The sequence below is a fragment of the Hylobates moloch genome, unplaced genomic scaffold, assembly GCF_009828535.3.
Source record: "Hylobates moloch isolate HMO894 unplaced genomic scaffold, HMol_V3 SCAFFOLD_22, whole genome shotgun sequence".
Taxonomy (NCBI): Eukaryota; Metazoa; Chordata; class Mammalia; order Primates; family Hylobatidae; genus Hylobates; species Hylobates moloch.
The window spans coordinates 26,709,219-26,845,298 of record NW_026652297.1 but is presented as its reverse complement, the minus strand read 5'-3'; the positions used below and the strand labels follow the sequence as shown (position 1 = coordinate 26,845,298).

Genomic DNA, 136,080 nt, shown 5'->3' with positions numbered 1-136,080 from the left:
GGCTGTACTAACTTACATTCCCACCAACAGTGTATAAGAGTTCCCTTTTCTGCACCTGCTCACTAGCATTTGTCTTTTTGATAACAGCCATTCTAACTGAGGTGAGATGGTATCTCATCGTGGTTTTGATTTGCATTTCTCTGATGATTAGTGATGTTGAGCTTTTTTTTTTTTTTTTTTGAGACGGAGTCCCGCTCTGTCGCCAGGCTGGAGTGCAGTGGCGTGATCTTGACTCACTGCAACCTCTGCTTCCTGGGTGCAAGCAATTCTTCTGCCTCAGCCTCCCGAGTAGCTGGGACTACAGGTGCATGCCACCATGCCCAGCTAATTTTTGTATTTTTAGTAGAGACCGGGTTTCACCATGTTGGCCAGGATGATCTCGATCTCTTGACCTTGTGATCCACCCGCCTCGGCCTCCCAAAGTGTTGGGACTACAGGTGTGAGCCACTGCACCCAGCTGAGCATTTTTTCGTATGCCCGTTGGCCATTTGTTTTCTTTTGAGAAATGTCTATTCATGTCCTTTGCCCACTTAATATTATTGTTTTTTGCTGTCGAGTCATTTGTATTCCTTGTATATTCTGGATATTAGTCCCTTGGTCGATGAATAATTTGCAAATATTTTCTCCCATTCTGCAGGTTGTCTTTTCACTCTGTTGGCTGTTTCTTTGCAGTGCAGACGTTTTTGGTTTAATACAGTCTTATTTGTCTATTTTTGTTTTTGTTGCCTGTGCTTTTGAAGTCTTAGCCATAAAATCTCTGCCTAGACCCATGTCCTGAAGCATTTCTCCTAGGTTTTCTTCTAGTAGTTTTTTTTTTTTTTTTGAGACGGAGTCTTGCTCTGTCACCCAGGCTGGAGTGCAGTGACGCAATCTCGGCTCACTGCAAGCTCCGCCTCCCGGGTTCACGCCATTCTCCTGCCTCAGCCTCTCCGAGTAGCTGGGACTACAGGCGCCCGCCACCACGCCCGGCTAATTTTTTGTATTTTTAGTAGAGACGGGGTTTCACCGTGGTCTCGATCTCCTGACCTCGTGATCCGCCCGCCTCGGCCTCCCAAAGTGCTGGGATTACAAGCGTGAGCCACCGCGCCCGGCTCTTCTAGTAGTTTTATAGTTTCAGGCCTTACGTTTAAGTCTTTAATCCATTTTGAATTGATTTTTGTATGTGATGACAGATGGGGTCTACTTTTCTTCTTCTTATCAATATCCAGTTTTCCCAGCACCATTTATTAAAGAAGATGTCCTTTTCCCAATGTATGTTCTTGGTGCCTTTGTCAAAAAATCAGTTTGTGATAAGTACATAGATTTATTTCTGGGTTCTCCATTTTTTCCCATTGGTCTGTGTCTGTTTTTATACCAATACCATGCTGTTTGGTTACTATAGCTTTGTAGTGCATAATATTTATATTTATATTTGAGGCAGGGTCTTGCTCTATGTCCCAGGTTGGAGTACAGTAGCAGTTTCAGCTCACTGCAGCCTCCACCTCTGGACTCAAGTGATTCTCCCACCTCGGCCTCTGAAGTAGCTGGGACTATAGGTGTGTGCCACAATGCCTGGCTACTATTTTTTTTTTTTTGGTAGAGATGTGGTTTCTCCATGTTGTCCAGGCTGGTCTCAAACTCCTCTGCTCAAGTGATCCACCCACGTTGGCCTCCAAAAGTATTGGGATTACAGGCATGAGCTTGCCCACCCTGTAGTATATTTCGAAGTCCGGGTGATGCCTCCAGCTCTGTTCTTTTTGCTCAGTATTGCTTTGGCTATTTGGAGTCTTTTGTGATTCTATACAAATTTTAGGACTGTCTTTTCTGTTTCTGTGAAGTGTGTCATTGGTATTTTGATAGGGATTGCGCTGAATCTGTAGATTGCTTTGGGTAGTGTGGCCTTTTAAATTTAATTTTATTTTTATTTCTTATTTTTAAAATTTATTTATTTATTTTTCAGGCAGGGTCTCGCTCTGTTGCCGAGGCTAGAGTGCAGAGGCACAATCATAGCTCACTGTAACCCTGAACTCCTGGGCTCAAGCGATCCTCCTGCCTCAGCCTCCTGAGTAGCTGGGACTACAAGGTGTGTACCACCATGCCTGGCTAATTAAAAAATTTTTTTTGTTGTGTCTCGCTATGTTGCTCAAGCTTGTCTTGAACTCCTAGGCTCAAGTGATCCTCCCTCCTAGGCCTCCAAAGTGCTGGGATTATAGGCACCAATCATCATGCCTAGCCGTAGTATGGCCATTTTAACAATATTAATTTTTCCAATCCATGAGCATGGGATGTCTTTCCATTTTTTTGTGCCCTTTCCAATTTCCTTCATCAGTGTTTTGTAGTTTTTGTTGTAGAGGTCCTTCACTTCCTTGGTTAACCTTTATTCCTTGGGACTTTATTTTTTGTAGCTCTTGTAAATGGGATCACTTTCTTGATTTCTATTTTATTATTGGTGTATAGAAACGCTACTTTTCATGTGTTGATTTTTGTATCTTGCAACTTCACTGAATTTGTTTATCAGTTCTAGGAGTTTTTTCAGTAGATTGTTTAGGCTTTTCTATACATAAGATCATGTCTGCAAAGAGAGACAATTTGACTTCTTTTCCAATTTCTTTTTATTTTATTGTTTTGTTTTATTTATTTATTTATTTATTTTCTGAGATGGAGTTTTGCTCTTGTTGCCCAGGCTGGAGTGCAATGGCACGATCTCAGCTCACCACAATCTCCGCCTCCTGGGTTCAAGCAATTCTCCTGCCTTAGCCTCCCGAGTAGCTGGGATTACAGGCATGCGCAACCACGCCCAGCTAATTTTGTATTTTTAGTAGAGATGGGGTTTCTCCATGTTGGTCAGGCTGGTCTCGAACTCCCGACCTGAGGTGATCCGCCCGCCTCGGCCTCCCAGAGTGCTGGGATTACAGGCGTAAGCCACGTACCGGCCTATTTTTTTATTTTTTTTTTTTTGAGGCGGAGTCTCACTCTGTCGCCCAGGCTGGAGTGCAGTGACGCGATCTCCGCTCACTGCAAGCTCCGCCTCCTGGGTTCACGCCATTCTCCTGCCTCAGCCTGCCGGGTAGCTGGGACTACAGCAGCCCGCCACGGCGCCCAGCCATTTTTTTTTGGATTTTTAGCAGAGACGGGGTTTCACCGTGTTAGCCAGGATGGTCTCGATCTCCTGACCTCGTGATTCGCACACCTCGGCCTTCCAAAGTGCTGGGATTACAGGTGTGAGCCACCGCGCCTGGCCTATTGTTTTCTTTTATTTTGAGACAGTCTTACTCTGACTCCCAGGCTGGAGTGCAGGGGCGTGATCTTGGCTCACTGTAACTTTTGCCTTCTGGGTCCAATCGAACCTCCTTATTCAACCTCCTGAATGGCTGGGATTACAGGTGCCGGCCACCATGCCTAGCTAATATTTGTATTTTTAATAGAGATGGGGTTTCACCATGTTGGCCAGGCCAGTCTTGAACTCCTGAGCTCAAGTGATCTGCCCACCTTGGGCTCCCAAAGTGCTGGGATTACAAGCGTGAGCCATTGCACCTGGCCCCTTATTTTCCAGTTTAGAAGCCTTTTATTTCTCTCTTACCTGATTGTTCTGGCTAGTACTTACAGAACTGTGTTGAATACGACTGGTGAAGGTGGGCATCCTTGTCTTGCTCCAGTTCTTAGAGGAAAGGCTTTCAGCTTTCTCCCGTTCAGTATGTTAGCTGTGGGTTTGTCATATATGGCCTTTATTATGTTAAGACATATTATGTGTATGCATAACTTGTTGAGAGTTTTTACCATGAAGGGATGTAGACTTTTATCAAATGCTTTTTCTGCATTTATTGAGATGATCATATGGTTTTTGTCTCTCCTGGTATTCTTACTCTACAATTCCACCTAGGAAACTTCTCATCCATATATAAAGTTCACTGACTTTTTTTTTTTTTTTTAAACCACCTTAATGAGGTATGATTGATGTGTAAAAGGCTGTACATATTTAGGGTATACATCTTGTTGAGTTTGGGGATAAATATACGCCTATGAAACCCTCACCACCATCATGGCCATGAACACATGCATCATCTCCCAAAGTTTTCCCTTGCCCTCTTTATTATTATTATTGTTTTTTGTTTGTTTGTCTGGGTTTTTTTGCTGTTGTTGTTTTTTGAGATGGAGTCTCGCTCTGTTGCCCAGGCTGGAGTGCAGTGGCGTGATCTCAGCTCACTGCAACCTCTGCTTCCCAGGTTCAAGCCATTCTCCTGTCTGAGCCTCCTGAGTAGCTGGAACTACAGGCGCCCACCACCATGCCCAGCTAATTTTTGTATTTTTAGTAGAGACGAGGTTTCACCATGTTGGTCAGGCTGGTCTTGAACTCCTGACCTCAGATGATCCACCTGCCTCAGCCTCCCAAAGTGCTGGGATTACAGGTGTGAGCCACTATGCCCGGCCTGTGTTTTTTCATTAAGAACACTTAATGTAAGATCTATTCTTTTAGCATAGTAAGTATACTACTGTACTTACTAAGTATTGTTAGTTCTAGACACTGTGTTGCATACTGGACTCCAGATTTATCTTGCATAACTGAAACTTTGTACACTTTGACCATCACCTCCCCGTTTTCCTCTCCTCCCAGTGCCTGGCAACCATTCCTATATTCCTTGCTTTCATTATTTTGACTATTTTAGATCCCACATGAGTGAGATCATGCACAGTTGTCTTTCTGTGTCTGGTTTATTTCATTAAACATAATGCCCTCCAGGTCCAGCCATGTTGTCCTAGATGACAGAATTGCCTTCTTTTTCAAGGCTAAATAATACACCATTGTATGTATGTACTATTTTCTATATCCTGCATCCATCAGTGGGTGTTTAAGCTGTTTTCATATTTTGGCTATTGTGAATAATGCTGTCATGAACACAAAAGTGCAGATATCCCTTTGAGATTCTGATTTCATTTCCTTTGGATATATGGTCAGGAGTGGGATTCCTGGAACATAGGTAATTCGATTTTTAATTTTCTTGCTGACAGATTTCACTCTGTCACTCATGCTGGAGTGCAGTGTGATCATGGCTCACTGCTGCCTTGAACTTCTAGGCTGAAACGATCCTCCCACCTCAGCCTCCCATGTAGCTGGGACTACAGGTGTGCATCACCATGTCTGGCTAATTTTTTTTTTTTTTTGGAGAGACAGGGTCTTGCTATGTTGTCCAAGCTAGTCTTGAATTCCTAGCCTCAAGCAATCCTCCCATCTTGGCCTCCCAAAGCACCAGGATTATAGGCATGAGCCACTATGCCTGGCCTCTATTTTTAATTTTTTGAGGAACCTCCATACTCTTTCCCTTAGCAGCTTTTACATTCCCACCAAGCATGTACAAATGTTCCTGTTTCTCCACATCCTCAACAATTGTTTTGTTTTTTTTGAGGCAGGGTCTCCCTCTGGAGTCCAGGCTGGAGTGTGGTGGCATGATCAAGACTCACTGCCACCTTGACCTCCTGGGCTCAAGCGATGCTTCTGCCTCAACTTTCTGAGTAGCTGGGACTATAGGTGTGCACCACTATGCCCAGCACATTTCTTGATTTTTTTTTTTGTAGAGTTGGGGTCTCACTACGTTGCCCGGGTTGGTCTTGAACTCCTGAGCTCAAGTGATCCTCTTGCCTTGGCCTCTCAACGTGCTGGGATTACAGGCGTGGGCCACCATTTTTTTTTTTCTTTTTTTAGACAGAGTCTCGCACTGTCGCCCAGGCTGGAGTGCAGTGGTGCGATCTCAGCTACTGCAACTTCCACTTCCCAGGTTCACACCATTCTCCTGCCTCAGCCTCCCAAGTAGGTGGGACTACAGGCACCTGCCACCACGCCTAATTTTTTTTGTATTTTTTAATAGAGACGGGGTTTCACTGTGTTAGCCAGGATGGTCTCGATCTCCTGACCTCGTGATCCACCCGCCTTGGCCTCCCAAACTACTGGGATTACAGGCGTGAGCCACTGCACCAGGCCCATTTTTTGTTTTTTTAAATAATACCTGTCCTAACAGGTGGTAGATGATATCCACTGTGATTTGATTTGCATTTCTCTGATGGTTAGTGATGTTGAAGCATCCTCTCATACACCTGTTGGCTGTTTGTCTTTTTGGAAAAATGTCTAGGTCTTGTCCATCTATCTTTCTTTTTCTTTCTCCCTCCCTCCCTCCCTTCTTTCCTTTTTTTTTTGATGGAGTCTCACTCTGTCCCCCAGGCTAGAGTGCTGTAGTGTGATCTCGGCTCACTGCAACTTTTGCCTCCCAGGTTCAAGTGATTCTCATGCCTCAGCCTCCTGAGTAGCTGGGATTACAGGCATGCACCACCACACCCAGCTAAGTTTTTGTATTTTTAGTACAGCCAGGTTGACCAGGCTGGTCTCAAATTCTTGGCCTCAAGCAATCTGCCTGCCTCGGCCTCCCAAAGTGCTGGGACTGCAGGCATGGGCCACCGTGCCGGCCTGGGTGGTCTTTTCTAAAATGGTGCCAGAGGAACTGGATCTATCTCTTTGGCATGAGCCGGGCTTCTGCTGTGCAGGAATTAGCTTATTCTTTTTAAATTAACTTTATTGAAAAATAATTTATATACAAAAAAACTGCACTTGAATGGGCACAATGGCACACGCCTGTATTCCCAGTAATTTGGGAGGCCAAGACAGGATGATGGCTTGAGGTCAGGAGTTCAAGACCAGCCTGGGCGATAGAGTGAGACTCCGTTTAAAAAAAAATTAGGAGAAAAAGATTAGCCAGGTGGTATGACACGCTCCTGTAGTCCTAGCTACTTGGGAGCTGAGGTGGGAGGATCACTTGAGCTTGGGAGTTTGAGGCTGCAGTGAGCTGTGGTCACACCACTGCACTCCAGTGACAGAGTAAGACTCTGTCTAAAAAAACCCACAAAACTGCATTCATTTTAACTGTATAAAGAGTTGTGACAAATGTATACACCCATGTAGCATCACCCCAGTCAAGACATAATTTCCATTGTCCCTTCCTACTTTCCTTGTTTCCCTTTGCAGTCAATGCCCCCTACCCCACCCCCTGCCATGCCTAATTGGCATTAGGCAAATGCTAATCTGCTTTCTGACATTACAGATTAGTATTGCCTGTTCTAGAACTTCATATAAGTAGAATCCTACAGGGTCTTTTTGTTGGCCTTTTTTTTGCTAAGCAAAATGTGTTTGAGATTTATCTATTTATACTGGTGTTTGTATCAGTAGTTTGTTTCTGGTTTTGGTTGAGGAGTATCCCACAATTGGTCTATCCAGTCATCTGCCCGTTAGTGTTATGTGTCAACATGACTAGGCTATTGACCCAGTTATTCAAGCAAATATTAATCTATGTGTTGCTATCAAGGTAATCTGTGGATGTGATTAACATCTACAATTCATTGACTTTGAGTTAAAGGAATTACCCTTGATGATGTGAGTATGCCTCACCCAATCAGTTGAAAGACCTCAGGAACAGAAGCGAGGTTTTCCTGAAGTCCTGCCTGGGGACTGCAGCTTCAGGTCCTTGCTCCTCTCCATCTTCCAAGCTGCTCTTCCTGATGGCCTGCCCTACAGATTTCAGACTCTCCTGTTTGGCGCTCATAATCACATGAGCCAATTCCTTGCAGTAAGTCCCTGTCAGACAGGCCTGTTGGTGAACATTTGGGAACTTTCCAGTTTTAAACAATTGTGAATAAAACGGCTATGAATATTTGAGAGCAAGCCTTTGGCTATATGTTTTAACTTTTCTTGGGTAAACATCTAGGAGCAGAATTGCTGGATATATGGTAAGCATATGTTAAGCTTTATATGAAACTGCAAAACTACTTTGACATGCTGTACCCTTTTATTTATTATTTTTATATTTGAGACAGGTTCTCACTCTGTTGACCAGGCTGGAGTGCAGTGGCATGATCATGGTTCACTGTAGCCTTGACCTCCCTGGGCTCAGGTGATCCTCTCACCTCAGCCTCCTGTGTAGCTGCGACTACAGGCATGTGCCACCATGTCTGGCTATGCTGTACCATTTTACATTTCTACATATAATGTATAAAAATTCTTGCGATTCTCCTGCCTCAACCTCCCGAGTAGCTGGGACTACAGGCATGCACCACCACACCCAGCTAATTTTTGTACTTTTTTTTTTTTTTTCCAAGACGGAGTCTCACTCTGTCGCCCAGGCTGGAGTGCAATGATACAATCTCACCTCACTGCAACTTCCGCCTCCCAGGTTCAAGCAATTCCCTGCCTCAGCCTCCTGAGTAGCTGGGATTACAGGCGCCCACCACCACGCCCGGCTAATTTTTGCATTTTTTGTAGAGACCGGGTTTCACCATCTTGTCCAGGATGGTCTTGAACTCCTGACCTTGTGATGCACCTGCCTCAGCCTCCCAAAGTGCCGGGATTACAGGTGTGAGCCACTCTGCCCAACCTAATTTTTGTATTTTTAGTAGAGATGGGGTTTCACCATGTTGGCCAGGATGGTTTCCATCTCTTGACCTTGTGATCCACCCGCCTCGGCTTCCCAAAGTGCTGGGATTACAGGCGTAAGCCACCGCACCCAGCCAATGTGTAAGAATTCTAATTATTCTACATCTTTGCCAACAGTTGGCATTCAGTGTTCTTAATTCTAGCCATTCTAGTGGATGTATAGTGGCATTTCACTGTGGTTTTTATTTGCATTTTCTTGATGACAAGTGATTTTGAGCTTCTTTTCAAGGTGATTACTGGTCATTTGTAAATCTGATTTTACAAAATGCATGTTCAACTATTTTGCCCATTTTAAAGTTGGGTTATTCTTCGTGAGTTTTATGTGTGTGTTTCTTTTTTCTTCTTTTATTTTTTTTTAGACAAGGCCTTGCTCTGTTGCCCAGGCTGCAGTGCTGTGGTAACATCATGGCTCACTGCAGGCTCTGCCTCCCTGCCTCAAGTGATCCTCCCACTTCAGCCTCCCAACTAGCTGGAATTACAGGAATGCACCACCATGCTTGGCTAATTAAATTTTTTGTTATTGTTGTAGAAATGAGGTCTCACTATATTGCCCAGGCTGATCTTGAGCTCCTGAGCTCGAGGGATCCTTCTACCCTGGCCTCCCAAAGTGCTAGGATTACAGGTGTGAGCCACTGCACCTGGCCCTTCTTTTTTTTATATTTACTAGATACCTGTTTTGTGTCAAATATATATGTGCAAAGATTTTTTTCACTCCGATCTGTGGCTTGCTGTTTCGTTTTAAAAATAGTGTGTTTTGAAGTGCAGAAAATTTGAACTTTGAAGTTCTTTTTTCTTTTATGGCTCATGCTTTTGGTGTCTTAAGACATCTTGGCTTAACTCAAAGTAATGAAAGTTGTTTTTGTTTTAAGTTCTCTTCTAGAAATATTTTACCTTTTACATCTATCATACATTTTAAGTTAACTTTTGTGTATGGTGTTAGATAAGGATCAGTTTATTTTTCCCCTCAACTGCATATCCAGTTCCTCCAGTACTATTTTTGGAAGACATAGTCTTTTCCTAATGAATTACTTTGGGATCTTTGTTGAAAATCAAATAACCACATATGTTGTTCTGTTTTTGGACTTTATTCTGCTTCACTGATCTGTATGTCTATCCTATCCTAGTGTCAATGCCACACTGTCTTGATTACTATATCTTTATAGTAAACCTTGAAATTAGGTAGCATGAGTTAGGATTCTTCTATTTCAAAAATGTTTTGGTTATTCCAGATTCTTCGCATTTTCATATAAATGTAAGATTCAACTTGTTGCTACAAAAAAACCTCTTGGGATTTTTATTGTGACTTGACATCACAAACTGTATTCATCCAATCCACAAACATGTTACACCAATTAAAATCTTTAATTTTCCTCAGCAGTGGTTTATAGATTTTAGTGTACAGATATGGCACATATCTTGTTAAATTTATTCTTATGTATTTCGTGTTTTTGGATGCCATAACAAATGGTATATATTTTGCTAATTAATTTTTTTTTTAAAATATTCTCAGCTAAGATTCAGGTACATATTTAAAAATTTCACCTTGTAATTGTTTATTGTTGGTATAAAGAAACAAAATTGTTTGTATGTTGACCTTCTGTGATTTTGCTAAATTCCCTTGTTACAATAGCTTTTTTACACCTCAAATCATGACACCTGTGAATAAAGACAGTTTTACTTTTTCCTTTCTTATCTGTGTGCCTTTCATTTCTTTTTTGTGCCTTTTTGCTCTGGTTAGAAGCTCTAGCACAAGGCTGAATAGAAGTGGTGAGAACAGGCAACCTTGCCTTATTCATGATCTTAGGGGAATCATTCAGTCTTTCGCCTTTAAGTATGTTGTTAATGGTTGGTTTTTCATAGATGTCTTTTATTGGATTGTTTTCTTTCTATTCCTAGTTTGCTGAGTTTTTCTTTTCTAATCATGGATGGATATTAAATTTTGTCACATTTTTATCTATTGAGATGATCCATTACTTATCCTTTATTTTATGTGGTTAATTACATTTATTAAAAAAAAGTCAAACCAACCTTGCATCCCTAGGATCAATCCCATTGGTCATTTTATATGCCTCCCCTTCCCCCCAGTGTTTTTTGGTTTTGAGATAGGGTCTTGCTCTGTCACCCAGGCTGGAGTGCAGTATTGGGATCATAGCTCACTGCAGCCTTGGCCTCCTGGGCTTAAGTGACCCTCCCACCTCAGCCTCCAGAGTAGCTGGACCAGAGGCAAGTGCCAACATGCTCATGAGTCTTGTTCATTTTTTGGAGGGATGGGGTCTTACTATGTTGTCTAGGCTTGTCTCCATCTCCTGAACTCAAGTCATCCTTCCACCTAAGCCTCCCAAAGTGCTGGCGTTACAGGTGTGAGCCACTGTGCCCAACCACTTTTTTTATGCACTGTTGGATTTGACTTGTTTCTACTTTGTTAAGGAGTTTTGCATCTATGTTCATGAAGGATAGTGGTCTAAAAAGGTTTTGTTTTTCTCTTTAATGTCTGTGGTTTTGGTATTTGGAAACTGCTTATTTCAAAGTGAGCTGGGAAGTGTTCCCTCTACCACTATTTTTATTTTTGAAAAATCGAGACGGGGTCTCCCCATGTTGCCCAGTCTGGTCTTGAACTCCTGGGCTCCAGAGATCCTCCTGCCTCGGCCTCCCAAAGTGCTGGGATTACAGGCATGAGCCACCATTCCTGGCCCCCTTTCTACTATTTTCTGAGATTTTGTGGGAATGGCATTTTCTTCTGTAGCAATCTCCCCAGCGCTCTGCCTGCAAGAGCAGGGAATTCTCTTTGGATGGGAGTCCCATTCAGGCTCACCCAGCGCGGCGCCTTCTCTCCTGCACCCTCATCCCCAAAGTGCTCCACACTCCCTCTTCCTTACTCAGTTGTTGCTCTATCCTGGAACCTGGGAATCATACTAGAATCTTCTTTACTCCAAATGCAACTGATCACAAAGCCCTCCTCTCCTAACATCGCCCAACTCTCCCCGCAGTCCCTGTCTTGGTCCAAGTCCGTATTCCCCACTAGCTGGTGGGCTAAACAAAGACTGGTCACCAGGCTGCTTTGCCAAGTGGCCTTTGGAAACGCAGAGCTTTCAGGATCAAATACCAAACTCCTATGCCCAGCCCTCATCCAGACACACACAAGGCTGCACCTTCCCTCTGGCCACACCATTTGTGCAGCCTCGAGTGCTCTCCCCTGCCTTCTCCGGCGGGCCAAGCCCTGTGGGGGCTGCGCCTGCATGCCCTCCCACGAACCCTAGGGCATCCCGTGTGCGCCATGGCTGTCCCTTTCAGGGTATCCCCCCGCCACCGCGTTCTTCGGAGCAGGGCCTTGTCCTTAGCAGCTGCACCCAGCCCGGGAACAGCGCCGCTGATTAGCACTGCGGCTGCCTGCTGCGTGCCACGGTGCGTGTGAACTTGAACCTCTGCCAGGCACCCGGCGCCGTGGGGGCCCAAGGGCCGCAGGAACCCAGCTCTGGACTCCCCCAGGAACGCTCCCGCAAAGCAATTAAGACCTCGCTCTTCCAGCTGCAACACTAGAATCCCCGGCCAGGCCAGGACCGAGTCCGGACTGCGCCTGCGCGCGGCGGCGAAAGCTGGGGGAGAGCCGGAACAGAGGGCGTGGGCACCTGAGTGCGCAGGCGCCACCTCCCGGTGGAAGAAACTCGCGAAATTATTTCCGGGGCTGCGGCGCTGGTCCGGGAGGTCAGGCCGGGTGGGGTGCTAACTCTCCCTTTCTTTCGTAGAGTGCAGGCGGGATGCTGTCAATAGCTTTTGCTCTTTTCATTGTCGTAGCGAGCTATGGCAGCGATGTGAGGTTAATCCGCATAAACCAGACAGTCTGGCGTCTCTCTGCAGGGGCTTCACCCAAATTAATTCCACCGCTCCCCTTACTGTACATTCCCCAGAAACTGCACATCCTTGTCACTGGTCATGACAGCGACACTTGGAAACTGCTTATTTCAAAGTGAGCTGGGAAGTGTTCCCTCTACCACTATTTTTATTTTTGAAAAATCGAGACGGGGTCTCCCCATGTTGCCCAGTCTGGTCTTGAACTCCTGGGCTCGAGATCCTCCTGCCTCGGCCTCCCAAAATGCTGGGATTACAGGCATGAGCCACCTTTCCTGGCCCCCTTTCTACTATGGGCCCATGGTCTGGGCCCAGCTTGTAAGGAGCACACTTTGGCTACTGGGACAGGCAGGGGTTGGGGTTAGGAACACTCCAAACAGGAGAAGGTGGGCCCTAAGGCTCTTAGGAACGGGCACAGTAAGGGGAGACTTGAGGGATTAGGTCCGATTTGGGGTCTAGAAAAGGGTAGGCAAGCAAAGGGCATGTAAATTTAGACTGACAAGAGAGGGTTCTGCAGACCCGCAAAGGCCGGAGGTAGGATGTGGAGGCAGAGATGGCGGTTGCATCCACATAGTTGAATGTATGAATTCTGGTGCAGCATTCGTAGCTTGGCTGATAAAAGTTTTTAATTTATGACACACGCCCTGGACTGCAAAGTGTTAAAGGGTAGATACCTAGTTTCCTAATGAAATAATGGCTTACATTGTTCTAAAGTTAAAAGTGGTTTTGTTTCCATCATCTTAGTTGGCACTCTGAACCATTTTCCAGTTGAATTAATTTGGCCTTGAGAGGATGCTTTACCTTCATTACACAGTATAGTCAGCTGGGGAGAGGTTTGGGTTTTCTGACTGAGACCACGGCTCTTACATTCTCCCACCCTTTCACTAGCTGTAGGGAGTAACTGTTAGACTCTTTATTGGCCTTTCTGAGCTTTACATTAAGTCTTGATCCACTGTCCATTAGTTAGTTTGTATCCTGTGAGTCTGTCTTCCCGACCTTGAATCCAGAGGCTCTGACTTGTTAACTTTGTGATTCAATACCAAGGGTTAGGAGATTCCCCACTTGCCATTCTTTTAGGCCATATGGGTGCTGCCTTATGCTTAAGTGTGCTGAGTTGTCTTCATGGCTATCAAGTAGAATTAAAATAATTGTGCATGGTGCTTTTGTAAGTACTGTTTACTATGTTTTAGAGTCAGTTTGTATTACTGAGTGATCATAAAACAGAAGAATGGAGACAAATTTGCCTTGCAAATGACTTTTTCTGCTTTTGAGTTTCCTTTTCCATTGCTGACCATCAAAAAGATACCTGGCCCATAATAGATGCTGAATAAGTATTTGATGAACAGATGACAAAGGGTAGCAGTCAGGCTGTCCTGAGAACCAGAAGGCTTTTCTGAGGAAGGGGAATGATTTTCCAAACTTGATTTCATCCTCTACCTTGACAGTCTCACATCCCATTGTCTGGCAGCTGATTCCTTTAGTTGATCTGCTCTTCCTGAAAAGCACCCAAGTGGCAGCCGACCAGTGAGTTCAGGGTAAAGACACCCAAGATAAATGTAATGGACCCAGAGAACAAGCTACAGAGGCAAGAATCTTTTTAGACATGACCTAGTATCTAATTATGGCTGATGAACACATTTTCATCCTTTCAAATACTTAAAAAATATTTAAAGAACCACCAGGACTTTTAAGTAGTTATAATCACTTACATTTTTCAAGGCCTAATCAACAAACTTGTGGCTTTTACAGGGTCCCTATAACTATCTCTCCTTTGGCATTTGACAGTTTTGGCAGCATTATATGTCAATTTAGGCTTGTAGGTCTAGCCAAAAATCTTGGGCTAGGGTTGGCCTGGACAGGGTTGTCTGGTAGCAAATATGATATAGGGAGTTTTTCTGGCTTTCTAGATTTAATTCATGTTACCCCACAAGCATGGATATTTTGGAAAGTGGTCTGTTGATGTACTTACTTGAAATTTCAAAAGGTACTAAAACATTTTTTCCATTGGGGAGTTGGAGGGAGGGGAAAAAGTCTCTTAATAAAGCCAATGTTTTAGAGAATGAAAAACTTATTTCTTAGGTTGTCACTTGTCATTAGAAAATGGACACTTCTGCCCAAAGTCATTACTTCTTAAAAACTTAAAATTGCAATCCTGGGCCAAATCCCTTCTTCCTTTGTCTGATTTACACGTTAGTGGGAATAGATAACCCTTATTTGGGCTGAGCCAACAAAACACATACAAACAAAATTTAATAATCTATAGTAAAGAAAGTTTTCAATGTAAGGCACAGTTTGTGTCAGGAAACACTATCTAAAGACACTTGACTTGATAAACACAGTGCCTGGGGAATAAGCCTAGAAATTCCCAAATACACTTTTGTTTTGACTGAATAAAATCTCATGATTTCTGGGGAAACCAAAATCTAAAGATAATCAACTTTACATTTACTAGGTTGAATCATATGAAATTGCTAACTGATCATTTTTGACCAAAAGGTGATTTGGTGCCCCCTCTTCGAACTGTCAGCAAAGGAGGGAACAGCTTCACTGTTTAAAAAGTTGGATGAAATTGTAGAAGATTTTAACCATGGCAGAGGAGGGAAAAGCTTCACTGTTTAAAAAGTCTGATGAAGTTGGGGAAGATTTTAACCATGGCAGAGGAAGGAACAGCTTCACTGTATAAGACTGATGAAGCTGTGGAAGATTTTAATCATGGCTCCTTGTGACTGGACTACACTCAGGGCTGTACTGAGGAGACCACCATCTCTGGTGAGTTTCTTGCCCAGGGAAGGGAGAGGTCTGGGGTTTTGCTGATTAATCAGCATCTCAAAATAGTTGAGGAAAGGGGACTCCTCTTCAAGTATCCATGAGAAAGTTATTTTTGTGTCACTTAACTATAGAATCAGAATTCCAGGTCCCTGGGGCATGTGTCAGAAGTATATGCATATTAATGAAAACTCACCATTTAATATTTCTGTTAGGCTTAGAGATGGAATTTAGCTAAGATCAATCAACTCCATTTGCCTTGTAGCCATCAGAATTTTTTTTGCCTTTGAAATAACTTAGGACTGAGGCAGCTATAGCAGTTCCCAGAGGGCTGAAACTGCAAAGGTAGTGGTACATCTACATAAGGCAGACAAGAATGGCACCCTAGCACCCGAGAGTCATGGGATGGAAATCTGCATTAAGGTACACATACCTGTCTGTATCTTAATACTTTTCTGTGTTTCTGGCAATCAAATTTCCTCATACTCAGGTACTCTGAATACATACTGCAGGCGTTAGAAGTAGTCTCTGTTAACAAGTGTTCTTCGTTTGATAAATCTGGCCTGTGAGGTCTGCAAAGTATTCCAGGGGGATAACATTTGCCCATGAACTTGTCATAGTCTAATGAATGAAACCCAGCCCACATCAGAGAAGCTGATGTCAGAACATTAACACACTGGGCTTTCTTCAATTACTACTTGTCTGCTAGTAGCCATGTTACTATCTGAAAACTAACAGAGAGGTAGAATGGCTTCTGCTTTATAGCTGTGGACAACAGCATGTGACTGGTTTTGTTGACAGATATATCACTCATATTATACTTTTGAAAGAAACTGAGTCAGACTCCAAGCAATGAGAAACAAGTCAATTTGATCAGGTGGAGGGGCCCCTGTCATTCACGGGCTTTTAAGAATGTTTCACACATCTTCACATGTTTTGAGTGAGACATGTCCTTGGACGCACACTGGACATGATTGCTGAAGCCAGGTCAGTAGAAACCATTGAAGTTTATTGGCGGTCACAATGCTTACACTGTATGCAGCAAACACCCTTACAAGTCTATCCGCAACCTGATCACGCAAGAAAGGATTCATCACACAGTCGCCAGAGGAGAAGGAAAAAAAATTAACAGGCTTGTTTCTGGGGGTAGAGGAGAGAAATAAAAATAAAACCTAATTGATGAGTGTCCCGTGGGCAAGAGCTGAACTAGAGATGTGTACAACTAGCAGCAACAATTGTGGAAAAAGTACAAGGCAAATAGCTTTCTCCATTAATTTTCCTCTGTAGGTTATTACTTTTTTTAATATTCAAAACATTTATTATGGTTTTCATTTTATAAAAATGTATATTTTTTAAGGGGTGGGAGAATGTTAAATACTTCATGCTAGGTAGACCTTGTTATTAAGAACCCTTCCACTGTAGTAACTTCCTCCAGTTCATACATTCATGAGTGCAGGGTACATATATAAATATCCACACGCATACATCCACACACACTGCCTCGAGGGCTGGGGAAGACTAAAATTTATTGGCCACACACAGCAGGGCCTCTGGTGGACTCACCCACATTGTTCCGCAGGAGAGCAGTGGGCTCACTTCCTTCTCTCTGGTCTCTGCCTTCACAGAGACCAAGAACCCCTACAACACGTCGTTAAATCCAACTTTTAAAAGCAAGAGGCATCTGTCTGAGGATGAGGGTAAGCAAAGTAGGAAAGAGGATGGAGATAAGAACACCAAACACTTTTAGCTGGAGTTATTTATCACTGCAAGGGGCTAGGGACCCAGGGCAGAATCTATACGTTCCAAGGGGAGGGACGGTGTTCTGGCATGGCTTAGAGTTCCTAATAACAAGGGTTAATACAGTAACAGGAAGTGATCATTTCTGGGTGAGGACAGGGCAATACGAAAAAATATACATTTGGAATTTTAGCTTTTTTTTTTTTTTTTTTTTGCCTCTCTACTGTGTCACTAAATATATCTCTGCACTCTCACACATCCTTGTCCAGTAAAGCTTCAGGCCACCAGAATACACATTTTCGTCACTCGCATACACAACCCCTCACATCAGCATTGGTGCACTAGACTCTGTAAAAATTTTTCAGTCACACTTTTTGTTTTTAAACTTGAGTCAATATAAACCTTGTTCAAAATGTTATGAAAAAATGTACATGTTTATACAAGGCAGGTTGTGGCAGGACACTAGGGGTTCTCCCCACTTGAGTGGCCCCAGGAGGAGAGGCTGGAGTCTCAGTTTATGTCTCTTATCTCCTCCCACCACCCTTCCCACCCAGTCCCCCAGGAACCAGCAGCGCCCTGCCCCCTAGTGAGTGCACTCACACCCCTATTCCCTGGGGAAGTAGCTTGTTGACCTTTGCCATTTTCCCCACACCCCTGGAGAAAAGAGCCAGGAACAGCCAGGCCCTCTCCCTTGCAATTGTTCGCTCCTCTGGGCCAAACCAAAGGGACGCTGCTCTGTACAGGTAGAGTCCAAGGAGGTGTCAGCTCATCATGTCATTGCTATTCACGCCATAAGTGGAATTCTTCATCGAGTCGTTGACTTCTCGACGGAATGCTGACAGGTTCTGGGTGAACCTGCAGAGAGGATGCATGTGGGTTGGGGGAGGAGAGTTGGGGGGAAAAGTATTTGCCTTTTTTTTTTTTAAGCATGGGAATTAGAATGTATGAATTGATGGGTTCTGTTTCAAAGATCAGTTAATTTCAGTCTTAAGACTCTAAGAGAAAGTTGGCTAGAGAGCTGGTCAAATCTGGGGCCCTGAGGGCTACCTTGGGCTCATGGCAGCACAAAAGAAATCTCACTGACAGAGGTAGGAAGTTGCCCTCACACGTGAGGGCAGTAAGCCAATGAAGCCATCTCATTTCTTAATGCAGCAAGACCAGGTGGCGTAGTGCTGTGCTGTCCAATAGGGCAGCTGCTAACCACATATGGCTACCGAGCCCCTGAATTATGGCCAGTGTGACTGAGAACATGAATCCAAATTAAATGCAATTTAACATTCAGCTCCCCAACTGCATCTTAATTTTAAATTAAAATGCCTTATTTTAAATTAATTAAAATTAAATAAAATTTAAAAGTTAATTGCAAAGCCCAGATACTCAATGCAGTTACTGGAAAGTCCCTAGGTGTGTTTGAAACAATCTGGGTATTATAGGAATCTACTTTGTCAACTGTAAATTTATGAAATCTAAATACAGATCAAGTATTTCTGATGAAAACGTATGAACTGAGATATGCTGTTAAATGTAAAGTACACAGGATTTTGAAAATGTAGTACAAAAAGAATGTGAAAACCTACAATTTTAAAATATTGATTACACACTGATATAATATTTTAGATACAATGGGTTAAATAAATTATTAAAATGAATTTTGCCTGTTTAACATGGCTCACTTTTCTATTGGATAGCACTGCTTTAGATGGCCTCCAAACACAGTTGTCAAAGACTTTAAAGGAACTGCCTGTTTCGTTGATTTGAAAAATAGCAATTGTCTGAGATTTCTAGGCAGGACGCTCTATACTCACCTGTCTCTGTTTTTCGTAAGAAGATTTCGCTCGATGCCTTCCATCAGGTTCTCAAAACACAGGTGCATGGCCTGCTGCTTCTCTGGTGGCTGGCTGTTCACGATACTGTTCCTTAGGTCAGAAAAATACTGTGGGGCAAGGAGTGGAACAGAAGGTTAGAGAAGCAGGGGAAGGCAGATTAGCCCTCCATCATCTGCAGGGTTGAAGAATGTTCTTCTCTAAGGAGGAATGGAAAGTCTACTAAAATTGGACACTTAAAAAAAAAATTCAGGCAAGAACTTGCGGGATAATATGTCTTCATCCTACTAAGAAAATCAAGAATTTTTAAATTGTAAAGCACTTTAAAAGGGTCATCTGATCCAGACCTTTCTTTTATTGGAATCTCAAGACTTGTTTATAGCAGAGCTAGAACTGGAACTTAGGTCTTAGGTCCTCTGATACCCAGGTACATTATTTCCTTGAAAGGTTTCTCTTACTGCCTAGGGGAAACACTTCTTTATCCTGTGTCTGTGAGCTACCACACGTGCTGACTTCTAACAGTTAAATGATTATGTGATACTGAAAGCACAAATGGGACATGCTCAGTAAATGACCCATTTTCCCTGTTTCACCACCATGAGGTGTTTCTATACACATTTCTTCCAGTGCTTGGTGACAGCAAGTGGGTGGTTGCCACTGCTTCTGGGTTGGCACCAGGGAGCTGGCTCTCTCACCTTTTCATTAAGCAATATCAAGCCAAGTAGTGGTCGGGACATAGACCACTGGTTCCTACAGTCTTCAAAGATGATGATGTTCAGCACCGTGGACAGCATCTGAAAATGGAGAATTTGAGGCAGTGACCTAATGTACTGCTACCCAAGATAAAACGACAGATTCCAAATACAGGAGTATATTAGGCTGAAGGCCTTTTCTGTATAGGGTAAATCAGACAAACAGTTTGTGAAGCTTCATCTGAGTCTTCTATTTCAAGGTTACCTTTTCTTCTAAGATATTCATTTCCTTTCTTGTTCTTAAAATTGGTTTGATTACTTCACTTACAAATGGATCTTTCCAGGTCACCCTGAGTTGTGGGGAATGGGATGGGGTCACGTAAACAAAATTACAGTTAGCAAAACCACCTTGCATGATCCCTTCCAGCTACTCGGAGTTGACAGCTTTATGACATCTTGGGAATGTAATGGAGTTCTGAATTATTTCACTGCTTCTTTACAGAACAGTGTGGACAAAGGTAAGATTGGCTAAAATCTCAGTAATTACTGATCCCATTTCCTTATCTATTTTCATCTAGCATGTATTTCTGTAAGTTACTTCAAGGCACATACAAATAAAATAAGGGCAAGCATATGGCTTGATCTCTCTGTGGCCAGTTATTTCCTTCCGTCTTGCATTCTTCTTCCTGTTTTGTAAACAGGAACACAGGCCTTTAGAAAGCTGGATGCTGCTAACTCCTGCTCTATTTATAGCAGTGGGTGAGCAAAGTAATTTTCACAGAAAGAGGATAGTGCTCATGAGACAGGTCCAGGGCATAGGGGTCATTGTGACACTCAGAAGAATAATCCAGAACCTGAGTTTTTTCTACATCCAGTGATTACTTGGCAAACTCAAAATCCACCTCAACTTTAAGACATGGACTTCATCTCAGCAGCAGGAACCTGATGAGATGTTATGTTAATCGTGTGTGGGCTCCCCTGTCTTGCAGAGGTCCTTCCTCTGTCGGACACCCCATCACTGCCTCCTAAGCCTCCACTTTCTTACCTGCTGGATCATCTCTGGATGCTGCTGCATAATGTGCAGAAAGCGGTCGCTCTCCTGGTTCAGGGGTGTGGTCCTCTTCTTGGTGCTACGTGACAGCTGCTTGAAGAGGTATGTCACAATGTGGTCCAGGCAGGAGCAGCAGCCTGTGCATACCATGGTGTCTGCAAGAAAGAAAGGTAGGGGTAGGACAGAGCTGCTGATGGTGGCCTGGACAAATATGGACTATCTTTGGGTGAGATCCATTAGGGTACTGTGGCCAATTCAGCCGAGGTAGTTGCTCAAGATGACTCCTGTTAACCTTTTACCCTCATTGTACAGTAGGGCTCAATTTCTAAGTTTGAAAGTGAGTATGTGGTAATAAAGAATACTGAAATTATTGGCTCGATGTGTTGTGGATGTACATATGTCTTCTGCTTCACACAAAATAACAAATAGTTTGATTCAGCAAGTGCTTCTTTTGTGCCAGATATTGTTCTAAGTACTTTATAGGTGTTATCTCTAATTTATCCTCTCAAGAACTCAGGAAGTAGGTTTTCTGTTTTACACATGAGGAAACCAGAATTAGGAGAGGTTATGCATTGGCCTAAGGATCAACTGCTAGTAACTGCAGGAGCTGTGATTAGAATCCAAGAAGCCTGGGGTATGAGCCTATGCTCTGAGTTACCAGTGGGATGTAATTAAACCCAGAATGATGTAGCCTCTGAATGTTTATGGTTTGTTAGAACAGGGTGTGCTGTATTATCTGTTTATCTCCAAAGCATCTCTGGGGGGAGCTGCAGACTCATCTATGCTTCTTTACAAAGGGAACAGTACAGCACAACCTGTGGACAGAACTCTGATGAGGTAAGGCCAAAGGACTAAGGGGCTGAACCCTTAAAAGAGTAAGCAAGTCTCTGATTCCTACGGGACTGACAGTTTATGTAAAGGTCCCTCTACTTTCTTTTTCTTTTTTCTTTTTTTGTTTTGAGACGAAGTCTTGTTCTGTCACCCAGGCTGGAGTGCAGAAGTGGCATGATCTCGGCTCACTGCAACCTCTACCTCCCGGGTTCAAGGGTTCAGGTGATTGTTCTGCCTCAGCCTTCAGAGTAGCTGGGACTACAGGCACGCACCACCACGCCGAGCTAATTTTTGTATAGAGACGGGGTTTTGCCATATTGGCCAGGCTGGTCTCAAACTCCTGACTTTGTGATCTGCCCGCCTCAGCCTCCCAAAGTGCTGGGATTACAGGCGTGAGCCACCACACCTGGCCAGGTCCCTGTATTTTCAGTAAGACATAAAAAGTCTTCCAAAGCAAGGGCTGATACCTTGACTGGACTGTACTAGATACGGCTATGCACCCTGATAGAATGATGGAAGTAAATGTGTACCAAAGTGGCACAGAGGCATGGATAATTCACCACAGTTGACAATCCAAAAGTCAGTCTATGTGTATTTGCAATATATCATCACTATTTGGCAGTTGACTTAATCTTCCTACTTACGTTTTGCTCAGCCTAATATAAAAATGTGTTTTATTCTCTGAACACATATACCTACTAAGATTGTTGGGCCAGGCACAGTGGCTCATGCCTGTAATCCCAGTACTTTTGGGAGGCCAAGCCAGGCGGATCATGAGGTCAGGAGATCGAGACCATCCTGGCTAACATAGTGAAACCCTGTCTCTACTAAAAATACAAAAAAATTAGCCAGGCATGGTGGCGGGCGCCTATAGTCCCAGCTACTTGGGAGGCTGAGGCAGGAGAATGGCGTGAATCCGGGTGGCAGAGGTTGCAGTGAGCCGAGATTGCGCCACTGCACTCCAGCCTGGGCAACAGAGCAACTCCATCTCAAAAAAAAAAAAAAAAAATTGTTGGAAGGTAGCCTAGAAACAAAATGGTTGACAGCAACCATATGGACTAGGATGAAAAAACTTATGGAGCTAGCTGCATGAAACCTTTCCCCAGCTTCCACGGCCCTCAGGACAGAATTCAAACAGCCTAATACGGCTTACAGGTGGGCCCCCTTCATGATCTCCAGATTTGCTCCTGCTTATCTCTAAAGCTTCATTTCATTCCTAATTCCTTTGTACTAGTGTGCCAGCCATCTGGATTTCCTGGTTCTTTCTTGCCTACAGGTGCAAGTGCTTGCTATCTCTGCTGCTAGGAACCCTCCCTGGCTAACCAGGGCAACATCTGTCCAGCTTTTAGGTTTATGCTTTGATGCCAAGTCTTCCAGCCAGTCTTCCTTGATCCTGACCTCCTCACAACCAGGAGTCTAGGTATTCCTGAGGGCTTGTGTAGCACTTTGTACTCACCCCTATTGTAATGTTTAAGTGATAAGTATGGTAAACAGGCAGTTGTTTGTTCATGCGTCTGTTCTACCCACCAGATAAGCCCCTTAAGGACAGGGACTATATGCTGTTAATTACCATATCCTCAGTGCTTCCACAGGGCCTTGTACTTAGGAGGGGAATCAGTGAGTGTCTGCTGGATGAGCATGTGCTGTGCATTATATACTCTATTGTTATGGCCAAACCCCCAAGGCAGTGGTGATCTTTTTGGACACTGGGGCAAGATTCTCTCTTTCTGTTTAGTTAAGTGGTAAAAAACAAACCCATCAACTCACCCACACCCCTCAGGTGCTTACCAAGTGCAGTAAGTCCTTCAGAAATGGAAGAGAGAATATACATGATGACGTGAGGTTCCAGGCTTGCAATAAAGTTCATATGGTCCTGGGTCAGGACTTCCAGTAGTGAATAATAAGACTGGCTGAGCTTGGGGTAATCCTGTGGGAGAGGAGGAGGAAGAAAATCAGCTTAGGCACTATGCACTCCAGCATGCAGGGAGACGATCTTAAATAGCTTAGCTCCTTTCAGTTGGGAAAACAGAAGACTTAGTTACAGCAAAAGGAGCCAGCTTACATAGTTTCTCAAGAGCAGTGTTCAGTCATGGGCTCAGGTGAAAAAGGCTGAATGTGATGAGGAACAAGATTCTGGCAATGCAGCGTAAGGCTTACCAAGAGATCACTGTGGGGAATAGAGAGGAGCAGCTTGATGAAGGTCTGCAGAGCATTGTCCAGGGCATCGTCTCCATAGAGACGAAAGACTCCGAAATTGACGTAACTCCCACTGAGAGCAGCCTTCAGCATGGAGAAGCAGATGGAGATGCCCTTGAGCTTCAGAGCATAGACCTGATCCTTTGGGACCTCTCCTAGTGTCAGGATGCGATTGCCTGAGTAGACATGTCATACATGTTTATTCAACCACATTAGAAGCGCTCGTTTAGATCAGCCTTCCTACTCCAAAGGCATACAAATTCCAGCAGGCCCCTGGTGACAGGTGGCACTCTAATGCACATGTATTAGCATACAATAGGAATGCTGTCCTGGCTCCTGCCAGGGCTGGCCAGGGACCCACATGCTGCTTATAGTGTGGTGACTGAGCTGGAATTAACTTCTAGAGGCATGATTATCTGAAGCACTTACCATACATTGTTATCATCTTGCTGGTTTCTCGGAAGAGTAAGATGCCATTGGGGGAAGAGACATCAAACTGGAGTCGCTGGGATCTGAGCAGAGAGCACAGGAGGAGAAAAAGTCAGAGGTGTTTTCTTGGAAGACTGGGGTACTTGAGGCTCTCATCTGAGTGCCATGGGTGATCCTGCATTTACATTAAGATAAGCAATTGCCTATCCTAATATGAGAATAACCAAGTTACAGATATTTAACCATGAAGTATCTTCTATCTTAAAGACCAACATGCTAGATTCAGATTCTGTTGCTCAAATTAAAAACATTTATAAGAAAAAAAAAGCAGCAGTAGATAAAATTACTATTTGAAAATTCTCAATTTTATTTGATTAAAGTATACTTTTTTTTTGCGATGGAGTCTTACTCTGTCGCCCAGGCTAGAGTGCAGTGGCGCGATCTTGGCTCACTGCAACCTCTGCCTCTCGGGTTCACATCATTCTCCTGCCTCAGCCCCCGGAGTAGCTGGGATTACAGGCACCTGCCACCATGCCCGGCTAATTTTTTGTATTTTAGTAGAGATGGGATTTCACCATGTTAGCCAGGATGGTCTCAATCTCCTGACCTCGTGATCCGCCTGCCTCAGCCTCCCAAAGTGCTGGGATTACAGGCGTAAGCCACTGCGCCCGGTTTGATGTCTCTTCCCCCAATGGCATCTTACTCTTCCTGACTCTTTTGTCTGCTCTACATTTTGATGAGCTTTATTAGATTCAAGTTGGTAAGACCTCAAAAGCCCAGGAGTCCTTCCTCCTTCCTCTCCCCGCCCCACACTGAATTCATCAAAATCTATCTCTAAAATAAACCCCAAATCCACCTTTCCCTTACATTCTGCTTCTACTCTTACCTGGCTTTAGTCTCATTCTTCACATGGTAGCCTTTAAAAAACTTAAATGAGATCATTTTAATCCCTTGCTGAAAACACTCTAGCGGCTTCCCACGGCAATGAGAATAAATGCCCACTCCTCACTACTGCTGTGTGAAGGCGCTAGATGATCTGGCTCTGCTCACTGGTCTGACCCGCTCCCACAGCCTCCCCCCACCAACCAGGCTCCTGCCACAAGTCCCAGCAAGGTTGTCCTATCTCAGGACTCATGCAGATGTTTTCTGTTTAGAAGACTCATCTTTGCAGGGCTACTGGAATCTTTCTTGTCATTTAGATCCTAGTTAATATTACCTTCTCTGAGAGGTCTTCCCTGACCCTCCTGTCCTTCAATTCCCGTCTATTTTACTGCCTTGTTTTATTTTGTTTCATGGCACTTAATCACTGGAAAGATCTTCCATACTTGTTTTTGTTGTGTGTCTTCCCCACCATTTGTAACATCAAAGAGGGTAGAGATTTTGTCTGGCATAGTGGCTAGGAAAGTTTGGCAAAGAGTAAGTGCTCTCAAGTATCTATTTTATAAATGAGTAACTCTTGAATATAAGTCTCCTGGGAAGTTATAGCCTCTTTAAGTATTACCCACTCCATAAAGTTGTTTTAAAACTTATTAATTCTGCTAGGCGCAGTGGCTCATGCCTGTAATCCTGACACTCTGGGAGGCCAGAGTGGGCGGATCACCTCAAGTCGGGAGTTCAAGACCAGCCTGACCAACACGGAGAAACCCCGTCTCTACTAAAATACAAAATTAGCCAGGCCTGGTGGCGCATGCCTGTAATCCCAGCTATGTGGGAAGCTGAGGCAGGAGAATCGCTTGAACCCGGGAGGCGTAAGTTGCAGTGAGCGAAGATTGCGCCATTGCACTTCAGCCTGGGTGATAAGAGAGAAACTCCGTATCGAACATAAATAACTAAATAAATAAAATTAATTAAAAAAAAAAACTTACTAATTCTCTCAGGACTGCCATGAGAGACCAATGCCCATACCTGAAATTCTGGGAAAGCTAAGGTGCTAGACTTTTCTTTTTCACTACCCTTAATTTGTTTTGAAAATCTTGCTCACTTTTTAAAAGTAAATTTTTATTGATCCTGCCACAACCTCTCTAATAAATACCTTTCTTAAGAAAGGGTATTTTTTTTTTTTTTGAGACGGAGTCTTGCTCTGTCGCCCAGGCTGGAGTGCAGTGGCGCAGTCTTGGCTCACTGCAAGCTCCGCCTCCCAGGTTCACGCCATTCTCCTGCCTCAGCCTCTCCGAGTAGCTGGGGCTACAGGCGCCCACCACCACGCCCGGCTAATTTTTTGTATTTTTAGTAGAGACGGGGTTTCACTGTGGTCTCGATCTCCTGACCTCGTGATCCGCCCGCCTCGGCCTCCCAAAGTGCTGGGATTACAAGTGTGAGCCACCGCGCCCGGCCAAGAAAGGGTATTCTAATACCTATCATATCCTTCTCAATGTCTCTAACCATGAAATGTGATGGACAAGGCACCATTACCAGATGTTAACTTTTATATCTGTGGGTAGGAAATCAGAATCTTGGTTGCCAAATTTACTTCTCCTAAGAGTAGACATCTGGAGATTCTTTTTATTTTATTTTACTTTTTTGAGACAGAGTCTTGCTCTGTCACCCAGGCTGGAGTGTAATGGCATAATCTTGGCTCACTGCAACCTCTGCCTCCCAGGCTAAAGTGATCTTCCTACCTCAGCCTCCTGAGTAGCTGGGACTACAGTTGTGTGCCACCATGCACAGCTGATTTTTTGTAGAGGTGGGTTTCACCATGTTGCCCAGGCTGATCTAGAACTTACTGCATTCAAGCAATCTGCCCAAGTCGGCCTCCCAAAAAGCTAGGATTACAGGCGTGAGCCACCATGCCCCACTGTAGAATCTTTTTAAAAGTGACTTATTGGATGGGCGCAGTGGCTCACACCTGTAATCCCGGCACTTTGGGAGGCCGAGGCGGGCGGATCACAAGGTCAGGAGATCGAGACCATCCTGGCTAACATGGTGAAACCCCAACTCTACTAAAAATACAAAAAATTGGCCGGTGTGGTGGCAGGCGCCTGTAGTCCCAGCTACTCCAGAGGCTGAGGCAGGGGAATGGTGTGAAGCCGGGGGGATGGAGCTTGCAGTGAGCCAAGATTGGGCCACTGCACTCCAGCCTGGGAGACAGCAAGACTCCACCTCAAAAAAAAAAAAAAAAAAAAAAAGTGACTTATTTCCTGCAGTTGACTATGGTTTTCTGTAGTTAGGAATACTATTCTTTCACACAAACAAAAACACAAAAACTTTTCGAATTTTAAAATGCAGTAGTGAATCTTATTATGTCCCACAATCTGCCCAAAGCACCAGATACAGCAAATTCTCTCAGATAACAGGGCAGATGTGCCCTTGCAAGCTCTGCTTCCTGCTTACCTATTATGAACCAATTCAGCCATCAACTTGAGTACAGGTGTAGTACAGGCTGGATCATGGTACCAGAGCTCAATTGCCCGTTGGAGAATTGGCATATAGGATGGATATCTGTAAATGAGGAGCTAAGGAAAGATTTCTGATTCCAGAAAGGTACAGAATTTAAAATAGTTTTTCAGCACTACCCAAGCACAAACTTGTCAAATTATAGTTAAGTTCCTGTCTCTTGCTTGCTAATCTTGGAGTCTTTCTAACCAGAAGATACTAAAGTGATTTTGTGTTCTTTAACCTGTAAAAGGCATCTAATAATACATTTTAGTTTACATAGTGCCTTTCTTCTGAAGAGCATGATGTATTTCATATTGTTATTTATCCTTTCATTACTTCTATGGTATTATAGGGGATCAGCTCATTTCCTTTACATAACTATTAAAGAGGCACCTGGATTTGAAATAATCTTCACAAGCAAGGGTATGAAGTCAGTAAAGTTAGACTTCCTAACTTGTAAAAGCTGTCTTTTATTATTGTTATTATTTTTTTTTTATTTTTTGAGACGGAGTCTCGCTCTGTCACCCAGGCTGGAGTGCAGTAGCGCGATCTCGGCTCACTGCAAGCTCCGCCTCCCAGGTTCACACCATTCTCCTGCCTTAGCCTTCCAAGTAGCTGGGACTACAGGCATCGGCCACCACGCCTGGCTAATTTTTTGTATTTTTAGTAGAGACAGAGTTTCACCATGTTAGCCAGGATGGTCTCGATCTCCTGACCTCGTGATCCGCCCACCTCGGCCTCCCTAAGTGCTGGGATTACAGGCGTGAGCCACCGCACCTGGCCTTTTTATTTTTTTCAGCAGACTGAAACATCTCTCTAAATATAGCAAAACCAACAGTTCTACAGTGGTATATAGTTCCACAGGCATTTATATTTGAGATCCAAAAGAGAAACTGGGAGGCTACCTCATTCATGTTCTAACCTCAGACAACCTTATGTCTGTCATGAGGTGGCTTCTAGGACACATGCAGGCCTTCTGGGTAACTCTTCATCCTCTCCGCCTCACTACCCTCCCTTCCCCCCACACCGTCTCTGGACCCCATCACCCAATTACACTCCAGTTAAGGCAGGTTGTAGTGTGCTCCTAGTTTGAGTTAGGATACATCCATTCAAAGAGCATCATGAAGCTGGTCTTGGCATTGAAAGCGAAAGCGATCCCTCTCAGATCTCTTACTAGGCCAACTAAAGTTCGCTGTAGTAGAAGGCAAAAATATGTTAAAATACAAGAAAAGACAAAACTGTAACAATCTGATGAGGATTCCACACATGTATCATCAAATTCTTCCTCTCACAGTTCAACATATACTCCTTCTCAAATATTCGGATTCAATATCTTCTATGCTAGAATGGCATATTTTCATTCTACCAGTGGAAGTTTGTTTTGGAAGTTTGAAGTTTGTTAGTTTTGGAAGTTTGTTATGCCAAGAAAATAGGTTCCTGGTTCATAGCAAAAATAAGAGGCTGATAAGGTTTTAAGACATTGAAGTAATACATCACATATAAAAAGTGAAAAAGCTTTGAGTCCACCCAGGGAGGAAAGGAGGGGGCGGGGGGGGGGGAAGAGAGAGAGACAGAGAGAGAGAGAGAGAGAGAGAGAGAGACACAGATACACAGCAAAGAAACCAGCTCAGAAAGCCAGAAAAAAGCAAAAAAGAAAAACAGAAGTCCCAAAGAAGAAGAGGTAGAAGAGCCATATACACCCTAAAGGAAGTCAGATGCAGGCCCCACCAGGAGGAAGACAAAGGGGAGTCTACACAGCACCTCTCTCTTTGGGTGGGCCATCTAGATGAGACTATGTTTAATCGGTACTCTCCATTTGCAGAAAAAGAGACTGAGGCTTAAAGAGGCCAAAAAACTTCCCCTAGTCATGTTGCTAGGTAGTAGGAGGGTCCAGATCAGGACTCATACATAATACCAAGACTCCAAATCCAATACTCACTCTCTCAATAAAACTTTTACTTGGGACATGAATAGCAATAAAACTACTATAAAAATCATAGTTTGGGGTTTGTCTCCAAAAGTGGAGACAGAACAACAACAAAATGTGCTCAAGAAGGTTGCACACTTGGGGATCTTGACACATTTGGCAAAAACAACATCACTTCTGTTAACAGTCTGCTTGTAAGCAAACAGTTCTCTCCTAAGCTGATACCACAAGCTCAGTTTTCCAGTCTAAGACTTGGTCAGTCTCTTAAAAGACTTTACATGGGACATGACAAAGAAGTGGGTGACAGCTGTAGCCCATTACCAAGGTTGTTCTTTTGGTTAATTTTACTTGCTTTACATGAAACTAATACCATATAATGGGAAAAAGGGCTAATATTCACTGATATCCCTAAATCCTTGATATTGGTTGATACTCTAGCCTAAAGTTGCTAATATGTTCCACAATAACCCAAGCTTTGAATGGTACCTATCTCAGACCCTGAAACACAAGTATAAAGGGGAGAGAGGGTTGCATTAAGTGGTGTTGCTTTCTGTCTACCCTGCTGATTTATAGATGGGAAAAGAAAAGGCTAAAGATGAAAAAAGGAGAGCTTTAGAATGTTAGGTAAAGCCTGGCATTTTTTTCTGGCAATACCCTGGCTATCTGGTAGTTCTACCATTCAGCCTTGGTGCTCTGAGGAGTACTGTAAAAAGTCCTACCAATAGTAACATCCTGGTGTCTTCTGATTTTTGACACAGAGATCTATACAGGTCAAGAGAACAGTATGTATGAAGTAAAAAGATGAAGAAAGCAACAATCAAGAAATGACAATTCTAAGAGCTAGAAAACAAGAACTTAAAATTCCATATATGTGGAAATTCACTGGGCATTGTGTCTCGTGCCTATAATCCTAGCCACGTGGGAAGCTGGGGCAGGAGGACTGCTTGAGCCAGGAGTTCAAGGCTTGCAGTGAGCTAGGATCATGCCACTGTACTCCAGCCTGGGCAAGAGAGTCAGACTCTGCCTTTAAAAAAAAATCAAACATAAAAACCCATATATGTGGAAATTCTTAAACCTTTCTAAGTGACTCAAGTGTCAAAGAAGAAATCTCAATGGAAATTAGAAATCACAAAAAACTGAATAATGAAAATGTTCCATATTAAAATTATGGATTCTGAAGATCTATTTCACAACAATGTAGAAATACTTGACATCACTGAACTGTACATGTAAAAATGGTAAAGGTGGTAAACTTTGTTTTTTACCACAATTTTAAGAAAACCTAACTTGTCACTAATGAGCAGTATTAAAAATGAAAAGGGGATGCAATTAAAGATAAAACCGAGATTAAAAATGCAGTAAGAAAACTGTAAACAACTTTATGCTAATATATTTGAAAACAGACAAAAAAAAAAAACCTAAGAACTACTTAATACATTGTAATATAAAAATAGAAGTTTACAAATCTATACTGGTTCTGCAATTCCAAAACCCTAGAAGTCCAAGATATTAAAAAAAGCTAAGGCAGTGGATAGTTTACGGTCAAGCACGATTTTCAATCAGGGACTGCCCTAACCCAGAAGCTGATTAATTACTGGGTGAAAGACTCACTCACCTTTGCCTCCTGCTCGTTGAAACTATTGGTGCTAAACATCTGGGCCACAGCCTCAAATGCTGCTGTGAGTGGCAGCATGAACTGCTCATATTGATCTTCATCCTCTCCTGTAAAGGAAACATCCCAGGGTGTAACCCCAATACCAAGAATTCAAAGCTGTGTGTATATGGGAAGATGGAATCAAAGATGAGCAAACCGAGGAGAACTCAAAGGGGGTCCCTTTATTATCCCAACAGGTATTAGTAGCAATTTAAGAGTAACATGTATATATAGAAACAGAATTTTTAAACTAGAAGATGACAACAGAAATCACCTAGTCTAGGCTACGTTTGTTGATGCTGAGCCACAGTATCAAGAAATTCATATGTGTATAAGGTACTATGTTATTTATTTATTTTGCCTTGCTGAGAATTAGCGAGTCAGTGGAGAAAGGACTGAAGCTAGTGCGTGAGAACTAGATGAGACTCAAACTTTAATGGGTACGGTGGTTTCATTCACACTTAATTTTTTAAAAAGTCATCTTTCATAAACCTAGAAGGTTTTATGTCATTTTAGTAGGATTAAATTTAAACAGCTCGAAATTACAGTAATACCACTGAGCTTTAGTTATTAACTGACCTGAAACTGCTAATATCACCACTACTGCTACAAAAGTGATTAAGCCCTTCTGGCTCATCTGTGCTAGAAAACTGGATAATAAAAAGTCATGTTGACTGTTTCAAGTGGGTTTACACCTCATTGTGGGGTGGAGAAGTTATCTGGCCAAAAAGATACATTTAGGAATCTCAATTCCCTTATTTAACACCTGAGGAATGTGAAGAGAATTTTAAAGCCACTGCACATCAGATGAAACTTCAGCAGCAGACTGTTACTCTTTTCCAGTTATAAGGACCTCGACAGCATGATCTGTTCTTGGTGAAATCAGGCTGTTATTTCAGATAGTTTTGTTACTGTTGAAAAAACAGAAAAGCCCTCCCCAACTAGTTTTCAGTCCTCAAATAAAAATTTAGAATAGTGCCAGATGACTTCATGAGCCACTACGATTTCTTACGGTACCTAAATCCACCATGAGGAGACGCCCAAGTGCTGTGTAGAAGGTAGTCCGACACCGCATGTCTGTCAGGTTGGACTGATTGTTAATACCCAAAAATGAAAAGTGCTCGCTCTATTGAAAAAAAGAAAACAAGTTAAAGGTAAAAACATGAGTTAGAGGCAGAATGCAAGCCAGTAATCAGAGAATTACTGAGCCGTTTCAAGCCAATGGCTATGTAGTCATTCCTTGAGGATCTGAAGGTTTTTTTTTTTTTTTGAAGGCAGGCTACCGTTGTCACTACTACTAATTTATCTGCAGTATGAGTAGCAGTAGGTGACTTCACCATAACTCAGATCATCTGGATCTCAAAGAGCCACTCTGATGACAGTAAGTATAATCTGGCAGTGTGGTGGGAATCAGGACCACAGTCTTTGCTGTAGCAATATCCGGGACCTCAATTTACACATCTCCCTTATGTGTCAAGAACGTGTATGTGTGGGTGGTAGGAGAGCCAGGAAAAGAAGCTAAAATCACTCACCGTGTGATTGTTCAGCATGAACTGTACCGCACTAAGCTTCACTAGCTTCCTTACACTACTGTACGTGAAGACAAAGGAAGGTGGTCAAGGAAAGTGTGAAGCAGACCGAAACTAAGGCAGATGGAAACTTCCCAGAATAGAGAACAATTCACCCAAATATCTTATTTAAAAAAAAAAAAACACTTGAGTATACCACTGCCAAATATGAAAAAATGCGTTCTAAGCACTATTTAATCAATAAGAAAACACCTATACTGGCCGGGCGCGGTGGCTCACGCCTGTAATCCCAGCACTTTGGGAGGCCGCAGTGGGCGGATCACGAGGTCAGGAGATCGAGACCATCCTGGCTAACACGGTGAAACCCCGTCTCTACTAAAAATACAAAAAATTAGCCGGGCGTGGTGGCGGGCGCCTGTAGTCCCAGCTACTCGGGAGGCTGAGACAGGAGAATGGTGTGAACCCGGGAGGCGGAGCTTGCAGTGAGCTGAGATCGCGCCACTGCACTCTAGCCTGGGCGACAGAGTGAGACTCCATCTCAAAAAAAGAAAGAAAGAAAGAAAGAAAACACCTATACCAAACTCCTATTTGTAAGAAAATAGAATAAACCTAGCGGTTTCCCCAAATAATCATGAATAGCCTAAAAGGGCTTTTCTCAGCGGGGGTTCCAAGGGAGAATTAGGCCCTAAACTCCTGCCTAAGAGGCATATATTGTGTATAATGAATGAACTTCTCTCCTATTTAGAATGGTACTAGCTATATACAGTATTTGGAGAAGCGAGAAGAAAGTCACTTCAATAATTTTACAGGGTTTACCCTTCTTGCGGACCCCTGGTTGTGAAAAGCTGCCCTAGAGCAATTCAAACTTTACAGCAGACCTAGTTCAAGTCAAGAGGAAGTATAGTCATCACTTCAATCACAAAGCTTGGAATCAGGATGTTTCTACCAACCAGCTGATGGGACAACCTAAGAAGGAGTTTGTCTCTACTAAGGATACTAAAACCTTGGTCACACAGAGTGTGTACCTATGAGATGGGGCTACTATGCACTTCTGGAACTTAGGAATAGACAGGGATAAATCTATACTAAACTATCAGGTCAGGTGTCAGCTCATTTTTGGGGTCTGAAATTATTCCTATATTCTGCATGGGCATTGGTGTTTTTTTGGACTCTTAGGAAAATGGAAGATATGTGAGTACCCACTAAAGCTAAACTGAAGTGGAAAGAGCAGGAGGCCATGATTCTAAGACTGTGGCATGCCAGTTTCTGTTGTGCACAGAAGCTAGCTTAGAAAAGGATATCCAATGGAGAGGTCATTGAGAAGCTGTAGTGTCTTGGAGGTGATTGGTTCACAACGGCCCCAGTACTTCAAGTTGGTGATGCTGGAGGACAAAAAGAAAAAAAAAAGCAGGAGACCTTTTTGATTTGCTGGTTTCCTTGAGGGCTGGGAGAAGAAGAAAGTCATTCATCAAAAGTCACCACACATCTGCACCACCAATTCACAGACATCACGACCACAAAAAAAAGATGGGTAGGAAATCTCTGTACTTACATTTGGTTGACTAGAAAAATTATCCTTCAGATAATCTTCACTACTTGGTTCCAAAGCTACACTGGCCCATACCCAGGCCCTTGGAATTCTGGGGCACTCCAGGGCTGATTTCTGCAGCAAGGGTAAGAGATTTCTGCGGCAGTGATAACATGCAGACGTATGCAATTCTGCACCTGCACCATCCACTGTCAGCTGCAGAATTCTAGTAGCCCTTGCTTCTGGATTCTTGGCTGGCAGAGTCCTTTAGACCCCCTTTGCTTTTTCCATCTTAAATTATTAAACCAGCTCATGGATATGAGTGTTTAGGGTTGGGACAGTTGGTAGGAGGCAAAATGTCACTCTGCACACAGCCCTGGGTAATATATTTGGCTCCTAGTGTGTGCTTTGATAAATTGAGCTCCTCAAAAGGGCAAAATGTAACCAAAGGGGTATAACGTAAAAAATAAAAATAAAAAAGGGCCAATTAGGAGCTCCAACTCTGAAGACGGTTCAAACAGCAGCACTAGATTTTGGAGACTCAACACTCTTAAAGGGTGTGATGTTTCCTGGGAGGAATAAGCCCATTTTTAAGTGGGGCTTTCCCCTTCGAGGGGATAACTAGAGGAAATCAGCAACAGAAAGTGAATGCCTATGCTGGGCATCCCTGGAGCACAGCAACTGGATGAGGGGCTGAGCAGTAATTACTGGGGTGGAGGTCTGTTTTGCTAATGACATGACAGAGTTTCACCTGTGATTCCAGAGGCTAAAGAAGAGATTCTGCAAGAACAAAATTAAATCCTTGCCTGTACAAGCCTGGAATGCTCTGGGGCCGGGCCATATCTCTAAGCACAGCTTGTCACACACTCAAATGCACAATTTTCTGACGCAAACGATCAATGCTGGAATACCAGGCACTGGCAGCACAATGCCAAGATCACATTTTACAGTTGCAACAGGATTGCAAAGGACTCTTGCTGGTGGCAAGCTGAAACACTTACATTTTTCCTATGAAGACGCTTAGGACCATGGTCTCATCATTCAAGCCCAGAACTTCTGAGAGTCGGCGGTACAGCTGGTGTTAAGAAGAGAAAGTAACCAGAACACATGAATTAGAACAATCACATCCTGGTACTATTTTTGTCCACACTCATGGATAAGATGTGGAAGAAAATGGACAAGAATCCCAGAGCAGACTTTACTGAAGGGATAAGCTAGTTTCTAAGTATTACTGGACAGATGCTGAGCAATCTTACTGGTCCCTTTCAATCCTGAAATCGCAAAAAGACAGCCCAAATCTTCTGCTGTTCTGAATATTAATTCATGCATGGAGACTAAGAATTGCCCATTTGTGGGAGAATGACAGATGTTTGGACTGGCCATTTGTTAAGCATACGGAGCACTAGAGAAATGGGTCCAATTCTTTGACGAATCTCCCAGAATTTAAAGACTAAGAGAAAACATTTGGACTGTCCTATTACCTGAAATCTGGAGGTTATGTGAACTATCAGCAACTGTTTCCCTCCATCAGCAATCCCACAAGTGAGAAGTGAGAACTAAGGGGAGCCAACTGAGAGGCTATTACCTTAGAGGATTTCTGCACTTGGTCCCCAATGTAGATTTTACGAAACTGTTCAAAAAAGCTCAGCATGGCCAACTCTAGCTTCTCATTACCCGCCTGGGCCAAACGAGAATCTGTTAGGTTCATCAGCTGGAGCACCCTGGAGGAAGAGGAGCAATGATTCTCTCAACAGCAGGACATCCTGGTTACTCTAGACAACCCCAGCTATCTTGACATTGTCGTATATGCCTGTACTTGGGTAGAGCAATCTCCTGCAACCAAGTTCATCTACATAAATGAGGGAGACAGGACTAGACCAGGAGTTTTCGATCTTTTTGGAGACACATAAAGGATGATGTTCACAGGTAGGTAACACTTTGAGGGATTACTAGCAGAAATACTACCTGTGACTTCATCTCTTTTCTCTGTACCTTCTTCCCAAAAGAAAGGATACTGGAATGCAAGTGAGTGAATGCAAATACAGATGTCATAAGTGAGTCATTTGACATTTGAGTGTGGGAATAGTTAACTATTTGTGACACACCATGAGTGAATGAGACTCCATCATTGTGTTGCTACACTCAAGCTCAGAACCAGTCTGCAAGACATTGTTTGAACTAAATTTATATTATGACACACACAGTATTGAACTGGGCTGCAGAATCAGAAAGGCATTAGATTTCATTCTTATTAAAGCTTTGCTCAGCTCGTCAAAAAATGCCAGTGGGAAAATGCTACGGAGACTTTCGTCAGGATTAAGGGACCTCTGGGCAAATGGGCATCTGATAAACAAAATGGGGGTAGAAAGAGACAAATGAGGATTTTCAGAAGATATATATATTGAAGGCGGGACACGGTGGCTCATGCCTGTAATCCCAGCAATTTGGGAGGCCGAGGCAGGTGGATCACCTGAGGTCAGGAGTTCAAGACCAGCCTGGCCAACATGGTGAAACCCCGTCTCACTAAAAATACAAAAATTAGCCAGATGTGGTGACACATGCCTATAATCATAGCTACTTGGGAGGCTGAGGCAGGAGAATCGCTTGAACCCGGGAGAACCCGGAACAGGGAGGCAGAGGTTGCAGTGAGCCGAGATAGCGCCACTGCACTCTGGCCTGGATGACACAGCGAGACTCCATCTCCAAAAAAAAAAAAGTTTTGATAAAATGAGAATTGCACAGATGCAAAATAACTTGAAATGTATGGCCAAGAGATTTGAAAGGCTGTAGGAACTCTGTAATTCCATCTCTGGTGAATTTAAAGAACCGCAATTTCCTTTTAGACTTATTTTGGGATGGCAAAAGCAGTCCATATTTTACTAACTCTGAGATATTGTTCTTAAACAGACCTAACAGAGAATCTCTGCTTTAGCTTTCCTAATTCCGTATCCATTATTTCCTTGCTGAATTATTGCTGGTTTTTTTTTTTTTTAAACTAAAGATCATAGACAGAGTTATCACGGCACTTATAAAGGCTTGAAAGCTGTGTCTCATGGGCAGTTAGCATGTTCAGATTATGTTCTGTAAGTGGAGAGGACCCCATCGGGGAGTGGAGAAGTGCCAGCAAGGCGGAGTGGAGAGCTTCTGTGGGGAGCACTTACCGACAGACAAGCTCACCATCCATGGCGTCTTGCTCATCAGTGCTGGCAAAAGAAACCCGGCCACCGATCACTGCTCCAATAATGTAAACCAGCCATGTCAGCCTTCCTGCAGCAGGAGACAGACCCAGTGTCACCTCCAGTGATAGTTTCTTGAAGACATTCCTCACTCTGAACTTCCTTAATCTTAAGAACACTGTGGTGAAACCATGAAGTCTTACTCTTCTTACAGAGAATGGCTACTTCTCTGCTTTGGTAAGGGCAATGCTAAGGGGGAAATTCGTTAGGTAACCAATGTTCCTGTATCAGACAAGGCCATTATTTTTAGTGTAGTATTTCCTTAGAGTTAAAAACACCCAAGCTGGGCACAGTGCCATGTTACAAACACCAGCCAGGCCCGGTGAAAAGAGGAAGCCCAGGTTACTATCTGTACTTATCTCCCTGTTTCCCCTGGGCCTTTATTTACCAGTCATAAACCTCTCAGCCTGGTCCCAGCTGTGCTGTGGGGCATTAAAAAGTAGACAGGAGCCAGCTGTGGTGGCACATGCCTGTAGTCCCAGCTACTTCGGGAGGCTGAGGCAGGAGGATCCCTTGAGCCAAGAAGTACAAGGCCCACGTGGGCAACATAGCAAGACCTCATCTCTTAAAACAAAATCCCACTGCAGATGTGATTTCAGTTCTTCTTCCCTAGTCCCTTGAGGGATTTATTCATTCATAAAGATTCCTGTGCATATGGAGATAACTGATGATGAAAGAATCCTTTTGCGGGGAGGTAGGAAAGGGGTGGCAATGAGCGAAGGGGTACTGGACAACATCTCCTCACAGGTCTAGAGTTCCCAGCATGCTGCACACTCACCCTCCTGCACTGCAATGTCCATTGGGCTTGCGCTGGCACTTTGTAGCAGCTCCTGGTATGACTGGGCCGACTGGTCAAACAACTGCACAAGGAGTGCACACGTCTTCTCATACTCACAACGCCCAATGGTGGACAGCTGGTCCAACTGCTGCTGGACCAGCCCCGTATCCTCCAGGGGATCTTCCAGGCCATCTCTATTCCCAAGGGAAGAAGGAAGGCAGCTCTCTTAAAATATGACTACTGATTTCCCCAATATAGCAGCTCTCTGACTTCTTCACTTAGCCACCATTTCTGACTGTAGAGGTCTACATCCCGACATTACTTTTTCCCAAGGAAGAATGTTTAATGAGGCAGAAGGCCAATGTCTTTGCCGTAGCATCAGTCTCCCTTAGGTATATTCTGCTTGTTGGTGTCAAATCTTACAATCTGAATTCTCAACTCTTAATGTTTTTCTGCCTTCAACCTCAAAGTCCTGCCCTTCTCACCTCTCTGACCTCTTGACTCTTAGTCTTTTGTTTATTCTTGACTATAGTAAACTGTAGGATAAGTACACAGTCCTGTGTGGGAGGCCATTGTGGCCAGATGTGTCTTGGAATTCAGAACTGTTCAAATTGGAGGAAGGCAGTATGATGCTTCTACCATATCATATAAAACCCTTGATGGGCTTTGTGGCACATCAAACTCAACGTTCCTGTAGCAAAACTTACGAATATTATAAATGGTCATACTAAGTAGGATTTAAAAAAAAACTATAAATGGTCTCACACCAACTCCTGTCCAGTTTTGTAACAGGTGAATTCTAATGCCAAACTGATGAGGAAATTTCTTTTGTCACATCTTTGACTTTGGAATTGCAGACAAGGCATTGCGGACCTGTACTGGGTCTTGCCTTATCTGCCAGCTCCTAGATTTTAACATCTTGTCCAATGAGGAGCTTTTCTGTTGTTACACTGCAGTATGATAATGGCAGCAGCAGCAGCAGGAGCAGCAACACTAAAACTAGCTGTGTGCTTACCATGTGCTACACACTGTGCCAGGTCATATTAATTTAATCCTTGTAAGAACCTTATGAGGTAGGCCTATTATTATTTGAATTTTACAAATACAGAAATGGAGCAACTTGCCCAAGAGTACACAGCCACTAACTGGCTATCTGGCCCCAGAGCCTACAAACATGTAACCACTCCCCAACGATGCCTCGCTGAAGCCAGCTGAATCCTCAGGAGTGGAAGCTATGGAGGTGACAGAAGGCGGCTTGCTGGTGAACTTCATGAATACTCAGATTTTGAACTGATTCAAGTCATAAACAGTTAAGACTATAACTCATTCAATGCACTTGGGGCTAAGCAAATTAAGAATCCAACTTAAAAAGGCCCCAGACCCTTAGACTCCAAGTAAATTCTCTTGACAAACAGCCCGTGAAAACAAGAAAGCTACCTAAACAGGGATAACTTCATTTTATATAGGTCATTTTTGAAAGGGCTTGACATTTCTTTAGCTACGGGTTTTTGGTTCAGTTAAGTCAATGTAGACAGAAACCATGTGTGAATGTAAAGCAATCAGTGATCAGTGGCTTAGAATTCTTATGTGTTCTAGCTCTGGAATTAGAATTGATAACTAGATTGTGTAATCTTTATCCACTTATTTCTTTAGGAGTTCACATTAAGCACCTATAAGTTACACATAATTCTTATCATCTATATCTTATAAATGTTTCTCATATTGAAAGAAAAACAGTGGCAAGGACAAACATTATATGGCTGTATACTCTGTATTCAAAGATATTGCTATGGACAGTGAAAAGGGGGAATATGAATAGAATATAAATGTTCAAGAGACAAGACTATTCTATCAGGTTTTATGCTCTCATGCTACTCTGCTGACAAGGAAGAAGAACCATGAACAGTAGTAGCTCCAATGAGACACGCTTCGAGTACCTTTTTGCCAGTGGGGTGTCTGATCTCTAGGAAGTGTGACAACAGGCCACTGGTGTGGGAATGAATGAGGCTGTTTCCTTACCTCAGTATGATGTGCACAGATTCCAACCGGGATGTGATGTAGGCTTTGGTGACCTCAGGAGTGTAAGTTTCCAGCATGTGGGGCTCTGTGGCTTTGACATACGGCACAGAGGCTGCCAGCCGCTGCCACAGGCTCAGAAGATAGTGCACACTATTTGGAGCAAATTCCCAGTGCTAAAGAAAAGTAGAAAAGCAGAAGGCGTATTTTTCATTTCTGTACATGTTAGTCCCATGCCATCGACACAGAAGATAAAGACTTTTTTCTTTTTTTAAAAAAAGAGGATAGACTTTTGTTGGCTTTGTTCTGTGTATGGCAACTAGTTTAATGTGTTTACTAGCATTTCAGAGATTAAGCATCTAATGAGAAGGGCTACTCTATGCTGGCTGTGTAAGCCTTATCACAAGGAAAGCCATATGTAAGTGGGTCTCAACCATTAGTATGCATGACAATCACCTGAAGAACTTGTTAGAAACACCAAGGCTCTACCCTGGACCTAGTGAACCAGAAATTATGGGGATAAGACTCAAGAATCTATATTTTTTCATCAGTCCCCTAGATGACTGTGATACAAGCCATAAAATCTGAGACCCATTGTTCTATATTACACGACTAAGAAAGAGAGGGCATCAACTCTCTTTTTACTCTTCTAGCTCCCTGTTCCAACCTTGGCTTTTTTGGGGTGACTATGAGGGAATTCTCTCTGGGATGAATCTAAATATTGTCCTAGTAATTCCCACATGTTCCTCTCCCCACACTACTTGCACTTGTGTAAATGTAAATCACAGGCCACAATAGTAACTACTCTGCAGGGCTATACTGTACTTATGGTTACCTTTGCCAAGAAAAAAAAAACATTCTTACATGGTTAAAACCAACAAGCAAGAGATTCCAGTATTTAGGAAGGAAGACACAAGTAATCAAAGACAAACCTGTAGGCTGGTCACTGTGAAGTTGGCTATCAATCGGATGACCTCAGGGTAGTTTTCCACCTTTACCAATTCTCCCAGTTGATAGTTACTCTTCAATCGGGCCAGTAGTCTGCAAAACTCATGGTAATTGTTTGGGTCTGATAAACTCTGGCAATAGCAGAGGAGAAAAATAAAATATAAAATGTGCCTTAACATACTTCAAGAATGATGTATACTTGAGATGGCATGGGGGAAGGGGTAGAATCTACCTTTTAACTTCTGGGCTGCAGGTCATGATTTACAATGATACGTCTGTATAACGTTCAGAAACAATTTTTTAAAAAGTCACTTTGAAAAGGGACAGTCACATTTATTATCTCATATGTTCACAATAATAATCACATGAGATGACATTATTAGCCTCAACGGACAGGGTTTGAAACAGAAGCCCAGGAGGATCACACTGAGGCTGTAAAGCTCATTATGGCAGAAGTGGGCACGACCTAAGAAGTGACTCGCTTGTTTACTTATTGATTGTTACCAATCAAAGGAAATCTAATGAAATTTTCATTTCCACATCTGTCAAACTGATCATTCAGCACAACCGATAGTTAGCAAAGTTATACAAATGTTTCATATATTTATATCACTTACTGTAATTTATTCATATATTAGTGTTTATATGATATAGTTATAGCAAATATTGGATATTTTAAAATCTATTCTACCAGTATATTTAATTGTATGTTTCCTGATATGTCTTCTTCTGTTAGCATATGTGGGCTAAGACTTTGTCTTGTTCACCCGTGTATCCCTGGCATAGAGTAGGTACTCAGTATAATTTGTTGAATGAATGAATTTTAAAAAGAGGGACAAAACTGAATATATTTTAAAATAAACTGCTTTTTAATTTTCTTCTGATGTAGAGAAGTGATACTTTCAAAAAAATACTGAATCACTGGGACTTCAAAAGACAAAAAGGGCAATCGAGTTATGAAATTAATGTTTGAAAGAAGTATCCTCCTTCCCACCTAAAAGCAGCCCTATATACTTAGGTTACCGATAAACATTTTTTAAAAATGGTAAACAAAATCAAAAAGCAAATGTTAGATTTTTTTTTTTTTTTTTTTTTTTTGAGACGGAGTCTCACTCTGTCGCCCAAGCTGGAGTGCACTGGCATGATCTTGGCTCACTGCAACCTCTGCCTCCCGGGTTCAAGCGATTCTCCTGCCTCAGCCTCTTGAGTAGCTAGGATTACAGGCACGTGCCACCATGGCCGGCTAATTTTTTTTGTAGTTTTAGTAGAGACAGGGTTTCACTATGTTGGCCAGGCTAGTCTTGAGCTCCTGACCTCATGTGATCTGCCCACCCTGGCCTCCCAAAGTGTTGGGATTACAGGCGTGAGCCACTGTGCCTGGCGATGTTAGATTCTTAATTTCTTGGGGGAAAAATGACTAGCTTCTTCCTTATTTCCTTATAGCAAAGTGATTCTTTCCCGTAACTCCTCCATTTCTGAAGCTGGAGGATATAAACTCCTCTTTAGGGCAAATAATCTCAGAATTGGCCTCCAAATAGAGATTCACATCAGTCTTCCCTGAAGAACAACAGACTGAATTGTTTACTAGGCCTCAGGATGCATTTCCTTCTGACTCATAACAGCTGGGCATACACTAATCCTATACATATGTAAATTCTCAGATAAACTTACCTGTGGGTTTTCCAGTATTCGTTTAACACCATCAACAAGATGAGAGAGAAACTTGGCCCTCTCTGCATTGTTAAACAGGGATCTTCTGACTGAGGCAATCTGTACCAAGCAGGATAATACCTAAATGCAGGGCAGAACCCAAACACGACGATTAAAAAGACTGTACAGTTATTTTCACCAGAAACGTTCCACCTCCTACAATATCCTTCTTTAGGATATCTGAAGCAACATTATTTTAAAAAGAGAAAAGAAAACAACATAGATCCAAGCAGACCATAGCAGCCCATTAAATTCAGTTTGGAAATTCCCTTAGGTACAAATTCCTTTGACCACTCCAATGCCATCTTTATTCTTGCTGAGATACATTATTTCACCCTTAAAAATATCAAGCAGTTTATACTTTAAAGTTTTAGATTTAGTTTTCTTGGCTAACCTGAGTTTGACATGTAGACATTATGTGCTTATGTCATTATATGCTATAAAGAAATAAGCGTATTGGCTGGGCGGGTGGCTCACGCCTGTAATCCCAGCACTTTGGGAGGCTGAGGTAGGCAGATCACGACGTCAGGAATTTGAGACCAGCCTGGCAAACATAGTGAAACCCCATCTCTACCAAAAATACAAAAAATTAGCCGGGCGTGGTGGCGGGCACCTGTAATCCCAGGTACTTGGGAGGCTGAGGGAAGAGAATCACTTGAAGCCAGGAGGCGGAGGTTGCAGTGAGCCAAGATCGCGCCACTGCACTCCAGCCCGGGCAACAGTGAGAGACTCCGTCTCAAAAAAAAAGAAAAAAAAAAGAAAAAAAAAGAAATAAGCATATCATATCTGGGCCCTAAAAAAAGCCAGCTTTGGCCAGGCATGGTGGCTCATGCCTGTAATCCCAGCACTTTGGGAGGCTGAAGCAGGCAGATCACCTGAGGTCGAGAGTTTGAGACCAGCCTGACCAACATGGAGAAACCCTGTCTCTACTGAAAATACAAAATTAACCGGGCGTGGTGGCTCATGCCTGTAATTCCAGCTACTCAGGAGGCTGAGGCAGGAGAATCGCTTGAACCCATGGATCGTGCCATTCCACTCTAGCATGGGCAATAAGAGCAAAACTCTGCCTCAAACAAACAAACAAACAAACACAACCCAGCTTTATCCCTGAAGACATTTCCCCCTGTTCCTGCTGTGTTAGATACTTATATTCTCTGTTTGCCCCTCTAGATCTGCTTTCGACCCTTCTCCACCCTGCCCTATTCCCTAGGAGGCTGACCTCTGTTGAGGACAGCAGCCAAGCTCCCTTGCCCTCTGGCTTCTAGTTGGCTTCAACCAATGGAAAGTACCAGCAGGAGATGAGAGGGCAGAGGGAACAGGGTACCCCTCTTCCGACCATCCAGCTGGCTATGCGGTGCCAGAGTTTCTCTAGTGACGCCCGTGGTTCTTCTTGTCCAGCCTTCCTCTAAGCCACAGCTTCAACTCTCTCCAGGTTTCCTTCACTTGTCCTTTGAGGCTCCCCACTACTGCCAGCCCCAGGGGCATGCACCACCACCCCGTGTTGGTGTCCCTTAGTTTTACCCACACCTTTGCAAGTAGTACTTTCTTAATCATCCCTCTTGACTGTGCTACCTTTTCTTGCAGTAACCTTAACGATACACCCGACAACACTGAAATCATGTTTCGGCAAACACAAAGGTTTACATTAATTTGCAGAAGTGCTACAATGACCGGAAAAGTCCTCTACTGCACAAACACTACGCACACCACTCATTACTTTACTGTGTTTTCTTTATATATTTTGTATATAACACCAACCAGTAATTTACACCAACAATCTGAAATACCAGACCAATAGTATTTTAGAACCTGAATGAATTTTGAGGTTTTAGGTTAATTATGGCTTTAAAGGAGAAATACACCATTCCCAATAGCTTTCAAATGTTATTCAGGGTAAGTATGCAAATTAGCCTTCCCATCACAGTTTCCATTTATGACAATCTAATGTACACCTAAGGGGTTTTCTGAGTCAGGACAATCTTAATAGTTCAACTAGACAGTATTAGGTGAATCCCCAGGTGCTAGCCTGTGGCCATTTGAGGAACAGCATAAAGTCAGGTACACGATGAGACCCAAAAGAGCTTGACCATCTGCAGGAATTGGCCTTCAGACAGGAATAATTTAAAAATAATTAAGACTTTATGGCTGGAATTTTAGGCTACAAGCTTAATCTCAAAAGACTAGATAACTAGCCTAGTATTTCTATGCTTTACTTGCATAATTTTATAAAACAAAATGAATATAAGGTTCATTCACCATTGCTATCTTCTAGGAATAGGTTTGCTTTAAGAAATGGTAGTCCTGACTCACCAGAGGTGAAAACGAAGGAGGGATGGAATGATACAGGTCAAAAAACAGCTGCAGGGTTGAAGAATCTAAGAAGGCTGGGGAAGAAAAAGACAAAAGACATCATTTTATTAAGTATGAACACTGCCACTGACATACTTTCAGCACTATCCATCAGGGAGCACATCCTTCTGCCTACTTATCTTACAGAGTATTTATTTCCTTTGGAAGTGATAAGCAAATAGGGGCTTTTTGGTTTCCCTTTTTCTTTTCTCTTTTTTTTGAGATGGAGTCTCCCCCTGTAGCCCAGGCTGGAGTGCAATGGCGTGATCTTGGCTCACTGCAACCTTTGCCTCCTTGGTCCCGGTTCAAAGGATTCTCCTGCCTCAGCCTCCTGAGTAGCTGGGATTACAGGCACGTGCTACCATGCCCAGCTAATTTTTGTATTTTTACTAGAGACGGGGTTTCACCATGTTGGCCAGGCTGGTCTTGAACTCCTGACATAGTGATCCGCCTGCCTCGGCTTCCCAAAGTGCTGGTATTACAGGTGTGGGCCACCATGCCCGGCCTCTTTTCTTTTTTTGAAAGTACTATTTTAGCTTCTCTAAGAAACAGATTTCTTCTTTCAACTCTCTGAGAACTTAATCTGAACACCTCTGTCCATAAAACTTTTATCCTTCTGGAATACGAAGACAAACATAAGAACAAGTTGTTGTGTTTGATTTTGTTTTTAAAGATAGTTATTACCCTAAATAGATTACAGAAGTCTCTAGGCAATTAATGCAAGAAGGTGAAATACATATCTATTATTAATCAGCAATTTTAAAAGTTCTTTGACACTGGGGGATCTGTAAGATTACTCCAACAACCTCCCCAACATTATAAAATAGATGTTACTGGCCAGGCACAGTGGCTCACACCTGTAGTCCCAGCACTCTGGGAGGCCAAGGTAGGAGAATCACTTGAGCCCAGGAGTTCAAGACTAGCTTGGGCAACATTGTGAGACCCCACTTCTACAATACATAAACAAACAAAATTAGCCGGGTGTGGTGGCATGTGCCTGTAGTTCCAGATACTTGGGAGGCTGAGATGGGAAGACTGCTTGAGTCCAGGAGGTTGAGGCAGCAGTGAGCTGTGATCGTGCCACTGCACTCGAGCCTGGGTGACAGAGTGAGACCCTGTCTTTAAAAAACAAACAAACAAAAAAAGACGTTAGAATTTTTTCTCAATTCTCCCTCAGAATACACAGGGGTTGCCACAGGGGTTGCCAGGAGTTCTTTAGATCATTCTACAGACACTCTGTAGGGGAGTGACAGCCTTTGAGGTGGAGGAAGTTTTGTTACCTGATCTCCAGCTGGTGGGAATCTGCACTGTACACAGGTCGTCTGAGGACTCATCAGTGGAAGTGCCAATGAAGTCAAAGTTGAGGCAGTTATGAGTGAGCTTCAGCAGTTGCATGAGCAAGCCATGCTGACTTTCATCATTCAAGTTTAGATTCTTTCCTGAAGCCTGTAAAAATTACCACATAATGAGCCCCCAAAATCACTCCTCTCTTCCCAGCTTGCTCCCAGACTCGACAAAGCTGTTAAGTCAGAAAAGGAGGGCTATATGTTAGCACAGTAAAATGTCCCTTTCTCTCCAAAGATGCGGTACTTCTATCACCTGTTATTATGAAAATACCTAGCTCCTTATATACTATTAAAACATATTTACTATAAAAACATGAAGTTGGTATTTAAAGAAAGCCCCGTTTTAACACTTACACTTACTCCTCACACAATGTAGACATAATGGTCACAGAGAATTCTGAAGCAATATGGCTCCTGTGGTCATTTTATTGGCTTGTGAGATCCTAGTTATTTCTAGACAGAGCTGGGATTAAACTCTGGAGGGAGCTCTGAGGATGCTTAACACCCTGCCCTACTTTCTTTCCTCGTTTTTACAACCACCATCACCAAAAATCTCTCAAACCAGAATTAAAATCATCACTGAATTTTATTTACTCATCTGCAAGGTACCTACAGACTACAGGTGAGTACTGGCCATAGCTACTGTGCCGGTCCCATTCCAAGGATATACCAGCTGAGCCTCCGTGACTGGCTGGCTAATTATTTGTTCCTGATAGTATCAGTAAGGAGGATTCAATCTTCAGTTTTCTCAAAAGCTTTTCCCCTCCAGGGGGTGCAACAGCTTTTGCTAGGCAGCTTTGCTTAACCTGAGGATTATTTGGGAATTCTAAGGTAAAACTAAGTAATTGAGGAAAAAGATGAATATCGTTAACTGGAATAACAGAAAGAATATAAACTGGCTTCCAAAACTAAAACTGGGAAATGTTGGAAAATAAGAACAAAACCACAAAAATGAACAAAAAGCCAGAGGCTAACCCTATTTAGCTTTCTATAGGGACAAAGCATCCAAGCTGTGTTATAACTGTGTGGAACTCCCAGCTTAACACTTCTTTCTCAGTTCAGCTCTATCAATAAATGAATTGAAAACACCAACTTTCGATTTTAACACAGGTAATTTCCTTACGTGATACTGTCTACTCCTCCCGGTTATTAAATCTAAATGGATGTTAAAAATTCAAAATCTACTTTTCCTTACAGATGTTGCTTGTTTAATGTGCTGCTTTTAACTCAGCGGGGGACAGGGGAACCAGCCTGGTTTCTGTATGCTAACAATGTAGTCTGAACCTACTTTCAGAGCACTAAGAATCCAAACACCATAAAACTAACATGCTTTCACACCATATAGAAAGATTTTATGTGGTTATAAAAACAACAACAGAACTTCAAACTCTGAGTTAGGTAAACTAGATCCCTTTAAGATAGGAGTATGGGGTAAGTGCTCACTTACTGCTCTTTACCTAGGGGAACTGATCTGAAACAGGGAAGTGACAATCATTTCTCCAACCTCAGTGGTCACTCTGACCAGTTCCTTCAATGCTTCTATGAGTCTTATATAAGAGATGATGATTAAAGAGATGCATAAATTCTCGTGGGGTCAGTAAAAAGCTGACATTTAACAAGTTCCCATCCATTCTCATTCTTTCAAAAGAAACTAGAAACATGACCCAAACTACACGCTCACCTGTTTTAGTAAATTGCAGGAAAGTGTGAAGATATCAAATAATGATGAATCGCGAAAAGAAGAGGCTATTTTTCTGTGTTTGGTTAAAGGATGGGTGGTGTCTGCCTGTGCAGAAAAAGAAGAAACCAATGCAAAGAATTAATTGCAAAAGAAGAATTTTTCATGTAGACTTCATATAAGCTAGAAGGATTTCCAGTAAGAGCAACATAAACATAAAATACATTTTTAACATTTAAATTATTGTGAAACCCTATCTAGTGAAAGGATGGAGGATAGTAAACTGCTAATAGCCAGGGTATCCTCTCTCTAGCTTACAGAGGGAAAACAAAAGGATGGATAATCTCTGCTGCAAATTCTTATTTTCCTCTGTATTCAGGGAGGTAAAACTTAAATTGTTGGCAGACATTACTGATAATTACTTTCATGTTGTACTGTGGCTTAATGGGCCAGGCGTGGTGACTCACCTCTGTAATTCTAGAACTTTGGGAGGTTGAGACAGGAGGATCATTTGAGCCCAGAAGCAGACACAGTGAGACCCCCCACCACCTCTAAAAACTAAAAAAAAAAAAAAATCGGTGTGGTGGTGCATGCCTGTAAGTCCCAGCTACTCAGAAGGGCCTTGAGCCCAGGCATTCATGGCTGCACTGCACTCCAGCATGGGCAGCAGAGTGAGATCCTGTCTCTTAAACACCCACAGACAGAGTAACAAGTCTTTTATTTTGGTAAGCAAAACTCAAAACAAAAACAAAAACAAAAAAAAAACTCTCAATGCTGAAATGACTGCAGAATTTCCAAATGACAACAGCCCATAATATTCGCCTTCTTTTCTAACCTATTTCAACATATTGTCTATACCCCAGAAGTGAAAACTTAATTTAAGTGGTTGTGTTGGTCTCTTACTTTCGCTGTTCTCGTCTTTTCAGCTAAATTATGTTTTTGTGGCTAAGAACTAAATCTTTTACTTCTTTAATATGCTCCTAGTCCTGACACACAGTAGGTACTCAATATGTGGAATAAAATAACTTCAAAGTTATCAGGAGTATTTTCAGTCTAACCGTGTACTGAAAGCTTAAATCTCTTCTGTTTACTGATCAATTCATCCAAGAGGAGACTCCTTTTGTTTTTGCCACATTAAAGTGTAAGGCAGCAAGATTACTGACAATCAAGTCTTCTTAATTTTCTTTCTAGGTTCTAAGTAAGAATAGTGACAGAAATATACTTTCTTTTTTGAATTTGACAATCACAAAACAATGGAAAATTCAAATGATTTAGAGGCTCAAAATATTCTCCAATTCTTGCTTCTGTCATTGTGTTATCATGTGTCTTAGATAATAAAGGTCTTGCTAGATTATGTATCATGTAATCTGTTATACTGATCATAATACAGAGAATGATTACACACTAAATGCTACACAAAATTTCATCATTTTCTTAGAAAAGTAAAATCTTGAAAAGTTTTTTATTATACATATATCAAAATTTATGTACTCTGTGGGGCCAAGCTTCAAAGGGGAAAACATTAAGTCCACAATCTCTACCCTTAGTTAATGCATCTGCTCTTCTGCTGCAAAGATAAGAGTGGTTAAATAGTACATTAGTTGTTAAGAACGCAGGCCCTAGAATAATACTATTTGGGTTTGAATCACATCCGTTGATTGTGAAACCTTAGGCAAATGATTTCATATTTATGTGCCTCAGTTTCCTGATCCAGAAAATGGGATAAACACAGTACCTACCTCATATGACTCTTCTGAGAATACAATTAGTTACTATAAAGTGCTTAGAATGGTGGTAACAGTAATCACTCAAAAGTGTAAGCTGTTATTATTTTGGTAATTACTGATCACAACGGGGATTGCATGTGGCAAGAGAACACAACATGGACTCCCAATTTTCACAGACTCTAAGCTAACACATTTGAAATAGGACCAACTCACAGTTAAGATTTCTCAGGGTTAATAAAAATGTCTGCAGAATTATGAGCAATAGCAACAGTAATGCTAATATCATTAATATGCTTCCAACTTAAGGGTGAGATGTTATAACTAATATTGATACGGGCCTGTTCTATAATCACAAATTTTTAGCTGGATAAAAAAGTAAATGACTAAAATATAGCCAGGGCAAAAGAAAGCCACGGTGTTTCCTCTGTAGTATTCTGTGGCATCAATGACCATTTAAAAAATTTAAGGTATATAGGAGCAGAAGGGGCACACAAAAGGTCGACATTTATGGTCTCTTTTTTGAAGTCATTCTCTTTCACGGGCAAGGCAGTAAGTAGTATTTCGCTTATTTCTTTTTTTTTGAGATGGAGTTTCACTCTTGTTGCCCAAGCCGGAGTGCAATAGCGCGATCTTGGCTCACTGCAACCTCCACCTCCCGGGTTCAAGCGATTCTCCTGCCTGTCTCCCAAGTCGCTGGGACTACAGGCACATGCCACCACGCCCGGCTAATTTTTTGTATTTTTAGTAGAAACGGGGTTTCAACACGTTAGCCAGGCTGGTCTTGATCTCCTGACCTCAGGTGATCCGCCTGCCTCGGCCTCCCAAAGTGCTGGGATAGCTTTTATCTCTAAAATGAAAATTAGTACCAATAAAAAAAAAAAAAAAAAGCTAAGATGGAAAAGGGGAAAACAACCTGGAGACAGAAAGGAAACAGGACAAAAAGTGAGGTGAGTTGCAATTACAGAGGAAAACCCAATGGAACTATTTTATTTCAAAAGGGCATTAATCACTTACCGCAAAAGCACACTACTGCCAAAAAAGATCATCCCACACACAGCAGAAAACACCAATACTAAGAAAAAATATGGCACTTACTTCAATGAGGAAGGCTGTAGCACTTACTTGATTAATTTCATTGGTTAGCTGAGATAAAATTGTGACACCAATGATGCAGTATTCAACACTATCCTGGTTAAAAAAAGCATAAGGTAGAAAGAGTTGTCATGTGTGCTCGGTTTTGGCATTTGGAATGCACTTATACTTTCGAATGATGGGTTCCTGTGTCATTAGTAAAACTGCCTAGACAAGGCAGCAAGGAATCACAGTTTAAAACGGTTGTTTTGCTGGACATAAAACCTAACTGTCACCACAAAGGAAGACTGTCAAATCTGACTTCATCAAAATTTAAAACTTTTACATTAAAAAAATTTCCAGAAGCATTATAGCATATACGTTTTAAAAAGGTAAATTGCAAAACACATCACTAAAGTAAATGACAAGTAAGCAACACATTTCACAAAGAGACGGCATAAAACAATAAGCAAAAGTTAAAGAATCTGAGGAAATGTGGTTAAGATATAAATAGAAGTTCACAGAAAAACAAATACAAGCAATAAATAAACCTATCAAAATTTATCCAGTCTCACTCATAACCCAAACAATAAGATACCAATTTTTTTAACCTATTAAATTGGAAAAATTCAAAGTTTAGCTTCCAGGGCTGAGGTAAGCAAGTCCTCTTATCAACTGTTTCTGGAAGTAGATACAGTCATGAGTCACTTAATGATGGCGATACGTTCTACGAAATGTGTTATTAGAGGATTTCACTGTTGTGCTAACATCATAGAGTGTACTTACATAAACCTAGATGGTACAGTCTACTACACACCTAGGCTGTAGGGTACAGGCTATTGTTCCTAGGCACAAACTTGTACACCACGTGACTATACTGTGGGCAACTATAACAATGGTAAGTGTTTGTGTATCTAAACATAGCAAAGATAAAGTAAAAATACAGCATAAAAGATTTTTTCTTTTTAAAGCTACACCTGTATAGGGCGCTTACCATGAATGGAGCTTATAGGATTGAAAGTTGTTCTGGGTGAGTCAGTGAGTGAGTGGTGAGTGTATGTGAAGGCCGAGGACATTGCTCTATACCACTACAGACTTTATAAATATGTACACTTAGGCTACACTAAATTTACTTAAAAAATAAATTGTGCTACAACATTAAGACAGTTCAACATCACTAGGCTCCATTTTTTTTCCAGCTCCATTATAATTTTACAGGACCGCTGTTGTATATGTAGTCTACTGTTGACCAAAACATCATTATGAAGTGCATGCTGTATAACTTTTTTGAGGATAACTTGGAAATATCTTTCCAAGGCTAGGAACTGATCCTACAAACACACTTATTCAAAATATATGTACTGGGTTATTCACTGAAGTATTAATTTAACACTCAAAAGAAAGAAATGCCCATCTATAAAATATTAACTAATTAATTAATTATATTTTTGCTTGGGACCATATGTAGGAATTTGAAAGACTGAGACATGGTTTGTTTTTGCCAACATGCAAACACTACCAAGACATATTAAGGGTAAAAAACATGCAGAAGAGAATATATCAAATAATTCTATTTTGTGTCATGTTTAAAAAGTAGATATGCGTGTAAGCGTGTGTGTGTGTGTCTTTATGTATATGTATATGCTGGTTCTCCCATTCCCATTACATCAAATATATACACTGTACCTGTAAAAACCTTGTGACATCTGTGATTGCATTTCTGAAGACATAGTCATCCTTCTGACAGTCAAACCAGCCCAGTTTTGTGATTCTGGCATATAACTGAATAAGTGCTTGTGTCACGAAAGTAGCCAACTTCGGCCGAGTGGCAAGGTAGTTGAGCACATAGTTCCCTATTAAAAAAAAACAACAAACAAAATCAATCCACATAATAGAAAGCTCTGCCAGAAAAGGGTGTATATCTTTAGATATGCTAAATGGCCAAGAAATTATAAATTTAGACTATTTAACCCAAACTGTCTTAATTATTTATGCTACTGTTCCAAATAGGACTTCAAATTTAAGATTAGTAGGTGTTCTAATTCAGAATTTTGTCACATGAAGAATTTGCAGTATAGCTGCTTTGACTATCCCTAGGTAGCTAAAGAACATGGTCTAAACAGAATTAAAAATCATTAACAATGTTTCTCTTAGTTATTAGTGGCAGTAAAGAAGAGATGAATGAAAGAAATCTCCCGTTAACAAAAGGGAGGACTTAGGCTTTATCCAGAAGTAATTGCGTCGGGCCCTTCACTTTCATAAGCCCCAAATTCTGGAAACAAACTGGATTCTAGACATTTTGTATGGTTAGCAATCTCAGCATATCACTGAACAAACACATACATTTGACTATTACTAGCATATCACTAAACAAACTATTTTCTTCAAGACAGAACAGAAAATTCTCCACTTACGAATATCTATTCGCTGTTCCAATGGTAGGGGGTTGTTTGTGCGTGATACAAGCTTGGTAAGGCATGTAGCTGCCAGTAACTGGGAGTAAGAGGACTGTGAAAAGAGAGGGAAAAAGGACTTAAAATTGTATTGAGCAAGCCAGCCACAAGGTTTTTAACTTGGAGATCTGTGCTCAGATTCAAGAAAAGGCAATCAGTTTTGGCAGCTTTGATCCTCTGGATTTTAGAGGGTCTATTGCTCTGAGAGAAAATGAACCACATAGCATAAGTTTATTTAGCTGACTTCAACAATGAACAACAGGGAAGATAAAGTGAACAGTCTCATCAAGCTGAATCTAATACAGATATCTGCTTCACTCTGAGGGACAGACACTAGAGGGCATCTTTTCAGAAAAATAGAGATTAGAAAAAATCTCTCCCCTCATTTAAACCAAGAAATCTCCCCTCAGTATCTGTTATAATATTTCAAACAGTTTCACCTCAAAATATTTCTATGGCATGACATTGGGGAAAAAAGAAAAGTATTAGAGGAAACCACCACACTATGCTGTACAGTTAATCTCCAAATTGTATCTTTCCATCAGCACAGCTATCAATCAGCTATTGTGCTGGGAAATGTATATGATAGTTTAAAAGTAAACTTAAGGTTATTTGTGAGAAAGAAAAATTATGCCTTAAGCAATGGAATAGCTTTATCACATTCTCAAATGTGGCTTTAACGAGTTTTAACCTTATGGAGACTCAAAGCATTCCATTTGATCAAAATGCCTAAGGAGCCATGGAAGAATTCCTCCATGTGGCTATATTATATACAATGCCATAAAACAGGAACAGGCTCACAAGCATTAAAGTATTTTAATTAAGGGTCAAGGACAATTTTCCATGACACAGAAAGTCCTTAAGATGGTAGTCCCTCAGACTATCCATTTATGTTAATATTACATGATACCCCCAGGTATAAAAATTTAAGATTAGTGGTGAGAGAGACTGTACTGTCGCTCCAGCAGGAGTTCGCTGGCAGAGCTAGCTGGGCATCTCCCACAGGACAAATCCAAGTGCATCAATCCAAACACCAAGTGATTTAAGAGAAATATATAAAACACTATGTGCGTAAAACAGAACAGACCACCACACAGTCTCTGACCATGACTTTGTATCATTCAGATATTTGGGGAAAAAGTTATATCCCTCAGCTACTAAGGGATAATTTCAACCAATTATAATTTGTTCTATTTATTGTATAAACAATATTATAATACTAATAAAAAGTCAAAAATAAAGTCAACTAGAATTCTATCCTCTCAACCAATTAACTTTCATTTTTTCACATTTCATTCCAGTCTTAAGGACACTTTTTGGAAAGCAAATTTTGATTAACCAATTCTTTAGGGATTACTGTTGTTCAGAATACCACATGGCATTATCATTTCTATTTTCACCTTTTTCCACACACACAAGAATGATGGCTAATATATGTGCCTTTTCTTGGTGTCTTCTCTTTCATCTGTGAAAGAGCGTAATATAGGTAAGCATGACTGGGAAGCTGTTTGAGGATTAGGAAAAATATGAGGACTGCACTTTACGTTGCCACTTTATCAAAAGAAGGCCAGTGCTTGCTGCTGAAGTCTAGCTGGGATCTGCCTCTCAAGATGCCCTTTCGTGGGACCCTGGGGGTATCCCACCCTTCCCAAGACTTCCATCTTGCCAAAGATAGTGATTTTATCAAATTATATCTCAGGAACATTATTTTGATCACTGCAATGCCATTTTTAAGCTGGAGGAGGTTCTAATTCCATTTAAAATCCTACAATCTCCTGTAATTTCATTGTCAAGGTCACTCACTGTTCCTGGACTTGTAAGGCAATAAACAGCAGCTGTGGCAGAGAGGACACAAAACACAGAGAAGACTGAGGACCTTGTACTAGGACTTTGGATTAAAAAGGTCATTTATTGGCCGGGTGTGGTGGCTCATGTCTGTAATCCCATCACTTTGGGAGGCTGAGGTGGGCGGATCACCTGAGGTCAGGAGTTCGAGACCAGCCTGACCAACATGGAGAAACCCCGTCTCTACTAAAAAAAATACAAAATTAGCCAGGCTTGGTGGTGCATGCCTGTGATCCCAGCTACTCGGGAGGCTGAGGTAGGAGAATCACTTGAACCTGGGAGGTGGAGGTTGCAGTGAGCCAAGATCGCGCCATTGCACTCTAGCCTGGGCAACGAGAGCAAAACTCTATCTCAATAAATAAATAAATAAATAAAAAGGTCATTTATCTACAGTCCTATCTTATTCTGGAAAGGATAGGATGTGGCACTTAAATGTAAAAGCAGAAAACAAGTTCTGGAAATTTAGGATGAAAAACTGCAGAACAGAAATGCATGTTCAAAGAGATTTTCTTGATGAGGCTGTATGGCCATTTTGCCAACCTGGTAGGTATGGTACTTCTTAAGAGTGAAAATAAGTCAGGGACACCTAGAAAAATCAGGGAACAGAAGCTATCCCAAGCCATTCCTACACAGAGAACCAGAATAAAGTTTCCTAAGCGCCCGTTATCCTTTAGGATTTTCAGATCTTACGCACACTTCCTCTTTCGAGGAGTAGCTGGCACTTGCTCAGGCAATCGGGGCTGTTGGTAAATTCAACCAAGGCTTTCTCTGCCTGGAGTCGAGTGGTTGTGTCTGTGGTTTCATACAGCTGTTTGCACAGATTCTCTAGTTGGGCCAGGCTCTGGAAAAGATCAGTCAGGAAAGAAATCAGTTCAGCCTACTACAAATGTAAGCAACTGTGCTTAAAATTAATAAACAAAGATAAATAATAATCAGTAAAGAAAGAATTGCTTCTGAACTGAGGAGAACCTGGGTAACATTCACCTAATAACCATTTATAGGTTTCTTTATTCGATGCTATAGAAGACAAATGATAAAATGCTGAAAATACCTATATACTTTTTCATCATTCCCTTGAAGATCAATCATACATGATACACTTTTCCCCTTGCAAATACCCAGCCTCCTAAGCTTTCCTAAAAGGCTTTGAAATAAAAATTCAGAATTTACTTATTCTGCTATTAACGTAAAAAGTGTGAAATACTAGAGGCATGGCTACTAAAATTAAGCACATAAACATGATATAAGTACCACATACATTTTCATATAGCTTTAAATATTCCTTTGAGTAGTAGTTATTAGCTTACAATAATATATATGCGTAAAGATGGTCACCTGTATGAGAAAACCTTTAGAGAAAGCTTCAGGATGTATTTACGCACCTTCCTCCCTGGATCCCTCATGTCTAAAGTTCAGCAGACTCTCTTCTGTTGCACTTTAAACTCTTACTTCGGTTCCAAATTTAAAATGAAAGCGTCAAAATAAATTCAACCCTAGCATATGCTTACTCAGAGATAAGACAAGGGAAACACCCACAAGCAAACTCTTCTCTCCAAATCTTGAACCAGTTCCAGGGAGGCAGGAAAGGGATGGGTGTGTGCTTTGGTCAAAAACCCACAGGGATGCATATATACTTGCACTTAATGTGGTGTTTAAAGGCAAAGAGGAAAGTAGCTAGTTAAGACTATACTTAAATATCACCTTTCACTGACTGAAGTGGAGAGTAAACAACTGTTAGCCTTTAAAGGAATGGTTTGGACTTTAAGAAAAAATTGGAGCCTATTTTCACCAGCAGCAAGGATAGTTTGAGAGATCCTACTATTAGAAAGGACAATTCTGACAAGAACAAAAATAATAATAATTAAACCAACCTGTGTAAATTGCCTAAAATATATTACACAGCCAGTCTGCCCAAGGCTTTTCATTATCACTTTATTTCATTACACTGTGTCTTTATAAATCACAGCTTTTCCACTAAGTAGGAAAGCCCTTGGGGCAGGATTCATATTTTACTCAACCTGATTAATAAATTTCCAACACTAACTGAAAGGAAATAAGAACGATGAATACTGACGCCCTAAGATCATCAGTTTTACTTCAGACAGCCCCCAAAAGAACAAAACAACAACCCTGCCCTTAAAACGAAACAAACCATCTTTTGAAACATCTTGGGACTTTTGATTAGGCTTATGTTTAACTTGTTTCTGACTTCCAGGGGTCCCACTTAATATCTTCTTCAATTCAAAAGCACAGAGAAAATCGCAATTGCGAAGTCAGATCTCAAGCAATAAAGTTCTACAAGTAGTACCTTAGTTTATTCACATGGCTTATGAACACAAGTAGAAAATAAGGCTAATTACATACATTCCATAAAATACATGCAAAAGCCATTTTTATGCTTGCCAGTACTGCTCAAGACCTTATTGAGAATTGAATCAGTTTAATTATAACCACTCACATTCCTAAACAAGGCATTAAATCTCCTTCACAAGGTTTTGTTTCAACACTGAAATCTATTCCCCACCCCCCCATAAAATGATTCCCTTAAAAAAAAAAAAGAAAAAATTATTTAGGAAAATAGGTAACAAGAAAGACATCAAGAGAAAGACGCTGTAACTAAAACGTAAGCTGCTATAAAACCTGGCATTAGGTATTGGGGAGTAGCAGCAGCCTCAGAACCTCCACAGCCATCACACACTTTGAGCTTTCCAACATCCTGAACAGACACTCCCTAAACAGTCCTGATGCTTACAGTATAATGGCTCTCCTTAAAGTCTGATCAATCAGTTCCCGTGGTTCCCCCACTGCAACTCTTGTTTATTACAACAAAGTTGTTCACATGACAATGGCTAAGCATCTGTCACGGGTAGTTCCTTACTGCTAAAAACCTACATGCAGGTTATGGTGGGCTGTTTGTTGTTGTTTTGTTTTGATTTGCTTTAATTTAGCAGACAAAACATACTGCAGGGTAAGTCTGGTAATGAGTTCTCAGCTCAGGAAACAAGACTGTTTAAAAAACAAAAACGCAATTTGACCATTTACACAGTTTGAAGAACGACAGCTCCATTTTTTTTTGTTCCCAGAAGAACAAATGGGAAACAATTTTGTTTTCCCAAACAATTAGTGGAAATATCTGAAAAACAGGGTCATTTTCTTTGGGTTGCCCACACTACCAATGAAGGAGAGAGGAATGAGACATTAACATTTATGCTTTTTTAGTTACCAGCATTTCCAAAACAAATCTAATGGTTAGGTTCTTTTGAATCATCTTTTTTTTGGCCTAGCATAAAATAATTTATCCCACCATTATTTGATTAGCTATAACAACTAGTACTTCACACTACGGGTGCCCGACTACACGCCACAGCAGTCTCCTTGGCATGATAACATCTATGTCCAATGTTTTCCTATTTGCCAGTTCTTATTAAGGATATCTATTCTGTGATGCCACTTTGGTCAGAAGAAATTCTCCAGAGAAGAATGTCTGTTTTCTGTTCCTGAAAAATTGCCTATAATCCATGGGGAAACTTCTGCTTGTCTCGCTGGAATAGAAAAGCACATTTGGTGAAATGCTTTATAAAAGTGAAAGGTGATCTTCAGCTAGCAAAATACTGCTTTTTAGTATAAGAAACTCAAGAGGATTAATTCCCAAACCTAGAACCAGACCGATTTCACCAACAATAATTACGATGAAGGTATTAAAAGAATGCATCTTCTTTTAATATCTAGCAACACCAGTATTTTAGTCTATTCAACTTGGATAGAGGATATGCAGCTAAGTTATTCTTATTTCAACATAAGGCAAGATTTGTTGAGATTACAGACCTTAGAATATAATAATTTGTCTGACAAGGTGCCTCTAGATTAGGGGAAAATAAAGATTTTGTTTGTACATTAGATGTTATATTACTCCACAAGGCAGAATACCTCAGATTTTATTTTATTTGTATAGTATTGCTCTTTAAATAGCCCAATGGTTATACTTTTTTTTTTTTGAGATGGAGTCTCACTCTGTCGCCCAGGCTGGAGTGCAGTGGTGCGATCTCGGCTCACTGTAACCTCTGCCTCCTGTGTTCAAGCGATTCTCCTGCCTCAGCCTCCTGAGTAGCTGGGACTACAGGCGCGTGCCACTACGCCCGGCTAATTTTTTGTATTTTTAGTAAAGACGGGGTTTCACCATATTGGCCAGCCTGGTCTTGAACTCCTGACCTCATGATCTGCCTGGCTTGGCCTCCCAAAGTGCTGGGATTACAGGCGTGAGCCACCGCGCCCGGCCTATACTTTTAAATTAGCCTCACTGCTTAAAAAAATCCACATGGAGAGTTCCAATCAGAGACTAGGATTCTTGCTTTCAGGAAGGAGTCAATGACACTCCCAATAATACTGACTACTGAACTAGACATAAGCATAATCGTTGGGTGACCAGTCAGATCCACAGGTGTTCTGAAGAGCACATTCTTAACCTGACTGCCACCCAGCCATCTGAGATGAGCAGAAGCTGCCATCATGTTACAAAATATAGGCACAACACAGAGAAGTTCCAGTAAACTTAGAGTAGATTTACCAGTTTTGTAGCTGAATTATCATAATTCGAATGCCACAAATATAAAAAGAATTGCCGAAAACCCAAGCCACTTTCACCCTTTTCACAAACCCTTTTAATTTAAATCCCCCTTAGTTGCAATTTTTCTGTGTACTGGAAACACTGTGTTGAGTAAATTAAAATATTTATACTGAACCTTGCCAGAAAATGAACCATTTTAAGGACCTAGAAGGTTAACTGACATAAAAATTACATTTTAATCTATTTAATAAGGCATTCTTATAGTCAATAATTGAGTATCCAATTATCAGAGATCATAAAATAAACTTTAAAAATTCAGTAACAACGATTATTGTTAGGTTAGAAGGTAAATGGCAAAACACTATGTTGAGTATATTATCATTTGTGATGCATGTTAGTAAATTTATAGAAGAAAACCTAGATGAATACAAACCAAACTTAATTGTCTCTGGGAGGTGAGAATATGAGAGACTTTCAATTTCTGTAATCTTGGAAATTTTGACCACAACCACATATTCCTCTATAAGCAGAAAAAAAATCCTAACAACTGTAAAGATAGGCATTTTTTAAAAGGGCAATTTAAGCTACATTCTTTTCCTAAATTAACTCTTCACATTAGTAACATTTTACTAGTTAACAGCTGATTCTGTTACCAATCAGAATTCATAGAACAATTCACAAAACCAAACAGACAAAAAGCTATTCCTAAGGCTAAAAAAAAAAAACAAATACGAAAACTACGTTTGCATTTATTACTAATTTTGTTTTCTTTTTTCTTACCAATGCTGTTAGCTTTAGTGGCCTGAAACGAACATTCAAGGTTTCTTCTTGTTTATAAATTTATATGAAAGGCAATTGTGGTGGCCAAAGTCATCTTGGTTTATAGATGTATCAGTAGACCTCTCAAAAGTTACTTACTACAATAGAGTTCACCGGGCAAACTTGCTTGCTCTTTTAATGTTTATAAATGCACACTATTTTTTAAACTCACTTTAAGGAAAAAGTTTACCAAGTCAGTGCCAAATACTTGTTTACATACTTTACAAGAGAATAAGCCAAGCACCCAATAAACAAATGAAAAGGCGTGCAACCTCAATAATCATCAGGGAATGTAAATTCAAATCACGATGAGATAGCCATTAGAATGACTAAAATGAGGCAGGGCATGGTGGTTCATGCCTGTAATCCCAGCACTTTGGGAGGCTGAGGCGGGCAGATCACATGACATCAGCAGTTTTGAGACCAGCATGGCCGACATGATGAAACCCCGTCTCCACTAAAAGTACAAAACTTAGTTGAATGTGGTGGCATGTGCCTGTAGTCCCAGCTACTCGGGTGGCTGAGGCAGGAGAATCGCTTGAACCCAGGAGGTGGAGGTTGCAGTGAGCCAAGATCCTGCCACTGATCCTGCCATTGCACTCCAGCCTGGGCGACAGAGTGAGATTCTGTCTCAGAAAAACAAAACAAAATGAAACAAACGACTAAAATGAAAAAGCCAAGATCAAGTGTTAGTTAGCATGTGGAACAACTAGAACTCGTACGTTGCTAGTTTAGTCTGAATTGATTCAAATACATTGGAAAACTGGGAGTATAAACGTACACATATGGAGGCTGTGCACAGTGGCTCACACCTATAATCCCAGCACTTCAGGAGGCTGAGGTGGGAGGACTGCTTGAGCCCAGGAGTTCAGGACCAGCCTGAGCAATATAGGGAGACTCTGTCTCTACAAATAATAATAACAAAAAAATTAGCTGGGCGTGGTAGTGTGCCCTTGCCATCCCAAGTATGCAAGTGGCTGAGGCAGGAGGATTGCCCAAGTCTGGAAGGTCAAGACTGCAGTGAGCTGTGATCATGCCACTGTACTCCAGCCTGGGTGACAGAGTGAGACCCTGTCTCAAAAAAAAAAAAAAAAAAAAAAAAAGAAAAAACAAACAAACAAACAAAACACCCTGTGACCCAGCTATTCCACTCCTAGATATACACCCAATGGAGATGCATACTAAGCTCACTCATGGCAGCACTAAATGTAACAGTTCCCACACAGAAAGCCAAATGCCCATCAATAGCAGTATGGATGTTTCATTTCTTAATTTGTGTGCTGGTTACCGAGGCATGTGCAGTTTGTGAAAATTCACTGAGTTTGTGTATTTCTAATTTGCATATTTAAATTATTTGTATATTTATAATTCATGTATTTTTCTGTATGTATGGATGAATGCCATAGTTCTGCCCAAATTCTCTAGTTACTTATTGTCATTGATTACTTTTTAATACTAATGGAAAAGAAGTCTTCATCAACAACCTAAAGCTGCGCTTTAGATTCAGAATGCTTCAGTTTTACAACACTAAATGCTTTTATAACCACGACTCCCATTAGTTTCTCAGGAAGAACTAAGGTAAGACTAAGAGAGTAGGTAACACTTTTGGTTGCAAATGCTGTGTATGTCTACTACGGTAAAACAAGATAAAATACTTATTTTCAGCAAGTGATAATGCTATGCCAGAGCCTGGTGTGCATGAGATAAGGATGGCAAGTCCGCTACCATATGAGACTGCAAAATTCTACATTTACTTCAAAATACGAATCAATTCTAACTTGTAATAAACACAGATGATCTTTGTGTTGTGGGTAATATGTGGCCCAAACACATGTAAACAAATTATTTCATGAAGTAAATAGCCAGAATGTACCTAGTCACTTAATGGCTTATTGACTTATAAGTTTAACCCAAAAGCATTCACTTAAGTTGTCACTAGAAACTGGCTTGGATTCCTTCTCATAGTCACTAATGGTGCAGAGAAAGGAAAGCTGCAGGGCAAGGTGAATCCTCTAAAGGAGAGGTTTCAATCTGATGCCCGAAACAGGCCCACAGTCATTTTTGTTTTTTGTCTTGCACTGTGGTTTTAAAGTGACACAGTTGGCAATATTTCACATTATCTGGTTTTCCAGCTTCCTATGAAAAATGAGAAGCTCTGAAAGCACTGGGTCTGCAAAGGGTCACAGAGGGAGTGCTTTCCTGGGCAGGCTCTCTCTAGTTCCCCATGGCTCCTCTGTAGACAGCTGTTTTCTCCCCTCGCTCTCCTGCAATTTTGTCTCCTATCAGTGGTTCATTCCTGGATGTCAAACTTAAAAAGTAGCATGCATGATAGGACAACAGATTTGGGCTTAACTTTGGGTACTACCGCTTCACCAAATTTGGTTAAAACACAAGGAACTACGTAAAACTTAGGCAGAGAAGAGTTCGGTTGATACTGGTTCATTAGATACTGGTCTTCACGTATGACCGTGGGTGAGTTAACTTCCAGGAACTTCAGTTTCTCATAGGTAAAGTAAATGCATTTTGTTTTATGATTTTTAAAAGACACTTCCAGTTCTAAAATTCTTTGACTGCAATATACTATCCTTCATATTTTAATTATATTAGTGAACGAGAATTCCAAGTAAACAAATATTGAAGTTAAAATGAGCATGAAAACGATGATTAGGACATTTTTTTTTTTTAAGTGAGAATGATATTTTAAAAAATAAATTGGTAACACTCACATCCTTGTGATTGTAGCGTAGGATCTTTACCCACAAACAACTTCAGTGACCTAGCAGCAGGAACAAGGTTTCTTTTGGAGTTGATTCAATACAGAGTAATGGGTAAGATTTTAGGTGGCAGACAAATCCCTACTCCTCCGTCTACTGTAGGAGCATGATTTAAGTTACTCAAATCATTCAAACATTTTCCTTTTCTTTTACATAGAAATAACACCCACTTTACAAGGCTGTAAAAGTCAATGAAGTAATGTGTGTACATTGCTAATTATTACTGGCTATTATTTATACTGGCTACCAAAAACTCTGGAGAATAGCAGCTTTTTTATTGCTTGTATAAATGCACACAAAATCTGCACTGTTTCATCTAAGGGGATTATAAATGCCCTTTCCCCTGTAGGGCCAGGGGCATCGGGGATAAAATATATAATTGATCCTCGTTATTAGGAGATTCTGTTTTGTGAATTCACCTACTCACTAAAATGTATTTGTAATCATCAAATCCATATTCGCTCAGGGTGCTTCCGCAGTCATTCATGCACATGGACAGAGTGGTCAACAATTTGAGTTACCTGACTTACACATTCCCAGCTGAGGCCGAACACTGCCATGCTTTGTCTCCTTTTTTTTTTTTTTTTTTTTTTTTTGGAGACAGAGTCTTGCTCTGTCACCCAGGCTGGAGTGTAGTGGTGCGAACTCGGCTCACTGCAACCTCTACCTTCCAGGTTCAAGCGATTCTGCTGCCTCAGTCTCCCAAGTAGCTGGGATTACAGGCGCGCGCCACAATGTTCGGCTGGTTTTTGTATTTTTAGTAGAGATGGGGTTTTCCCCATGTTGGCCAGGCTGGTCTCCAACTCCTGACCTCAGGTGATCCACCCACCTCAGCCTCTCAGAGCACTGGGATTATAGGCATGCGCAACCATACCCGGCCTTCTTTGCCTTCTTGTTTCAGCTTTCACACTGTAAACAACTGCAAGGCCTTCACGGGTTTTTTTTTTTTTTTTCACTGCCATGTTTCTTGCAGTTTTGTGCTTTTTGTTGGTAATTCCACTGCTTAAAATGGCCCACAGAGCGCTGAAGTGCTGTCCATGTCGAGTTCCTAAGGGCAAGATGGCTGTGATGTAACTTACAGTGAAATTGTGTGTGTTAGATAAATTTCATTCAGTCATGAGTTACTGTGCTTTTGGCCATTAGTTTAATGTTAATAAATCAACAATATGGGTTAAAGTATCTTTAAACAAAAACACAAATAAAACATGGTTACATATTGCTTGTTTGATGCAAATGTGATGACCAGCAGCTGGCCTGAATCTAACCCCATACTTCCCCTAGGAGCAATGGGTCAGTATTTGCTAATTCAGTGTTCTCGGTGACTACAGAACATGACAACAAGGAATAATGAGGATCAGTTTTATTCTGGCATCACTGGGTGGGATTCAGTACATACTTCTCCATAGAAACATATTTATTGCCACTTTTTAAAGGTATTTGTTCAAATAGAAGTATTTGTTAGCCTACGTAATTTCCATATTAATATCTGTACAACTGTCTCAAACATTTGCTTAAATCGCCATTTGTATTAATAATGCATGAATTATTACTTTTCATAATTCGTGCACTTAGGAACTAGACATAGATGCACTTCAGTACTCTGTGGGCCATTTTAAGCTGTGGAATTACCAACAAAAAGCACAAAACTTCAAGAAACATGGCAGCGAAAAAAAAAAAAACCCGTAAAGGACCTTACAGTTGTTTACAGTGTGAAAGCTGAAACAAGAAGGCAAAGCAAGGCCAGGCATGGTTGCGCACATCTATAATCCCAGCGAGCACAGTGCATGCACTGGGATGAAAATGCAAAGTACAAGAGTATCTGGCACACAGTAGGAGCTTCATAAGAACGTCTTAACATTGGGTAAGTCTAACTCTTAAAGCTTCCAAAGGAACTTCATATTAAAATGGCAGATTAATCACATATCTAATTTTGTTCCCTCCCCAAACCCAACTAACACAACACTAAAGGTATTAAAAACAAAACAAAACCAAACCCCTAAACCCTCATGATCCCACAAGGATAGATAGGGAAGACAGGAAAGGGGACAACAGCAACATAATTTTGGGATACAGAAAAATCAATGGTAACTGACTTAAATGAACTAAGAAAGCCAAATCCCTAGCCAGCAGTGAGAAAAGGTGAACAAACTTCATTTACGCTACATTCTCAGATGTTAAGGTGAAGTGGGGTGGCCCAAAGAAGGAGAAACAGGGTGAAAGTATCTTTGAGAAGTTAAGATTCCCAGGTAGTCCTCCTCACTATATGCCTCTCAGTAACTGTCCCTCTCTTTGGACTGGGAGACACCAAGCCAGTCAAAAGCACATCTGAAGCTATGGGCACCCTGTAACAAACAGGTCAATGAAGTGGGAGTGCCGCTGAGTCTTCCCTCACTGGGTTCCACCGAGAAATTTCAGTGTGCAGACATACTCTTTAGGCAGGAGTTTGGAAGATTTTCCTGAGAATCTCATTAGCTACAAAGCAAAAAGTTGCAGATACACTAATATGCAGGTTACTCCACAAATGGCACACCTGATTACTCTCCCATGATGCCTCAGCAGACAAGCCTCGCCATGCTTTCAGATGTTCCAGTCAACTCTGTATTATCTTAATCTTGATCATGAGCAAATAACCAAGTATTATCAGAAATCTGAAAAAAGCCTTTAACATGGAAGATAGAGAGCTAAACAAGCACAGAAAAAGCAATCTGGAACAAGTGAAAATTATATAGAGAGAAGGAAACTTGACCAAAAAACAAAAGATGAAAACATACAATTAGCCCAATACTGCAAGTGTGGAATAACAGGATGTGCAAAAAAAAAAAAAGACATTCAAAGAACATAAAAAGAGATGTTAGAAAATAAACATATGATGACAGACAAAATATTCTATTGAAAGGTGGGAAAATAAAATCTCACAGACAACAGAGCAAAAGGACCAAGATGGAAAGAGCAAAGTTTAAAAACATCAGAGACCCAGTTCCATAGGCCTAACATCCAATTAACAAGAGTTACAGAAAGAACAGAGAATGGTGAAGGAAAGGAAGTTATCGACAAAATAACTTGAGATAACTTCCTAGAACTGAAAAACATCAGTTACCAGAATGGAGGGTCCACCTAATGCCAGCATAATACATAAAAGTCAACCCACACCCGAGGCACACCACTGGGAAACCTCAGAAATCTGATGACAAAGAGAAGATTCTATGAGCTGCTTTTAGCAGAGAGAGAAACACAGAAAACAAAACAGGATCAGGAATCAGATGGCTCCGGACATCACAAAAGGAACACTGGAAACAAGAAGCCAACAGAACAATTCCTGCGAAATCCTCTAGAGAAAGAGCTCCAGCATAGAAGGCTACACTCAGCCAAGGAAGGAATCATGTGTGAGTAGAACAAAGCTATCTTTGGGGGTGTAAGTCCACAAAAATCTATCCTCCATGCTCCCCTTTTCGAAGAGCTACTATGGAATATACTTCACACCAAAGTAAAGTGTAATTCCATAAAAAGGTAAGCACGGCGGCTGGGTGCGGTGGCTCATGCCTGTAATCCCAGCACTTCGGGAGGCTGAGGCGGGTGGATCACAAGGTCAAGAGATCAAGACCATCCTGGCCAACATGGTGAAATCCCATCTCTACTAAAAATACAAAAATTAGCCAGGCGTGGTGGTGGGCACCTGTAGTCCCAGCTACTCAGGAGGCTGACGCAGGAGAATCACATAAACCCGGGAAGCGGAGGTTGCAGTGAGCCGAGATTATGCCACTGCACTGCAGCCTGGAGACCGAGCGAGACTCCATCTCAAAAAAAAAAAAAAAGGTAAGCACGGAATACAGGCCATGAGTTATATGGCCATGCTGATCCTATGAAACCCAACAGAAAAGAGGGATATCAAGGAAACCCCTGGAAGGACGGTAAAGGGCCCAGGACAACAACTGTGAGTTGGCCATTAAGAGCATCCAGGCCTTATTCAAGCAGTGTGGCTTCAGGGACAAGTCATGTTCACAGAATCATCACCAAAATCCCTGCCACCACTGCCTGCTTCAACCTGAGGACAGAATACCTGGATGAGAATTCTCATTTAAGATTTCACCTTAATCCATGTTGAAGTTTAGGGTACAGAAAAGCCCTCAATTGACAAAGTAAACACTGTACTTTAAATCTGGAAAGTTTTTCTACAAAGGTGCACCATCATTTTTAACTAATGTTCCAAAGACAAAAGACAGTTTGAGTTCTGATAAGGAAGGAAAAAAAAACCCATATACCTGGCTTTTGCCACCTTCACTCCTTCTTCATAAAAAAGAAGGTTGTTTAATTTCTTTTATGGAACTTGATTCTGCAGGGACAATATTAAAAGACCAAAACGTACTCCACTATGAAAACGGCTGAGTATGAAAGATTATACAGGCCAGGCAGATTACTTGAAGAAAGGATGCCAATACTCAGCTATTTGAGAACCCAAATTTGCAGTGTGAAACAACCACGTATGTAAATAAACTTTTCTGCTATATTACCATTTCCCTAAAAACTGCATTTTTATAAGCAGGTCTATACTGGAAGAACAATCCTGTAATAGCTCAGTACTCCTAAGAATGTTAACCAACATCTCAAATAACTTAAATTGATGTGATCAACTTAATGTCTTATCAATTTTTTCCTTACAAATAGTGATGTTTACCATATAGCAAACAAGGTCAAACAACTGACTTCTAAAGTTCAGAAAGTGACAACCTACTGGCTAGATATTAAAGGAGTCAAAATATGAGAAAAAGTTGTATAAACTCACTTCATTAAGTTCTGGTTTCCAAGAGCTATTTGTTTTTGAGTTCTTATGTAAGCTATACTGCAGAGGGAGACTGTTGAGCCAGTGCACATTTATTATTTATTTATTTCATTTATTTATTTATTTTTTTGAGATGGAGTCTCACTCTGTTGCCCAGGCTGGAGTGTAGTGGCAAGATCTCAGCTCACTGCAACCTCCACCTCCCGGGTTCAAGCGATTCTCCTGCCTTAGCCTCCCGAGTAGCTGGGATTACAGGTGTGTGCCACCACACCTGGCTAATTTTTGTATTTTTAGTAGAGACGGGGTTTCACCTTATTGGTCAGGCTGGTCATGAACTCCTGACCTCATGATCCGCCTGTCTCGGCCTCCCAAAGTGCTAGGATTACAGGTGTAAGCCACTGCACGCAGCCCACATTTATTATTTTAAGTTTATGTTTTTAGTATCAATTTGATACAATATTCAAACCAGATTATTGGGTGTATTTTGTACAGAATCCTATTAAAACCTCCATTTAAACACTGCATTATATATAGTAGAGCAAAGGACGTGATCAAAAACACACAATCACCAATTCTCTGAGGCCACCAATCACTAAGCTCCATCATTATATTTTACAATGACTAGATAAAAAAGATTTCAGAATCAAGCAACTGTACTTAGGTTTATTATTAGGCTAGCCAAATATATAAACTGGCCCAGAGAATATCTTCCCCAGTCCCCCTCTTCTTTCTATAATACGTTACTAGTTCTTAAAATTTCCAGGATAGAAACTGCATTTACAAACAGAATCTAATTTGCTTAAGAAAATGAAAAGACTAGTTACCAAATGGGAGAAAACCTTTGCAAAAATCTGATACAGGACTGATATCCAAAATATACAAAGAACTCTTAAAACTCAACAATAAGAAAACAACCCAATTAAAAAACAGTCAAAAGATCTGACCAGACACCTCACCAAAGATATACAGACGGCAAATAAGCATATGAAAAGATGGTTAATATCATGTATCATCAAGAAACTGCAAATTAAAGTAACAGTGGGATACTACTACACACCTATTAGAATGGCTAAAACCCAAAACATTTATAACACCAGATGCTGGCAAAGATGTGGAACAACAGAACTGTTGGTGAGAATGCAAAATGGTACAGCCACTTACAAGACAGTTTGGCAGTTTCTCACAAAACTAAACATACTCTTACCATATGATCCAGCAATTGCGCTCCTTGGTATTTACCCAAATGACTTGAAAACTTATGTCTACACAAAACCTGTACACAAATGTTTGTAGCAGTTTTATTCATAATTACCAAAACTTGGCTACAAAAAGACACAGAGGAACTTAAATGCATATTGCTAAGTTTAAGATGCCAATCTGAAAGGCTACATTATCGGATGATTCCAACTACTATATGACATTCTGGAAAAGGCAAAACAATAGAGACAGCAGAAAGAGCAGTGGTTGCCAGGAGTTTGCAGGGGGGAGAAATGATGGTGACAGAGGCAGGGAGGGAAGGATGAACAGGCAGAGCACAGGGGATGTCTAAGGCAGTGAAACTGTTCTTTATGATACTATAATTGTAGATACATGTCACTGTATCTTTCTCAAAACCCACAGAGCACAACACTAAGAGTGACCTTCAGTTGTTAACAATGTATCAATATTGGCTCATCAATTGTTAATATACTATACCAATGCAAGATGTTAATGGAGGGGGGGGGGGGGGGGGGGGGAGGGGCGGATAACAGGGTATGTGAGAACTCTGTACTTTCTGCTCAGTTTTTCTATAAACCTAAAACTGCTCTAAAAAATAAAGTCTAGTAAAAACATCTAATTTGCCAGTTTAAGAAGTCCTATTCTTCCTTCCGGAGTTTTATCTTAATACTGGCTGGTTTACTAACCAATATTTAATACTAAAACATGACATTTTATATCTTAGCTTTCATACCCAACTCCCATTCCCTACCACCTGACAGGGCAACAGAATGGTTACAATTCTCTAGCTGAAAACACAGGCGTTATAACACTGACATTCATTGTCAAAGCCAATGTAACCAAGCGTGGCTCTCTGCCATTCTAAACTAGAATCCATACTGTACCTATCTCGTATAAAGTATTTTTCTGCTAGAGGATCTATATAGAAAGTCCTTCAATTAGTTAAATTTATAAACTCATTTCAAAGTAATGCTCATATTAAATAACCTACTATTACTTTTCTAAATTATTGCCTGCCATCCATCCAAACATATGTCTTTACAGGTAAGTCAGCAAAGTATACTTTAGTTTGCTGTATGAGTCTTCTATTTTATATAGCTTCTCTGGTGTTCTACCCTCTTTTCAAAATTCTGAATACAATTCTGACATACTTCAACAGTTGAAAACATTTTCTTTATAAGTTCCTGCAGCTCAATCAAGCATTTGCTTCCATTAAAAAAAAAAATACAACACTCATTCACCTGAAGAACAGGGTTGATAGTAAATTGTAGCAGATTTCTTGCTACATATCTACATAGCAAACTGTGTAACAAAAAAGTCAGTGTGCAGCATAGCAATACATTTATTTTTGAATATTCCTAATAGTTTTCATTTACAAGCTTGTTGCAGGAAATGACTATAGGTATTTTACCATCCCTCACATCCTAAAGTGGCGTGTTTTTTGAGCCAAAGTTTCACAAAGGAAGAAAGCAGGCCATCCTAGGAAAGGAGAGAAGTAACACCTGTTGAACAGGTCATTAACACCAAGGAGACATTTTTCTACAATGTGGGGATGGTACTGGATTTTTACTGAAATTTGCTGAGACTGGGCTGGTTATCACCAATTCCTCCTATCTTGATTAACTGCTGTGTCTCTCCATCACTTCTAGGGATTCACACTGTAGAGAGGGCATCAGGATCGACAGCCATAGACTCATAATTAATACAAGACTTTAATGTAAATTCCAGTACTATACATACTCTTCAGAAATAATTTTCCAAAATACTGGGTTGAGAACATAAGGTTCTGAAAAACCTTAGCAATAGTTGGGAGACAACAACAAAACAGTTGACAACACACCTACATGGTTATTGGTTCTTCTAAGTGTGACCAGATGCTGACAAGCTGCATTAATATTCAAACAAAATGGGCAGAAAATCAGGCTACTGAACATGCAAATCAGAAAAGGGCTTTAACTGGTGGTTTTATGTGCAGCTCTGCCTTAGGCTATTTATGTGACTCTGAAGTCCCCTAATTCTTGAATGTTTCTATTCCATTACATGGGAAACAGGATCCATACAACAACAAATATCTGAGTACCTTTGTGCCAAGCACAATTCTAAATGGTTGATTAAACATATTATAATAAATTATAGGGCATGTTAGCAGGTGATAAATACTATAAAAAAACAGAGAAGAGTAAGGATGATTAAAATTATATGTGGGTATATAATAGAAGTGCAGGTTGCAGTATTCAAAAGGGTAATTAAGGTAGGCCTCATAGGTTTAAAAAAAAAAAAAAAGACGTACTTAACCAAAGAGGTGAGCATATCTACCTATGTCACCTAACAAGGATTCTCTCTGGATAATGCCCACCAAGTCCTCAAAAGGGAAAAACAGTCAGTTTGCTGAGTACCAACTATATGCTGATCCTTGTGCTAGGTACTTCCTTAATTAATTAATTTAATTTACTCGCTGTCGCCCAGGCTGGAGTATAGCGGTGTGATCTCGGCTCACCCCAGCCTCCGCCTCTTGGGTAGCTGCGATTACAGGCGTGCACTACCGCGCCCAACTAATTTTTTTTTTTTTTTGTATTTTTTGTAGAGTCGAGGTTTTGTTATGTTGGCCAGGCTGGTCTCAAACTCCTGGCCTCAAGTGATCCGCCCTCCTCGGCCTCCCAAAGTGCTGGGATTATACGCATGAGGCAACGCACCAGGCTCTAGGTACTTTATATATACTTCATTTTCTATATAAATTTATGGTAGAATATCACAATTCCATTGGTATTCTCATTTTCTAAGTAAAAGGCAAATATAAATTTTACACAAATTAATTCAAGGAAAGGCTTCTGAAAAACAAATATGAATATATATGTATATACTATACGTTTTTAATTCACAGAAATCTTTTAAAGTTAAATTAACAATCATCTGTTGCAAGATACATCAATTTGAATTCATCTAAGCAAAGTCCATATAATATTATTTGTAGACTAATAAAGACAACTTGAAACTAATTTGACAATCTAGCAGCTTAAGTGAAAATGTTCCCCAAAACAGACATGATGCAACCTAAACATGTCAACATAACCTCACCAACAAATCTTACTAATTTGATGGAGAGAATAATTCTCACTTTTGTTCTCTTCAGAAGAACAAAAATTAGCTCCTGTAGTTTAGGAATATGAAATATTCCATCAATGAATGGCACTAAAGCTAATTAAACCTTCAGGTAAGTGTTTCTTTGAAAATGTCCTTGAACGTCTATGAAACAAGTGAGATTAAAATTGACCTTAAAAATTTATTTTGGAACTTAAATTTCTGTTCCTCCTTTGGTGGTTAGGTTTAAAGCAAAGTCCTTACAACTACCCATTTTCTCTTCAGAAACGTAAAAGATTTCCCAAACTGCAATACATTAAATGTTTACCTGCAAATCTCTAACAAAAATGAAGGGCAACAGTGTTCAGTCAAGTTCAGAACTGAACAATACCTGAGAGCAAGAGAATGAAGACACCGAGGCCAAGTGCTTTTTAAAAACACAGCCTAGGGCCAAGTACAGTGGCTCACACCTGTAACCCCAGCACTTTGGGAGGCCAAGGCAGGCAGATCACCTGAGGTCAGGACTTCAAGACCAGTCTGGCCAACATGGCGAAACCCTGTCTCTACTAAAAATACAAAAATTAGCTGGGTGGCGTGCCCCTGTAATTCCAGCTACTCAGGAGGCTGAGGCAGGAGAATCGCTTGAACCCGGAAGGTGGAGGGTACAGTGAGCTGTGATCGTGCTATTGCACTCCAGCCTAGGCAACAGAAAGAGACTCCATCTCAAAAACGAACAACAATAACAACAACAAACAGCCTGGGCATGACTGAGCTTCACCTGACTCCTGGCAGAGGGCAGTGGCTGCCATGCCTTTGTTGTTATATGGGGGAAAGACAGTCATGAACCACGTGCCTTTAACACTATAGGCAACACTTCCATAGTGTTCACCATATTGCTCTTCTAAAATTTCTTCCCCCACCACATTGCTTTTAACTGAATTTTTAAATGCTAACCCTTTCTGTAACTACTCTGACACAATCAATGCATAAAAAGAATTTCCATCTGAGTGGCAACAATGGGAGAAGTATCACCCATAGTAAGAATCTAAGAATTATCAGTGCCATGCTATCAGTATGTAGGCTTCAGACAAGGGCAGCTATATGGGCAACTGCCTCTAGGCAGGCAATGGGCTAAGGATGTCTGGGGCAGTATTTTGATGACTGACAGAGCAATAACAGAATCCTCATGACTTGTGCTACCCTAGGAAGGAAAGTCACTTAATTATAAATGCAGAAATTAAACTTCACAGGGTGAGAATAAACAATTTCATGTATAATGTTAATTTCTGGAACTGATGTGTCAGTTCATGAGATTTTTCTAAAAATATGATTCAACAGTAAAACAGAAACTAGAAGTAGGGTTATCATTTGAACAGAGAGATTAGCAAACCTTTAGAAAACTAAGTTGACTTGTGGAAACTTTCATCTGTTCTCATCTCAGGGCCCATAACTTGCGATTGCTGCCAGGAGCCCACAGACTGAGGGGCATATTTCCTGGTAATGACTCAAGTAACTACGGATGAGTCTATACATTCAGTAGCTATGCTCTTTAGGGTGACTTTTTAAAGGATCCTTGGAGGAACCAAATGGTTTCTTTGAAATAATCCCACATCTATCTAGTCTTGAGAATGTGTCATTCCTAAAACCTGTGATGCCTTCTGGTGTGTAAAATGTTAAATGAATTCAGGAAGATTCTGGCATAGATGCTTTTGATAGGATGTTGAATTCTGGCCTCTCAATACTTATTTTTCTGGAGGAGCATGAATAAAAAAACAAAACTAGAAAAGCTTAATTCCTCATATTAGGTTAAACCACATGAAACGGCCAAATATCCAAATATTTTTGACCTGTAAAAATGACAATTTTATGTGAGTCAGTCTAGTATATAAGAACATTTAAAAACTCCTTTAAAGTACAGTCATGCCTTGTGTATCGATGGGGATACATTCTGAGAAATATAGCCTTAGGCAATTTCATTGTTGTGTGAACATCAGAGTGTACTTACACAAATCTAGATGGCATACCTGCAATACACCTAAGCTATATGGTATAGCCTACTGCTCCTAGGCTACAAACCTGTACCATGTTACTGTAATGAATACCTTAGGCAGCTGTAACACAATGGTCTTTGTGTATCTAAACACCTAAGCAGGTATGTTTAAAGTAATATGTTGTGCTATGATGGCTATGTCACTAGGCAACAGGAATTTTTCAGTTACATTATAATCTTACGTGACCACTGTCATATATGTAGTTCATCGTTGACCAAAATGTCACTATTCAGTGCATGACTGCACTTTGAAATCTGCGCTCTGCTTCTAAATAAGGGTTAGGTTTCACTTTTAGGTCAATATATGAGAGTAAGAGCTATTACAAATTTGGTAAGTAATCTGACTTTGAATTAATCTATTCTAAACTTACTCTCTCATTACTCTTCAATGAGAATCCTCTGGTCTCTCTGGTTTTCAAATCCACTGTGCTCCTTCTTCCTCTGGGCTTTCAGACATGCTAGTTTTTTTTTTTTTTTTTTGTAGTTTTATCCTATAGTTCTATCAGTTTTTACTGTATATATTCTGAAGCTATTTCACAAAGCACATACAACTTGAGGAGCTCAATCTTTTGTTATTTAGTGACTTGTAAACTGTAAAGGCCTCTGTCAGAATGTGTTATAAATCTTTCCTCCCACTTTGTAGATTGCTTTTTCACTCATATGCTCATCTTTTGATGAATATACATTCTTAATTTTAACACAGCCTAATTTATCATTATTTTCCTTTATGATTAGTGCTTTGCTTCCCCTGTTGGAGAAATCTTTTCCTACCCTAAAGTCACAAACATCTTCTTTTATATTATCTTCTAAGAGCTCTGTTTCTTTTGCTTTCACCCAAGATCTGAAAGCCTCTTAAATATTGTGTACGATGTGTGTCTATGTTGCAGGGCTGGTGGTGATGGTATTAGTAAGGTTTAATCTCCTCTACAGTATTATTTTAAATTCACACAAACTGGCTTTTCATTTTGAGGTTACTTAATATTTGTGATTACTAATATACCTCAGACCCCTCTGTCCCTTCTTCCTTTGTCCTGTATTTGCTCTATTTTTCTTTTTAAAAAATGTTTTTGCTTGTTTTTGAATTCCATTTTTCTCCCCAGTACTAGTTTTCACACATTCTAAAAAAAAGTCCAAAATTAGGCAGTGTATCTTATCCCTCCCCTCTTGAGTAACAGTGACCTTAGAAGATAAACTCCAATCAGTTGTCTCCTGTGTTACGCTGTTACTGTCCCTTATTTTGGCTTTGTCTCCATAGCCCTAAAAGGATGTCATACAATGTTTAGATTTACCTATGCTTACCAATTTCTTTGGTCACCTTTGCTTCTTTCATAACCAAACACTTCTATGGCATTTTCCTTCTTTAAGTATATCCCTTATGGAAGTTCCTTAAGTAAAGATGTGCTGGTGGTAAACTCAGTTTGTGTTTATCTAAAAATGACTTTTAGTGCCCTCATTCTTGAAAGATAATTTTGTTGGGCACACAATGCTAGGCTGACATTCACTTTTCTCTTTTGGCTTCCAGGTTGCTGTTAAGATGTCTTTATCCGCCAGTCTGTTCTCTGCAGGTGATGTTTTCTTTATGATGTTTTGTCTTTAATATATGTGGCTTTACTATAAAGTGTGTAGGTATGAGTTTTAAAATTTACCCTGTTTTGAGAATCGCTTGAACCCAGGAGGCAGAGGCTGCAGTGAGCCGAGATCACATCATTGCAACTTCAGCCTGGATAACAGAGCAATACTCCATCTCAAAAAAAAAAAAAAAAAAAAAAAATCCTGTTTTGTATATGTGGAACTTCTTTAACTTAGATTCATGTTTTTTTCTTTCTTTTTTTTTTTTTTTTAGTTCTAGAAAAGCCTCTCCTCTAGTCTCTTTCTAGTTATTTCGTGGTATCTTACCCTCCATGTCTCTTAACCATTTGTACTTTTCATGTCCTTTGTTGCCCCGTGCTGTAATCTGAACAGTATTTTCAGATCTTCTAGTTCTCTTCTACACTATCTAATCTAACATGCTAATCTTTTCACTGAGTTTTAAATTTCAACTGTTATATTTTAAACTTATATTTGATTCTTTTTCAAGTATGCCTTGTTGTTTCTGACGGTCACTTTTTGGTTGCTTATTTTTCCTTTTAAATATTATTTTGTTAAGCATTAACTTATTTTATAATTCTGTATCTGATGATTTTCCAGTATCTGAAGTCAGTATCTGAAGTGTGAGCATGGGAGGATGGGGTAACCTAAACCTGCTACTTACAGTTTGTGCTGAATCTCTTCTATGGTTGCTTTTTCCAGGCAGATGCATGTGTGTGTGGTAGTTTTTGTTTATAAGCTCATAATATGTTGACATAAATCTATCGAAATCCCGAGTACCTCCATTTTCCTGTTTCTGCTAGTGGCCATGGGGAGCTAACAACTCCAAGGTGCTTTCTAGGATCCTGAAGTCTCAGCTTCAGCTTCCTCATCTGGCAGCGGGCATAAGGGTTTCATGTTGGCATTTGACCCTATGGCAATTTTGACTTCACTACTCCCAACACTCCAGTTTGAATAGGTTCATCTAAGTTAATTAAGGGGAGTGAGGGTATTGAGATTTCCCTTATTTCTTGCAAGCTTGTCAATGCATTAAAAAAGGAGGCTTATTCAAATTTAAAGAGGATCTACTTATATTACAGTGATAAGGCACTTTAGAATAATTGGTTTGCCATACAATAGGAAATGGAATTCTTACTCATTTTTGCTCCCAAGGGATTTTCCTTACTTTGAGTAAGGCCACTATTTAGAAGGATTTGTTTCAATATTTTATTTACTAAGCATTTTGGGGTGTTGTACGGTAGGAGGATTTTCAGATAATGTACCATGCTACATGCTAAAAATTTCATAAGACCTATTTTTTCTCAAACATGTTGTTAAACTATATCTTTCCCATTTTATACCTATGTAGTTTTTCCGTACCTACCTGCAGGATCTTGCATTTGTCTGTATAAAATTTTATCTTGTCAGATTTGGAGAACTGTTCCAGTATAATTTAGACATCTTTCTAGCTCTTATCAAATAATCTACCCCCGCTGTCTATGACCAGCATGTTAGACTTCTATTCCAGCAGTTTTTTATATGAGTTTCCTTTGCGATTAGAGATTAAAGGATAATTCCTTTGAGATTAAAGGAAAGAATATTCCTTATTTTAAAATTTTATTTTATTATTATTTCTGAGATGGTGTCTCACTCTGTCGCTCAGGCTGGAGTACAGTGGTGTGATGTCAGCTCATTGCAGCCTCCTGGGTTCAAGTGATTCTCCAGTCTCTGGCACAACTCTGCCTCCTGGGTTCAAGTGATTCTCCAGTCTCAGCCTCCCGAGTAGCTGGGATTACAGACATGCACTACCACGCCCAGCTAATTTTGTACTTTTAGTAGACATGGGGTTTCACCATGTTGGCCAGGCTGGTCTCGAACTCCTGACCTCAGGTGATCCGCCCGCCTAGGCCTCCCAAAGTGCTGGGATTACAGGGCCACTGCGTTCGGCCCTTATTTTTTATTTTTGATGGCATGTGGAATATATAACTCACAGGAGGTATTCAATAAATGCATACTGAATGAATGTCCTTACCTAAGTTACTGATACAGGAAAAGCTCATGGTCAGAGTCCTGGGCCCTAAACCTTGTTCCTAGCTGTCGGTGATTCACTGATTACCACTCTTGGGTATGGCCATTCAACTAGTTACTCAATGATTCTACACTTGATCTTAGCCAAAAGGCCGAGAAGCGATAGTTACTCAATGATTCGACGAATATTTGAGACTATATTAAATTTTATATTTTAGTCAATTACCTAATGTCTATGAGGGTATTCAGAGAGATTTTATCAAATGCTTTGTTGAACTCCAGATACATTTTTGTCTATAACATTTCCCTTTTCTACAAACACTATTAGCTTGTCTTAAATCCTTCATGAAGCTTTTCTGAATATTCAGATCATACTACTCTCTCTGGCACAACTTTGAATTGAGCAGTATACTTTTTAAATACTTTAACCATATGCTGCCTTTTTCTCTTTAATAAGATTATAACTTATCTTCCCATGATATTCTACAATGTTGAATATACAGCAAGCAGTCAATAAATAAATGATTTTTAATAGTAGGATGTCTTTCAAATGTGTGAGATATTTGGATGAGAAAACGAGAATTCTCATCTTAGCCCTACTCTCACTAGTGGGAAAATAGGATCGAAGAAATAGGATTCTGTATTTACTCTCGAGGGAAGGAAATAAGGTACGTTTTATGCGTTTAACAAAATGACTCACCCTTTAATACTATCAAAATCTGGTTTTATATCCTTAAATCTAAATTTCTTCAAATAAATTATGGCAAGAAACACTTGTGAGAAAAATGTGTTCAGTTATAGTAATCCAAAGAATAAAAGGGGCTATACATTTCTCAGATGATGTGAATTAGAATATTTTAAAACACGCTGTCAATCACCATAGCATCCTAACACTACAGTCCCAAATATTTTATTTAATTCATGACACTCAAAAGGAACTGCCATAAAATATCAAGTTCTTAATTCTTGACAAGCCAGGGAAAGCCGTATTGTGTGCCAATTCCTTAAAAATCCAAGAAGTTATTTTTGTCTTTCTAAAAAATTAACCCGAGAGTGCTGGATATAACAGCTAGTGAGAATATGTGAAGTTCTCTAGTTCATAGGTTCCCAAAATGTGGTCATGGGCTCCTGGGGGTTACTGAAACTTAGGAGGTCTGTAAGAGCTAAGCTGTTTTCATAGCAATACCAAGACATTATTTATACACGTTGCTGTAGTGACATTTGCACAAACTGTGCACCAAAGGTACAAAGGCAATGGTGGATAAAACAGCTGGTACTTTAGCACAAACTAAGGCAGTGGCATCAAAGTGCACTGGGAGCCATTATATTCTTCACTGCCACACACTCATTTAAAACAAAACAAAACAAAAACCCAGCTAGTTTAAAGTAAGACTGCCCTTCATAAAGAAGCAAAAAAATTATTATTTTTACTAAATCTCAACTTGAGGACACATTTTTGTACTATTCCATGTGACAATATGGGAAGCATAAATAAATACTGCTGCATACCAAGGGGTTTTCACGTAAGAGTAAGGGAAGTTCAGATATGGTTTCAGATTCCACACTGCAATTAACCTTTACAAAACTATCACTTGTTGAAGAAGTATTGAAGAATACCCACAATTATCTAAAAGGCTATTGAAATACTCTTCCCTTTTCAAACTATGTTATCTATGTGAGGCTGGATTTTTATCACATACTTCAACCAAAACAATGTATCATAAATAGTCTGAATACATAAGTAACTATGAGAATCCAGCTGTACTCTAATAAGACATATATTAAAGAAATTTACAAAAAATTATAAAACAATGTTACCTTACTAAAATTTTGTGCTTTGGTTTGAAAAAGCTTTTCACAATAATGTCTAAAATGGGTTTAAGATGGTTATTTTAAGTGAATCACATATTCTAAAAATTGTTTTAATTTCTACAGCAAATATTTTAGCTGTAAGCCACATAAAAGCTCTTTGAGGTCCTTGAAAATATTCAAGAGTGTAAAAAGACCCTAAGACCAAAAAATTTGAGAACTGCTGCCACAAATGATGAAAAGATTCCCCCGGTGAGTCCTGCACCACTTTACACACAGTAAGACTTACAAATGATCTAATTTATCTTATTTACCAAGAAATAGGAATACTATTTGCTACCTGTGTATCTTCTCCAATATTGCAATGTATGAACAACGGAATTATTATAAGGACATATTATAAGAACATCATTCAAGTCCAGGACCAGAACTTTGCCAACCACCCCAGAAGCCCTTTCCATGTGCCTTATCCCAAACATAACACCCTCCCCTCCCTGATGTTAAGTAACCATTACCGACTTTTATAGGAATCACTTCCTTGCCACTTTCTTTTTATGGTTTTAGCATCTATGTGTGCTTCTTTAGACATCACAGTTTATTTATTTTGTCCATCAGAAAAAAAAATTGGCAGCCTAGGCAACATCCTGAGACCCCAACTCAACAACAACAACAAAAATTTAAAAAATTCACTACTGGTGGCACAAGCCAGTAGTCCCAGATAGTACTTGGAAGGCTGAGGCGGGAGGATCGCTTAAGCCTAGAAGATAGAGTCTGTGAAAAACAAACAAACGAAAATACCTTTTAGGTCTCTTTTAATCTATAGGTTTCTCCAGCATCCCTTTCATTTCCTTATATAGTTGGCCTTCTATAGCTGTGGGTTCTGCACTCATGGACTCAACCAACCATGGATTGAAAATATTTAGAAAACAAAATTTTGTCTGTCTGTACTGAACATGTACAGACTGTTTTTCTTGTCATTATTCCCCAAACAATACAGTATAACAACTATTTATATAGCATTTACATTTTATTAGCTAGTACAATTAATCTAGAGATGACTTAAAGTATATGAGTCTGAGTGCAGTGGCTCCTGCCTGTAATCCCAGCACTCTGGAAGGCCAAGGTGAGAGGGTTGCTTGACCCCAGGAGTTTGAGACCAGCCTTGGCAACAGGGCCAGACCTCGTCTCTAAAAAAAAATTTTTCTTAACTAGTCAGGTGGCACCTGCCTGTAGTTTCACCTTCTAAGGAGACCGAGGTAGGAGGATTGCTTGAGTCCAGGGAGTGGGGTTGTGGCATGGTCAAGGCAGCAGTGAGCCATGATTGTGCCACTGCACTCCAGCCTGCAAGACAGAGCAAGACCTCGTCTCAAAGGGGGGAAAAAAAAAGCATATAGGAGGATATGCTCGTTATATGCAAATACTAATCCATTTTCTATCAGGGACTTGAGTATCCTCAGATTTAGATATATGGGGGAGGTCTGGAACCAATCCCCCACAGACACCAAGGCATGACTGTAATTTACCGATTGAAGAACTCAGGCTGTTTGACCTAGAGTTCCCTAGGTTTAGGTTGTGCTGATTACATATGCTTGGTATAATTCAGCATGTACCTCTGCTTGGGGTATTTCCTGAAAACTAACAGACAGATCCAGAGATTGGATCAGACTGAGGTTCTACCCCGCCTATGGCAAGATTACATACAGGAAGTGTTTTTGGCAAGACTATACAGGACGATCAAAATGCCTGACCACTGGCCAGGCACGTTGGCTCACGCCTGTAGTCCCAGCACTTTTGGAGGCCAAGGCAGGTGGATCACCTGAGGTCAGGAGTTTGAGACCAGCCTGGCCAACACAGAGAAACCCAGTCTCTACTAAAAATACAAAAATTAGGTGGGTGTGGTGGCATGCGCCTGTAATTCCAGCTACTTGGGAGGCTAAGACAGGATAATTGCTTGAACACAGGAAATGGAGGTTGCAGTGAGCCGAGATCACGCCACTGCACTCCAGCCTGGGCGACAGAGCGAGACTCCAGCTCAAAAAAAGAAAAAAAAGCCTAACTATGTATCTTTCTGTAATCCCAGGAGCCACTGTTGCTTACTACCCATACTACCCACATCTCTCCACTCAATGGGGACTATAAAACGGGGATACTTTAATTCTATCATTTCTTTTTCAGTTATTAGTCAGAATACACTTAACAGTTTATTACTCATCTACTATTTAGTTATCTATTGGTTTAGCTCACAAAGAAAAGGGCAGGTAAATACTTGATTCTTTTCCTATATCAATTTTCAAGATAATGAATTGGTATTGGTATTCTACCATCCTCTGAAGGTGGTGTTGTTTTTACTATTACTTTTAAAATATCATTAAGAACTCACGGATTCAAACGTATTTGATCAATCTCTCTGCCAAATTTTCAAACAGCACATTCTGGCTACTAAGGACTAGATTTAGCTATTTAGATTTAGGAGTGTGAAGATCAACTTCATATTTGAAAAGGTACATTTCCATCAGCAAAGGTATTTCAGTTCTGAAAAGGCTAATAACTCATTAGTTCTTAAAAACATGACAGAATTCAGGGAGGTTACAAAATATAATGTAATATATTGTAACACATACGCAAAGAAAATAAATAAAATTTAATAAAATTTAAAAGACTAGTAAATGTTTGCTAATTACATTTGAAAATATTCTTCAAAGAATTCTCCTTGGTTTTCAGAATAAAACTAAATCTCATTAGCTTAGCTCATAAAGCATGTTATGATTTGGTCTCTTCAGTCTCATTTCTTGCCACTCTGTCACTTATCCTCTGATCTTTTTAGGTAGTATAAAAAAGAGTTGTCCATTTTGGAGATACTGTTTTCCTGATATGTTTAAAAATTTATCTACAAAAATCTAGAGACAGCTCAGATTACAAGTATTCTACAAGAATCTGACTCAATTAACTTTGGCATAAAAAAGTCATTACTTGGTTGTTGGAAGTAACTGCCCTAAAGCAACTTTAAAAATCCAAAACAGACCAGGGGCGGTGGCTCACACCTGTAATCCCAGTACTTTGGGAGGCCGAGGCAGACGGATCACCTGAGGTTGGGAGTTTGAGACCAACTTGACCAACATGGAGAAACTCCTGTCTCTACTAAAAATACAAAATTAGTTGGGCATGGTGGCACATGCCTGTAATCCAGCTACTTCGGAGGCTAAGGCAGCAGAATCGCTTGAACTCGGGAGAAGGAACTTGTAGTGAGCTGAGATCGCACCACTGCACTTCAGCCTGAGCAAGAAGAGCGAAACTCCGTCTAAAAAAAAAACAAAAAACAAAAAAAAACAAAAAACAAACAACAAAAAAATCCAAGCCGGGTGCGGTGGCTCACGCTTGTAATCCCTGCACTTTGGGAGGCCAAGGCGGGCGGATCACGAGGTCAGGAGATCGAGACCACGGTGAAACCCCGTCTCTACTAAAAATACAAAAAAATTAGCCGGGCGTGGTGGCGGGCGCCTGTAGTCCCAGCTACTCGGAGAGGCTGAGGCAGGAGAATGGCGTGAACCCGGGAGGCAGAGCTTGCAGTGAGCCGAGATCACACCTCTGCACTCCAGCCTGGGCGACAGAAAAAAAAAAAAAAAAAAAAATCCAAAACCAAGTTATTAGTTATTGCTTGAAAACAATGGGTATATTCCATAGGCAAAGCCTACACCTATCTATTTTTAAGATAAAAAGAATACGTAAAGAACAATATAAGAATAGAAGAGCTAAAAACTAAATTATTTCATTTTATTATCAACTTGAAATTTCCAAAGGGGAGTATTTTTCATGTTCTCAGTGAAAAAAAGTTATGTAAATAAAATCTTGTTGTTACCAAATGAGATATGAATAAGACTTTCCCAAAAAGATAATTTTCAGACAGAAGGGCAATTATTCTAAACATTTAAAAGTATAATAAGAGATTTAAAATGCCCAGGCTCCTCATTCTTATTAAACAGCACACATAAAAACTCAAGAATCATTTATAACGTTTCTCAGTCTGGGATCTTGAGATAGTCTCAGTGCTCCATGAGTTCTCCATGAGATTTTTTTTTTAATGATGTATTTTCATTCTTATGATTGTTAAAAAGTTAATATAAGGGTATTCGGAATCATCTGGCTGATCACCTTCATATCTAGTACTGCATCATGTTTGGTTTTCACATTCCTGTTTAGGGGTGTACTAGTGTTAAGCACTTATAATTTAATCGTTGAGGACTAAATAAAAAGGAGCAGAGGTGAACCTAATATGTAAATGACGCATCCTACCAAGTGAAAGCCAAATTACATTATCAATGAGTTTCTCAGTGCCTTGAATGCAGAAAAATGGTGAGAAAATTGAGTCACCACATGGCATACCAGCAGTCCTGATATAATGAACTAAAATGGAACTTATACTGACTGCTTAATGGGTATAGGGTTTCTTTTTCAGATGATGAAAATGTTGTGAATTACACAGATAGTGCTAATGGTTGTACAATATTGTTAATGTACTGGAAGCCAATGAATTCCGTAACTTTCAAATTTTAAGCTTTATGTTATATAAATGTTAACAAAAATATAAAAGAAAAGAAAGTATGGTATACCAGTCAGTATTACAGACATTATCATCTAACATATTAAATATATGTTGCTAATTTGAATGTAATTGGTTCTGTGGTTTGTTTTAAATCTGTAAATCAGTTTATAGTTGCACAAGAAGAGAACCCTGAGGAATTTACATCTATTTTTATGTTTGTTAATATCTGTTACATTAAAACCAAAATAATTTAAATCAATACCAGAGGGCTTGTGAGACACCAATAGCCATTTAAAAGGGGGTTAGATATGAAGAAAGTTTGAAAACAAAAAACTGATATGAAAGGCTCATAAATATCATCTATATCTTGTTTCTCTGAAGCTTTAGTAATAAAAGTTTAATGAAAGTGGGAGTTTAATGCAAAATTTGGGTCTACTTTATAAATTACTCCAAAACCTTTGAAGACTGTCATTTACTCACATAACATTTCTATTTGCAAAAACTGACAATCAATTTGAACATAATATCTGCTTAACAAATATATATTCCTTTTATAAAAGAGGAACAAAGATACCAAGAATCGAGTACTGATTTCCTTGTTGGTCCAGGGTACTTCAATTTCTGCTTGATCCTCTACAATTAAACAGGGTTACCAATAAATAACTTCTGATGATTTCAGTGAACCTTTTAATAATTAATGAACTAACTCCAAAAAGAAATACCTTCCCTGTGCCGACAAATGGCAGCTGTTGTCGATGGGGCCACTGCAGTGACAAGAGCAGTGATGGGAACAGAGGGAAACAGCCATGAGCTACTTCAGAATCCTAGGAAACTAGACAAGCACAGTTGGAAAAGTACACTAAACTCAGCTCCTGTGGAGTCTGCCAGCAAAACATCAATTAAAAGTCTTTCCTATTACATGCGTACTAAGAGGTTTAATCTTCTTGGTAACTATTACCGTAAGACATTAAAAGTGCTTCAGCCTGAAACGTAACAGATCAAGATGTTTTAAAAAGCAAACAGTTTAATGACCGAACTCAAGTGTGTTTTGGAAATACATTTAACACATCCAAATAAGACTGATTCATTTATTCGACTAATATGAATTTGTGTATGCTCTATGGTGGTCATTTATAATCTACCAATGATTATATAAATTACACATTAATCTAAACACTTTCTAGCCATGCCAAAAATTCCACAAGATAGGCAGTTTTGAAACTTTTAACCTCTTATTGTGCTATGCATTAAAAATAAGGCATAATTTTGGAACTAACAGATTAGTCAAAGTCTGAGTCTGTTAAGAGTGATCTAAAGGTTGATAACAGATTAGTCAAAGTCTGAGTCTGTTAAGAGTGATCTAAAGGTTGATGGCAGAGTGAGTTTTTATCTTGCTAAGGCCAGTATCCAACAGCAAGGCACTTAGGTCAGCAGTGCATCACCTAGTTAACCACTCAACAATGCTTCCCCCTCAACTCTCATTTCACCCGCAAAACCACCCTATATGAAGTAAATATTATTCCTCTTTTTCAAATGAAAAAAGAAGAGAAAAACCCCCAGAAAATTCTACCTATAGAGCAGTGAGTGTTTCACACTGGCCACTAATAGGATTACATGATAAAAAAATCCCAGTCTGGGAACTGCCCAGTTAACCAAAGTAAAATCATTTTTAAACAGAAGAACTCCTAAGAGTCTTTAGTATGCTAATATACACCAAAAATGTCTAAGAGAAAGATACAATATGTAGTTTCCAACTTTTAAGATCAAATAATCCTTGTTGTGGGCAACAGGTGATAGACCAATGAGCCAAAAAATACTTAGGAAATGCTGCTTTTGTGGCTTCACAAAATTTGAAGAGTCATCAAAATTGGGAGATTAATCTTTTGAGACTATCTTTAGAATATGTATCATCTAATACATATAGCAACATTGGTGAAAACAAGCATCAAACATTCTTTACAGGGCAGAAATCTAGTGACCTAGATACTGGGCAAGACTGCAGACTATGAGATTCAAATTACATCTATGAAACAAAAGGGCAAAAATTGTTCTGCTGATTGACTGCATCTTCTGGACACAGAGACAGAGGCCATGGTAGAAGGAATAATTATCAGTGATCCACAAATGGCTGCTAATCGGAATGACTTGAGGGTGCTGATCTTAAAAAAAAATCAACATGCCACAATGAAACCCTGATTCAGTAGGTTCAAGTGTGGTCCCAGGCAATTTTAGCAGAGGTAGGGTTAGCAGACATTGAAAGACTGGAAACTAAGGGAATTTACACTTAGCAAATTGTCTGATAGGTGATAAGAGCTCAATAAATACTGTTGTTATTTTATGCCCAGTCGATCTTTCCTGTAGCAACTGGGGCAAAAAAGGGTTCTACGAGGTTGTTTTGGAGAGAAATACTCCACAAAAAGGTTTTGAGAAAAGAAAACCCCAAGGGACAGAATAGTGGCAACTACCAAAAAACGAGGAAAGCTGATTGAGCCTGCGGGATTTGCAGATGAAAGAGAGAGAGAGAGAGATATCTTGCCCCATCCCACCCCTCATGCGGACTCTGCACGGGCATGAGAAGGGCCATGGATTTAATTAGTAGGAAGCCCAACATCATTTTATATATAAGAAAACTAAAGCTCTGAAGGTTAAAGTTATTTAACCTTCTACTACACCACTACACCACTACTAAATGGATTAAAATTTAGATCTTGCTTCAAAATCCAACACTCCCTCCAGATTCGGTCTAATAAAACAAACTCCTCTTAAAGTCCTATCTATGAGAAAGAAGCAAAAGGTCAAGCTAGTCAGTGAAAACTAATGCACACACCAAATATATAAGTTAAGACTATCTGTATTTAATGGAAAGGAGGGAGTACTGGAAAGTACTGGAAAGATACCCGAACGTGAAGCTTAAAACTAGAGTTTTAATCCTGACTCTCACTATTTGTAGGACTTTAGGCAAAATGTCCAAATTACTTTAATTTCCAATTAGTTTGTTCACCTGAAAGAAGCCTGCACCTTGATATAAAAATCAAAAGAAAGAATGCATTTGAAAACTCTGTGTAAACTAGGTTGAGACTTTTGGTTCCAGCAATATGGCGAACTAGTTAGCATCGAAACTTCCTGCCACAAATATCTACAGCTGCTATTTAAATACAAACGTCCTTTTAGATGCCTGGCTGTACTAACTAAAGAGTAGGCAACATCAATTAGGGCCCAAACCTAAGAGAACTAAAACCCACAGCAGTAAGCATGGAAGCTCCTTTGTGACTGTCCTGATGCAAACGGGAAGTGTGGTTTTTGGTCTTGGTAATGCCTACATACAATGCAAATGTCCTTATTTTAGTTTATCATTTCTCATGAACTAATTCCAACAAACAGCCCAACTGAAAACATACGAAATTTTTTTCTTCATTAATCACACAGATGTCACAACCTGCTTTGTGGTGTACTTTCACTTTTTTGCTATTACAATCCACCTTGCGTGAGTCCCTGCAACTGAAAATCATAGTCAAGATGTTCACGCAACGCTTCACTCCTTGCTTTTTCCTAATTTATGGAATTAGCATTTTAATAAATCACTCAAATCTCTGGATATCTGGCTTGAATGCCTGCATAGCAATCCACCATATTCTAGTTCTTGCTAATCTCTTGAGCCCCACTGCCTCCTTAGCTCCCCAAGTCAGGATATCTCCTTACAGTTCATCCACATCTTTCTCACCTCAGGAACTTTCAACATGTCATTTCTTTTTGTCTGGTACACTGTCCCCTTCTTTCAGTGAATACTGTCACCCCAAAATAAAAATATCAGTTCTCTATCTTAAAATATTTCTTTTTTTTTTTTTTTTTGAGACGGAGTTTCGCTCTTGTTGCCCAGGCTGGAGTGCAGTGGCGCAATCTCAGCTCACTGTAACCTCCACCTCCCAGGTTCAAGCGATTCTCCTGCCTCAGCCTCCCAAGTAGCTGGGATTACAGGCATGTGCCACCATGCCCGGCTAATTTTGTATTTTTAGTAGAGACAGGGTTTCTCCATGTTGGTCAGGCTGGTCTCAAACTCCCGACCTCAGGTGATCTGCCCGCCTCAGCCTCCCAAGTGCTGGGATTACAGGCATGAGTCACCACGCCCGGCCAAAATATTTCATTACAACACTTTTCTTCACAGCACTCACTGCAATTTATAAAAATATATTTATTGGTATAATTTACTGAGTATCTATAAGAACTATGAAAGCAAGGACATGCCTATTTTGTTCTCTGCTTTATCTCTAGTATGCAGCACAGTATTTGCCCGTAACAATATGCAACTAAAAAAAATTTTCTCGTTTAAACCTTAAGCATGTTTACTTGTACATTTTCTTTCATTATGCTAACAACATAACAAAATTAAGATTTTAATGGCTGGAAAAGTTAAAATTCATACATTACCTCTAACAAACAATATACGGTTAGCTACCCTCTAAAAAAGGGTGTATGAATTCTTTTTACTGCATAATCACACTCTAAGATTTTTTTCTAGCTTAAAAACGATGTGATTCTAATATCACTTCATTAACCTGATAACAGTTATTATTCTGAATACCATGGATACACAGTAAAATTTCTGCATTCACAAATGAAACATTACAAATATTCAGCTATGGGCAAACAAAAGGGGTAGACCTGGTAGAGAAATGTTAACTGGTTTAACAATGTTTTCTTAATAGACCCACCATATAAATAAAATATAATATAAAAAATGTTACAGTGTTAATAGAATAATGCTGTCTCTGTTTAAAAACAAGAGTCAGGGTAATATTTCAATGTTAAACAGACTTGTACGTGTACTCAGGAAACTAATGATATATATAGCCTTGAGGCCTAAAATTAGAGAAATTTTCAAACTGTATTGTATTATCTATTAAATAACAGTAACAACACTCACACTGTAAAATCCAGCAAAAGGAGGGGCTGGGCGCAGTGGCTCACGCCTGTAATCCCAGCACTTTGGGAGGCCGAGGTGGGCAGATCATGAGGTCAGGAGATCAAGACCATCCTGGCTAACATGGTGAAACCTCGTCTCTACTAAAAAGAGAAAAAATTAGCCGGGTGTGGTGGCACATGCCCGTAGTCCCAGCTACTTGGGAGGCTGAGACAGGAGAATCGCTTGAACCCAGGAGGTGGAGGTTGCAGTGAGCCGAGATTGTGCTACTGTACTCCAGCCTGGGCGACAGAGCAAGACTCCATCTCAAAAAAAAAAAAAAAAAAAAAAAAAAAATTTCCAGCAAAAGGAGAAGGAAATTTCCATTATGTTCTAAAACCTTAGAATGTGATATATGCCTATAATCCTGGCAGTAAAATACTACAGTATACCACATGCCAATGAATATTTCCTTGCCCGTAGAAACACACCTTTGATTCTCTAACAGAGGTCAATGTGAATATTAAATATACATTACAGCCAACTTTCCTTGAACACTCCCATTTTGTATGTTATTTATTCATGTATACACCTCTATATCACAGGTATAAACAATGAATAGCCTACAGTTTATGACTAGCCGCTAGATTGTATTAACATTTAGCATCCCCTCTGGCCTACTGACCTGTGGTCCAGTTGTTATATAAACATTTAAACGTCAGAAATAATAAAAGAAGAGATAAGAAATAAAGGCATAAAGGAAGAAGACAGAGTTTTAACTGGCATAAAAATTCAAAAGAAAGCTTTTCGGCCCTCCTTATCTCTTTTCCCATGAGAAAACCCAAAACACCACGTGTACTCCTTTAGAAGATTCGGCAAGAAAGAAGCATAAGAAACTCGAAACAGAGCATTAAAGGGAAGAAAGATAAAAGCAATCACAATACTTAATCCTGGAACCCTTTACTTTGATTCACAGAAGCAAAGAATTCAGGGTTTCATATTTACTCTCTGACAAAAAAAAAAGTCAAAAAGAATATTAAGTAAATGTTTCTTAAGAAGTTTTGACATACATGCCCCACACATTGCTAGTTTTCTCATTCTCTGGAATTCTAAATCATTTTTCCCTGAACAGTTTTGTAAAATATCAATTTGCTTTTCAAGTTTACACTGCTGTATGATCTATAGAAAATGATTTTTATTAATCAAGTCAGCAAATAAGGAAGACCAGGCAAACAGCATATTTAAAAGAAACTTCTGGCCAGGCGTGGTGGCTCAGGCCTGCCATCTCAGCACTTTGGGAGGTGTACAGATCACCTGAGGTCAGGAGTTCGAGACCAGCCTGGCCAACATGGTGAAACTCCGTCTCTACTAAAAACACAAGAATTAGCTGGGCGTGGTGGTGGGTGCTTGTAATCTCAGCTACTCAGGAGGCTGAGGCAGGAAAATCGCTTGAACCCAGGAGGTGGAGGTTGCAATGGGCCAAGATCACGCCACTGCACTCCAACCTGGGCAACAAGGGCAAGACTTCATCTCAAAATAAATAAATTAAATAATCTTCTAACAGAATAAAAGATTTTAAAAAAGAAGTCTTTTCTAGATACCCTTGAAACAACAGTTGATACAGGATAAAGAAAATGAATCTGGTTTTCTAACAGTTAAAACATGGGATGGAGAGACAAAACAGACCAAGAGTAGATAAGGTAGAATTGATAGAAACCTTTAAGGGGTATTGGCGGCCAGAGTAGTCAACAATTCATGATTCATTCAAACTCCTGAGACTACGACCTCTTCTTTCTTGCATTAAATGCATGCCAATAAATTAAATGCATGCCTATTTCATTGCTGGTTGTAAAAAACATTTTACTCTTGTCAGTGGTAACAGAATCTGAGGCTGTTCCAGCAAACAAAATAGAATAAAATATCAGAGTTTCACTCAAGTCTTGCGGTTGATATAAGTTAATAAGAAATAAGGTAGGCATGGGCCAGGTGCGGTGGCTCATGCCTGTAATCCCAGCAATTTGGGAGGCCGAGGTCAAGAGTTCGAGACCAGCCTGACCAAGATGGTGACACCCCACCGCTACTAAAAATACAAAAATTAACTTGGGCGTGGTGGCAGGTGCTTGTAGTCCCGCTACTTGGGAGGCTGAAGCAGGAGAATCACTTGAACCTGGGAGGCGGAGGTTGCAGTGAGCCGAGATTGTGCCACTGCACTCCAGCCTGGTCAACAGAGCAAGACTCTGTCTACAAAAAAAAAAAAAAAAAAGAGAGAGAGAGAGAGAAGTAAGATAGGCATGGGGTGGGCACAGTGGCTCATGGCTGTAATCCCAGCACTTTGGGAAGCAGAGGTGGGCAGATCACTTGGGGTCAGGAGTTCAAGACCAGCCTGGCCAACATGATGAAACCCTATCTCTACCAAAACATACAACAATTAGCTGGGCATGGTGGTGTAGTCCCAGCCTTATTTGGGAGGCTGAAGTGGGAGAACTGCTTGAACCCAGAAGGCAGAGGTTGCAGTGAGCTGAGATCAGGGATCGCACCACTGCACTCCAGCTTGGGCAACAAAGTAGCTGACATCTGAGATATTTACAGCATCTAAAGGCTATTGAAATGGAATTTCACTATGAAAAAAATGTGAGTTCTAATTCAACTTGGTAACAGATAAACAATCAACTTCCTATACCATTGTTGCAGTAATTACTCTGTCACTCTACTGAAAAACCTTCAACTACACACCTATGGTACAATTATTATGCTACAACAGGCACTTCCATGTTCTGGTCTCTTCCTATCATTACATTGATTTCCTCCACAGAAGCCATATTTGCTTTCCTGGAATGTTAAGTGAACATATATATAGCTTTATCTATGGTACTCTGCTTGGTGTGCTCTTATCAGTCTGGAGGACACCAGGCCTTTTCAGATCTGGCTTAATTATTCACCACTTTAAGAAGGCTTTCCTGGATCTCCAAGGGAGGACTGACCCTTGGGTCTTATGTTCCATGCATAGACGTGTCCTATCACTGATCTCACTCTATAACCCTTATTGGCATACATTTCTAGCTATTCAGGTCCTTGAGCAAAGGACACTGTATTTTATTCACATTTATATTTCCATTGCCTAACAATCTGGCACACAGTACATGATCAAACAATACCAGCCAAATGAGGGAATGTTTACTGATGTGTGTATCTCACCAAATAACCAGAAGGATAATACCATTCTAAACAATACTATTCTGTTAAATAGGTGAACATTTAGGGTGCACATAAAATACATCTGGTCAATTAGAGAATGTGACAAAAACCATGTTTGAAACCAGAAATGGCAGAAGTTGTTTTAAAACATATCCTTCTGGGTGCCTCTAAAACATCCACTCATCACACATTTCCTCCACTTTCTCAGTGTTAGCTGGTGCATTTAGATTCCTACTTCAGCAAAACATTTATTTCTAGGATGGATTAGGGAGATATTGACATGAGTGATTAATCACCAAAAACTTACAAACATCTCTATGTTAAGAACAAAATAATTCATAATTACATAATATTTTTGTCAAAGAGAATGACTATGTAATCATAGATTTACTGACTTCCACTTCACTCTTTAGAGTCAGTTATGCCTGCCCCTTAGCGCAGTCACACAAAACAGTTTACAGTGGAAAAAAAAAAAAAAATCCTTTAAATTCAATCTTGAAATAGGCTATCTTAGCCATTTCAACTTAGAATATTTCTGAATTATTTTCAAAGCTCATGCTATTATGAAAAACTTTATGATAAATAATATTTTAAAATTAGAAGCTGAAGAGAACTAGGATTGCTAGTATATCAGGACTTAGCACCAGGAAAAAGTGATTTCATGGTTTAATATCTCCCTCCATATTCTCCATCTAATCTGTAAAATAGTTATAAATATGTGGGAATTTTAGAAGGTTTGTTCTTTGCAAAACGCTTTGGGAGATAATAAATTAACACTTGTTTTTTTCCCCCTAAAACACTATTTCCTGTCAGTAAAATTCTGAATTTCTTTTATGAGTTAACTGCTTCCCCTCATCACTTGGCCAAGAGAACAGGACATACATGGATAACAAAATATATCCATTTGCATTCGCACACATCTGAGAGGACGAGGATCTAGCTTATTTTTACGGACATCCAGGAAAGCTATGTTCCACTTTGCTTCTAATCCCTTTGGTTCAGTGGCAAGTTTATTCGAGAGTAGCACTGTCCAATAGAAATTTCCGTGATAGTGGAAATATTTCATATCTGCACTATGCAATATGGTAGCCACTAGCCTCATGTGGCTACTGAGCACTTGAAATGTGGTTGGCACGACTGAAGAACTTGATGCAGTTCCTGTCAAACTGGGCTTGGGTTAGAAACATACTGGGCTGGTACCTCCTCCACCCAAAAGTCAGGCAATAGATTTGAAGGGGCACATCACCAAAGAAGATCTACAAGGAGTCTGCAAATGTTTTCTCTAAAGGGCCAGAAAGTAAATATTTTAGGCCAAAATGTCTGTCAAGACTATTCAACCCTGCCACTGTGGTACAAAAATAGCCATAGGGGATACACAGATGAATGCATGTTCCAATAAACCTTATTTATCAACAATGAAATCAGAATTTCATATAATTATCATGCAACATGGAGTATTATTCTTTTAGATGTTTTCAACCATTTAAAATGTAAAAGCTATTCTCAGGGTGCAGGCCATACAAAAACAGGCTGTCAGACCAAAACACCAGCCCGGTTTGCAAGCCTGAGATATACAAATGTCAGTAAGCACATGAAGAGATGCTCAACATGTTAGTCATCAAAGAAGTACAAACTAAAAACACAAGATCCTACTAGAATGGCAAAAGAATGACAATACTAAATGTTGGTGAAGTTATGAAATAACTCGAGGTACAGTCACTTTGGAAAATTGACAGTTTCTTTAAAAATGTAAACATACACAGTAAGACTCAGCCATTCTACTCCCAGGTAATCAAGAGAAATAAAAATATACATCCATACAGAGACTGGTAAATGAATATTCACAGCGCCTTTATTCACAATGACTAAAAACTGGGAACAACCTGAATGTCTCCCAAAGAGTGAATGGATACATCCAATGTGATATATTCATACAATGGAATACTTGTCAACAATGAAAAGTAACCAAGCACTCCTATTATGCAACAATGAGAATGAATCTCAGAGTCACTGTGCTGACTGAAAGAAGTCAGAAAACAAGAGTATACAGTAAGTCCATTATATAAAATTCCAGAAAATGCAAACTAATTTATAGTGACAGAAAGCAGAACACGGTTGTGTGGGGCTGAGACCTGAGGGAGGGACAGACTGCAAAAAGGAAATGTTCCATATTTTGATCCCAGAGTCACAGGTGTATGTATCTGTCAATTTGTGCACTTTAAATGGATGCAGTTTACTGTACGCATAAAACTTGAGTAAAAAGGAAAGATTTTATTCCACTGGCAACAGATTTACACAACAGTAATCTCTATGAACCAAATATCCACTTTCGTGAGTGCTGTTTACATTAATTGGGTCACCGGCATGGTGGTCAGCCTGTAATCCAGATTTCGAGGCCGAGACGGAGGATCCCCACGAAAATCGAAGTCAATGTTGGTTTTTAAGTCCCACCCTATCAATGTTGATAGGAAATGTGCCTCTGGGAACCTCTACGGTATATTAATAGTAACCTAAACCAAACAGCTCTGAATGGACAGGTTTTAGGAATTCTGTGAAATTAAAACTTCTTGCTCACAACATTCTGCTCTCCCTGTTTGGAGTGTGGCTAACTGTAGCATTCCAAGAACTAGTAAATAATCCTTTACATTACAACAAATTTTCATTTGTAACACCTGTGGGATAATGTCTTTATTTTATTTGAATTTTATTTTATTTTATTTTTTTAAGATTTGGGGTCTTGCTATGTTACCCAGCCTGGACTTGAACTCCTGTACCCAAGTGATCCTCCCAGCTTAGCCTCCCCAGTAGCTGGGACTACAAGCATGTGTGCCCCTGCCTGGCTTATCCTTAAATACTCAGTGTTGCTCAGGTTCAATTCGCCTAAAAACAATTTAATATTGGTTTTATGAAGGCCTGAAGAAAGTTGCTCAGTTCTAGAACATTATCAGTTCAAAATATTAAGACTAAGGAAAACAAGGTCACATTTTCCAGTAAGTTTTATTTAATCTTTAAAATTCTTGGGTATGCCCCAGGCTAGTTTTTGATAAGACCTCGCAGGGATCCTTAGATGGGTCAATGACAAGCTGAAGATAAAAATATCACCTACTAACACAAAACATTATATTCTAAATAATTTGTGGCTATATATTGGGCAAAATTTAGATTTTTTTTTCAACTGAGTATAGATGTATAGATATGTGAAATATACATCGGGTTTCCCAGATCTTTTTCAGAGCAAACTGTATGTAACAAGTTCTTAAAGTTAAATTTCATGACTAATTTTAGACAACATCTTTTTGGAAGACAGAAATAAAGCACTGAAGTTCAGGAGTTAGTGGAGGTGAATGAGGTTAAAAAAAAAACAAGCTTTGAAATAATTTTTGCCAAACTCATGACATATGCTTTCAAAACTTTGCAAACAATTCTAAATAGAATTGGAAAAAATCCTAAGAAAACCCTTAATTTCCCTTTTCTAGCCTTAAATACACCCCTTTAAACTGTAAATTGACTCAAACTTTAGGGCAAATGTCTAGCAAAACTCTCAATTCTTTCTGAGACTGCACACTGTAAATATCATAATTTCTTATCATGTGAAGTACCAATGAGATCAGCATGTGTCCAACACAAGTTCATACATTTAAAAGCTAAAAGGCCACCACAACTATAAGATTACAATTTCCTGAAGTAGTACAAGGGATATTTTAATAATCTGCTTGTTTTCAGAGGAATCTTTTTTTCCAGAGGAAAATATTTTGATTTTGTTTTTTCATCTAACTAATGTTTTTCTAAGAGAGGTTTAAAACCCAGGGGCTTTTAAGTGAGAATCATTTCTCAGCCTACCGGCAACAACATTTGACTAATAATGTTAATTTCTTGTCCCATAAGAAATATCTTTCACTGCTTATTGTCCAACTAAGAGACCTCTTCCGTTACTGTTTGGGGCATAAGAGAGCTCAACTTGTGAGAAGTGCTACAGATGACTAGATCTTACAGAAAAAAACTCTGGGAGTTTAAGAAATTGAGCGTAAAGAAGAGGAAGATATATTTAAGATAGATAAAATGGAAATGTTAGTTTGAGCAAAAATGTATTAAGAAATTTTACAAACATGTACAGATGAATTGAGAACACGGTGGTATATTGGGGAGAGAATATAAGGATGACAACTGGAAATCCCATCCAGAATGCTTGAAGTACAAGGGACTTCACAGATCACTTAATCCAGGATCAGAGACCAAACGAGTTTCCCAATTAAATGGCGTAACACTATAAAAGGTTTAGCATGGTGCCTGGCATATAACAGACACTCAGTTAATACTGGTATCCCCCTTTCCCTATGACCAACCAAGTCACACCCCAGTAAGTCTTACAATAACCACCACCATGAATATCACCTAAATCTTCCAACAGCGAGTTCTCCAGTCTTCCAGGGATACCAGGTTTTTTAATCAGCTTATTTCAAGGAAAATTCTATTACTATTATCTCTATACCGATGTTACATTGCTGCGGTGAGCACTAAATGAGATCATTAATGCTAGCATGAAGTTTCCAATTCTGCCTTCTCTTAAATACATCCTTCCCATTTTATGGCAGTAGGAGCATGTGTGTGTCCTTGCGTGCATGCACACATGTGCGAAGGGGTGAACAGCCATTGAAGCAAATATCAGAAATACTTAGGATCTAGGTTTTTACGAATGTCTCCCTCCCCCAAGATTTTGATATGCCTCCTGGGTACCAATCCCATTCCACTGAGAATTTCCTAGTAATGAGTCACTATAAACGTTAGGAATGAATGTATTCCAGAGATGTATTGGAATGGGGGAAAAAGATAACGGCGTAGTGACTGTCCCCCATTCAGGGACATGTTGACAAAATCAGTCTCACTACAAATTCACAACTCAATGACCAGGCTTGTTGTGATGCTCAATTCAATGTAAGGCCCTGAAAGTCGAATATCACATCTTGTATTTCCGTCTGTGTGTCTGCACAGTAATAAAAATGGGATATTAGTAGATGCTTAACTGGTCACCATTCATCATCCTCAAGAATTTAATTCAGTATTTAAAAATTCAGCTTGCATGTAGCTGTCCAGGAACATTTATCATGGTCCTGAACTTGCTTTGCAAGTAAGTCAGAAGAGAAATACTTGTAAGTCAGTTTCTCAATAAAATGTTGTGAGCATTTTCATCTAAAAAGAAACCTATCTTTAAACTCTAGTTAACAAGGTTCCTGAATCGCCTAAAATTGTAGGTAAAATTTTGTGTAGGCACGCTCTCCCCACCCCCACCAGAGAGCAGTAACAGCTTCCATCACATTCTGAAATAAATCCCCCCAAAGCTGTATAATCACTGCTCTGTACTGCTTCTCCCCCTGGCTTTGAAGCTAAAACTCTCAAGTTACTCAGCTTGAGTTCGAAAAGCAGATTTAAAAATAAAATGACAGGATAGTAGTTACTGGGGTAGGGTAGGGTGGGGGGCTACGGGTAGCTGTTGAGACGGTATCAGGGGACTTCTGGGGCACAGATAATACTGACTTGATTTGGGTGCTGGTTAGGAAGGAGTATTCATTTTGTGAAAATTCATCAAGCTGAACACATATGATTTCTGTACCTGTCTGCAGGTATATATTTCAATAAAAAGTTTTTGAAAAAAATAACAAAGATGGGTCACTTATACACAGCATATATCATTACAGAATTTAATGAAGTCCTTAAAAATGATGCACTAGGAGAGGCCCATTGGTAAAGAACTGCAGCCTCTGGACAACAGCCAGTGAGGAACTGAGGACTGACCAGGCCCACTGTGCATAAACCTAAAGAAAATTCTCTATCCTCAAGTCAGGGATACAGACTGCAGCCTGGAGCCCCAGCTGAGAGTTTGACTGGAAATGAGACCCTGAACCAAAACCATCTAGTTAAGCCACTCCCAGATTCCTAACCCTGAGAAAATGTGAGATAATGTTAGGTGTTTAAAAAAAAAAAGATGCAGTTTCAAAACACTATCTTCCTTGCACATATTGAAGTGGGCAAAGTAGCCTCAGTAGCTATACCTACAGAGAGACATTAGCTTATTGGTTTAAACTGGCAACTTGCCCACCTCGAAAGGCTGTGGTACAATATTCTTTCAAAACCCAACCAAGAAAAAAGAAAATACAGCTGGTGGTTATGAACATCAATTTCTGGGTCAAATGGAAGCTAATTTCTCTGTAAGATATAGAACAGGGATCTTCCTGATACTTCTTTCTATACCTTCATCTAAATTAGATTCTCCCATCACTGTACTGTATTTTGTTTTTTCTGTGTTAAGTGTTTGAATGATCCTACACGTGTATATACATCCCTTAATTTTTCTCAAAGCTTCTCAGGAAATATACTAAAGTCAGAGTAATCAAGTAAATATATATATATATATAAATACATATATATATACATATATATACACATATATAGATATAAATACATATATATATGTATGTTTTAAATACAGACATTTCCAGTGTAGTGTTGAATAGGAGTAAAATAATGAAATAAAATACACACATATTATTTGTATAAACCCACGAAAGAGGTATAATCAGGGTGGGAGTGGGTGATGGGGTATAGTTATTGCTTATCACCCAACACAGATGTAGCATGTTTTGAAATCAATGTATTCTTTCTTGTATCTATGTGTGTGCTCCTGAAGCCTGCCAAAAGAGCATCAGAATTGGACATTTCAGCAGCCTGGCTCCAGTGTTTCTCATTCTGAATCCTCTGCAGTGCCCAGTACAGAAAGGGCCTTGCACACACTAAGCGTTCTGGTATTAGTCGAACTGGAAAAAAGTTAGAAAAGTTATGTTTCTTCCATTTAAAATTCTCAAAAGTTGTATGGAATTCCCTTTTCAAAATGGACTACCCATAGTACTTATCACTTCCTTCCGTATTGTTAAAAGCTGAAAAAACAACCATCACTTTTGCTAGAATCAGGCCGAATTTTTGCACCCTGCTAAAATTTAACCTGACAAGTTGTAATGATTCTTCACAACTCCCTAGAGTTACACTGGCAGTCAATATTTAATTACTGTGCCTGGAATTTAAAACAAACTATGACTACTTTGCAAATAGTACATTCTCCTAGTATAGTCATAATGCAGAGCCCAGTAAATAATAAGATAAGACCCAGCACAACAACGTAGTAATTCCAACAAAATCCTGGAATCAGTCTTCATTTCCATTATTTATAGTAAAGTTAATGTAATTCATATTAAATAGCATATTCGATATATAAATCATATTCTTTCCTTTTCCTCTCGGGCTCCTGAACACCAGCTAGCAGTATTAAAACTAACATCTGATCCTTCTTAATCTTTTTCATCACCACTGTTCACTGAGCGTTGTCTTCATCTCTTTGCAATAACTTGCCAGCTTTAGATATGTTTAAAAAAACATGAAAGGAAGGGCAACTAAACATAATTAAACAAAAAAACACAAGTAAGTTTGATTTTTTTCTCCCAGGCAAAGCTTTGTAACCACCCTGTCTTCAGGGTGAAAGTTAGATAAGGTTATCTAAGACCAAGAGTAAGAAACCCATCACATCAAGGAGCTGTTTAAGGGCACTCTTCTACAGACACTTGCCTGTAACATCAACAGAGCTAAAGGGCAAACCAAATATTATAATTTTCCCATTACTACAGTTTTATAGCACTTAAAATCTTCCAAAAAACACATATCCTTAGAAGAGAGATATCCAAGACATCAGCCTGAGAGAACCCGAGAATCATATGACACTCAGCCTCAATTATGAAAAGACTGCTCACCCTGGTGGTTCAGGAAAGCACTAGATAACATAATGACTCGACTATTTAGTTCTACAAATGCAACTCTCCAATAACCAGTCATGAATCTGTAACAGACACCTTTATAAACTTCACGTTTGATCAGTGTTATGAGAAAAATACCCCTGCCACCCTCCCCTCAATGCATTGCAGACTGGTCTTTAATGAATCCTTTACTTACTCATTCTACCTAGGGAAGGGTGTATCTTTTTCATAGGAAGGTTTTCTGCCACAATAAAGTACCACCTTAACATCTGTGAGTGCCCAATACTATTAACACTTAGTGGTCTAACAAAGAAAAGCAGTATGTCCCATTCTCTCTAAAGAGAAAAAAATTCACTCACAAACTTACTCCGTTGATGTGAAGACCACTAAGCACTAATTTAGACCAACAGATTGCAGGTCTTAAAAGTAAATAAAAGGTACCAATAAAACACTGACCAACATGCTCCCCTTTGTTTTGAAAAGTTAATAAATTCTTACTTCCGTAGATTTTTGAGTGGTGAGTGGGAGAACAACATCTTACTAAAAATAAGACAGACCTTCCTTGGAGCGACAAATGCTGTGAAGATTGCTTTGATGCATCCTGACTTTCACAGGAATGACAACCTTTTTGCTTCGAAAATGTGGGAGATCACATTAAGAGATATTTCTTTAAGGGAAACAGCAAATAGCACGATGTATGTTCATAAAAGTACTGACTCCCTCTGCATTCCGAAGCATGGTTCATAAAGGCTATCTATTCAAAGCCTGTTCTAGAATGCTCATAAACATCCCCCCACCCCCCAGTAAGGAAGTTCACTGGACCCAAACTCCAAAGACTTTGGGACACTTAGACTTACCCTAACCAAATCTCATTATCATTCTTGTGCTTTGGTTTTTGTTCCTTTAAACGACAGAAGTAATTCCTGCCTACTGAGTCTTGTAAGATGCAAGAATTTTTAAAAATCACATAAAATCTTCCACGCTTCTTAGAAATGGCTGCTATAAAACTCAAGGTGCTACACTATTATTATCATCTCCTTGTATTAACTTTTACTGCCACTTCTGAATTAAGCCAAGGTACTGGCTTTGAAACACAAATCCCGTGGTTTTCCATCTGTGATTATGTTTCTTGCTATAATTCTATCCTGACAACTTGTCCCGTACACTCCGAAGATCTACTTTACTGATCTCTGGCCTGAAAATTAAGTCTTTTATTTAGTCCCTTCTCTCCAAAGAAAGGGGTAGAAGTCACACCACTCCAGATTCTTGTAGACGTATTAAGAATGAGATCATTCTTTTTACTTGAGGAATGATGCCACAGAGTATAAAGGCGACACTTCTTGCCCTCTAATCTTTCCTTCCCACAACACAAAACCCGTGCAGTTGGTTACCTAGAAAACTGGAAGGTTCCCCACAATGGAGGTGCATCAATAACTGTCATAAAAATATCAGATCTCAGGCACAGACAGGAAAAACTTTATCTAGTTTGCAAGAAATTAAACCTTGCAGTCCTCCAGCTGCTACTGGGTTTGGTATGGGTTATCCCTTTCTAGGGCCTGTGCCTGTCTTTGAGAAGAGTGGCCTGGCCCCACAGCACGCTCAGGGCAGCTCTTGAGCCGGATCAAGACCCTCCCGAGCAACGTCTGCACCCAACCCTGCCATCTCTCATTTCAGACACACCCCCCTCCACCCCGTGTTTCATAGGAGGTGTGGGCGCTCAACTCCTTCACTGTGGCTAGGGGTACGCGAGGGGAGGCGGGCCGAGGCCTGAGCACCCATTTTGGTGGACCGGGGAGCTCGGCCCTCCGGGCTGTGCGATTTGGAGTCTCGGAGTGAAGGGAGCATCCGTGGGACGGGGAAGGAGGCCGGGGTTGCTGGGGGGTCTCTCGTATTCCGGGGCGTGAGAGGAAGGCGGCGGGAAAGACTCCGGAGAGCGAGGTTTATCAGCGCGAGGTTTCCTTTTTGTTATCTGCTAAGGCATGGCGGGCATCATGGGGGCGTCCCCCTCAGTAAAGTCAGCAAGGGGGTCCCCCTCGCTTCACCGTGGGGCGGGCAGGGGGGCCCGAGGACTTGACGGAGGCCTCCCCCGGGCACGAAGACAGTGACTGACGAGCGTTGTGGGCTGCGCACGCCGGGACGCCCGTTCCTGCCCCTGCAGCCCCGCGCGCGAGGCGTGGGACCGGGTGGGAGGGGACGGAGGAGGCCCCCGGCCCGGGAGGCGGGAAAGGCCCCGGGGCTCCGGGACGGGCGGCGGCTCCAGAGCCCCGAGTGGCGACGGCGCGGGCCTGGCGAGTCCCGAGCCGGCTGGCGCCTGTGGGCCGTGTGCGACCCCCACTCCACTCGCCGCTCTCCGTGGTCGCCCCCTCCCCCCCGCGGCTCCTCTCACCTGCACATGATCCGCCATTTTGCTCCATTCATGCTCCTCTCCGGCCCCCCCTCCCCCCCAGCGCGCACCTCGGCCGGGGCCGCTGCCGCCGCCGCCGCCGACGCCGTCGCCGCTGCGCCTGCGCACTGGGGGCTCGTCGCGCTACGCTCGTGGCGTAGCGCCGCTCAGCTGCGCAGGCCCTGGCGGCCCGGGCCGTGGTTGGAGAATGCGCAGCACCGCTGGGACGGCGTAAAGGCGCGGGCAACGTCAGCGGCCCGGAGACGCCGGATGGGAGGAAGGAGCGGGCCGGGGGAGCGGGAAGGAGGGGCGGCTGGGGGAACAAAGCTTTGTTTACATGGTTTTTAAAGGGACCGCGCTCGCTCTGGCGGGCGGGCGCTGGAGTGGGAGTTGGCGCTGCCTTCTGCTCGTCTGCGTGGTGAGGGCTCCTGGATGGGGGCCGAGATCTGTCGCCGCCCCGGGACCCCTGCACCCAGTGGCTTCCTCTCTTCCCAACCGTCTTCCCCCTTGACTCACCCCTGGACGTCTCCCACCCCCACCCCACCGTGCAGCTACGGTGACCCCCACACCCCACCTAGGCTGCCTGCGAGATTCCTTACTTTCCAATGCCCTCTTCTCGACGGGGGCCGATTCTGTGCTTGTGTCTGTCTAGCTTTCTGGACCAGGGCCATCGCTCTCTGGTCTGGATTTCACCAGCAACCCCGGTGGTTGATCTCGTGTTTTTCATTTCTGTACTTTCGTCCTTGATAAACATTCATGGAAATAACCACCAAATGGTGGTGATGATTAAAACATACGAAGGCACAGTTCTGGCTTCCCAAAGACATTGTCATCGTTGCCAGTACTCAAGACTGCCTCCCGAGAGGGTCAGATGCTGGAGGAGGCAGCGGGACTGGTAGTTAGGACCCCTAAGCTCGGTCTTGTGGAGGTATGAGTGGGAAAGCCATCTCTCTGGCTTAGATAAGGTCAGCCCCTGCATGCTGAGGCCAACTCCGGTCTTCCTCACTAGGAATTATTTGTTAGATAATGCCGGTTCCTGTTTTCCATTGGATTCCACTGTGGCTTCCTTTTAAGGCCCCCAGATTAGATCATAGCTGGATTCTGAGAACATTGATTGTTTGAAGTTTGTATTTACAGGGGGCTACCATCATATGCAAATGATGGTGGTAGTGAATTACACACCCTTGGTGGATGTAGTGGACCGGTGCTCAGCGTTCATTTCGACTTCCGTCCTCCTGGTCGGTCTTCCTGGTTTGCAGAGGTAGGGCACCTGGAAACTACATTACCCAAACTTCCTTGCAGCTAGGGTTCTGTATGCAAATTAGGCTCTGCCAATTAGGCTGACTCAGAGAAGATTTAAGAGGCAGAAGATTTAAGTGGCAGAGCTTTTGACTGTTAACTTCTAGCAAGCATAGACCTTTTGAGATGTTGGGTTTGTGTTTTTCCCCAAAACCTCCCAGCGTCCAATCATTAGCTCCAAGAGTATAAAGAGGCAGGGTGGTGGGGTCAGTGGCTTTCTGAACCTGGCATCGGGCAATGAAATATTCTCAGAGTCACAATTGCAGTGGAAATTCTTTGGATTCCCTACTGCACTGAATAAAGGTAACAGTTTCACAGTGGGCCAGGCCCAAATTTCTGTACACCCTCCTTTCCCCCACCCCCGCACCCCAACCTCCCCGTGTTTCTCCCTGTGTCTTCCCTTTCTCAGTAAATGGTACCACCATTCATCCAGTTGCTCCTAATAAACACTCAGGAGTTGATTCTTCAAGTCTTATCAGTCCCCAACATGCAAGTCATCTGCAAGTCCTGTTGAATCTATATCTAATATATACCCAATATGACCACTTCTCCATCCATCTCCACTGTTAACACCTTGGGCCAAGCCACCATTACATTTCTCCTGTGCTCTGGTAATAGATTCCTAATTAGTTTCCCTGCTTTCTGTCTTCCCCCTTGATAACCCATTTTCCATATAGCTGGCAGCAGAACATTATTTTATTTATTTATTTTTTTTTTTGAGACAGAGTCTTGCTCTGTCACCCAGGCTGGAGTGCAATGGTGCCATCTCTGCTCACTGCAACCTCCTCCTCCCTGGTTCAAGCGATTCTCCTGCCTCAGCCTCCCAAGTAGCTGAGATTACATGCGCCCACCACCATACCTGGCTAATTTTTGGATTTTTAGTAGAGACAGGGTTTCACCATGTTGGCCAAGCTAGTCTGGAACTGCTGATCTCAGGTTATCCGCTCACCTCTGCCTCCCAAAGTGCTGGGATTACAGGCATGAGCCACTGCGCCTGGCCAGAACATTCCTTTAAAATCATAATTCAGATAATTTACACTCCTACTTAAAATCCTTAACTGGCCTCATGTTGCATTTAGAATTCGAATCTTTGCTGTGGCTCAAGAGGTCGTATGAGCTGACCTCACTCTACCATGACCCCTCTGGCTCAATGCTCTGTGGTCATTCTGGCCTTGCAGTTCTGCAAAGCCAGGGTCTCCTGCCTCAGGGCCTTTGTACTTGCAGTAACTTCTGCCTGGATTGGTTTCCCTTCAGATCTTGAAATGGCTGGCTCACTCTCCTCATGGACTATTCAGTTCACTTCTCACCTCCTCAGAGAGGCTTTTTTCACCACCCTCTTGAAAGTTGTCCCCTGTGCCTATCACTATCACAGCATTGATCACTGTCCAAAACTACATATTATTACTCTTTCATTATCAGTCCCTCCAACTAGAAGCAGACATAGTATAAACAAGGATTCTGTCTATGTTGTATCCCTAGTACCTCTGCACAGAGTAGATGCTCAATAAATAATTGTTGAGGCCGGGCATGGTGGCTCACGCCTTTAATCCCAGCACTTTGGGAGGCTGAGGGGCGTGGATCACTTGAGGTCAGGAGTTTGAAAGCAGCCTGGCCAACATGGTGAAACCCTGTCTCTACTAAAAATAAAAAAAATTAGCCAGGCATGGTGGTGCGTGCCTGTAATCCCAGCTACTCAGGAGGCTGAGGCAGGACAATGGCTGGAACCCAGGAGGTGGAGGTTGCAGTGAGCCAAGATCGTGCCACTGCATTCCAGCCTGAACAACCAAGTAAGATTCCATCTCAAAAAATAAATAAAAATAAATTTAAAAAACTGTTGAATGTATTAACTTCTTTACGTCTCATTCTATGCATGTGGGTGTCATATGAAGACATAAAGCATTCTAAATATTATGTCACTTTTAGGTAACATGTTATGTTATGTTATGTTATAGGCCCTTCCTCAGCGGGTTTCTAGAACTGGGTTCTCTCTTTCCTTAGTACTGAGAAAAGTGATAGACTTAATGGAGAAAAGGTGGGGGGCTACAAATAAAGCTCAAGAGACTGGCATTGTCCCCCTCCCACACCCCACAGTCAGGGACCACTGCGGGTGGAAGGGGCAGGGATGGGATCCTTCAGAATACACGCTCACTAATTCTTTCGTTCAGTCCTTCACCTGTCTCAGGTCCACGTCAGTTCTCTGCCTATCCTATAGGTACTTACCTGTTGTGGGCCCAGAGTTACCCCTTAGCTAGCTTCCCTAGCTGCACATCATTTGAGGGATACCTAATCCCCAAGCCTGCCCAAGGAGTTAGACACAGTCTCCTCTGCTCCTTACTTTGTTGCCCCAAAGACAAGGTCCCAGCCCTCTTATGTTAGGATTGGGTTGCTAATCACTGCAGCAGAATAGTAACGAAAAGTTCTTAGAGCTGTGGTTCCTGCCTCCTGCTGAGAGAAACCATTGTAAAGGACAGGATCCCAGTGGCTTAGAACGAGCCACAGGTGGGGTTTGGAGTGCCTCTTCCTTTCCCATAAAAACAAAGAGAAACCAAGAGGCACCCTCAACTCTTTTACAATGCTTTTTCTACACATCATTGGTGCCTGCAGACCATAAGGGCCTCTCATTCTCTGTGCTTCTGCTGTGTCTTGGAGCAATGTCTCTGGGCTCCTGTTTACAGGGTTTCCCCATGGCTAGGCAGAAGGTACTGGGGTTAGTGCTTCTACATCAGGGTCGCCACAGATCCTGCTAGGGACAGTTGAAGGGGCCTAGAAGGACTGTAAGGGTGTTGCTCTTGGTATATACTCTGCCGCCCTATCTTCTGCAGACAACGGCTACCGGAGAACTCCTCCAGCTTCCATAAGCAAGGGATGACAAGGGAGTGTCTGGATTGCCTGGGGTTCAGGCCTCCGGGTTTAAACAACTTTCAAGTAATCTGGTAAACTCGGGTGCCCCCCTGTGGTTCTGAGTGGAACGTGTCCATTTTGCCTTCAGGGAAGGCAATCGGTAGCAGGGGACATCCTCTGTCACCTTGCTACTCAGTGTGGTTTGGCCCACCCGCCACCGGCAGCATCTCAGAGCTCATTCCAGACCTACTTTATTGGAATCTACTTTGAACAAGATCTACATGTTACAGTTTGGAAAGCACTGCTCTGGCAGCCCCCAAGATGGCCATAAAGCCCTCCTCACTCCCTGCGCCAAAGACCATGCAGCTCCCAGACAGAGTTGACTCTCCTTAGGGACTAAAGAGGAAGATTAGGTCACATCCCATTTTCATACCCCTAACCACTTCCCAAGGTGTGCTTTTCCCAAAACAGTGTGCTTGGTTCTCCCTTGAGCTTTGGATCAACCTCTTCAAACCCAGGCATCACGGCTGAGGGCAGTGAGTTTGAAGTGACTCATCCCTGTCCTCACAGAGCTCATGACGTTCATTTCTTTCAAGCTGATTTGGTCCAGTCCATGGCATGTACAGCAGAAGGCCTGAGCTGTGCACGGTGCTGCTCGCTCCTTGCCAGGGTAACTGAACCCCTGTTGTAGAGGAAATGGGCCTGTTTATATAAGCACCTGTTATGGGATTAACCCCAAGAGTGTTGGCCTGAGTCTCAGTTTTTTCCAATCCCTCTGCACCGTGCCTCCATACAGATTGCTACTCTAAACCATCTGGCTTTAAGTTAAACTTCTCTGAGCAGCTTGGATTTCCCCACAGCAATGGATCTTTTTGCATGGATCTGGATTCCATTTAGGGGCCCTGCAAAATGTTGAATTAAAGATCAGGAGCCCTGGTCTCTACTTCCTCCTCTGCCCCCAACTATCTCTGTGACCTCAGGCAAGTTGCAAATAAGTGTGTTCACACCTGCCCTGCCTTTGTCAAAGGATAGTGTGGCTGATGAAAAGTGTGTGCCTAGAAGCTTTGCAAGCTAGGAGGCACTTTCGGTAACTATGAAGCATTTTCAAAATGTATATGAAAGTGACTGCTATTGAAACTTAAGATAATTTGCAGATGAAACCTAAGCATCTTTCTAATGCTCAGGAATGCTTGCAAGAAGGCAAAAATCCAACAGTTAAGATGTACTTGGGGAGTCAGTCCCTTTTCCAGAGGGGATGATCATGTTTCTAGAATCTTTACAGGGTTGGTGTGAGTGTGTGTTGCTGGCAGGCAGGGAGTGCTTGCATGTAAACAGTTGCCTCTGTGTGTGTGTGTGTGAAACTGGCATCTGGTTAGGCCCACATGAGCTGTCTTATGTGTCTCTCTGTGCAATGCCGTGTGTGTCGTTCAGCTGTTAAGAGTTGAGAGGCCTGGGTTCTGGTTTGGTGGCCTTGAATAAATCCCTCAGACTTTCAAAGCCTGTTTCCTTATTTGTAACTTAGTGGTTTGTCCCTTCCAACTTGAGTACAGCTTGAGGCGGGGCCCTTCGCTACTGATTTCACTGTCTAGTTTGGTTTCTGGGTCTCTGTTCCAGCGGGCCAGCCACTCTTTGCTGGTGCCTCCCTGTACCAACTTCTGTACCTGAATTATTGCTCACTGAAGAGCTGGCATTTAGCTTTTTGGAAATTGTTTCTAACTCACTGGAAATGCAGGAAGCGTGAGTATAAAACTCACTCAGAAAAAAAAAAAAAGAAAAAAGAACACACACTCAGAAGAAACCACAGGGCTTATCGGCCTGTCGTCATCGAGCAGACTAGAATAGTGTAGAAAACCCTAGGCAGAGAGGAAATGAACTTCAGAGAAGGGGAACACACGGCTGAGAAGAGAGAGGCAAGGGCAGGAGTGAAGGAGAGAGCTGAAGCCTGGGGCTCCGAGATGGTCAGAGGATGGGAGACGGGGCCGTGAAACAAGGCTTCTTGTATCTTCAGCAGCAGCAGACGTTTGGAAAGGTAGGAGTGAGGCTGGGCTGGGGTTGGGCAGGGGGCCTGGGAGGCTGCTAGAATTCCTGGGGTGGAGAGGGAGTTTCATATTCAAAACCCTTATAGGTCTGACTGTGCACCCACCAAGTTAGACCCAGAGCTCAACTTTGGGAGGGCTCTTTTCCTACCCAACGCTGTCTCCTGAACCAGGCCTCAACCAGGTCCCAAACTGTGCTCCTTACTGAGGGCTATTTGCCCTGGGTGGGGGTAGGGGGATGTGCTGGCTTCATCTCTTGCCTCTTTTGCTCTCTTGCTCTGTGTTGACTTCTTTTCACCGGACACCTTGGAAGGGAATGGAAGGGGCAGCTGGAGGGACAGTTTAGGATGAGAGTAGAGGTTCCTTCCCCACCCCAGTGGGGTGCATGTGGCTGGTGTTCAGCTTGGGCTGGGGCCTCTGGGGGCCTGGACCCCAGCCAGCTGTCCATTCTCTTTCTCCTTCCCTGGCCTCCTTGAACCAGGAAGTCCTCGTCCCCCAACCAACACTGGGGGGCACACCTGTCTCTCTCTGATGGCCCAACCTATCAAGCAGTGAGACAGCAAGGTTCAGGAGGGTGGAGAGAAGTTCTCCTTCAGGATTTCGCACAGAAGGAGAATGAGGTCTCCAGCTCGGGTCACACGCCGCCCTCCTCACTCCCTCCTCTGGGCCTCGGCCACTGCCCCGCTTTCTTCCCCAGACCGGAGTCCGCTGCGGTGGGCCTGTTTGGCTTTCTTGCAGCCTGCTTTGGGCTCACCCCGGTGTTGCTTTCTGCCTGGGCAGTCTCTGTTCTTGCTCGTGGGCCTCTTTCTCGGGGCTGGCGGCTGATCTCCGATTTTCTAATTCCTGCGGTCACTGTCCTCTTCTCTGCCTCCCTGGGTTTCCTGTGATCTTCACCTCTCTCTCCCCATCTCCAAGTGGCTGCCCCAGTCCCCCTCCCACGGTTACTCTTCTCCCCGTGGCTCACGATCTCCCCGTCTCTGGGTGGCTCCCTCCCGCCCCCGCCTCCCACGCCTCCCACGCCTCCCACGCCTCTGGCACAGAAATGGCGCCGCTTCGGCGCCTCACTGTATGGAGGGTCGGACTGCGCCTTGGCCCGGCTGGAGCTGCAGGAGGGCCCGGAGAAGCCTCGTCGGGGTGAGGCTGCCCGGAAAGTCATCCGCCTCAGTGACTGCCTGCGGGTGGCCGAGGCCTGCGGAGATGCCAGCAGCCCCCGGGACACCAGTGCCTTCTTCCTGGAGACCAAGGAGCGCCTGTACCTGCTGGCCGCCCCTGCAGCGGAGCGCGGCGACTGGGTGCAGGCCATCTGCCTCCTGGCCTTCCCCGTGAGTTGCCCGGGGTGCGGAAAGGGCAAGGGGGCGTGCAGGCTGAGGGTGTTAGATGCTTCCTGTGGGCAAGTGTTACAGGTGTCAAGGTCAGGGTGATGGGGTGCTTCCTCAATGGGGGTGGACCCGAACCCAGTGTGCAGACAGAGCCAGCAGGTTGAGGTGGCCTGAAAGAAGGCCTGGGCCAGAGGGGGGCCTGGGGATCCGGGAAGGTGGTGAAACGTGGCGCCTCCTCCCTAGGGGCAGAGGAAGGAGCTCTCAGGGCCAGAGGAAAAGCAGAGCCGGCCCTGCATGGAGGAAAATGAATTGTACAGCAGCACAGTCACAGGTGAGGGGGCGGGGGCTGCCCTGCTCTCCCCTGGGGACTCTCCCCAGGGTGAGGTGGAGAGGAGGTGTGGGCTGGCTAGCTGCTGGCCCCGAGTCTTCCTGCCTTGTGGTTATCCCCAGCCTGGGCCAGCCCCCTTATCAGCCTCTCCTTCTCGCTTCCGGGTGCAGCCCAACGTAGGGGAGCCTGCCCTGCTTTGAGTCTCTCCCTCGGTTCGCCTCATCTTACCTAGGGCCTGCTGGTGGGAGAGGGGACGGCTGGGGGCCCAGGTGAGGGTGCTGCTTTTTTCTATTTTTGAGACGGAGTTTTGCTCTTGTCGCCCAGGCTGGAGTGCAATGGCACAATCTCGGCTCACTGCAACCTCCGCTTCCCCGGTTCAAGCGATTCTCCTGCCTCAGCCTCCTGAGCAGCTGGGATTACAGGCGTCCGCCACCACGCCTGGCTAATTTTTTGTATTTTTAGTAGAGACCGGGTTTCACCATGTTGACCAGGCTGTTCTCAAACTCCTGACATCAGGTGATCCATCTGCCTCAGCCTCCCAAACTGTTGGGATTACAGGCATGAGCCACCGCGCCGGGCCCCAGGTGCTGCTTTTGAGGAGCTGGTGGAGGGAGGAGAAGCTCTCATCTGCCTTCCATCTAAGCTTCACCCCCAGGGCCCCGGCAGTGGGAGGGCAGGGCCAAGGCTTCACCTGCAGCTGTGACCGTAGGGACTGGGGTGGTGGCTAGTTTGGGGTAAGAGATGGGGTGGGGAAGACAAGACTGTGGCTCTGGTGACAGGGGCAGGAAGGATGTGGGCGTGAGGTTGGGGTGGATGTGGGTAGGGGCGTGATGTCTACTAGGGTAGGGGGTGGAGGTACCTGGCCTTTTGGGGAGTATGACCTGGCACAGAGCAGCTCAGCCTCCAAGACCCAGGCAGGGGGCCATGAGTGTGTGGATAATACTCTTTCTAGAAAAGTTCTGGTACACTCATTTAGAACTGGGCAGTGGTGAGGCAGGCCAGCTGTTTCCCATTAACTGCCTTTGCCTTCTCTCGTCTCCCTAGTTGGCCCCCACAAGGAATTTGCTGTGACCATGAGACCTACAGAAGCCAGTGAGAGGTGCCACCTGCGGGGATCCTATACCCTCCGGGCTGGGGAGAGTGCCCTGGAGCTGTGGGGTGGGCCTGAGCCAGGGACCCAGCTGTACGACTGGCCCTACAGGTTTCTGCGGCGCTTTGGGCGGGACAAGGTGAGTGGGAAGCTGCATCAGGGCAGGCTGAGAGAAAGGATAAGCTACAAACAAAGAGGGGTGATCCGGGAGAGGCAGAGGAGGCCATCCAAAGTGGAGAGGATGGTGGGAGGAGGAGGTGGGAGGAAGCAAAGGCAGAGATAAAGGCCAGCAGAAGAGAAGCAGTGAGGGGATGGGAGAGACCAGGAGAGGGAGGTGGAGTGAAGCAAAGAAGAGGAGAGTGACAAGATGGCAGAAGTGGAGTAGAAGGAAGGAGAACGAGAAGAGGTGGAGAGACCGTGGAGGGGTGAACAGCATCTGAACTAGCCCCATCCTTGAAAGGGTGGCAGTGAGCAGTAAGGGCCTGGAGAGGGGAGAGGAGAGAGCCAAGTCTCTGCTTGTGGGGGAAAGCACAGAGGGCAGAGGAGGCTCCAGCAATTCCCATGAAGGGAAGCTGGAGGTCCCAGGGCTTGGGTTAGGGACAGGGTTTAAGAAAGCATCCCTAGCCGGGCTCGGTGGCTCACGCCTGTAATACCAGCACTTTGGGAGGCCGAGGCAGGTGGATCATGAGGTCAAGGATCGAGACCATCCTGGCCAACATGGTGAAACCCTGTCTCTACAAAAAATACAAAAATTAGCTGGGCGTGGCGGCATGCACCTGTAGTACCAGCTACTCAGGAGGCTGAGGCAGGAGAATCGCTTGAACCTGGGAGGCGGAAGTTGCAGTGAGCTGAGATCATGCCACTGCACTCCAGCCTGGAGACACAGTGAGACTCTGTCTCAAGGAAAAAAAAAAAAAAGCATCCCTGCCCTGTGGCCTGACCAATAACCTCCTTTCTCCCTGGCCCAGGTAACCTTTTCCTTTGAGGCAGGCCGTCGCTGCGTCTCTGGAGAGGGCAACTTTGAGTTTGAAACCCGGCAAGGCAATGAGATCTTCTTGGCCCTGGAAGAGGCCATCTCTGCCCAGAAGAATGCTGCGCCCCCTACACCCCAACCCCAGCCAGCCACAATCCCCGCCTCGCTGCCCTGTCCCGAGAGCCCCTATTCCCGGCCCCATGACTCACTGCCGCCGCCTTCACCCACCACACCGGTGCCTGCTCCACGGCCTCGGGGCCCAGAAGGGGAGTATGCCGTGCCCTTCGATGCAGTGGCCCGTTCCTTGGGGAAGAACTTCAGGGGCATCTTGCCAGTCCCTCCTCAGCTCCTGGCCGACCCTCTGTACGACAGCATCGAGGAGCACCTGCCCCCTCGACCTGACCACATATACGATGAGCCCGAGGGAGTGGCTGCTCTGTCCCTCTATGACAGTCCGCAGGAGCCCCAGGGTGAGGCATGGAGGAGGCAGGCGACAGCTGACAGGGACCCCGGTGGCCTCCAGCATGTCCACCCAGCCAGGCAGGATTTCTCTGCCTCTGGCTGGCAGCCAGGAACTGAGTATGACAATGTTGTACTTAAGAAAGGCCCGAAGTGACAGAGGCAGCAGAGGGATGGTCCACCGCCCCCTGGCTTCTGCTGGTGACTTCTCCTGGCCACTGCATCAGAAGAACCTCCTCTGCCCCTTCTGGAGCCCAAGGCCTGGCCTGCCTTCATTGGGGCTGATAAATTGCCTCTCCCAGGGCCTGCTTGGTGAGTCACCATCCCAAAGCAGGAAGGGTGCCCTGGAGAGAACCACCCTCCTCCTACTCTTTTTCCACTTCCTCCTCTTTATTTCCCCAGCTGAGGGGGAACCTGGGGCCTTTAGGGCAGAGGACAAAAGGATGTCAGCAATTGCTTGGGCTGCTTGGCTATGCAAGCCTCTTGCCTGCTGATGGCCACTTCAGGGACAGCCCGGGCCCAGGCACCCAAGTGGATGGCGGCAGCTTCCTGCACCTTTCAGATTTCTTGGTGGCATTAAAGCATTTTTGGAACATTTTTGTGTGGCATGAATGCTGTGGGAGTGAAGGCTCCAACTGACCACCCTTGATCACATCCTCTCTCAGCTGCAAGATGCCCCTGGGGCCTAGGCTGGGCCCCAAGCATCTGCTCACAGAGGCCTGTAGAAGTCAGGGCGCCCTGGGAATAGTGTTCAAGCACGTCTCCCTTTTGCTGGGATAAGGTCAATGTCAGAAAAATGGTGGGGGAAGCACAGGGGAGTGGGGGAGAGCCGAACTGCAAGGAAGGAAATAATTGGATTGATGGAGCCTCTTATGCACCAGGAGTGGGAGTCACCAGCTGTATGGTCCTGGGCCCTTTCCCTTCCCTGAGTTTTGTGCGAATCTTTGTAAAATGAGGAGGTTGCCCCATGTGGGCAAGGAGGAGCCATCCAGCTCTGTGATTCCCATTGGCTCTGGGTTCCTAGGCCCCCAAACACCATTTCCCCACAGGTCAGCCTGTGTCCTTTTGCTTGCTCCTCTTATCAAAACCTGCTTTCCTGGCAGGGTGTGTCCATGGACTTCAGCTATCAACCCAGTCCGCCGACAGCATGGGCACTGTTTGTGGGAGGCTGTAGGCTGCCTGGCCTCTGAGAGACACACTGCCCAGAAGGGGATGAGATGAGACAAGGCACAGGTGTCTGTCACAGAGCGGGTGTGAGTGCCACAAGGGACCAGACAGGGCCATGAGTGCCAGAGAGGTAACTATTTGTTGGGAGCACAAGAAAGGCTTCATATCAAAGGTACCATTTAAGGTGGGCGTTTACGGGTGGGAAGGAGTTCCATGGAGATTAAGGGGGTGTGAAGGAGCATCTTGGATGGGAATGGGAGTGTGGGTGAAACCATGGGGAGGTACGGATGTGTTGCTTTCAGGACGGAGTTCTAGGCTCAGAGTGCAGGGAAGGTGACACAATCTAGTTGGGAAGGCAGATTCTGACTGTATTAAGGGGAATTTGTACCTAATTAGAGGGAAAGGTGGAACTATTAAAGGCTTTTGAACAGGGAGTCCCATAAAAGCTGAGCTTTAGGGCAATAACCCGATAGCCCTGTGGAAGATGGACTTGGGGTGGGAGGGGGTAGGTTGGGGCTGAATTGAAAAGGGGAAATTCTGCCAGGCACGGTGGCTTACACCTGCAATCTCAGCACTTTTGGAGGCCGAGGAGGGTGGATCACGAGGTCAGGAGTTCAAGACCAGCCTGGCCAAGATGGTGAAACCCCATCTCTACTAAAAATACAAAAATTAGCTGGGCATGGTGGCGGGCACATGTAATCCCAGCTACTTGGGAGGCTGAGGCAGGAGGATTGCTTGCAGTGAGCTCAGATTGCGCCACTGCACTCTAGCCTGGGCAACAGAGCAGGACTCTGTCTCAAAAAAAAAAAAAAAAAAAAAAAAAAGACAAGAAAAAAGGGGAAATTCATCTGGGCACCACGGCTCACACCTGTGATCCCAGCGACTTGGGAGGCCAAAGTGGGAGGATCACTTGAGCCCAGGAATTCGAAACCAACCTGGGCAACATAGTGATGAGACCCCATCTCCATAAAAACAAACAAACCAACAAACAAACTTAGCCAGGTGTGGTGGTGCACACTTGTAGTCCCAGCTACTTGGGAGGCTGAGGCTGGAGAATCATTTAGCTTCTGCAACAGAGCAAGACCCTGGCTCAAGAAAAGTGGGAAAGGGAGAAATTCAGAGAGGACTGGATTCAAAAGATGGTATAGAGCTAGCACCTGTGGAGCTTGGACTCAGTGGATGTGGAACACAGAGAAAGAGCGTTTCTAGAGAGACTCGGGTTTTTGTTTTTTTTGTTTGTTTGTTTGTTTGTTTTTTCCTCCTGAGATAGAATCTTACTCTGGGGTCACCTACGCTGGACTGTAGTGGTGTAATCTCGGCTCACTGAAATCTCAGCCTCCTGGGTTCAGCGATTCTCCCATCTCAGCCTCCCGAGTAGCTGGGACTGCAGGCATGCACCACCACACCCGGCTAATTTTTTGTATTTTTAGTAGAGATGGGGTTCCGCCATGTTGGCCAGGCTGGTCTCAAACTCCTGACCTCGGGTAATCTACCCACCTCAGCCTCCCAAAATGCTGGGATTACAGGTGTGAGCCACCATGCTGGGCTAATTTTTGTATTTTTTTTTAGTAGAGACGGGATTTCACCATGTTGTCCAGGCTGGTCTCAAACTCCTGACCTCAAGTGATCTGCCCACCTCGCCTCCCAAAGTGCTGGGATTACAGGCGTGAGCCACCGTGCCCAGCCTGAGACTCAGGATTTGAGAAAAAGATGAACTTAGTTTCTGATGCGTTGAGATGGAGATGGCTAGTATTGATCCGGCAAGACGAGTCCTGAGGCTGGATAGAAGAGCTAGCGCTTAGGAGGGAGAGGGGCATAGACATACACATGGACGTTGGCCTCCCAGATGTGCTGTGACCTCTGTGTCTGCTCTCACTGTGGCCTTTTCCCTTGTTGAAGGAACTTGAGCAATGGATCAGCTGCCTGGAGAGAGCCAGTGAGGGGCCTTCCTGTCTGTGTGGAAGGTGCCCCCTGGCACCCTCCCTTCCCAGCCTCAGGATCACTAAAGGCTGGAAGGCCCCACTTTCAAAGATTTTACTCTTCCCCCTCTTCAGGCCAGCAGTGGGAGTTGGGGCTTCTCTCTGGCAAGGTAGCCACGTTCCTGATTTCCTAAGGTGGCATTTGAAGTGGCTGTCCTGGCTAAGCCCGGCAGGGGGCAGTGTTAGCCTGTGAAAAAGGCCACCGGGGGCTTCACCACCACCAGGCTTGGGGGCTTGGCCCTGAAGGAAGGCATTTACTACCCGAAGGGCTTGGGGATAATTTGAGGAATCTGCATGTCAGAGCTTGTCCCTTCAGAGCCTCAGAATCCCACTCCCAGATGTGTGGACCCTGCCTTCAAGAAGTTTGGGGTCCTAAGCTGGACATTGCCCTTTCGTCCCCTCTCGTCACCTTCCAGATCTAGGGACTTGGGTTCTTCCATTCTAATGCTCTCTGTGCCATGCAAGGGGAAGTGGTTGATTGGGGCCCTTGGGAAAGGTGGGGTGAGGGCTGGAGGGACAGGGGAAGTAGCTTTTGGGGAAGTTGGGAGGGGTAATGAAAGTCCTTAAGACAGTTGTTGAAAAAATCCTGATCATGGCATCAGGGTCACTCTCAGAAGATTTGATCCAAGGGGTGCGCCACCCTCCAGAGAATGGTGTCAGTGCCACTACAGCCAGCCTCAGCTGCACCATGGTCATCTGCAATGTGTACCTTTCTTCATTCAACAAATGCCATGGGCCAGGCACGGTGGCTCACGCCTGTAATTTCAGCACTTTGGGAGGCCGAGGTGGGAGGATGGCTTGAGCCCAGGAGTTTGAGACCAGTCTGGACAACATAGGGAAACTCTATCTCTACAGAAAAATTAAAAATTAGCTGAGTATGGTGGTGCTTGTTTGTAGCCCCAGCTACTCGGGAGGCTGAGGTGGGAGGATTGTTCGAGCCCAGGAGGTTGAGGCTGTAGTGAGCTGTGATTGAGCCACACTGCACAGCAGCCTGGGGGACAGAGTGAGACCCTGTCTCAGAAACAAAAACAACAAAAAAGCAAATGCCATGGAGCATCTGTCACGGACCAGCCCCGTCTAGGAGCTGGGGAGCAGCACAGACCCATCCCACCCTCGAGGGGCCTACAGTGTAGAGTGGGCAGGCAGATGTTCACTGAACACAGGAATGAAGGAGCTTGCTTGAGGAATCACCCTCCTCAAACAGACATGCGGTGGTGAGGGCCTCCTTGGAGGATTCTTTTCTTTCTTTCTTTCTTTCTTTCTTTCTTTCTTTCTTTCTTTCTTTCTTTCTTTCTTTCTCTTTCTTTCTTTCTTTCTTTCTTTTTCTTCCTTCCTTCTTTCTTTTCTTCTTTCTTTTTTTTTTTTGAGATGGAGTTTCTCTCTTGTAGCCCAAGCTGGAGTACAACAGCAAGATCTCGGCTCACTGCAACCTCCACTTCCCGGGTTCAAGCAATTCTCCTGCCTCTGCGGATTATAGGCACCCGCCACCACACCTGGCTAATTTTTTGTATTTTTAGTAGAGATGAGGTTTCACCATGTTGGCCGGGCTGGGCTTGAACTCCTGACCTCAGGTGATCCACCTGCCTTGGCCTCCCAAAGTGCTGGGATTACAGGTGTGAGCCACCACGCCGGGCCTCCTTGGAGGGTTTCTATGCCACCAGGATGCCCAGGGACAAATTCATATGTAAGGAAACAGCTGCCCTCAAAGGGGATAGGGCAATGTCACAGCAACTGATTGGTCCACCCAGAAGGGCCTCTTGAAGGCTCCAAGGTCCGAAGTCAGACAGCTGTTGACACCATGAGGTTTGCTGTGACCAGGATTCTTATAAACTGGTTTCATTTGCTAGTTATTATGCAGAGGTGACATCGGGGCAGGTAAGGATGGCTGCATGACTGGCATCTAGCATAGAGATGTGCGCACGCAGCACACAACATCATTTTTCCCGTTCCTTTTCTTCTCTGCTTCTCTTGCCTCCCCTTGGATTTTCTTTTTCCAAAGCATAGAAGTGTGTATGTGTGTGTGTGTGTGTGTGTGTGTGTGTGTGTGTGTGTGTGTTGGCCTGTGGTCCATGGTGTAAACCTGTGACAGTGGGGGTGGCCAGGCTGCCCCCCACTCCCCACCTCGTTAGTTCTCCCCCTCCCCACTCCCCACTTCCCACCTCGTTAGTTCTCCCCCTGGAGCTTCAGAATCTACAAAGGCCCAGCTCCTTGGCTCTGTCTGCTCCTGCAGGCTCCTCCCTGAAGACTCCACTCAAGTTGTTGCTGTCACTGCCTTTCAGCCGTGATGCTAACCAGCTTCCTGTCTCCTGCCTCATGGGTGCTGACTCAATTAGCCAAGGTGCCCACAGCCTGCAAGGGCCATTTATAAAACCAACTGGGGTGGCTGGAGACCTCAGACAGGACAGGGCTGGAAAGTAAGTGCGGGAGGTCGGTGAGCTGTGAGGAGGGAGAGGAGCCAGAAGAGCTGAGAGGAGGTATCTGATCTGATTAGGCCTCAGGCTGGCTTCCCCGTGGCAGGAGGCTGTTCATCATTGCTCTGCTCCCATCTTCAGCTCCCGGGAAGATCCAGTGCCGGTCAGCCTGGAGCAGAACCCATCAATCTCCAGGCTCTGGCTAGGCCTGCTTCTCTCCTTGCCTCCCTGCAACCTCTGGAACCCTCTGCCTTTTCTTTCTTTCTTTCTCTCTTTCTTTCTTTCTCTCTCTCTCTCTCTCTCTTTCTCTTTCTTTCTCTTTCTTTTTGATGGAGTTTTGCTCTTGTCGGCCAGGCTGGAGTGCAATGGCATGATTTTGGCTCACCGCAACCTCCGCCTCCTGGATTCAAGTGATTCTCCTGCCTCAGCCTCCCGAGTAGCTGGGATTATGGTCATGCACCACCACGCTCAGCTAATTTTGTATTTTTGGTGGAGATGGGTTTTCACCATGTTGGTCAGGCTGGTCTCGAACTCCTGACCTCAGGTGATCCACCCATCTCGGCCTTCCAAAGTGCTGGGATTACAGGTGTGAGCCATCACGCCTGGCCTGCTTTTTATTTTATTTTTTTATTTTATTTTATTTTATTTTATTTTATTTTATTTTATTTATTTTATTTTTTTGAGATGGAGTCTCGCTCTGTCGCCCAGGCTGGAGTGCAGTGACGCAATCTCGGCTCACTGCAAGCTCCGCCTCCCGGGTTCATGCCATTCTCCTGCCTCAGCCTCTCCGAGTAGCTGGGACTACAGGCGCCCGCCACCATGCCCGGCTAATTTTTTTTGTATTTTTTTTAGTAGAGACGGGGTTTCACCGTGGTCTCGATCTCCTGACCTTGTGATCCACCCGCCTCGGCCTCCCAAAGTGCTGGGATTACAAGCGTGAGCCACCGCGCCCGGCCGCTTTTTATTTTTTTGAGGCAGGGTCTCACTTTGTCCCCCAGGCTGGAGTGCAGTGGCGTGATCTCGGCTTACTGCAACCTTGACCTCCTGGGCTCAGGTGATCCTCCTACCTCAGCCTTCCAAGTAGCTGGGGCTACAGGACAGACCTGCCAACCATACTCAGCTATGCACCACACCCAGCTAATTTTTTGTATGTTTTTTGTAGAGATGGAGTTTTTCCATGTTTCCCAGGCTGGTCTCAAACTCCTGAGCTCAAGCCATTCACCAGCTTCAGCCTCCCAAAATGCTGGGATTACAGGCGTGAGGCACCATACCTGGTCGGAACCTTCTTCTTGACTAGCTCCTGGATCCCTGGGCCAGAGATGGCTGGTCGGGGGCGGAGTAGGGGAACAGACTGGGGAGCACAGGGTTCTGACAGACTTGTGAGGGAGATGGGGTCCCAGTGCTCCGCTAAGTAATTCAGGGACCTGCATCCAGGGCGGGGTTGGCCTTGTGCATCCAGGTGTTTGATCGGGGAGGGGTGGGTGGGGTGGAGTGAGAGGTGTGCCAGAGGGGGCACCAGCATTTAGGATGATAAGAATGTTCTTGAGTTTATACGGCACTTTCTGTTTCCAAACTGCTTTGGGGGCAGTTGAGTGTGGACTGTTAAGCACACAGACCATAGCCTGACTATCTGCGTCCAAATTCTGCTTCTGCAACTTGCTAGCTGTGTCTCTGGGCAGCTGCATCTGTTTCTACATGTGAAAAATGGAGATGATGATAATATGTGTCTCGGAGGCTTGTGGTGAGGATGAAATTGAGTGAATAAATGCCCAGCTCGGAGAAGAGTGCCTGCCACACACAGAGATCCGGGATTATCCATGGTCTCATTTCACCTTCAACAGCTCTGCCAGGTGGGCAAGGCAAGACATCCCTGTCTTACCAGCAAGGCAATGGAGGCATAGAGGAGCAGAGACCTCCTTGTCTTCGGAGGGTGAACTGAGGCTTTGCGGGTAGAAGGACTTGGTTGGGAAGGAGCTAGGCTTTTGATAGGAAAGCACAAAAGCGGAAGAGTATTTCAGGAGAGGTGAAGAGAGCAGCATGAATGGCCTTTCCGCTGCTGGACAGGGGGGATTTAGCGGGGGCGAATTTGCACACCAGGGCAGAGCAATGCTTGCGTGGCCTATTATGCCCAGGAATGGGAGAGCCGGGAAGGGAAGATGCTTCGTAGACTAGAAGACCTTTGGCTTCAGGCAAGGCTGGAGAACAGGCAGCCACAGCGGGGGCTTTCCTCCTTTCATCTGAGCTGCCACATCCACGCACGGCGCAGCAGGCGGCTCATCGGGGTGCAGAGGCAGGTTCCTTGCTGGGCAGAAGCACCTGGTTCATTTGGCAGGGCTCACCAACTGATGTGATCAATACAGACCCCTGGGGCCGCTGCCCTGCAGCCAGCCAGAGGAGCTCTGGGAACAGTAACCGTTCTGAGAGGAGGAAGCTGGGGACGAGGTGGGCAGAAAGGAGCCAAGAGAACGTTCAGAAGGAGTTTGCCATCTCTCCTACTAGACTGCAAATGTTCAAAGGGCAGGGTTCATACTTTACCCGGTCCATTGTTCTATCCCTGACACTTAACACAATGTCTGGTGCGAGGTAGGTACAAATAACTGTTTCTTGATTGGAAAAATAAACGAAGCCCACTTTGCCTTTGAGGAAAACAGGTGATCTCTAGTGTGTAATGAGCTGTGGTGCTCTGGGGGACTCTCTCTCCATAAACACACCCCCTACAGATGCCAAGAATCCCACCATTTACATTTTGGGTACAGCGCCTTCCCTCTCCTAGCAGGCTTCTTCTTTTTTTTTTTTTTTTGAGACGGAGTCTCCCTCTGTCGCCCAGGCTGGAGTGCAGTGGCGCAATCTCGGCTCACTGCAAGCTCCGCCTCCCGGGTTCATGCCATTCTCCTGCCTCAGCCTCTCCGAGTAGCTGGGACTACAGGCGCCCGCCACTACGCCCGGCTAATTTTTTGTATTTTTAGTAGAGACGGGGTTTCACTATGGTCTCGATCTCCTGACCTCGTGATCCGCCCGCCTCGGCCTCCCAAAGTGCTGGGATTACAAGCGTGAGCCACCGCGCCCGGCCTAGCAGGCTTCTTTTTAAATGCAGATGCCGTGGGGTGAGGCATCACTGGAGTGAATGAGGTCTCCAGGGCCCCCAGAGGGTGAGAATGGTCTTGAGCAGGACCTGCAGTTGGGGGCTGCTTGATGCTGCATCTCTGATGCACTCTCAGAACCTGGCAACCAGGCTTGCAGATGGAGGCACAGACAGGACATGGACACTTTGCCCACCTCTCTCCCTGTTCCTATGTCCTCACCTCGGTCCCCGTCCTGCACTGGCTGGGGCCTTCTGGAAGCCCCAGGGGCTGAGAAACTCCTCATCATGGAGATTTCAAGGAGCATGATGTCTGATCCAGAAAGGTCCTAATAGCACTTCAGCCTGAGGCCTTATTTTCGTACTTATGGAAACTGAGGCCAAGTTAATTTTTAAATCCCTCTCAGGTGTTTTACATTTTATGAGAATTTGTTTATGGCTGTGCTTCAGGGAAAGGACTCAATCACCAAAGTCAAGGCTTCCTGCATTCACAGGGAGATGTTATTTTTTTTTCCTTTATTTTATTTTATTTTTTTTTGAGACAGTCTCACTCTGTTGCCCAGAATGGAATGAGGTGATACAATCTGGGCTCACTGCAATCTCCGCCTCTGGGTTTAAGCAATTCTCGCGCCTTAGCACCCCCAGGTAGCTGGGATTACAGGCATGCACCACCACACCCAGCTAATTTTTGTGTTTTTAGTGGAGACAGGGTTTCACCATGTTGCCCAGGCTGGTCTTGAACCCCTGACCTCAGGTGATCCACCCGCCTCGGCCTCCCAAAGTGCTGGGATTACAGGTGTGAGCCACCATGCCCAGCCAATGGGAGATAGTTTTTGACCTTTTATGCGAATGAGGGAGAGCAAAAGGGAAGGAGATTACTGATTCCCTGTTCTACCTTCCTGCAAGGGCTACTATCACTGAGCAAGGGTTTCTTTCCGTCCCTAAGGCCATCACTGCATGGCTCTGAACAAATTCACTGGGGAATGAGTGAGGGGCCCAGGTTAATTATAGGCAGCTGAGGCTGAGCTGCTCTTTTCCTGCTGGTTACCTCCCTGCCCATGGTGGAAGGAAAGTTCTGTGGACTTACTCTCTTTCCATCCTCCTCTGATGACTACTCCCCCTATGTTATCATTGACCTTGATCCCTGAGGGGTAGCTTTCCCCAGCAGGCAACTTCAGAGTAAGGTGCAGCCGCCAACTCTGGGCTCCAATTCCTGCTTCCACCTACAAATAAGAACCATTTGGCCCATAAGTACGCACAAGGCCATACAGGCTCAGGGCTGATGGGATGAAGAAGTGAACTGGGATGGGTCTGGTTGAAGGGGAAGGAGTGGACACACGAAAGAACAACCAGAGACAGGGTCTAGGAAAGGAACCAGAGGTTCCATGGTGATGAAGGGTCATCTAGGAATGGCTCGAGGGAGGGCAGCTGGGACAAGATGGTCCTGCTGGGTCACAGGGCAAGGAGAAGCCTCAAGAGGTTGCTGGAGTAGTTACTGAAGCCAGGTTCCAACCCTGCCAAGCTGCCTGCAAGATTGATTTGTCTGGCTGGGCGCAATGGCTCATGCCTGTAATCCCAGCACTTTCGGAGGCCAAGGTAGTCAGATCACCTGAGGTCAGAGAGTTCAAGACCAGCTGGGCCAAGATGGTGAAACCCCCGTCTCTACAAAAAATACAAATTAGCTGGGCATGGTGGCACATGCCTGTGATACCAGCTACTCTGGAGGCTGAGGCTGGAGAATTGCTTGAGCCTGGGTGGTGGAGGTTGTAGTGAGCCGAGATCCTGCCATTGCACTTCAGCCTGGGTGACAAGAGCAAAACTCTGTCTCAAAAAAATAAAAAAATTGGTTTGTCTGAACCTGGGGATTATGGCTGAGAAGCAATAAGAAAAAATTTGGTTTTCTCAAAGACTGTTGGCTGAAAGAGAATGGGAACTTGGCTAGCTCTGGGGTAGGAGGTGGGGATGGAGGAGGGGTTGAGGGCTCACAGAAGCATGGCCAGCCAGGGTGGACTGGACACAGAGCACTCAGTAGGCTTTCGTGGGCAGGCCTGGCAGCCTGGAGATGAGCCTTGCAGGAAGTAAGGACTGGTGCCCAGAGCCAGACATTCGGCCTCAGGGCCACTTGGGCCAAATTGACCAGCCACACCCGGCAAACCCAGCCTGAATCTACAGCAGATACTGGGCCAGCTCTCTGCAGCGCATTCGGATCTTCAGTTATTATCAGACCATCCAGACAGCCAATCTCTGTTCTCTTGGTCCTGACTTCTGGCTTGGCTGGCCCAGCACAGGGCCCTGTTCCCCAGCAGACAAAATAGAGCTGCTTCCTAAAAAAAAGAAAGTCACCTTTGACCTTTGACTTTTTTTTTTTTTTAGATGGAGTCTTGCTCTGTCACCCAAGGCTGGAGTGCAGTGGTGCGATCTCACTCACTTCTCTGCAACCTCCACCTCCCAGGTTCAGTCCCAGATTCTCCTGCCTCAGCCTCCCAAGTAGCTGGGATTACAGGTGCCTGCCACTACGCCTGGCTAATTTTTGTATTTTTAGTAGAGATGGGGTTTCACCATGTTGGCCAGGCTGGTCTTTGACTTCTTTGATGGGGAAGGCAAGTGAGGCCAGCAGTAGGGCAGAGGGCACTGTGCTTGGACATTGTGGCTTGTTCATCAACCCATAACCTCTGTATGTCCATGACAATGGATACTAGACAGGGAACTAAATTAGGACCTCTAATCCCAGGTCTGCCACTAACTGGCCATGCGCCGTCCAGCAAGTCTCTTCCCTCTCTGGGCCTTATTCTTCCATCTGCAGAATGATAGGCCTGGATCAGGAGACCTTCAAAATTCCCATTAATGCTATATAGTCTTTTGTTTGGGGGAAATTGTCAGGATAGCAAGTCAGCAGGAATGTCTTTGCCAAGAGGGAATGAGGAAAATATAGGTTCAAAGTCTTAACTGAAACCTTGTGGGGCTCTCTTCTGGGATTCAGCTATGTCCAGAGCAATGGTTGGGTGGGTGCCGTAGCATGAGGGGCAGTGGAGCTCCCTGGGACAGAACTTACCCTAAAGCAAGGAGATAGCACTGCAGGTTCTCTGTGCAAGCTTATGCAGCTTGAGCAATGAGGAAATTTAGGAGACACCATTTATAATGAGGGCTTAGGCAAGCATGAGAAACTTGACCAAGGCAAAAGAGCAAGCTGTCAGGTAGATGAGGTGCTTTGAGGATGGTATAGTGCCTACCAGGACACCATGGACAGCTGCACAGGCTGTGCACTGCACGAGTCCAGGTGGCACCATTAGACCACAGTGGAGTCACCTCTGGGCATCTATCTCTAGGACTTATCTCTCAACACGCCCCTTTCACTTAGAGTTCTTAAGGCCTTTGGGCACGCACTGCACATTTGGGCATTCATCTAGTTGAGGTTGAAACAGAGCAGGGAATGGGACAATTTCGTCACTTTGCTACAGGGTGCCAAGCACTGTCAGCCTCAGGAGTTTGGGAGTTGGTGGCGCCCAGTGAACACCCAGTGAAGTGTAGAAGCAGTGGTCTCAGTGGAGATGGCACCAGTGCCAGAAGACACAGAGCCAGCCCCTGGGGACAGCCACAAATACCTGGGAGGCACTTTTCATGGACTAGGTTCCTTCATTAGCAGGCACCTGCAAGTGGCTGTAAAATCCAGCTTCACTCTTCTTGGGAAGCTGGTCTTAGAGCCATCTCCCAGTTCAGCTGCCTCTTCTCCCTCCCGTCCTTGCTTGGCTGTGTCTCACCTGGGCTGGGTCCCAGCCGGGCTCACCTCCTTCAGCTACCAGAAACGTCTATCTCCAAGCATGAATCATCCCTGACCTGAGCTCTGCCGGCTTCATGTAGCTTTCTTCCTTGTCTCTCCTCTCAGCCATTGGCTGGTCCTCTTTCTTTTTTTTTTTTTTTTTTTTTTTTTAGTCTTGCTCTGTTGCCCAGATTGGAGTGCAGTGGCACGATCTTGGCTCACTGCAACCTCTGCCTCCTGGCTTTAAGTGATTCTTCTGTCTCAGCCTCCCGAGTACCTTTGATTACAGGTGTGTGCCACCGCACCCAGATAATTTTTGTATTTTTAGTAGAGACGGGTTTCACCATGTTGGCCAGGCTGATCTCAAACTGCTGACCTCAAGTGATCCGCCCACCTCGGCCTCCCAAAGTGCTGGATTACAGGCGTGAGCCACCGCGCCCGTCCTCTCTTTGTTCCTTTTACAAAGGGAGTCATGGACACAGAGGTCTCCCTTACAGGAGGAAGTGAGAAAGCAGCTTCTGTTTCTGGAAACCACAGTTAGCTGCAGAGACTGCTTTGTTATAGCATGTCACATTGTCCCAAATACTGGGCATGGGGACCTCCTGGGGGTGCAGTGGTCTTGACCCCTCCTGGGGCACAGGACTTCTTAGGATCCAGAACACTCCATGTTTTCCTTTGTTCCTTTCCGGAAAGGCATGGATGTCCTTTGTGTTCTGCAGATGAGGAAACTGAGCTCGCAGAAACTGGATGACTGGCTCCAGGCTGCCGGGGCTCCTAAGTGGCTGAGCTGGGACTTGGCCAAGCCCTTCCCAGCATGCCAGGCTGCCTGCTGGCCATGCTGCTTGTTACGGTCCCTAGGGGAGATTCCTTCCTTTGTGACATGAAGACTTCCAAGGGAAAGTGGCAAGAGAACTAACTCCAGGGACTCTTCCCTGACAGCTGTGCTATGTTAGGCAAGTCACCTCACTGCTCTGAGCTGAGGTCTCTCGTCTGTCACATAGGTTTAGAAACACGGGGTAGACCTTATGGGATTGTCACATGGCTTAAAAGAAGATCGTGGGATGAGAGTGGAAGTCGTGTACCTCTATTGAATCGTAAGTCTTGATCATCCTTCAGAGTCCTGCATGGCAAGCAAATGTCTACATTTTCCTCAGCTCATGTCTCAGGGGCCATCGGAGTTTCCACGAGGCATCAGAATGAGAACAATGAGTATAGGACACAAGACAGGCCCACTGAGGGAACCAGGTCTAGAGACCCTTAGATCCACGTGCTGTGAGCTCAGCCAGCTCCCTCTAGGGCTTGCCAGAAGCTGCACAAACAGCCAGAACCAAGCGCAAAGGTCCCAGGGCAGAGGGAGGCTTTGGTACCTGTGGGCAGCTGATATGACACCTGAGGGTTGGGCCCTGGCTCCTTTAAGAGGCTGCGCCTGCCAGCCCCTCATGTGATTCAGGCAGGTGGACAGATGATGGATGGTCCGAGGAGGAGGGGGTTGGAGCCGAAAGAAGAATGGGATGAAGAACTGACCAGTCGGCAAAATCTCCAGCAGATCAATGGAGACCATCTGGGTGGAGAGGCTGCACTTAGGGGCCGGGCAGGGAGCGCAGGGGCTCCCTGGAGCCTGTTATATGCTGCCCTGCCCCCAACAGAAGAAAGCAATTCCAGCTGGAGTCTCACCCTGACTCTAGGGCAGCCCAGAAACCCTCCTTGCCAACCCTACCCCACGCGAGGCTCTGTCTAAGACCCTGGGAGAGCTTGTGTGATCAGAGTGGATGTGCTGGCAGTTGAAGGTGTGCCCCAGCAACACTGAGCAGGTGGAGTTGGGAGGGTGTACTCCCATTGCAATGTCTGGATGCAGTCACATCTGAATGTGCCCTGGCTTGTCATTGCTGGTGTCCGTGGGCACCCTGAGGTCTCTGCTGGCTTGGGTCTTCAGGGTTTCCTTCTGCCCCCAGGAGATGAGGCTCAGAGGGAGGTCCAGGAGCATCAGCTCCAGGAGGTCCGGACCCGGGAGCAGCATCTGTTCAGATTGTCCTCTCCCCTGTGGCTGGGCACGGTGGCTCACACCTGTAATCCCGGCACTTTGGGAGGCCTAGGTGGGTGCATCGCTTGAGGCCAGGAGTTCGAGACCAGCCTGGCCAACATGGTGAAACCCTGTCTCTACAAAAATACAAAAAATTAGCCGGGCATGGTGGTGCGTGTCTGTAATCCAGCTACTCAGGAGGCTGAGGCATGAGAACACTTGAACCCGGGAGGCGGAGGTTGCAATGAGCCGAGATTGCGCCACTGTACTCCATCCTGGGTGACAGAGCAAGACCCTGTCCACAAAACAAAAAAAAAGATTGTGCGCGGTGGCTCACACCTGTAATCCCAGCACTTTGGGAGGTTGAGATGGGCAGATCACAAGGTCAGGAGATCGAGACTATCCTGGCTAACATGGTGAAACCCTGTCTCTACTAAACATACAAAAAATCAGCTGGGTGTGGTGGCACTTGCCTGTAGTCTCACTTACTCTGGAGGCCGAGGCAGGAGAATCGCTTGAACCCTGGAAGCGGAGGTTGCAGTGAGCCGAGATCACACCACTGCACTCCAGCCTCGGTGACAGAGCGAGATTCCGTCTCAAAAAAAAAAAAAAAAAAAAAAAAAAAAAGGTGTTCTCTCCCCTGCTTCCCATTCAGAGAATGCCTTCCTCCTGTTCAGAACACACCCAAGTGGGGACAGGATTGGCTGAGCAGGCTGGGGTCCCCCATGGAAAAGCCCCACCACCGCTTTGCACATGGGATCTTCCTAAGTAGAGGGGCAATCTGACCACTGAAATCTCCATCATGCTCCCCTTCCCCAGCCTAGCCCCTCCACATAAAGACTTATTTTATCTTTGTCTCAAAAGCCAAGTGGAGCTGCTGGGCCTGGACTTGGAGCTCTGGGAAGCATGGCTTTCTAGAGCAGGGGTTCCCAACTAGTGCCAGGGCTGGCCCAGTCCTCAGCTCCCAGAGGCCTCCTGGCATTTCATAGAGGCGTTACTAGGCCCATGGGTTCAGTACCCTCTGCTTTCAGAGGTCCCCCAGGCTAGCCTCTTGATTGGCTCCCTCAAAGCAGCCTGCATCCTGGCCAGACCAGAGCTGATGAGGGCTATGTGGGTAGGAGATGGTGACCTGCGCCATGGGATGTTCCTTTGCCTGGGGCCCAACCACATGCTTTGCATGAACTAGATGCTCGGTAAGGATGACTTCATCGATCAACCCCTGACGGCCTTCACTCTGTAGAGTCCCCTGCTTCATCCTTAATCATTCCATCCTTTGCTATGGGGTCTGATACCCAGAGTGTCAGTATGCTGGCTCTTCCAGGCAGGCACCTGAGATTCCAGGCCTAGTAACGCCTCCATGAAATGCCAGGAGGCCTCTGGGAGCTGAGGACTGGGCCACCCCTGGCACTAGTTGGGAACCCCTGCTCTAGAAAGCCATGCTTCCCAGAGCTCCAAGTCCAGGCCCAGCAGCTCCACTTGGCTTTTGGGACAAAGATAAAATAAGTCCTTATGTGGAGGGGCTAGGCTGGGGAAGGGAAGCGTGATGGAGATTTCAGTGGTCAGGACAGCCGATACGTCTTCCCCAGGAATCAGGGAGAGCTGAACTAGGCTGAGGGGTGCGGCTGGTGGCTGTGTTATGTAGGGGCCTGACACCTATGTGCTGATCTGCTTTGAGGCACTCTAAGCAGGGTGGGAGAGGGTTCCCCAAATGCCTCCCCATATAATTCACCCATTATAGCTTTAGTCTGTTGGCTCATGAAAGATTTTACCATTTCCAAAATCTTCCCTTGTAAAATGCAAATGCCTCTATAAAGTGGTCATGCCTTAAGTTCATTATCAGCCAACAACTCAATTTTTATCGTTTGAGCAGAAAATAGGTGACAGCCAGAAATTTGATCTGGATAGAAGAATCAATGTGTGTGTGTGTGCATGTGTGTGTGTGCGTGTTTGTGTGCGCACGCGTATGTGTGTGTCTGTTTTTGGGTTGAGGGCAACAGATGTAGTTTTTCATTCATTCAACTGATATTGATCAAGCGCTAATGAAACACTAAATGGTGTTCTTGGTTCTGGGATAGAGAGTGAAAAAAAGAACAGAAACCTTTGCCCTTGTGGAATTTACCTTCTTTTGAGGGAGGAGGGCACTAAACAAAAAACAAGTAAAATTTATGATATGTCAGATGGCAGTAAATGCTACAGAGAAAAATACAGCAGCAGGGAGGGATAGGGTTATGGCTGGGGGAGGGAGCAGACCTTCCGATTGTGGGCTTGGCTACCAGGGGAGGACAAGCCTCTTCTCTGCAAGCGTTAGGACTAGGGTGCAGTAGGCAAGGTATCCAGGACACAAAACTGAAGGGGGTCCTTGCTGGCCCTCAGAGGCTGCAAGTGCCCTGGGGCCTGCCCTCTGAGTTTGCCCATCCCCTTCCTCCACCCAACGCCCCAACAGCCAGAGAACTCTTGGAGCCCAGTGGAGCGGACTGTGGGGAGCCAGCCCCCTGGCAGATCACCAGCTGGAGATGTTCCCTGGGCTGGCAGAAGGAGGGGGTGAGTGGAGCTGGCAAGCTCTGGACTAGCCCAGATTATAGGGGAATGTGGTGCTGGCTCCCATGCATGGCTTATTATTCAGCCCTGTTCTGGGCAATTGCTCTTTTGTTTCACATCAAGATGGAGAGGGAGCGGAGCAGCACAGCCTTGTGGTGGGGCTTGGGCCACTCTGTAGCAGAAAGTCGAGGCTTGGGATGGTGTTGTGGGGGTTGCAGAGGGCATTTAGAGTGGGAAAGGTACAGGCTAGGTGGGTAAGGGCATGTTTCAGAAGGTGCCTGGCCTCTTTCCCTTCCTGATTCCACTACTGAGGGTTTTCTTTGGGGAAGGGCAAGGGTCTTCTCCAGGGAAGGGGATAGAGAAGAAAATAGAGGCTTACCCCTGCCTCGAAGACTCCAGAGGGGAGGTGGGCAGGTTTTCAAGGTGTGGTATGTTAGGTGCTGAGGGGCTCGCAGACACAGTGCTGGGATGTGGGAGCCCAGAGGAAGGAGGCCTGACTGCCAAGGCACCCAGGAAGGCTTCCCAGGGGTGGCGACGAAGGAGTATCCCTCATGAGAACCCACAGGGTCAAGGGACTGGAGCACTAGATAAGGGAAGGGAAGGGAAGGGCTGGAAGGATCCCAGTGATGATCTGCCCCAATCCCTTTCTTTACTGATAGCAAAACAGGCCTAGAGCAGGAAAGAGAATTTTTCCAGATCCCACAGCTACAGAGGGAGGACCAGAAACCTGGCCCCCAGGACTCTCAGTCCAGTCTTACCCTGTGGTTCTAGTAAAAGAATAACAATAGCAATCGCTTACTGAGCATTTGATCATGCCAGACATTTACTGTTCTAAATGCATCCTATGTGTTAACTTGTTAATTTTTACAAAAACCCCTTGAGGTAGGGATAATGGCTATTACGTCCCCATTTTCCAGATGGGGAGCCTGAGACATGGCACTTCAGCAACTTATTGAAGGTCACAGAGCTTGTATGTGAGCAGCAGGGATTTGGAAACCCTGCAGTTTGCTCTGGGGTCAGTGCTCTTACCCTTGGAGGTGACGTGGAATGCTGGGGTCAACTGATTTCCTGGCTAAGGTGGGGTGTGACCCAGTGGCTCCTATCTGAGCAGGGTTCTGGCCTGTGTGAACTCTTCTCACTCCCAGAACCCTTCATGCTCCCCGGCACTCCTGTCAATTCTCCAGTGCTCCTGTTGCTTAAGACTTTTTTTTTTTTTTGAGATGGAGCTTTGCTCTTGTTGCCCAGGCTAGAGTGCAATGGTGTGATCTCGGCTCGCTGCAACTTCTGCCTCTCAGGTTCAAGCAATTCTCCTGTCTCAGCCTCCTGAGTAGCTGGAATTACAGGCATGCACCACCACGCCTGGCTAATTTTGTATTTTTAGTAGAGATGGGGTTTCTCCATGTTGATAAGGCTGGTCTTGAACTCCCGACTTCAGGTGATCCTCCCGCCTTGGCCTCCCAAAGTGCTGGGATTACAGGAGTGAGCCACTGAGCCCAGCCGCTTATGAATTTTTGTAGATCCTCAGGCAGCGATGTGGTGGCAGCTGAATACTGGTGAACAACTGGCTCTGGATGTGGGAGATGGGGATGATGTCACATGTAGCATTTACTGATTTCCATGGTGTAAATATTCCCACCATGGCCTGTTTCAAGCTATCAATGGGATGTCAGTTGGCTTACAAAACTCCTAAAAGATCTTGCAATCGGCTCTCAGTACAGGCAGACTCCAGCATACCACTGTGACAGCCTCCCCGCTTTGCAATACTGCTTGAAGACCCCCCTAATCCCTTCCCCTCCTGCCTCACTCACCGCCTCTGATTAGACTGCGTTCACATAAACGGGTATGATTTGAACATTCTCATCTTGGGAGGTCTGAAAACGGTTTTATTTCCTCTGCTCAAAAAGAAATAATAATAAGAGATTCATGGAGTGCTTCCCACTATAATCATTTCCTGGAAGCGACTTTGGTGATTTAGTTCAAATCTTGGCTTTATAGATATGGAAAGTCCGCCCAAGAGTCAAGGGACTTGACCAGAGGCACAAAGCCAGTAACTCACACAGCCACAGCAAGAAACCGGGACTCAGGACCCATGGTCGCCTGGCTCTTCTGCTACATCTTAGCACCGTTCTAGGTTCATGGGGACGGTTTGAAGGCAGATAAGAAATGCACCACTCAATTGGGAATATCCCAAACATAAAACAATCAGAAAAAAATGCAAGATGGTATTTTGGCCCTGCCATACCAGCCTAGGCTTTGAGCCAGTATCTTAAACACTTCGAGTCTTAGCTCTATCATTTTAAAATACAGATATTATTAATACTTACCTCACATTTCTCACCGGGGGATTGTGAAGATAAAGGAGATAAATGGCTAGCAAAGTACATTTAGGGTAAGGAAATACAAATAGCTCTTAAATGTATATAAGCACGCTGAACCTCATTCAAAATAAGAGAAATGTAAATTAAAATTACACCAATAAACAACTTTTTCATCTATCAGATTGGAGAAAGTCCAGAAAGTTGGTAACACAGTTATAGTGGAGTTGTAAGGAAATAGATAGTCTCCTGTCTCTCATGGGAAGATAAAAGTGTATAACCTCTAGGGAGGGAAGTTTGGCAACATCTATCCACGGCTTAAATGCACATATTTTCTGACCTAGCAATCCATTTCTGGGAAATTGTCATATAAATACATTTGCATAAGTGCAAAGGATTTGTTTATGGCTACTTGTTACAGTATGTTTGTGATGGGAAAATATTGAAAAGAATGTAAATGCTCGGTAAGAGGGGTCTCTTTAAGATATTTTGTTTTCCCACACAATGGAGTATTATGCAGCTATAAAAAAGGAAGGAGACAGAAAGCTTTGAAGTTGTGTATAAGACATATCATCAAATGAAGAAAAGCAAGGCACAGAACAGTGTGTGTAGATAGCATGCTACATTTTGTGTTTAAAAAGCAGAGAGGCTGGGTTCAGTGGCTCACACCTATAATCCCAGCACTTTGGGAGGCTGAGGAGTGAAGATCATTTAAGCCCAGAAATTGGAGACCAGCCTAGGCAATGTAGTGGGATTCCACCTCCAAAAAAATAAAATAAAATAAAACAAAAAGAGGGGAAATAGAAATATTTACTCATGCATACAGAATGAAACTCTAGAAGGATCTCCGAGGAAGTAAAAACAGTGGTTACCTGTGGGGGCCGAGGCTGGGGTCAGGAAGGGTAGGAGATGAAAGTAAAGGGAGACTCTTCACTGTTTGCCTTTGAATACAGATTTCTAAATTTTTAGCCATGTCAGTGTATTAACAATTCAAAAATGTAAACTAAACATTCCTTTGTAAACTGCAAAGCACTTTGCTAGTTACTTGAACCATTACTAATATAAAAATGAGCTAAATTGTATGGCTAAGATTACAGTCTGTAGGAGGCCAAAACGAGAATGCTTGCAGGTTCTGGAGGGGCAGGAGTTAGAGCGGGGGTCTCAAAGGAAAAGTGGTCCTCAGTGTTTTACTAGAAAGTGATGGTCAGAATGCAGTGGGGGGCCAGGTGTTGGTGGCCATGACTGCTTCTCCTGCCCAGCTCGATCACTATGATGGCTGTCTGTCACAGCTGAACTGTCTCACGCATGACATGCAGCTTGTTTGGGTGATGGTGCTGAGACTCCACAGTTTGCCCAGGAGTGCTGGCTCCAAAGCTCTGGCAGCTGTGCTGAGCTGAACAAGGGCTGTTACCATTGAGTCTTCTGTTGGGCATGAGTGTGTGTGGCTTTTCCACCCTGATTAACCCATCTGATCCTCTCACAATGCATTCACGCAGGTGCTGTGATAATCTCCATTTCACAGATGATAAAACTGAGGCACAGAAGAGTCAAACACTTGACCCAAAGTTCAGCAGTTGATGGTGACTCTAGGCAGCCCGGTTGGGGAGCGATCCTCTCAACCACCACACAACACAACCTCCCCGACATGCTTTCCCTTTCTCCCATCGTGCCTGGATTAGGGTACCACTGGGGATCCGAAGGGAGCCTCCTGACTTGCTGTTAGGTGGAAAGCAAGCATCACTAGTCAGGAGGGACCCCTTTGTCTCTGCAGGGTCTCGCGTAGGGCAGGCACAGCGTAGGGCACATCTGTGACTGCTCAGCCCATTGGGCCGTCTGCCTTTGGGACACAAATCCTGCTGCTTCACCTCTTCTCTCTGAAGGGCATTAGAGCACCACCTTCACTACATCCTGGGGCCTCTTGACATCCCAGAGCCAAATCCTAGCAGACAGAGGCCTCTTGTCAATTAGAGCAAGGCAAGGGCTTTGCTATCTGTGGAGGGATCGGGAGAGGCGGGAGTGCTGGCAAAGTGAGAGCATCATGTCTCCAATTAAAGTTCTGAGGATTCATCTTCTAACTCAGCCCCCCCTCAGAAATTGACATTTATTAGGTTGTCAAAGCTGATTTTTCTTCTTTGCCCTTTCCTGTCGCCAACTGTGTGTGTGTGTGTGTGTGTGTGTGTGTGTGTGTGTGTGTGTACACGGACATGAATGTAAATAAATATCTATATTTTGCTTTTCAAAAATTAAAAATGCAGTATTTATCCCTATCAGAGATCTGACTTCCTGATTTCTGATGGAATGGAAGGCCACCCAGAGGGTCAGAGCAGGCCTCGTGGGGCCTGAGGGGGTCTGAGACAGCGGTAGGCCTACCATCTGGAGGTGAAGCCAGCCTCATGCAGAGGCAGCAGTTGCTGGTTGCTGACTGTGTGATTTTACAACTGCCTCACCCCACCACCCTAAAAAATCTCTCTCCCCCACATGCCACTAAACCTGGAATTTTACTTTTGGGGTCTCATTCCTCTGAATTTATTCATCTTTTTACTAAAGTCTTTTTTAAAGTGTAATGTGAGTCCCTAAGAGGGGAACACATTAAATTGCTAACATCCCAGAAGCATAGAATTCTGAGCAAAAAGAGACCCTTTTGTCTTATCTTCTCTTGTAGAGAGGAAACTGAAGTCTAGAGAGACTAAGGGATTTGCTCAAAGTCACTTATCACATTAGTGACAGTGATGGGGCTGTCACTGAGTTCTCTAACTCCAAGCTCAGTGGAGGCTAGTTTATCAGATTTGCTTTCCTTTTCTTTTCCTCTCTCTCTCTTTCTCCCTTTCTCTCTCTCCCTTCCTTCCTTCCTTCCCTCCCTCCCTCTTTCTCCCTTTCTTTCTTTCTCTTTCTTTCTCTTTCTTTCTCTCTTTCTCTCTCTTTCTTTCTCTCTTTCTTTCTTTCTTTTTTCTTTCTTTCTCTCTCTCTTTCTTTCTTTCATTCTTTCTTTTCTTTCCCTTTCTTTCTTTCCTTCCTTCTTTCTTTCTCTCCTTCTTTCTCTTTCTCTCTCTCTTTCTTTCATTTCACTCTGTTGTCCAGGCTGGAGTGCAGCGGTGCAATCATAGCTCATTGCAGCCTTGGAACTCCCTGGCTCCACAATCCTCCTCCTACCTCAACCTCCTGAGCAGCTGGGATTTACAGGTATGTGCCACCACGTCTGGCTAATTTTAAAATTTTGGGTAGAGAGAGGTCTCCTTGTGCTTCCCAGGCTGGTCTTGAACTCCTGGGCTAAAGTGATTCTCCAGCCTTGGCCTCCTAAAGTGCTGGGATTACAGGTGTGAGCCACCGAGCCTGGCCAGATCGATTTTCTTCAGAGACAGGAAGAGCCTAGCTGGATGCAGGTCCTGGGCCCCCAGGTGAGGGAAGGCAAATGAGAAGGGGAGAAGACGGGAAAAGGGTAAGACCAATGTGCAAATGATTTTGCCCCCACTTCGTACTTTTTCTAATCATTGTATATGTTGTCATTTTCATTTTAATCTTTTGCATTTATGATCTGGGACATGAAAGGAAGAGGCACAGTGGCTATCTGGTCTTGGCTTTCTTTAAGATGGCATATGACAAACTTTAGTTACCTTCCCCACATTCACTATTTTTGCCATATTTTCTCGCCAGTTCTATTAATGTGACATAATATTTTTCATTAAATTAACTCATTTTTAAACTTGGTTTATTTCTTTGAAAAGGAAATTTTGTTTTACTGTTGTGCAAGGAAAACCTGTTATCACTTGTTAGAAATCGATGGTAATCATACAAATACATATAATGGAATCCAAACAAGGTTATTAAAATTTAGTTTGGTGCCTCTCTTGCTGAAAGCTCTTAGTCTGTGGACTGTTTTCTCTTTGCAAAAAGGAAAATTAGCAAGTATCAGAAAGGCATGAAAAACCTGCCAGCCCCCAAGTGAGATTTCCTCCCTGAGGTCATTAGGGTCTGTATTGGCTTCCCA

The 136,080-nt window shown here is 43.2% G+C and overlaps 2 protein-coding genes across 6 annotated transcripts; one reads left to right on the top strand and one right to left on the bottom strand.

Moving 5' to 3' along the window:
* Positions 1-15,943: 15,943 nt before the first annotated feature.
* On the bottom strand, positions 15,944-102,614 carry XPO7 (exportin 7). 3 transcript variants are annotated; one of them, XM_058433590.1, is made up of 28 exons: positions 102,488-102,591; positions 55,685-55,831; positions 53,107-53,200; positions 52,379-52,545; positions 50,717-50,809; positions 47,898-48,002; positions 46,151-46,316; positions 44,832-44,905; positions 42,483-42,602; positions 40,796-40,942; positions 39,867-40,039; positions 37,848-38,041; positions 36,995-37,100; positions 35,419-35,554; positions 34,835-34,908; positions 33,607-33,687; positions 32,309-32,372; positions 31,794-31,902; positions 30,738-30,844; positions 28,299-28,387; positions 27,151-27,258; positions 23,821-23,903; positions 23,353-23,567; positions 22,984-23,122; positions 20,359-20,519; positions 19,317-19,415; positions 18,604-18,731; positions 15,944-16,201 (listed from the first exon to the last, which is right to left on the bottom strand). In XM_058433590.1, the coding sequence occupies exons 1-28, from the start codon at positions 102,503-102,505 to the stop codon at positions 15,979-15,981; spliced, it is 3,420 nt and encodes a 1,139-aa protein (XP_058289573.1). In that variant the 5' UTR covers positions 102,506-102,591; the 3' UTR covers positions 15,944-15,978. The 3 variants fall into 3 exon arrangements, with proteins under 3 accessions (XP_058289573.1, XP_031999868.1, XP_031999871.1); XM_032143977.2 differs by having other exon boundaries at positions 16,050-17,653; positions 102,488-102,614; XM_032143980.2 differs by having other exon boundaries at positions 16,050-17,653; positions 50,744-50,809; positions 102,488-102,614.
* Positions 102,615-108,251: 5,637 nt separating this feature from the next.
* DOK2 (docking protein 2) lies at positions 108,252-113,424 on the top strand. Of its 3 annotated transcripts, XM_032143966.1 has the most exons (5): positions 108,252-108,653; positions 109,701-109,982; positions 110,223-110,310; positions 111,352-111,536; positions 112,366-113,424. In XM_032143966.1, exons 1-5 carry the CDS (start codon positions 108,591-108,593, stop codon positions 112,984-112,986), a joined length of 1,239 nt encoding a protein of 412 aa, XP_031999857.1. In that variant the 5' UTR covers positions 108,252-108,590; the 3' UTR covers positions 112,987-113,424. The 3 variants fall into 3 exon arrangements, with proteins under 3 accessions (XP_031999857.1, XP_031999858.1, XP_058289478.1); XM_032143967.1 differs by lacking the exon at positions 109,701-109,982; XM_058433495.1 differs by lacking the exons at positions 108,252-108,653; positions 110,223-110,310 and having other exon boundaries at positions 109,864-109,982; positions 112,366-113,413.
* The last annotated feature ends 22,656 nt before the right edge of the window (positions 113,425-136,080 follow it).

Bases quoted from the DNA above. Each gene is read 5' to 3' on its own strand.
- XPO7 (XM_058433590.1), bottom strand. The intron at 34,909-35,418 runs GTAATAGCCTCT...TCTTAACACCAG, and splicing joins AAGTGCAGAAATCCTCTAAG to CTGTACCGCCGACTCTCAGA. The intron at 23,123-23,352 runs GTAAGCCTTACG...CCTCTCCCACAG, and splicing joins TTCCCCACAGTGATCTCTTG to GATTACCCCAAGCTCAGCCA.
- DOK2 (XM_032143966.1), top strand. From the start codon at position 108,591: ATGGGAGACGGGGCCGTGAAACAAGGCTTCTTGTATCTTCAGCAGCAG. The intron at 108,654-109,700 runs GTAGGAGTGAGG...CCTCTGGCACAG, and splicing joins AGCAGCAGACGTTTGGAAAG to AAATGGCGCCGCTTCGGCGC. The intron at 109,983-110,222 runs GTGAGTTGCCCG...CCTCCTCCCTAG, and splicing joins TCTGCCTCCTGGCCTTCCCC to GGGCAGAGGAAGGAGCTCTC.